General features: G+C 48.2%; 38 protein-coding genes and 3 non-coding genes across 41 annotated transcripts; 25 read left to right on the plus strand and 16 right to left on the minus strand.

Moving 5' to 3' along the window:
* Nucleotides 1-2,345: 2,345 nt before the first annotated feature.
* On the plus strand, nt 2,346-2,720 carry FPOAC1_004551 (uncharacterized protein; the record flags this gene model as incomplete). Its single annotated transcript, XM_044849096.1, has 1 exon — nt 2,346-2,720. The coding sequence occupies one exon, from the start codon at nt 2,346-2,348 to the stop codon at nt 2,718-2,720; it is 375 nt and encodes a 124-aa protein (XP_044707806.1).
* A 1,317-nt stretch (nt 2,721-4,037) lies between these two features.
* On the plus strand, nt 4,038-6,010 carry FPOAC1_004552 (uncharacterized protein; the record flags this gene model as incomplete). Its single annotated transcript, XM_044849097.1, has 4 exons — nt 4,038-4,102; nt 4,166-4,309; nt 4,378-5,140; nt 5,192-6,010. 4 exons carry the CDS (start codon nt 4,038-4,040, stop codon nt 6,008-6,010), a joined length of 1,791 nt encoding a protein of 596 aa, XP_044707807.1.
* Nucleotides 6,011-7,783: 1,773 nt separating this feature from the next.
* On the plus strand, nt 7,784-9,385 carry FPOAC1_004553 (uncharacterized protein; the record flags this gene model as incomplete). Its single annotated transcript, XM_044849098.1, has 3 exons — nt 7,784-7,879; nt 7,974-8,099; nt 8,165-9,385. The coding sequence occupies 3 exons, from the start codon at nt 7,784-7,786 to the stop codon at nt 9,383-9,385; spliced, it is 1,443 nt and encodes a 480-aa protein (XP_044707808.1).
* A 2,170-nt stretch (nt 9,386-11,555) lies between these two features.
* FPOAC1_004554 (uncharacterized protein) lies at nt 11,556-12,180 on the plus strand (the record flags this gene model as incomplete). Its single annotated transcript, XM_044849099.1, has 2 exons — nt 11,556-11,674; nt 11,724-12,180. The coding sequence occupies 2 exons, from the start codon at nt 11,556-11,558 to the stop codon at nt 12,178-12,180; spliced, it is 576 nt and encodes a 191-aa protein (XP_044707809.1).
* Nucleotides 12,181-14,702: 2,522 nt separating this feature from the next.
* On the plus strand, nt 14,703-16,045 carry FPOAC1_004555 (uncharacterized protein; the record flags this gene model as incomplete). Its single annotated transcript, XM_044849100.1, has 5 exons — nt 14,703-14,721; nt 14,780-14,919; nt 14,972-15,006; nt 15,062-15,111; nt 15,162-16,045. The coding sequence occupies 5 exons, from the start codon at nt 14,703-14,705 to the stop codon at nt 16,043-16,045; spliced, it is 1,128 nt and encodes a 375-aa protein (XP_044707810.1).
* Nucleotides 16,046-16,805: 760 nt separating this feature from the next.
* On the minus strand, nt 16,806-17,572 carry RIB3 (3,4-dihydroxy 2-butanone 4-phosphate synthase; the record flags this gene model as incomplete). Its single annotated transcript, XM_044849101.1, has 2 exons — nt 16,806-17,452; nt 17,512-17,572. The coding sequence occupies 2 exons, from the start codon at nt 17,570-17,572 to the stop codon at nt 16,806-16,808; spliced, it is 708 nt and encodes a 235-aa protein (XP_044707811.1).
* A 1,002-nt stretch (nt 17,573-18,574) lies between these two features.
* Nucleotides 18,575-19,492, plus strand: FPOAC1_004557 (uncharacterized protein; the record flags this gene model as incomplete). The annotated part of the gene is made up of 1 exon (XM_044849102.1): nt 18,575-19,492. One exon carries the CDS (start codon nt 18,575-18,577, stop codon nt 19,490-19,492), a length of 918 nt encoding a protein of 305 aa, XP_044707812.1.
* A 1,215-nt stretch (nt 19,493-20,707) lies between these two features.
* FPOAC1_004558 (uncharacterized protein) lies at nt 20,708-22,790 on the plus strand (the record flags this gene model as incomplete). The annotated part of the gene is made up of 2 exons (XM_044849103.1): nt 20,708-21,163; nt 21,219-22,790. 2 exons carry the CDS (start codon nt 20,708-20,710, stop codon nt 22,788-22,790), a joined length of 2,028 nt encoding a protein of 675 aa, XP_044707813.1.
* A 474-nt stretch (nt 22,791-23,264) lies between these two features.
* FPOAC1_004559 (uncharacterized protein) lies at nt 23,265-24,450 on the minus strand (the record flags this gene model as incomplete). Its single annotated transcript, XM_044849104.1, has 2 exons — nt 23,265-23,480; nt 23,530-24,450. 2 exons carry the CDS (start codon nt 24,448-24,450, stop codon nt 23,265-23,267), a joined length of 1,137 nt encoding a protein of 378 aa, XP_044707814.1.
* A 2,525-nt stretch (nt 24,451-26,975) lies between these two features.
* On the plus strand, nt 26,976-27,668 carry FPOAC1_004560 (uncharacterized protein; the record flags this gene model as incomplete). The annotated part of the gene is made up of 3 exons (XM_044849105.1): nt 26,976-27,026; nt 27,081-27,215; nt 27,264-27,668. The coding sequence occupies 3 exons, from the start codon at nt 26,976-26,978 to the stop codon at nt 27,666-27,668; spliced, it is 591 nt and encodes a 196-aa protein (XP_044707815.1).
* Nucleotides 27,669-29,850: 2,182 nt separating this feature from the next.
* On the minus strand, nt 29,851-32,849 carry FPOAC1_004561 (uncharacterized protein; the record flags this gene model as incomplete). Its single annotated transcript, XM_044849106.1, has 4 exons — nt 29,851-31,139; nt 31,497-32,132; nt 32,188-32,582; nt 32,635-32,849. The coding sequence occupies 4 exons, from the start codon at nt 32,847-32,849 to the stop codon at nt 29,851-29,853; spliced, it is 2,535 nt and encodes an 844-aa protein (XP_044707816.1).
* Nucleotides 32,850-33,947: 1,098 nt separating this feature from the next.
* FPOAC1_004562 (uncharacterized protein) lies at nt 33,948-35,001 on the plus strand (the record flags this gene model as incomplete). The annotated part of the gene is made up of 3 exons (XM_044849107.1): nt 33,948-33,975; nt 34,050-34,541; nt 34,598-35,001. The coding sequence occupies 3 exons, from the start codon at nt 33,948-33,950 to the stop codon at nt 34,999-35,001; spliced, it is 924 nt and encodes a 307-aa protein (XP_044707817.1).
* Nucleotides 35,002-42,833: 7,832 nt separating this feature from the next.
* Nucleotides 42,834-44,108, plus strand: FPOAC1_004563 (uncharacterized protein; the record flags this gene model as incomplete). The annotated part of the gene is made up of 3 exons (XM_044849108.1): nt 42,834-43,135; nt 43,230-43,927; nt 44,032-44,108. 3 exons carry the CDS (start codon nt 42,834-42,836, stop codon nt 44,106-44,108), a joined length of 1,077 nt encoding a protein of 358 aa, XP_044707818.1.
* Nucleotides 44,109-44,290: 182 nt separating this feature from the next.
* Nucleotides 44,291-47,296, minus strand: FPOAC1_004564 (uncharacterized protein; the record flags this gene model as incomplete). The annotated part of the gene is made up of 6 exons (XM_044849109.1): nt 44,291-44,470; nt 44,619-44,823; nt 44,994-45,610; nt 45,681-45,967; nt 46,045-46,662; nt 47,047-47,296. The coding sequence occupies 6 exons, from the start codon at nt 47,294-47,296 to the stop codon at nt 44,291-44,293; spliced, it is 2,157 nt and encodes a 718-aa protein (XP_044707819.1).
* Nucleotides 47,297-49,317: 2,021 nt separating this feature from the next.
* On the plus strand, nt 49,318-50,175 carry FPOAC1_004565 (uncharacterized protein; the record flags this gene model as incomplete). The annotated part of the gene is made up of 2 exons (XM_044849110.1): nt 49,318-49,685; nt 49,743-50,175. 2 exons carry the CDS (start codon nt 49,318-49,320, stop codon nt 50,173-50,175), a joined length of 801 nt encoding a protein of 266 aa, XP_044707820.1.
* A 3,705-nt stretch (nt 50,176-53,880) lies between these two features.
* Nucleotides 53,881-55,374, plus strand: FPOAC1_004566 (uncharacterized protein; the record flags this gene model as incomplete). The annotated part of the gene is made up of 3 exons (XM_044849111.1): nt 53,881-54,667; nt 54,744-54,987; nt 55,107-55,374. The coding sequence occupies 3 exons, from the start codon at nt 53,881-53,883 to the stop codon at nt 55,372-55,374; spliced, it is 1,299 nt and encodes a 432-aa protein (XP_044707821.1).
* A 3,526-nt stretch (nt 55,375-58,900) lies between these two features.
* FPOAC1_004567 lies at nt 58,901-58,984 on the plus strand. The gene has a single exon. It is a non-coding gene; the product is annotated as a tRNA-Asn (tRNA).
* Nucleotides 58,985-59,970: 986 nt separating this feature from the next.
* Nucleotides 59,971-60,042, plus strand: FPOAC1_004568. Its single transcript has one exon. It is a non-coding gene; the product is annotated as a tRNA-Thr (tRNA).
* Nucleotides 60,043-62,198: 2,156 nt separating this feature from the next.
* FPOAC1_004569 (uncharacterized protein) lies at nt 62,199-65,396 on the minus strand (the record flags this gene model as incomplete). The annotated part of the gene is made up of 1 exon (XM_044849112.1): nt 62,199-65,396. One exon carries the CDS (start codon nt 65,394-65,396, stop codon nt 62,199-62,201), a length of 3,198 nt encoding a protein of 1,065 aa, XP_044707822.1.
* A 2,921-nt stretch (nt 65,397-68,317) lies between these two features.
* Nucleotides 68,318-69,707, plus strand: FPOAC1_004570 (uncharacterized protein; the record flags this gene model as incomplete). Its single annotated transcript, XM_044849113.1, has 2 exons — nt 68,318-68,641; nt 68,694-69,707. The coding sequence occupies 2 exons, from the start codon at nt 68,318-68,320 to the stop codon at nt 69,705-69,707; spliced, it is 1,338 nt and encodes a 445-aa protein (XP_044707823.1).
* A 543-nt stretch (nt 69,708-70,250) lies between these two features.
* FPOAC1_004571 (uncharacterized protein) lies at nt 70,251-71,062 on the plus strand (the record flags this gene model as incomplete). Its single annotated transcript, XM_044849114.1, has 2 exons — nt 70,251-70,504; nt 70,567-71,062. 2 exons carry the CDS (start codon nt 70,251-70,253, stop codon nt 71,060-71,062), a joined length of 750 nt encoding a protein of 249 aa, XP_044707824.1.
* An 865-nt stretch (nt 71,063-71,927) lies between these two features.
* FPOAC1_004572 (uncharacterized protein) lies at nt 71,928-73,423 on the minus strand (the record flags this gene model as incomplete). Its single annotated transcript, XM_044849115.1, has 2 exons — nt 71,928-73,078; nt 73,135-73,423. 2 exons carry the CDS (start codon nt 73,421-73,423, stop codon nt 71,928-71,930), a joined length of 1,440 nt encoding a protein of 479 aa, XP_044707825.1.
* A 4,192-nt stretch (nt 73,424-77,615) lies between these two features.
* On the plus strand, nt 77,616-80,987 carry FPOAC1_004573 (uncharacterized protein; the record flags this gene model as incomplete). The annotated part of the gene is made up of 1 exon (XM_044849116.1): nt 77,616-80,987. One exon carries the CDS (start codon nt 77,616-77,618, stop codon nt 80,985-80,987), a length of 3,372 nt encoding a protein of 1,123 aa, XP_044707826.1.
* A 1,808-nt stretch (nt 80,988-82,795) lies between these two features.
* Nucleotides 82,796-83,956, minus strand: FPOAC1_004574 (uncharacterized protein; the record flags this gene model as incomplete). The annotated part of the gene is made up of 1 exon (XM_044849117.1): nt 82,796-83,956. The coding sequence occupies one exon, from the start codon at nt 83,954-83,956 to the stop codon at nt 82,796-82,798; it is 1,161 nt and encodes a 386-aa protein (XP_044707827.1).
* An 8,466-nt stretch (nt 83,957-92,422) lies between these two features.
* On the minus strand, nt 92,423-93,550 carry CDC2_1 (Cell division control protein 2; the record flags this gene model as incomplete). Its single annotated transcript, XM_044849118.1, has 3 exons — nt 92,423-92,687; nt 92,742-93,417; nt 93,514-93,550. 3 exons carry the CDS (start codon nt 93,548-93,550, stop codon nt 92,423-92,425), a joined length of 978 nt encoding a protein of 325 aa, XP_044707828.1.
* Nucleotides 93,551-95,003: 1,453 nt separating this feature from the next.
* On the minus strand, nt 95,004-95,085 carry FPOAC1_004576. Its single transcript has one exon. It is a non-coding gene; the product is annotated as a tRNA-Ser (tRNA).
* A 942-nt stretch (nt 95,086-96,027) lies between these two features.
* On the minus strand, nt 96,028-97,569 carry FPOAC1_004577 (uncharacterized protein; the record flags this gene model as incomplete). The annotated part of the gene is made up of 2 exons (XM_044849119.1): nt 96,028-97,399; nt 97,457-97,569. 2 exons carry the CDS (start codon nt 97,567-97,569, stop codon nt 96,028-96,030), a joined length of 1,485 nt encoding a protein of 494 aa, XP_044707829.1.
* A 335-nt stretch (nt 97,570-97,904) lies between these two features.
* FPOAC1_004578 (uncharacterized protein) lies at nt 97,905-99,159 on the plus strand (the record flags this gene model as incomplete). The annotated part of the gene is made up of 2 exons (XM_044849120.1): nt 97,905-98,047; nt 98,109-99,159. The coding sequence occupies 2 exons, from the start codon at nt 97,905-97,907 to the stop codon at nt 99,157-99,159; spliced, it is 1,194 nt and encodes a 397-aa protein (XP_044707830.1).
* A 365-nt stretch (nt 99,160-99,524) lies between these two features.
* Nucleotides 99,525-100,775, minus strand: FPOAC1_004579 (uncharacterized protein; the record flags this gene model as incomplete). Its single annotated transcript, XM_044849121.1, has 2 exons — nt 99,525-100,281; nt 100,342-100,775. 2 exons carry the CDS (start codon nt 100,773-100,775, stop codon nt 99,525-99,527), a joined length of 1,191 nt encoding a protein of 396 aa, XP_044707831.1.
* Nucleotides 100,776-104,765: 3,990 nt separating this feature from the next.
* FPOAC1_004580 (uncharacterized protein) lies at nt 104,766-105,695 on the plus strand (the record flags this gene model as incomplete). The annotated part of the gene is made up of 1 exon (XM_044849122.1): nt 104,766-105,695. One exon carries the CDS (start codon nt 104,766-104,768, stop codon nt 105,693-105,695), a length of 930 nt encoding a protein of 309 aa, XP_044707832.1.
* A 402-nt stretch (nt 105,696-106,097) lies between these two features.
* Nucleotides 106,098-112,839, minus strand: FPOAC1_004581 (uncharacterized protein; the record flags this gene model as incomplete). The annotated part of the gene is made up of 4 exons (XM_044849123.1): nt 106,098-106,136; nt 106,191-112,147; nt 112,204-112,528; nt 112,588-112,839. 4 exons carry the CDS (start codon nt 112,837-112,839, stop codon nt 106,098-106,100), a joined length of 6,573 nt encoding a protein of 2,190 aa, XP_044707833.1.
* An 847-nt stretch (nt 112,840-113,686) lies between these two features.
* FPOAC1_004582 (uncharacterized protein) lies at nt 113,687-117,769 on the plus strand (the record flags this gene model as incomplete). The annotated part of the gene is made up of 5 exons (XM_044849124.1): nt 113,687-113,729; nt 113,786-113,890; nt 113,944-114,230; nt 114,284-117,542; nt 117,600-117,769. The coding sequence occupies 5 exons, from the start codon at nt 113,687-113,689 to the stop codon at nt 117,767-117,769; spliced, it is 3,864 nt and encodes a 1,287-aa protein (XP_044707834.1).
* A 616-nt stretch (nt 117,770-118,385) lies between these two features.
* Nucleotides 118,386-119,623, plus strand: FPOAC1_004583 (uncharacterized protein; the record flags this gene model as incomplete). The annotated part of the gene is made up of 3 exons (XM_044849125.1): nt 118,386-118,388; nt 118,445-118,629; nt 118,693-119,623. 3 exons carry the CDS (start codon nt 118,386-118,388, stop codon nt 119,621-119,623), a joined length of 1,119 nt encoding a protein of 372 aa, XP_044707835.1.
* Nucleotides 119,624-121,012: 1,389 nt separating this feature from the next.
* On the plus strand, nt 121,013-122,840 carry FPOAC1_004584 (uncharacterized protein; the record flags this gene model as incomplete). Its single annotated transcript, XM_044849126.1, has 3 exons — nt 121,013-122,039; nt 122,090-122,442; nt 122,499-122,840. 3 exons carry the CDS (start codon nt 121,013-121,015, stop codon nt 122,838-122,840), a joined length of 1,722 nt encoding a protein of 573 aa, XP_044707836.1.
* A 1,500-nt stretch (nt 122,841-124,340) lies between these two features.
* Nucleotides 124,341-125,029, plus strand: NTF2 (Nuclear transport factor 2; the record flags this gene model as incomplete). Its single annotated transcript, XM_044849127.1, has 6 exons — nt 124,341-124,350; nt 124,412-124,429; nt 124,507-124,571; nt 124,637-124,708; nt 124,764-124,865; nt 124,919-125,029. 6 exons carry the CDS (start codon nt 124,341-124,343, stop codon nt 125,027-125,029), a joined length of 378 nt encoding a protein of 125 aa, XP_044707837.1.
* Nucleotides 125,030-125,820: 791 nt separating this feature from the next.
* RPL8 (60S ribosomal protein L8) lies at nt 125,821-126,998 on the minus strand (the record flags this gene model as incomplete). Its single annotated transcript, XM_044849128.1, has 4 exons — nt 125,821-126,021; nt 126,072-126,581; nt 126,640-126,714; nt 126,996-126,998. The coding sequence occupies 4 exons, from the start codon at nt 126,996-126,998 to the stop codon at nt 125,821-125,823; spliced, it is 789 nt and encodes a 262-aa protein (XP_044707838.1).
* A 480-nt stretch (nt 126,999-127,478) lies between these two features.
* On the plus strand, nt 127,479-128,657 carry NCS6 (nucleotidyltransferase; the record flags this gene model as incomplete). Its single annotated transcript, XM_044849129.1, has 1 exon — nt 127,479-128,657. One exon carries the CDS (start codon nt 127,479-127,481, stop codon nt 128,655-128,657), a length of 1,179 nt encoding a protein of 392 aa, XP_044707839.1.
* Nucleotides 128,658-128,872: 215 nt separating this feature from the next.
* FPOAC1_004588 (uncharacterized protein) lies at nt 128,873-129,341 on the minus strand (the record flags this gene model as incomplete). The annotated part of the gene is made up of 4 exons (XM_044849130.1): nt 128,873-128,893; nt 128,944-129,038; nt 129,172-129,238; nt 129,294-129,341. 4 exons carry the CDS (start codon nt 129,339-129,341, stop codon nt 128,873-128,875), a joined length of 231 nt encoding a protein of 76 aa, XP_044707840.1.
* A 683-nt stretch (nt 129,342-130,024) lies between these two features.
* On the plus strand, nt 130,025-133,401 carry FPOAC1_004589 (uncharacterized protein; the record flags this gene model as incomplete). The annotated part of the gene is made up of 3 exons (XM_044849131.1): nt 130,025-130,667; nt 130,717-130,764; nt 130,811-133,401. 3 exons carry the CDS (start codon nt 130,025-130,027, stop codon nt 133,399-133,401), a joined length of 3,282 nt encoding a protein of 1,093 aa, XP_044707841.1.
* Nucleotides 133,402-133,756: 355 nt separating this feature from the next.
* On the minus strand, nt 133,757-134,845 carry FPOAC1_004590 (uncharacterized protein; the record flags this gene model as incomplete). Its single annotated transcript, XM_044849132.1, has 1 exon — nt 133,757-134,845. One exon carries the CDS (start codon nt 134,843-134,845, stop codon nt 133,757-133,759), a length of 1,089 nt encoding a protein of 362 aa, XP_044707842.1.
* A 1,024-nt stretch (nt 134,846-135,869) lies between these two features.
* Nucleotides 135,870-136,537, minus strand: FPOAC1_004591 (uncharacterized protein; the record flags this gene model as incomplete). Its single annotated transcript, XM_044849133.1, has 3 exons — nt 135,870-136,318; nt 136,358-136,438; nt 136,492-136,537. The coding sequence occupies 3 exons, from the start codon at nt 136,535-136,537 to the stop codon at nt 135,870-135,872; spliced, it is 576 nt and encodes a 191-aa protein (XP_044707843.1).
* Nucleotides 136,538-136,770: the final 233 nt, after the last annotated feature.

Genomic DNA, 136,770 nt, shown 5'->3' on the forward strand with positions numbered 1-136,770 from the left:
TAGTAGTTGGAAATTGAGGCTGTTTAGATATGGTACTGCCACAGGGTGCACAAAGAAAAACCGAGTTTTGCTAGAGCGGAATGAAAATCGTCCAGCATGAAGCGGTGGTGCCTAATGAGCAATCAGGTTCATGAATGGTGGGACCTCTATGTAGCTAGATTTTCTCTCTCGGTGCTTTGTTACGGTACGGTGCCATCCTAGTTGCCGTTGACGGGTGCTTGTTTGATGGAGACGAGTCAAATAGAAGGGGCCTGTCTACGTACGACAAGGTTGCCGTGAGTTGTACAGGAGGTAGAATGGAGTCTGGCCAGACCGTCTGTTTGAGAGGCACGGCTCTTGGTATATGCGCAGTAGGCGAGACTGTATTTGCTGCCAGTCCTGAGCCGAGGATATTGAGAATGTTTGAAGGATTGTCGCAGGGAAACAATCCTGGGACATGTAGCCATGGTCTGACCGGCTAAACGTAAAACCTGGATTCTGCCCTCGCTGGCATAATCCTGATGACCGAGTTCTAGACACCAGTGACCCCCACTCGATACCGTCAGACGAGTATCAATCTCAGTGAGATTCCAGGCCAGGGCCATCCCGTGCAGATTACAGAGCCTTGGACCAACTGATCCAGACTCACTTTCCCTGATTAAAGCTTTTCCTCAGGTGAATCCTGCATGTGCCGCAGCAATAGTCTCGTGGCCCCCAACGCTGAAACCCCCATATTCTGCACACATCGTGTCCAAGAATCATATGACGATCAGACACAGTGAAGGGCTCAAAAGATCTGCTGAACAGTAGCACACATGTATACTCCATTAGCTACAGTTAAAACTACTCATTAAGACTCTGCTTATTATAGGGTATATTATTTATATTTACTTAGATAGTTATTATATAATATATTTATATAATATTTATTAATCTTTAAAAAAAAGCCTTTAATTAAGCTTAAAACTTCTTATTAAACTTAAAATAATTATATAAAAAATTAATATTTTAAAATTCTAATAATTTTAATTAATTTTATTATTTTAATTATTATAATTAAATAGATAATTAATTATTTATTATAAATTATTAAATAGTTTAAATATCTTTATAATATAAATAATTATCTCTAGGTTTATAATTTAAAGTATATAATTACTTAATTATATTACCTTTAAAAATATCTCTTTTATATTAATAATTTAATTTCTTAATTTAATTTTTAATATAAAATATTAAATTATTTTTTTTATAAGATTTAATTAATATAATTTAATTTAATAAAATATAAAAAAATTAAAATTTAATAATTAAATTAAATTAATATAATATTAAGCTTATTATTATATATATTATTAATTTTAATATTTTTAAGCTTTTTTTAATTAAAAATTAATTAATATAAATCTTTAGCTTATTTTTATTATTAATTAATATAATAATTAATTTTTCTTTATTATTATATTAATTATTATTTTTATAGGCTAAGGCCTTAAGGCTATTATTTATAAAGTTAAAGCCTATTTAATAGAATATATTTATATAGACTATTAATAATTAATTATTATTATATAAATAGTTAATTAAAATAATTTATATATTATATTAGCTTTAAATATTAATATTAATAATTTTCTTATTTTTATTATTATATTATAAGAGAAAGAGAATTTTTTACTATTTATTTAAAGCTTATATTTTTATATAAGGTTTAAACTTATATTAAGCCTTATAGTATTATTACTTTTACTACTATTAATACTATTATATTATTATTAAATTTCTAAGCTTATGGCTTTATTTGCTACAAGTTATACATTTTAGTATACTCTATTAGCTTAAGAAAATCGATGAACGATTCTTGGCTACAGTTAGGCGAGCCAAGAGCCCCATCTCTCGATAAGCAGCGAAACGATAGCGAATATTCGAAGAGAAAATCCGTGTTATGGCCGTGCGCAACCACAACGTGCCTGGTATGTTGCACTGGATTGGGAAAGAATCGAAAGACTAGAATAGACTAAAATTGTGGAGTCGTAAGAATGTGAAGGGAGATCCAACAAAGGATTCCGAGTCAGAACCAAGTTTGATACCTTCCGGACCTGATTCTCCATGATTTTCGTAAGTCGCCATTTAAAGTCCGTTCTTGCTCCCGGGAGCTTATCGAGGAAGTCATGATCAATCAATGATCGTTCAAGATGCAGGAACGTTGGAAGCAACTGCTGTGGCTGTGACTGTGAGTGTGGCTGTAAGTACCTACCTTCCGTGGTAGAAGAAACCCATCAGTGTACCTTCCCTCTTTCATATCATTGAGGTATGCACAAAAGGTTAAAAGTTTCTTATCGTGATATTACTGAGACCAACTCAAAATGGTTTCTTCGCCATCATCATCATCGTCATCATCATCCATTGGCTACATTTGTAAAGTCATTCCTGTTTGTCGTCCCGATAACTCCCAAAATGCAAACTTGGTGTTGTGGCACCTTGTTTATGTACCTTTTCTCGGTGTTTCGGCGGTAGAAGCACAGGCGCTCGGTACAGCGTTTGAAACTGCAGGGCAAAAGCTTCGATCTGGCTTCGATGCCACGAATCGTCCCGACTCATGCAACAGCGAACCAGCCTCAATGCGTCGGCCGGCGCCTCCGCCCCACCGACCCTTGCGCGCGCAACATGACATGGCCTTGATCAATATCAATCACTTACCAGCCAAGCCAGTAGCCAGTCTCTTGCGTGCTTCGGCCTAAAACACGTCGACTCTCGCTAACAAGACAAAACGGCCGAGATAATTTACCCGCAACAAGGCCCTCTTATCTACAGCAACAGATTGCACTACTGTTCCTTGATCCGTTTCAACCTGTGTACGGACACAAGTCAATTTCACAGTTTTCGCCGTAAATATCCGTTTCGACTGCCGGCCCGTCATCATCCGACATCCATTTGATGTACCTTTCGCAACCTCCCGGGCACGTACGATACACGCGATACATGATACATGGGACTTGCAGCTAGATGCAGGGCTGTCCTACCTCGACCTGTTATTGCTGTCGCAGCCAATGCCTTTCCTGCGTCGATTGCGCCATAATACCATGACCATATGCCCGGCTTTTGCAACGGGAACTGTTGTGCACAAGACTGACCTGACTGAATTTCTTCAACAGGGCAGACAGACCCCTGCTATCATTTATCACTACCTAAACGGGACTGGATCATGCCCTAAACTTGGGCAATACAGGGGTGATATCACTGAATTGATTCACTGACATGACTGTTGTGCCAATGGGGTAGACTCTTTGGCTGGTCATGATCAAAGCCAGATGCGAGCATCAGGTGTCATGCAAATCGCTTCGGTTTGCTCTCTTTTGACGTCCCGTTCATTCTCCCATGTTTCTTGTCATACACATCTGGAAGCATCGTCGTCCTGGTCCACACCACTTTTAAAGCAAAGTCCATTACCGCCTCCAATCGAGACCCTGTTTGACCTTAGTCTTTTCCGCTACCCTCGCCTGCCGTCTCTCTAATCCTATCCTAGTTATTCACAACTCAACTTTTTTCTCCCTCCCCTGCTACGTTTGTCTGGATGTCAAATCGTTAGTGAGACTGACACGGTGGGCGTCTTATCAGAACAAGACCCTCTTTTCTACTTTTGTCGCAATCCTGACTCCACCAGACGCCGCGCCGCTTGATCTGCTCTGCTTTACGCTATCGACCCTCGCCTCCCATTGCATGGAAGTTCCATTCTCCTATCCTTGCTCCTTGCTTAACCTGATCCTCGTAGGTTTTGGCTTTTCCCTGATCTCACAGCCCCACTCAAGTTTTCTAGAGGCTGTATCGTATCCACAACGTCCCGTCGAGTCGTGCGTGGCTTGGGCTGCTGTAACTCGTCACTCATGCACTTGACTTGGTCGTGAATCTAAATAAAAGCGTTCCATCTCCTCCAATTTATTCTCTCGTCCCTTCTAGTTCCCTTGCTCGGCAGTTTCGCAACCAATTCATTTTGAACCCTGTACACTTTTGCTGCTTCGCAGCAAACCACAGCCACTTATACGACAAACATCGTCGCCATGCCGTCTTTTAAACCTTTCGCCTCAGTGACGGGGCGAAACTCTTATAGTCTTTTTGACATTCGGTACGTACATACTCATCACTGCAGCCAAATTAGGATCAATTACTGACTGAACATGTCATCCAGCTTGGATAGCGATTTTATCGTTTTCCGCGGAAGTGATCATGAATCTTCTGGGCAGATTCTCAAAGGCACATTGGTCTTGTGTCTTCAGTCATCGCTCAAGATGGAAGATGTCCGACTGAGACTCGTTGGAACTCTGCGCCATGTGTAAGTTTGAAAACCTAGAACTGTAAGATGAACACCTTGGAGCCAGTAATTAACAGGCGACGCAACAGCTGGGCTGACCCTAGAGGAACCGCTCCCGGCGTTTCGGGACAAAAGGTTGACAAGACGACGACGATCCTCGAGCACCGTTGGGCGCCTTTCATAGGCACACACGGTAAAAGCATGACGCTTCCCGCCGGCAACTACGAATGGCCTTTCGAGTACATGCTCCCAGGCAACATGGCTGAAAGTGTCGAGGGAATCCCCGAGGCATCTATCACTTACAGACTGAGAGCGACTGTCGGACGTGGAAAGTTGGCATACGATTTACACGCAAACAAGCACCTCCGAATAATCCGAACACTAGAGCCCGGCGCTTTAGAATTCCTGCACGCCATGAGCGTGGAGAACATCTGGCCCAACAAGGTTGATTACTCAATTATTATTCCTCAAAAGGCTGTGGTCTTTGGAGGGTTAGTCACGATGGAGATGCGATTTACACCCCTTCTCAAGGGTCTTGAATTGGGAGACATCACAGCAAGATTGATGGAAGTCCGCGAATGCTATGTTCAAGGATCCTCTTCTGGCCATAGCACAAGAGAGCACCGAACGGAACGCGAGGTAGCACTGTGGAAGTTTGCAGCATCGAGGGAAGAGCATTGGCAAGACATGATCGAGGACACTGGCCAAGAAGGCTGGGCGTTGACCAAGAAGCTCAACCTTCCCAAGAGGTTACGCCAGTGCATTCAAGACTTGAACCATCATGGTATTAAAGTTCGACACAAGATTAAGCTGACCGTTGCTCTCTGCAACCCTGACGGTCACATTTCTGAGGTAAGTTCTCATTTGAGAGCTGTATTGTCAGATTTACTAACATACCTCCAGCTTCGAGCAACACTACCTGTATCCATTTTTATCTCTCCTAACATGCCCCTTGATGAGGAGGGCAACCTGGTCGACCAGTCACCAACCACACCCAACAACGAGCGAGAACTTTCCACTATTGCCCCTCCCGGATATGGCGAGCACGTCCTCGACCAGCTATACGAAAATGTCGATGTCAGTGGTTTCCAGACGCCTGGATTCCAATCAGGTGTCAGCAGTCCTTTCTACGCACAGTCGCGAGCTGGCTCGAACGAAAACCTTGCAGCACTCGCACACAGTCGACCTGTTGCACCGGCAGCACTGTCATCCCGACTGGCCAATGTTTCACTAGATCCCTCTCAGCGAACATCTTCCTATACATCATTGCACTCAGCAGGCTCACCAGGGTTCATGTCCCCCACTTCAGCACCCCAGTACCAAGCTCCGCGATCGGAGCCCGCGACTGCCGCGCTCACCAGGACGAACAGCTCTGAAGACTCATCACGGCACTCGGCAGAACATATTGACCTTGACGCCACTGATTTGGCTGAGCTGAGCAAGGTTCCCAGTTACCAGACAGCTGTCAAGACCCCAGCCCGCTCGCGAGCTGGTACTGGTGATTTACTTCTGCCTGATTATCAAACAGCGCTTAGCGCTCCCCGAACACCGCCTGCGACTGACCTTACACCGGACCCTCTGGGCACAATTTCGGAGGATCAGGACGGCGAAGATCGCACTCAACATATCTCACGCCCAGCCAGCTGGATCTCTGCTGGACGTGCTTACACTGAGGATCTTGTATCATATCGAAGGTCACAGAACCGCAACCAAGTTTTCTAAACGAGTGCTTCACTTTCCTTTTCGTTGGAAGGCACTCAATTATGTGTCAAATATTCATGGGTACGAACAATAGGTCGAGGGACCTGGACGGCGTTGGTATATTTAATTTCATTGTGGGAAGATATTATGGGAACTATAGACATGGCGTATCTTTGATGGCGAGCTTTTTGGCTCGAAGATTTCAGCGCGATACTTGTGAACAGACAACGCGCAGAGAAGACGATGGATGAGAAGGAAGATACTTGTATAATTAATACCCCTAAAGCATGATGACAGGAAGAAGGAATATGAAGAACCAGATATGTTCAACTACAAAGACGGGCCACATTTCACAGTGAATCTTGATGCATATAAATAACTATACCATAAGACAATATGGCATTTTAGAAGCTGGTGTACCTATGCCGTTCAACTTGTCGGCAATGACACAAGGGGCGTTAACGGTACAGTATGCAGTGGCAACTTGTCGAACGAAATTCTTCGGCAGTCGGTGACATCCGTTACGAAAAAGCTTGTTATCGGTGGGTACAGTGCCATATTATCGTGGCGATCTGATTGATGGTGGTGGCGTGTAATTCCCTGAATGTTGATGAATGTATGTCCATACTATTGGTAGTTGATGCCACTGTATATCATGAAGAGCAATATATGTTTATGATTAATATTCAATGCCACAGGCTGCGTCATGGTTTAGTTTAGTATATGCTTTCTAGCAAGAGACAATCTCAAAGCCAAGGAAGGACATTGAGGCAGCCAAGCTTTGAGATGCACATATAGGTATACTATGCCAAGCCTGTGTTAGTTTTATTAAGCGTCGGTACGACAAATTCAAGGGACCACGCCCAAAGTTTGTACTACCTACGCTACAGAGCTCGAGGGTGGTTGACGTCATTACCATGAAAGTCAGGCAGGGTCTGGTGATGGTTGTTGTTGGAGTTGATGATAGTTTTAACGAATTATGTTCGTGACAGTTGTCACTTTCAAGATTGGGTGTTGCAATACCATTTGTTTATTTCCGTTCAAGTGCGGATCAAGGGAATATCCTTGTACAGCTGAATCTGAATCTGGAACTTGTTGTGTTGGTAAAGTTGAAGGGATACAGAACGTACAAGCACAATTATGATTTACCGTCTGAGTTTATGATTGTGAGATACTTTCAAGAGACACGAGTTAGATTTGTTTTAATTACCTAGTCTTGCTCAAGAGGCCTCATGCATACTACAAATCCTCACTCACCGACTTTGAATGTCTTGTTCCTCTAATACCTTAGTAGTTAATTAGGGAGTAGGCATGTCTAGCGCCGGGACTTTCAGCTCTTTGGTGTCTCAACAACCCCTCACAAAGTAAAAGGATCGACGTCATTTGAGTTCTCTCCTGGCGATCCTCTATCTACGACGTCAACACTAACTCAGTTGAGCTATTAAATGAATTACATGCCTTTTCAACGGATTAAACCTAATAAAACCAGGTCACAAGTTATTCAAATACTTGCTCATTCCTGTTCTTTTCGCAAGCCAGCATCGACTTATATAAACCCACTGAGCAACCCCTGCAGAAAAGAAGCTTCAGAACCCTTGAACACCTGAACCGAACCGTGATACCCCTCTTCGCACCTCCCTGACCCTGTCTGCCAAGCTTGGACAGCTTAAATCTAATCTCATAGCTCAGTATTATTACGGGCCGTTACAATCCTGACTGTCTATCATTATCATCCACCACCCCTTTACGGATACAAACGCAACACCAACACCAATACCAACAGACAATATCGCCATGGCTTCACCTACAACGTCCAATCTTCCCTCAAGGGCTACTACTGGTTTCAGCACCGCAAGCGAGGATGCTATCCCTGAAGTTGACCCTTCAAGCGTATGTCACTCCGTCGCGACACCTCTCTGCACGCGATGCGCTTTCGTCAAGGTGGCTAGTTTTTCACAAGATATACTGACAATTCTGTGAATAGACCGCCGGCTTGCTCGCTGAGCGACTCCAGGCATGGAAGCATGCTGTTGGTTACATCGAGGAATACATGAAGGCTATGGAGAGAATCCACGGCCACCACGCCAAGGAGTATGAGAAGGCGCTCAAGGTACGATGATTCTGACGACAACATCACTTTGCGCCAGTGTGACATGTACTAACAATGCTCAACAGGCTATCAACAGCCCCCTCAAGGAGGGCCACCACTTCGACCAAAGCCTCGGCGGCATGGCTGGCTTCTTTGAGAACATGCGCTCCAACACCCAATCCCTTATCAACACCAACATCGAGACCGAAAAGAGCATCAAGGGTTCCGTTCTCCCCGTCCTCGAGCGCCTGCACAAGGAGATTAAGCACAAGGCCAAGGAACTTGCTCATGGCGCTGAAAAGGGAGCCAAGGAGGTCGAGAAGGCCCGCAACACCACCCAGAAGCAGATCGAGCTGCTCGGCCAACACTCTGCTTCTTTCGATTCGGCTGGTGGTCATCTTAACAGCCATGATGACCCTTACGTTGTGCACCGTGGTGTTCTGCACCGTCTCAACAGCCAGGTCATTGCTGAAAACAACCACCGAAATGACCTGATCGCTGTTCAGAACAACTTTCACGCCTTTGAGGCCCATATCATTGAAGTCATTCAGCAAGCTATGGAGGCTTTCACCCAGCTTGCTGGTGGTCAGGCCGACAAAACACGAGCCCTATACAACGACCAGCTTTCGGTCATTCAGCGCGTTGCCCCTGACTTTGAGTGGAACGCCTTCAATGCTCGCAGCGGCGACCGCCTCGTCGACCCCAATGAGCCAGCGCGTTCCGTTGACGCTATCCAGTTCCCCAACATGGATCACCCCGCAACCAAGGCTCTGATTGAGGGTTCCTTGGAGCGCAAGTCGCGTAACAAGCTGTCTTGGGGATACACAACTGGCTACTACGTGGTCACGCCCTCCAAGTACCTTCATGAGTTCAAGGACTCGGATAACAACCGAGTGGACCCCAAGCCTGAGCTCTCCATCTACCTTCCCGATGCTGTCATCGGAACCGCTCAGGGTGAGAAGTTCAGCGTCAAGGGCAAGGACAAGTCCAAGACCATGAGCAGCAAGCTTACAGGCTCTACTGAGCTCAACTTCAAGGCACACACGGCTGCCGACGCTCAGAAGTGGTTCCAGGTTCTCTCAGAGTGCGGCAAGACTACAGCTCCCCTTAGCACTGGATCCAGCCCAGCCGGTTCTGCGCCCACATCTCCCAACCCTCAGGTCACTGCCGACCCTCTCGACTCCAAGGTCCAGTCTCCCATTACCCCTGTCAATGAGCAAGGTGTCCAAGAGGCTGGTGTTGTAGGTGGAGAGGCTCCTGCGGCAGCACCCGCTGTGGCGGCTGAGAAGAAGGAGACGGCTGCCTAGACGATCGAAATAAGGCTGTCGAAGAGTGGCAGCCATTCCATGTGTATGCTCGCGGAACTACTTTGAATGGACGGATTTTTCTATACCCAGTCCTGCATACACAGGCGACAAGTGTTTTTTTCTTGCCTTTAATTCGGTTATAGCCCCAAAGTAAGGCTTGCGGCAGCAACCTTTTTACACTTTGGTAGCGGTGCTATCAACGTGTCTTTGGGTGGTTTGAGAAAGAGTTGGATGAAAACGATAGCATGTGGTTTTTCGCCTTGATTTTCATACGTGCTGTTTGTTGCATTGGTCGCGATGCTTATCATGACTTGAGCGGAAGAGAAGACGTTAATGTGGATGTGTTTTCGATGGCTGCATTGTTACAAGGTTGACCTACATAAGTTGCCTACCTACAATGAATTATACACTTTTATCCGTACATGTATATACAAACGTTGACTTTTTACCGTGAAAATATGAGTATCTGTGCTAAAAGATACATGTGATTTTAAGGTCTTGTTCCTCGACGTGCAAGTAGTCACCCACGGCAGTCAAGGTATCGCTACTTTGATACTCGCTGATAGGAAGGCCATCACATGTCTGCTGAACTGAAGATTCTATATCTTCTATACTCAAGATACCAGGGTGACGTTACCAAATCACAAGACAACATATCGCAGTGTGTTGTGTACAGGGATGCGGGCGTTTGTTTTTTGTCTTATCATCAATAGAACTGAGTCTTGCGCGGCCTCCTATGAGTACCTAGTAGACAATGTGGCTTACAGGGACAATCTCCGCGATATTGCGCAAGAATGAACTGCGAGGGAATTCCATCAAGTCTGAGATGAACAGGTGGATGTGCGAAACTACTCAACAATGTTCGATTAACAAGACTATATAAAGTGCAGAATCAAAAGTGAGGCGAACATGACGACTCATCCAAGAGTTTTCGAGTCGTTTCAACCGGGCTGACATGGCCCATGTCTTGGGATGACAGCCGTTTCGAATATCGGGGATCGCACATTATGCCTAGTACAGCAAGGGAACTTGAGATCTGGTTGGTTCTTCAAGTAAAACAGGGCGAGTGCAATGTGTGAAAATAGACACGTTTTGGTGTGGTTAGCCAAGGCGATCGATCAGATGCAGGGGTTGTTGTCTATCAGGCTCTGGGGTAAAGGGGATGGTCATGGAAGTTGCAGTTTTGAGAAGTGCTGATGACTTGTCTGTTCAAGGATCTAAACTGCATGATTATATTGTACATATATGTAATTATTCACTATTCTAGTAATGATATACTTGTAGTCTACTACAGTAGTCTTGACACGATGAAGTGCGAGTGATATGATGTGATGGATGCGATGTGATGACCTGGGCAAGACACATGAGGCTGAATATAAACTGCCTTGGACACTACACCCACCCAAACACTTCCTGCCTACCACGCCGGGCGAATTCAAGGACGCATCCTTCCAGAAAAATGTGTCGCAACGAAATCTTGGTGTGCATAGGTACCTAGGTAGGTAGGAATGTAAAGGTTACTTTCTTGGTTCCCATGAATAATGACAGACTCGAACTGAGCAGTCGAGGTATTTTGCACAAGTTCGCCCTATTTTAAACCTGACAACACACAAAAATATCATATGTATTCTCTCTATAAAACTTATTGTATGCCTTGCTGTAATTACCTCTACGCCTCTCTAAAACCACAGTCAAAACGAGGCTCTGCAGAAAAGTGACTGAACATAAGTACCAAACGAGGCTCCGGTCAGCGACAAGAATGTTTCAAGAGTGGTAGAGTCATTGGCTCCCCTCATATGTGATAGCCTTTTTCAGCTCTTGTTTATGGTATAGTCTGTGCTTTTCGTTTTTCTTGGGAAGGTTTACAGTACTTCCATCATAACCATAACCGCCAGCTTCAATTCCGACATCTCAATGCGATTGGGATTAGGAACCGACACACAACAAGATACTCACCAATTCTGAAAGCATCTACTCGGAAGAAAGAGATTGGTCTTCATTTTATTGATCTACCTCGATGATCGTTGAGATATTTGCTGTTGCTGAAGCCCTGATTGTTCCGGGTTAAGAGCAAGAGACATCATCACTGCAACAGTATCTCTCCAACAGACTCAAACGAGTCCAATTCAATAATCCCAAGTCCAGATTTAACACTGAAAAGTTATTCAAGATGATGGCAAAACCTTGGAACGAGCACCGGGGGACTATCACCAAGTTGTACATCGAAGAAGGGAGGACACTCGAAGACACACGCAATATCATGAGGGATCAATACAACTTTCATGCATCGTAAGGTCTTACGTCAAATAACTTATCCATCTGCTAACTATTGATATAGAATCCGTTCCTATCGGCAGCACTTTGACATATGGCAAATTGGCAAGTACAACTGCAAAAAACGCGACAGCCGTCGTCAATCCCTCAGCAAGAATCTCCCACTCTCACCACCATACTCTCCTTCAGACGTGGCAGGAGATGGAGAGCGCAGCTCGCCAGCATCGTCCTCTAGCTCGATGAGCCGACGCTCCTCGGAACAGAAGCCACTGCCTGTTTTGAAGCAGCCTCAAGCGTACACGGCCTACTTCTATGACCATGTTCGAGCTCAGGACGACTCGCAGGTCAAAATGGAGAGCAATGGTCGGCAGCCGCTTTATAAGAGCTTGGTAACCGACTCGTTCCGCAACTCGACTGTCGCTGATGGAATGTTGCCGTCGTGCGTTTTCCCCCCTCCAAGTCCTCCAATTCATTGTGTTAACTGGAGCTTGCAGAGCTGTACCTGTCCAGACTTATCCTGATGCCGCAGGCTGGCCTGCTCATCGAGGAGCGCGAACATCGTACCTCACAAGTCCTCCACAGGGGTTTTGTAGAACCTCTTTACAGGGCGGAGCAGTGCCGCGGTATGTACCTGAGACGACGCTGTATCCTCCGGACGGCGAGTTTCGGACAGGGCTGCGAGCTCCCGATCTTTCAATCGAAAGAAGCCATGGAGGAGGAACAGACAGTATGATCCACCATATGGCTAACTATCAGAACATTGCTCGAGGCTGAGTATGCAGGTGACTAACAGCAGGGATGCGAATGTCTACCATCTATCAATCTCTTAGAATGGGACAGGACTTGGTTCAAGATTATGTTTTACTAGATCACACTCGTTTCACAAATTTCAAAGGGTCTCAGGCAAACGATCAAGTGTCAACTCGATGGTCTCATGTACAGGGAAGAAATACGTTGTATTATTTTATATGAATTATATTTCAATATTGTTATCACTTACCGTTGTGGTATCTGCAAGAGTATTATAATCGGGATGCAGACCCAGGATGAATGCCTTCAAATCAACCAAAAGGTTGACTTAAAGAGAGTATACTACGCCTTGTCACTTGACAAGCTTGTTGAAGTCGCAGTCGTGATGTTGCACCACATGCATGCGACCGATTCCAATGTCATGACAAATGTTTGGAGAAAACCTTTGAAGTCATGTTAGCGACTTTTTCTTTACATCATTGACAAAGAATTAAATTGAAAAAGGGAAGAATTTCAGGGTAAAGTGCCTTGTCACAGGCGTTATCGTCAGAGCATATGGCTACGTTGACCGTCGTGATATTGTAACATCATATAAGGTGGAAGAGATGAGAAATAAAGAAGTAACTAACCTTGTTGTCACAGATACAGTTGTTGGAGTCAAGAGTGATGGGTATAGCTGAGTATGCTTTCGAAATGTCAGCCGCTGTCGCTGAAAAGACTGCATTGACGTGACGTGAAGCATCTCGATCAGTCGATAAATGAGTTATCGTCGTAGCGTGAGCTCGGACATATGCTTGTCGTTTTCATTTTGGATCATCATAGAGATGATGCGGAATGCAAATGCTGGGGCCAGTTGGCTACTCACGTTTGATCTACCTGATAATTGGTCAGCACAAGCTATCAAAGGCTTGCAAATAAAGAATGTGCATGGTATTCGCGATTCAGGAAATGCATGAATGGTAGGTAAATATGGTGTCTGCATCGAAAACTCGGATAAGACTCGTCATCTGATGTTCATCAGGAAAGCGAGGTATTGGTAGAAAAGAAATATGACTTGATACGTACATTTTGGAAATGAATCCATGCATGGTTGGGAACACAGATTGGAGTGATAGATACTGGCACTCGAGGGAGGTTAGCCTCAGTGGCTCAACGACATCCAGTAAAATAAGGATAGAGCGTGACAAGTCAGTGGGCGAGGTTTTCTAGGCCTGCCGCAAAGTGGCTTTTCGTACTCATGGGGTATGATTCGGAGCCCAGTGCCGTTTCATCATAAAAAGTCGAGAGCGAGGTCGAGGTGTCTGAAATCGCATACCTTGCTGGTGACTAAAATCTTTTGTTGTTGTTAGCGCGAGCTACTTTATCAAGAACAACAATAGTGAGGAATGAGTCTCGATCAGAAATAGCCATTTTATATCGTCAAAGAATAACTCAGCCGGTAATTTCCAGCGTATATTGTAAAAGAAAATGATCATCATGTGAGACGGGAGAGCAGGTCGCAAGGGCGACGACTGTTAACGTACCATTTCAACCCATGCCGGGCGAGGGGAAAAGCTTGAGCATCGCCGCAATGATCCACCGCTTGGTGATGAGAGAGCTATTGAATGGTCAGCGCGTGTTCAACTTGCAAAAATGCTAAAAACAGTGCGTGATCGCAGTCTTTCAGACTGACGTGCGAAAAAGAGGTTTCATTCCATTTAGGTCAAAGACTCTAGTTTGCGGTTTCGGTGTGTCATCAGGAAGAAAGGGCTTAGCAGCGCAAGATGCTGTGTTTGCAAAACGTACCTCTGCTTTTGATTGTTGATTGTTTTTGTGTTGTTGGTAAAGATAGAAAAGAGCTTGGAGAAGTAAAAGTTTTTGTAGAGAAAAAGCTCGGACGAAAGTTTGTATGTGGGGGTGAGCGGGTACTCATTCTTCCGCTGCCGGGCATTCGTTTTGGGGCAGAAACATGTTCGGCGACGAGCAACGACGGTCCACCTCGAGAAAACTCAGTCAAATATGGATCTTTTGACCTGAAAATGAAATTGTCCGTCATGAATCGCAAGGTTCATAGTGGAGTTATCGCGATCATCTTACGTACAGGTTGGTAACCATGGTGAATTAGGATAACGAGAGGCTGGTCTCGGCTTTGCACTTTGCTTCCCTCCAGATCACTTTACATCACGTGATATCGCGTCTGTCACAGACGCCTGAAGTACGCGCCAGGCTTCCAGGCGAGCCGAGAGTCTCTGACGCAATGTATTCTCCTTTACTACATGCACTACCATATATCGATCTTTGACTGTGTGCCAAAATGCCTGAGATTGCAGAAGGTCTGTTCGTGACTTCAACTTTGTGAACAATGAGTCTCTTTTACTGAGATTTAAACAGTTGCACGTATTGTCCACTTCCTCCGACTTCATGTTGTGGGGAAACGCATCATATCCGCTTCAGCAATAGATGATAAGAATGTGTTTGGCAAAGTTGGCACAAGCGGCGAGGAGGTGGAAGCTGCCCTGAAAGGGAAGAAGGTAAAAAGTCCATGCTCCAACCAGTAGTTTGCAAAGTATTGATCCATCATAGATCATATCTGCTGGAAGTCAGGGCAAATACTTCTGGTAAGACTCCAGAGCTACCCTAGGGACATAGAACTTGACTTATGGCCAAAACTAGGATAACCCTTGAAAAGCCTCCGCATCTAGTAATGCATTTTGGGATGACAGGTAACGGACTCAAGATGTGAATTTCATTGTTCATTTACTAATCGAGCCAGGTTGGATACACATCAAGGATGAACAGACAGCATACACCAACTACTACAAGAAGATGAAGGATGGCGAGCATGAGCAATGGCCACCAAGGTTCTGGAAGTTTCAGTTCAAGACTGAGGGTTCTCCTGGAGTTGAAGCTGCTTTCACGGATTCGCGCAGGTTTGGCCGTGTGCGACTCATCGACTGCCCAGGAGATGAGATAAGACAGCACTCGCCCCTTGTCGAGAACGGCCCAGATCCAGTGGTCGATGTTGATCGGTTCACCGAGGAATATTTGCATGCCAAGATGCGAGCCCGTCACGTTCCCATCAAAGCCCTTTTGCTGGACCAAACAATGATCAGTGGCATTGGAAACTGGGTCGCAGATGAGACGCTATATCAAGCCAAGCTTCACCCCGAACAGTACTGCGATCAGTTCAGCGATGCCCAAATCACCACGCTATATAAGATGATACGTTACGTCTGCCAAACAGCTGTCGACAAGCTAGGAGACTCTGACGAGTTCCCGGATCACTGGCTCTTCAATTACAGATGGGGTAAAGGATCTAAAGATGCAGCGACTAAGTTGCCCAACGGAGAAAAACTAGCTTTCATCACAGTTGGTGGACGAACGAGCTGCTATGCTCCAGGTGTGCAGAAGAAGACTGGCCATACAGCTCCTGGAATCAAAGAAGAACCCCTCGAAAGCAAGGCTGAAGCAAAGCCCCCCAAAAAGTCAAGAAAGAAGTCACCAAATGTGAAAGAAGAAGATGCTTCGCCCCCAAAGAAGAAGCGTGCGAAGACTGTAAAGAAAGTGGCCAACGGGGATGCTGTAAAGAAAGAAGCCGATGCAGAAGAAGACAAGCCAGATCTAGGAAGAAGGAGGTCGACCCGTCTAAGGAAGTAGATGCGTGCGTTGCCTTCCTGGATATTCAGATTAGACAACTGCACTTTTGTGGCTGTTAGTAAACCTGTCGATTTTTTTTGCGAGCTAGACATTGTATTCGTCACAACATCCTCACAATTGCTACTTGACTAGGCCCATCTTACATCTGCTAATCACACATTATATGTACTATGACATGCCACTGTCCGAAAGTAAGAACTAAGAAAATGGGGAATAAGACACATACTGAGTCTGTAATCATGAACATTTTGCTGCTACACAGCATCGATTGCATGATTGACCATACAGAAATGTGACTTTCCGAGACTATTCCTGTACTTCTCGTAAGCCGTCATCAGGTTGGGTCTAAGTAAAGTCACATATAAGCGTCTGACTCAAGACCAGATCCACGAGTGGTCTCACTCAATACAGGGTCTGGTCACACTTGCATTGTGAGATCTGCATAACCAAATTGAGAATCGTCAGCCTGTACGCATAAACTACATTCCATGAAAGAAGAGTACAATATTTGATATCTTTTTCGTTCTCTTTTCAACCGACACTTTTCGGGACGCCATATGAAACCCAGTCTATGCCAAATAACCCTAGGAATCCAGAAACAGATGCAAGAAATACATGAAGCAACCACCATTGCGCTTCGTCAACCATCAACCACCGTGTGCATGTGCATATGTATACGAAACAAGTAGATCAGCCTGCCACTTGCCTAGCCGCCATATATCCAATCAAATTTACATAGAACCGATATGTAAAATTTGGCTTAGTTGCCATCAGCCTCAGCACCATTGGACTCGAGCTTTCCCTCAGTCTTCTCAACGTAAGCCACCAGGTCAGCAATAGTGCAGACCTTCAAGCCCCACTTGTGGGCGAAAGTGATACAGTCTTCTCCTCGTAGCATGCCATGGTTCTGAACAAGAGCTTGGCCTGGAGTCTCCTCGCCGTCATCAATGATTTCGCAAATAGCCGCGGCCTGGGCCTTACCAGCCAAGCGACAAAACTCGGTAGCAGCCTCGGTATGGCCTGGTCGCTGCCGAACACCACCAGGGCGAGATCGCAGAGGAAGGACGTGACCGGGGCGGCGGAAGCTATCGGGGCGGGCTTTGGGGTCGGCGAGGGTTCGGCATGCGAGAGCACGGTCGCGAGCACTGATTCCGGTGGTGACAGAGGGGTCGGCCGAGTCGACAGAGATAGTGTATGCGGTGCCTCGAGGGTCCTGGTTGTTGGGGACCATCTGAGGAAGATCGAGAGATTTGGTGAGTTCGGGGGAGAGAGGAGCGCAGACGTAACCAGAAGAGTGGCGGATGAGGAAGCCCATCTTCTCGGTTGTCATATCTTCAGCAGCGATGATCAGATCGGCTTCGTTCTCGCGCGAGGGGTCATCGAGAACGACGAGGAACTCTCCATTTCCTGTTGCAAGACGTATTAGTGCTGTCAAGGCATATACAGGAGTCAAGACAACAACTTACGGAAAGCCTCAATCGAGTCGGGGATTGAGTCAAACTTGTTTTGTGGGATTGTTGCTGGCATCTTGAAAGTGGGATGGCAAGTGATGGAAGAGCAATTGAGCAGCGCAAAAGCCTGGAAGCAAAAAAAAGTGATTAAAGTTGAAGAAGACTTGGCTGTTCGACCTCGGCTTGTAACAATTGCGAATGCGACGGTCGCGAACGGGACGCACGAGGAGAGCGGGTTCGGAGGCGGAGACGGAAGCGGCAGCGGGGGATTGAATTGAGGAAGGAGGGGAACTTTTTTATTGGGGAATTGATCAACTGACGGGAGCCAATCCGGCGGTTATTTAGTAACGGCAATCAAGTACAAGTAGTTAGATATTAATAATGAATTATTAATGAGGATAACAAGCCCTTGATATATTCACTATCAAAGAAATCGGATCAAGTCTTGTTTTTCTCGTAGCATGATTCAACCCTTTTGCTAAGGAAAAGCCCCTCCATCTAACCGGCGGCCTTTATCACAACCGCGCGGTGAATTTCCCGCTCGGGCTCTGATAACTTATGGCCGGCTTATCCGGTCTAAGTCGCTTGAACCCTGATTGAAATCCAACTCCCGATCAAGTTTACCCTCGGAACCATTGACTCTCTTACTGCGTTGTATCGGCGTTGTCATGAGCTCACATGTCAACGGGCGTTGGCCATGCGAGAAGGGTCTTTACTTGTTCGGGCAAATCGGCTGCAGTCGCTTCATCAAGATTGGTCAGAAGTAGAAAGTCTATTATGTAAGCTTTGTAAAGACATATTCGTACTAAGAAATTGTGAAGCATCAGTCAGCGAAGGAATCTACCAGACGGAAGAAATTCTAGAATAGCAACAGTGCAGTAGTGGAACCAATGGCGGGGCCGTCCGATTGTGTCCTCTGAATTCGAATCTTGGATATCTTCAGGGTCCATCGAGTGCATCTTATCTTTTCTTGGCTCGTGGCTTTGTCAGCCTAATCTTGACTGCCGCACCATCCACACTTTATCCATTCAACCTATTTGACCTTCCTTACCTTTACCTCCCCTCCAAGCTCCTCGCAATGGCGGCTCCGTCTCGGCCGGCGGGTGCCCTCTTCCGCAACCTCGCCCAATCAAGTCGACGATCATTGGCTATCTCATTGCCGGTAAACCGCATCGTCGCAGCTACTAACACGACGTCACCTACTCCTCGATGGCACTCTACAGCCTCATCATCCGGCAGCTCGTCGCAAAACTCCTCCTCAGTCAACCCCGACGAGGTCTCACACTTCAATGCCCTCGCCGCCGACTGGTGGGATCCCCATGGCTCCTCCCGATTACTTCATCTCATGAATCCTCTACGCCATGATTTCATCCGTGAATGTCAACGCAACGACCCCGATGCTCCTACTCGCGACTTGAAAATCCTCGACATTGGTTGTGGTGGTGGAATCTTTGCTGAAAGTGCTGCCCGTCTACCGACTACAAGACATGTTACTGCTATCGATCCGACCCCCGAAGTCCTTGCAATAGCACGCGCGCATGCACGCAAAGATCCCGGTCTTCGCTCGAAGCTTGAGTACCGCCAGACGTCCATTGAGAACCTTCCTCTACCCGCGACACCACAAGATGCCTACGATATCGTCTCGCTATTCGAGGTCATTGAACATATTGATGCTCCAGGCGCGTTCTTGGAAAAGGTTCGCCCGTTTGTCAAGCCTGGAGGATGGCTTGTCATGAGCACGATTGCCCGCACCTGGATGAGCTGGTTCACCACCAACTTCATGGCCGAGGATGTTCTGGGTATCGTTCCCAAGGGAACCCACGACTGGAACAAGTATCTCAATGAGGAGGAGCTAAGGACCTTCCTTGCAGGTCGAGGTTGGAGCCATCCAATGGTTCAGGGTGTGATATATGTTCCTGGGTTAGGATGGAAGCGAGTCAATGGAAGTGAGAAGGTGGGCAACTACTTTTTCGCTGTGCGTCGATCTGAACTATGACGGACTTTGGTGTGAATGTGTATGATTTATGTTGGTGTACGGTTATCCAAAAGTCAAAGGAAATAATGAGAATTGTACAACCTATTGTATTCTAGTGTAATATTATGGCGTATGTGCAAGACATAGCGATATCACTACCTCATATGCGCCTGTATTGATACAATTCTGATGTAGGACCACACCGTTGTGATTATCTAGGTTTTGAAGAGATAACATAGCATGGATCTGTGATTGAAACACAAAACGTCATGAGTACACGATCCCTGATACTCTGTGAGACGACCATTATTCCGAGAACCCAACACGTTGTCGCCCAGCTTACCCATTTTGGAAAGCTGCTTAACCCTAGGTAGGTAAGCATTGTGTGGCTGAAGGAATATCGTTTTTAATCTGCCAATTTTCAGCAACTAATTCTGACAGTATGGAGATCGACCAGTCATGGGATCAAACGTTGCCGTGGCTATGCAAGCTGAGGATTTAGCTTCTGCTTACTGGCATGGGTGTTGGTCCTGCGACTGATCACAGAGATTCATGTTTCAAATAATGACGGAGAGAAATAGACTTGAGGGAGAACAAAACGCACCTTGAGTTCTAATAGGATAGAGTGGTTGTTTAAAATGAATTAGTTGCTATCACCTTTATCTCATCTCGTATACCGAATCCAAATTATACAACATCTAAAATCTACTACTAAACTAAAGGCACATGAACGCCTACTAACCTGGGGCTGATGTTGTCCAGTGCTAGACTCCGCCAACTGCCAGGGCTCTGACAGGCCAAAACGCTCAAAGGATCAGCCCTGGGGCAGGAACCAAGAGGGGCCGGTGACTGTAACGGTTCGCTTGGCCCACTTAGACCCGAAACTTCACTTCTGGGGCTTGATCGGACATTTCCTCTTTCTTCTAGCTACATACAATTTACAGGTACCATCTCATGATGTGTGTCGTCGTTCGTTGAGACTGCATACAAGTTTCTTTTTTCTTTCTTTTCTTTTTCTTGGTATACAATCGCTTATATCGTGCTCGTTCAATTGTTTTTGTCTCGGTAGCGATTGTCTTTCTCTCGTCCCAGGAATTCCTTGTCTATAGTTCGTTGTTGTCTTGCAATGGGTTTGCTTATTTGCTGGATGACGACGACTACTATTTCGATACCCTCTCACCACTCTTGAGAGACTCGTTGCATCGCTGGCAACCTCACCTCGAATCGCCCGCCAACATGGCGGCTCCTCACCTCTTTTCACCTTTATATATACGATTTCTTCTCCTTTTCACCTTGGTTTCTTCATCTTCCTCACAGTTTCTCCCTGGCTCCGACGCTAAGGCGCGTAATCTCACAGTCGTCCACTCACCTGCAAATCGGGACGTCACTGTCTCTTATAAAACTCCCGATGACGTGTGTTCAACAGCATTTGATTCCCAAAAGCAGTACACAGGCTGGGTATCAGTCCCTGGCGACTATCCAACTAATTTATTCTTTTGGTTTGTCGAGGCTCGTGAACCCACTGACAGCCTGACAATCTGGCTCAATGGAGGGCCAGGATCCAGCTCATTATATGGTTTCTTCACAGGCAATGGCCCTTGTGAGATTGTTGAAAAGGGATTGAATGAATATGAGACACTTGTACGCGAATGGGGTTGGGACCGAGCTTCTAACATGCTGTTCATTGATCAGGTATGTTTCCCTTGGCAAGTATCACAAGTTCACAAACTCACATGTACCTTTTTAGCCCAACCAAGTCGGCTTTTCATATGACACACCCAGCAATGGGACGATCAACTTTGCCAGTAACAAAGTCGAAGTGCCTCCCGAAGCCAATGCCGACTATCCTGAATGGGTACTTCGTAATGGTACATTCAGCTCCAACAATGGGAATTTCACTGCCAATACTACCGAGACTGCTGCCATGGCTGTTTGGCACATGGTTCAGGGCTTCTTGACTACCTTTCCTCAATACCAGCCATCCGCCCTTTCCCACAACAGCTCGCTCGGAATCAGTCTCTTTGCCGAAAGTTATGGTGGTCGCTATGGCCCTGTATTTGCGGAAACCTTCGTGAAGCAAAACGCCCGTCGCCAAAGTGGTGAGCTACCACAAAACTCAACCATTGATGTCCACCTGAGCTCTTTGGGTATCGTCAACGGGTGTGTCGATATGGAGACACAGGTGCCTTACTATCCGACCTTTGCTATCGACAACACATATGGCTATGAAGCTTTGTCTGCTGGCGATGCAAAGTTCTACCAGGACAAGTTTACTGCCGAGGGTGGCTGTCGAGACTTGCTCCAGAAATGTGCGGTTGATTCGTCTGTGGGCGATCCTGAAGGCGAGGGAATCGAGGAATCCATTAATGAAGCGTGTTCCAATGCTCTGAACAACTGTTACGACATCCAAGACGCCTATACAAGTTCAGGTCGCGGCGTATATGACCTTGCAGCAGCCTCAACCGACCCTTTCCCACCAATGACCTTTTTGGAATATCTCAACCAAGAAAGTGTGCAGCAAGCTATTGGTGCCCCTATCAACTATACCCTCAGCAATTACGAAGTTGGTCGAGAGTTCCAAGATACGGGCGATCAAGCCCGTGGCGGCAACATACAGCGCCTAGCTGCTCTTCTCAATCAAGGAGTCCGTATCGCTCTCATCTATGGTGATCGAGACTACATATGTAATTGGATGGGAGGAGAGGCTGTTTCTCAAAGCCTTGCTCAAGAAGCGGGCAGTGAGTACAGTATTCGATTCCCCGAGGCAGGATATGCTCCTATTATTGTCAACGATTCCTACATTGGTGGTGTTGTGCGTCAGTTTGGTAATCTTTCCTTTAGTCGGATCTATCAAGCAGGTCACGCCGTTGCTGCCTATCAACCTGAAACAGCCTTCCAAGTCTTTGCCCGCATCATCTTGGGTACTTCTATCTCTACTGGCAAAGATATTGATCCCGCCACATACAACACCACAGGCGACGCCAACGCTACACACACAGACAAATTGCCTGCTCAACCAAAGCCTACTTGTTATATACGCAACCTCCGGGCCACTTGTGACGATCGTGCTGCAGAACTGGCCGCGGAAGATAAAGGAACTGTCATCAATGGCATATTATATGCCTCTACAGATGACTGGCCGCTGCAGGCAGAGACCACTGAGGAACCAACAACATCCGCAACGAGTGCCAGGGCCACGTCAGATATGACTGGCATCTATACCGCAACCGAAACACCTGAGGCCGCCGCGGCATGGAACCCACCAAACTCGGGTCTGGTCGTCGCCATCGTCTGCATTATGGTTCTTCATATTGTTTGAACATATCAACTCATTTTACACCCTTTTGGTATAAAAAGTATGTGGCTGTCACAAAACAGTCGAGGCGTTATGTTCTATGGTTTTGGATATAGGTTTGGATTCTTTTGGAAAAGCATCGCATGGTGTATTTGTTGTTTGAATTAGAGCAGCTGTTTTCATCAGCTCAGAGGTGGATGTAATGAACCGCGTTAGATACCCTACGATGTCGTATATACTTATATAGAACGAATTATATTCTTTTACACAACGCCCTTCCACTTAGTATTTTGGGCGAGTGGCCTTCATACGATGCACCTTTCTTATCACACCTGACACAAGGCACCATGTCCTGCTGCAATATCCATCAGCGCCCCAAGTGTTGGAAGCAGCTGTGGCGGGGTATCATTCTATCATTTCTTCGTATTGTACAGCCTCTATCCCACGAGAATATATCCTTTGATGCTGTCACCCATTTGACTCCGGGCGGCACGGCAATCACTCGCCCTGTTGTTCCCTCTTGAGTGCTCTTCCGGGAGCGACTTTGTGGCCACTAATCCTCACTTCGTCGTCATCACCATCAGCGCCCTCTTCATCCTCTTCCATCTCCATCTCCATCTCTTGCTCTGCCTGTGTCCGACGAGCGCGCTTGATGCGACGCACCATGGCTTGGTCATGAAAGAAGTCTTGGTCGAATCGTGCACGTGAGAAACTCTGCACCTTGGGTTAGTCGATGTTTCACGACAGATAGATTTATACGGACCTGTGAGCAGCCTGCCTGTGGACAGTCAGATTCTCCTCGCATGGGCAAATATTCGAGCAAGGCCGACTTTTCGAATGTGTGCTTGCAGTTTCGGTTGGTATAAGGGTCTTTCATGGTCTGTAGTGTCAAAGGACAGTTAATGCTGATGGTCTCGCGCGCAACGGCAATATCATCATCGTCATCGTCGGCACCCGCAGTAGTGTCCATTACGGGTTCACCGTCTTGGGTAAACCAGCGTGAGGCGTCTGGCAGAGGTGGTCCTTCTTCTCCGGCTGCAGCGTCGTGCCAGAGTTTCTTGAAGCCAGCGTAGTCGTTGTTGAGTGCGTACCGCTGATGGGCAGACATGTTTTTGTATTCTGCCTCCTTCTTGTCGCGCAGATCTTTGAAAGTTTCGATGACGCTAGATGCCTTCTGCTCTTCGTCTTCACCTTGTTCTTCCTGGGTTTGTCTTTGTTGGTGCACTTCAGCACTGGAAATGTCGTACAATTCGCTAAGAATACCAGCTTCATCTTCGAGTTCAGCTCTGCGGTCTATAAGTTCGCGAACAGCCTTCTCGGATGACTCAGTCAATTCATTGACACGATCCTCGAACTTGGCGAGATGAGCTTCGAGGCGTTGCTCGTCTTCGCTTCTATCTGTGCCTTTTTCTTGTCTCCTGGCTTTCTGGTTTTCGAGGTTCTCGCGCTGCGTGCGCAAACGTTCATGTATATCACTAACGCTGAATCCAAGGAGTCGAATAGACTCGCTGACTTGCTGTTGGTATACGGCGCTTACGCGAGTGTTGGATATGTCGTTGAGACTTCGACGGGCGGCATCTGTGAGAGGGCATACTGGTGGCTCGTAATCTGGCAGTGCAACAGTGGAAGATGATGACGACGGATTTGATGAGCCGCCTGGGCGGTTGAGTAGTCTCCGCGACATGATGGGTTTAAGGAAGTTTGATTAATTACGTTGATACGATATTGAAGCCAGACGTGATGTTCAATTTGGGTGCGACGCGTAAATTGAAAGTAGACGCGTTAAGTGGGTCTCTTTGCGACTGGGTTACCCTGTAGCAACTGTTGCACGAGCTAGCTCCTGCCTCCATGTTAGGCAGGTTGGGTACTAAGGCAGGTGCTTCACAACTCTACGATACCTTCCTCTCATATCAATTTACTCGCTTGCATCTAATCAATATTGTGAATCATTTCATGAGAAATTCACATTCTCGAAATACCCTCTGTACGCTCAGGGAAACAATATCCGAGTCTATGTTTGAACGTTGACAATTCCTATTGGCAGATAGTAGCCATGACTGTACGGCGGACCAGTCACTGACATCAAGCTGACAACCATCTCGATGATGGTTCCCAAAGGAGGAACTCGAAGCAGCAAAGGGTCCAACATTGAAAACCGACGATCTTGACAGTCCTTGAGAATCGATGATAATCAGGGTCCCTTCCTTGTTAATATCACAATCCTGGCAACACCACCGTCATCGATGTTTTATCTGACATGATGAGTGTGATTTACAAGATGGCCAAAACATACCCTAAATACCGGGTTGTATCAAATGGATCTGAATTAATAGAATACTGACGATTATGACAGTTGTATCGAGATCAATTCGAATCAATCCATCAATCATTATACCAGCAAAAGTGTGCAAGCATCATCGCACAGGGCAGCTAAGCTCAGCTCATAACCCACAAACGTCACTAGTGACGATGCTGGGTCTAGACCCTCAGGAACAGTGCTATGGCCTTCCAATATCTCGATGCGCTTTCCGATAAATCTGCTCTAGGAACATGCCGACTAGCAGAACCTAGATCCTTGTCTCAGACATTGTGCCTTTAACCAGCAACAAATGGAGCGTCGAGAATGGTCAGCCCCATTTCCCCAAATCCCGATTCCATCTTGATCGAGGTGAACAAGACTTGGTTCTGCCCATCGAAGCCATAGCTAGCCATCACGCCTCAACACCAACAATTCCTCTCGTCCCTACTATGGCGCATCGGCGATAGTATCGATCAAGCAAAGCGCAGTTCCGTACGCACGCTACTTAGACTCATCAATTATGCATTTTCATTTATTAAAGAGAGGAGGGCCTAGAACATGTCCATACATTGTCTTGTACGTATGTGAGCGTGGCAGGCCGCCGAATCAATGACGCACGATGAAATATGATCATGATGGGGCTCACCGTCGCATCAGCAACAATAACATCGATCGAAAGCCCTTCTCAGCCATTTGATGGAATCTGGGTGCCAAGAACGAACAAAAAATTCAATTTTATCTAAAAGATCGGGGAAACACAAATACGATTGATGTTTATCTGAAAGCAAGCAATCCCCGATTACTACAACTACAAGAATGCCGATTCAGAAGATCAAAAGATACACATTGATTGCTCGATCTAGAGCGACGGACCAAAGTACCCAGCGATCATGAGAAGACGTACCTTTCTGGTCTCACCAATCTAACAAGTCGATTCCAAGTCTAAAGTGGAGAAGCACACCGATGACTACCGATCGTGCGTATGAAGCTCGTCGCCAACGATCTCTTCAACTGTTCGGGGATCATGAGAATCGGACCCTCTCGACCAATCATTGACATCTGATCCCTACCCACATCGACGCCTGTACTACGGGTACGCCTCATGTCTCATGATTCAAACCCCTTCCCTCTCTTTTTGAACGGGTGTTCAACCACTACCGATTCTCTGTTAGTAGAGAGACATGAGGCTGTAGCACAGGCTCCGAGACACCTGCAAACAAATGGATGAATCACAGTTCATCCAAGCCAAATATGAAGCAAAGCCTCAATCTTGTCCCTGCCTTAAAACCATATGTTACAACGAAACTGCGCCTCTTCAAAAACCCAATGACAGGCGGCACCGCATCATCATCAGCATCATGACAACCAACACTACATCTGAATACTACGCTCACACCACTCACTTCCCTTTCACACCCCCAAACATCGATTGCCTTTGTTCCTCGCTTCTCAGGGTCCATCACGATTTGCATTCGAAAGTCTTCAAAGCGTCCACCCTCGCAACTCTATCCTGGCTGCCTGCAAATCTGACCTGGGATAACTATCCAACCAGCCGCATCCTAGAAGAGACTCCACGAGTTCTTCCTCGCTTACCTGCCAGTTCATACATGCACCATACCCATCTCCTCCAATCCTCTCTCAATTGACCTGCCATCCGATATCGAGTCGCATCCTTCAACCTATCCGCTTCCACTGATACCTTGCCAACCGCTCACTCCGTCATACTGGATCTTGTCCTGGCTGATCTGGCCCTATCGTATTGAGGCCATACGGAACCAGATCTATATATCTGCATACTCGTCTCTTCCCTCAACTTTTCCATGACAGCTTCAATGCGAACCATCAACAATTCACCACTGCACCTGGGCTTTTCATCCTCACGCTCACCCTCTCCTCATTGTTCAGCCATGATGTCCAAGACAGCTCCTGCTATGAATCCTTGGGAGGTCAATGCTCTTAACGTGAGTTTTGATCAGATATCACATTTCCTAAGAAACGCTTATTGACTTGGGTAGTACGAGTTTCCTCAAGAAGGCTCCTTTAACGTTGATGGCACAGTGAACTCCGCGGGCACTTGGCGTCGAGTTCAAGACCCTGTCATCTACCCAGGCCTCTATGCTCCCAGTGGTATTGACATCATGTCCATCTTGGTAAGTTCTTCTGTTTCATTATACCCACCATATATTAACCATCATCAGTTCCGAATAATGGGACGACCAAACCCCCAAGTTGTTCTGGGCCCCGTCGACTGCTCTGTCGCCCTTGTTGTTTGCGATATGGCCAGAACTGATGCTCCCGTCATCTATGTCTCGGACTCTTTCACTGATCTTACTGGATACTCTTCTCGTGAAGCTGTAGGCCGAAACTGCCGCTTCCTACAAGCACCACCTGGACAGGAGCGTCGGTCCGACAGGAAGGGCGCAGATAAGGTCGCTTCGCATCGCATGCGTCAGGCCCTCATGTCTGGAATGGAGATTCAGACTTCTGTCACCAACTACAAGAAATACGGACAGCCATTCAACAACCTCCTGACTATTATCCCAGTCCCTGCCGACAACACTGGCGCCTGTCATTGTATTGGCTTTTTATGCGAGATGGACTAAATAACAGCTATTCAAAGTAGCTGCGATATTCGACGACAACGACGATGACGACAACAATGCGATGACTCAAAGTCCACGCTTCGCGTATTTCTTGTCCTTTACGACGATGCTGCAAGGGTATACCCTTAGCCAAACACACACCAACTCTTCCATTTTGATAATACCGATACACGATTCCATCTTCACCCACCTTCCCTACTTCGAAATCGGGGTTTGGTTTCTTCATCTCATTCCGGTATCATTGCTTCAAGGCATTCACGAATATTTACGATACCCTCTGCATCGACACGTTTCTTTTCTCCAAAACTGTTACAGCTCATCATATTGGAAGCACTTCGAGGTGTTCAGGTCACATTCATGAAAACATATGGTTTAGCGTTGTTATTTAGTTCACGGTTTTGGTCTTGACTATCATATTTTGATGATTTACGCGCCATGAAAGTTTTGGATTTTTAGATTATTGTTAGCTGAAACTCAAGCTCGGGCTTGGTTGTTACAGTAGCATGGTTCGCGGGAAAAGATCTTGATTTTTTGTTATAGACTCTGCTTTCAGGCACAGGCACATGCACACATTGTTAGGCGCTTTAGGAGTACATTTTGTTCATTTTCTCATTATCTGTTCCTCAATATGGAACAAGGAGTTGGCAGGAGTCAGTTGGGCATCAAGTAGCTGATCAACGTGCCATGAGATCGTCAATGAAACATTAACTGCCGAATGCCCAGTTATTAGGTGGATAATCGGATCAGATCATATACAAATATAATTTTGTCAACAAGCTTTTGTTATAATTGACATTTTATCTTGCGATTTGCCGGCGTTCCCGTATAACAACCCTTGTTGACAGGTCTCGATCTTTACACCTCCCTGTCTTCCTACGCGATCGAGACAAGGAACTAACCAAGACAAATTAAATAGCCAAGCCAAATGGGTCTCAGTCCGTTAGCTGTCACCGCCTAATATGGCAAAGGCGCAGATCAAGTTTCATGCAAGAATCCATTGGTTGTTTCATAGGCGAGCCGCGAGCCGATCAACAGGGAGGCCTGTTTGGAACCACATGATAAAGGCCTCTCATATCATAGTAAGAATATCCTCATAGTAAGAATATCCTCGAATATATACCGATCGTATACACGAACTCCCTCGTCGGCAGTTGCATCTTTCTTCGCCGATCGATCACGCTCTGAGTTATCGATCAGCCAGCTAGGATTCGATCTAGCACTGTCGGAATATGCTCGAAACCTGATCATGCATTGTTGCTCTGGAAGCGAAAAGGGTAACACCGACAAGAAAAAGGGGCCTTGAAAGTCAGAAAGGGGGAAGCCGAGTGGCTTATCTATTCGTCTTGATGATTGGGAGTATGCGTTTCCCGTCGGTTCAACAGACTCTGCTGTCGGAGCAACAGCCAGATCATCATCTCATATCCAACAATAGACTCTGCCACGCAATAAAGGCTGAAGTTATTGTTGGACGGAGGTTTGTATCACTTGATATTGTGCTACGGTGCTGATATTGAACGGCGTCGATGATGGCGGAAAGCCTCTGGCATCAGCATCGAGTATTGGCCATGACTGACTCGCCTTGTTAAGCGATCCGAGCGGCCACTTATCACTCGTGGGGCGCAAATATAGGCCGAGTCTACCGAACGTGTATGGGCGATCACAGTAACAAGGAGACACACCTGTCAGCCAGTTAACAACCACCGATGCGGGACTCGAAGAGCAATTCAAGAGCCACTTGGGGAGGTCAGCAAGAAAACAGTCTATCAATAGTGATGGGACTAAAGACAAACGCATCAAAGGGTGACCCTGGAGGTTAGGGTAAGGCGATATGGGATGCGTGTAAAACACAACTACCCCCTTCCTGAATGACACCTCCAATACCAATGGCGACATTGTAATGAGTAGTCACATAGACGATAATTTAAGTAAAAGGATTGGTAAATCAAAGTCTACGTGATCTTGTATATTAGAAACGAATGAACTCCATGATAATGCAACCTTCAAGAAGTCAACACCAGAACAGGCTCCTTTCTCCACCTTTTGAGGCACTTCTCAAAAATGAAATAAGCTCCGGACCACCATGGCCCTTTTCCCTTTTGTCCGTAAGACGCCTCATGTTCCCATGTCAATTATCATACCTCATATACCCGTGTTGATACCGCCCGGGTCATTGCCCAGCCCTTTATGCCATGAAATCATCCTCGATACTGCCTCCTCCACTTGGTTGGTTCAGATCGATTTTCCCAGTTCCATCCACGATATCACTGGTCTCTTGCTCGCTTGGCCCGGCTGTACTTGAGCGGACTTGTACCTTGACGTCGCCTTGAATGCCATCGACCCTAATCGTCGAAACGGTCGTACCGCCGGGTGGGGGGCGCAGGTTGGGTGGAGGTGAAAGATTGACAAGTTCCCTAAAGAATGTGTTGGCGGCCTCGCATCCATCCAATAACCATTTAAGGCAGATGGTCACTCGTTCCTTGGCAAAAGGGTTGTGGTCGTCGTAAGCGCAGCAGTTGAGCAGAGGCACAATTCCGTTATACTTGACCATCTGCATCTGAACATCGGGGTTACCTGGGCTGCTCTGACCAGGGGGCGGCTGTAGGAGAGTAGCAATAATGGTAAAGATTTGTCCCTTAATTCCCGACCAGGGGAACTTGTGAGCTGGATCTTGTAGAGGAGGAGGAGGTGGTGAAGGTGGAAGGCTATCGTCTGCAGATGAATAGGGCCGCTCAACCATAGGGTTGCCGTTGGTTTCGCTTCGCGGGGACCGCTTCGGGAGTTCAATCAGAGGTTTCTTAGGCACACCGGCCTCTAGACCACTCAGAATGGTGATGAGGTCGTAGACAGCCTCCCATTCAATAAGCTTCGCCCGAGTATCCATCATCTCGGCAACCGTGGTGAGGAAATCAAGGTATTGAGCCAAACCATCTTTAGCACGTTCCATATCCCAACTGTCCACAGGGAATTCGGATGGGTCAAAGTTCTCTTCGCGAATCTGAGCCTGGAGATGCATCAAAGCAGCGCACTCTGGGACGATGCGGGTTCGGAAGAAGCTCAAGAAGAAGTGCACAAGCTTGATGTCGCGAGCGTTGTCCTTGTTTTCCTGGGAAGACGAATTGTTGACTCGAGCTCTGAACATGTGGTTAACAAGTCGCAGGAGAACTGTCTGTGCTGGTGAAATGATATCCTTGGCTATGCGCAAAGAGTTCCACGCATACGGAATCAAAGCGCTGTGATGGAGAGCCTCTACGATCTGGGTTGTCACCTGGAATATCAGTGACTGCTCATCCTTTTCCCAGACGGCAATGAACACCAGCATCTCTCGCAACAGACTCTTTCCACAGTCGAGTGCTAGGAACATACGGCAGCGCGTCTTTTGAAGGTTCTCGCCCGCGCGAGTCAAGCCAGAGCCAGCATTGTCCAGTATGCACGATTTCACGATCATGTGCAAAGCCTCGATCTGCTTGGGGTCTAGGATGTTCGGCACCTCAGTAAGTAGTCCCGTCAACGGTCCTTCCCCGTAGGATTCGTCATCGTCAACGTCTTCGTCGTCCATTATATCTTCCACATAGTCATGGCCATACTCATGATCATGATGGTGATGGTGGTGATGATGATGATGATCGTGATCGTGATCGTGTTCATGGTCATGGACGTGATCACATGTGCACTGGCATTCAAGGCCGTCTTCGTGGTGATGGTGACGGCCAACGAGCTCGTGATCGTGTTCGTGATCATGGGTACATTCGTGCTCGTGCTCGTGGTCATGGCTACATTCGTGAACGTGGTCATGCTCATGGTCGTGGTCATCGTGCTCGCAGTGATGACAATGTTCGTGGTCTGATAGCTGTTCTTCCTCAACGACGCCCGAAGGTGGTGAATGATCCGTCCCGCAAGAGTGAGCGTATTGATGGATGAGGTTGTTGCGACAATGCTCAAGACGAGTCTGTGCAAACTCCACGGAAGGCATAGGAACATTCCATTCATCGTAATTGGGGTCGCGAGCATTCAACCACCAGGTATCGATCTCTCTAGAGACACGGCCGTAAGCACGATCTTGCTCGAACTTATCCGTCTCATCTGGCTTCCACACCGGGTTAATCTTCTCGTCAGTGTTAGTCACATCTCCAGGAACGTCGACAGAGCCATCTGGAAGCCAGTTCCAGGCCAATGGACGGATGGGAGCAAGGTTTCCTGGTGGTTTGTCGGCGTGATTCTGCGCATGATCCTTGAGAAGTTTCCTGGCAGTGTCGCAGAGCTTGGAATTTCTATCCAACCAGTGTTGGACCTGTCTCTTGGCTTCTTCTGGTTGGAAACCTAAAGTATCGCCAGTATTCTCATCACGACATGAAAGCGCGCCATCGTCGTCAAACAAAACGTCGAACCAGAACGACATTTTGTTCCTGTCATGTTTGGCTGTCCAGTTGTGTGCCTGTTGTAATGAAGTTACAAGTAGCTTTTTGTCTAGGAAATATTAGCGAGGATGTATTGCAGGTGTTGATATTTGTCGGACACTTACATAGTTCTGTAACACCGCCCAATTTTATTCTCTGAGCCTCGTCAAGAATCTCTCCGTCATAGCCTTTGCTAGTAACATTGACACAGAGGATGATTGTTTGGTAAACCATTTGATCAAAGTGAACCGCGGCACAGATATCCTGGGGCACTTCAGGCTCCGCATTGACAAGCAAGTTGCGCGCGATGTGCATCAGTTTGATGAGAGTTTCGAGGTCTTCCCTTATCGTCACATGGTTCATGACAATCAAGGCTGTGCTCTCTTGTGGAGTGACGCCTTTCTCTGGATCGTTGAGGCTTGATAAGGGTCCCACGGATCTTGTAGTGAGGCTGGGTATAGCAGCCGCAAAAATCCTTGTGAGCCAAATCCAGATCGCTACATTTCTTGATACGGCCTCACTATATGCTGATTAGTAAAGAGACCCGACGAAAGAAGAAGAAGCTAGCCTACCGAGTCTTGCGAAACGTATGTGTCTTTTCTAGTGTTTTGTTGATCATAGAGCTCACTTTGGCTGCTGTGTGCGGTCCCATGGGAGGGGACTGGGTAAAGTGCCCTTCAAGGCAGATGAGGGCCGCAGAGAAGCATCGTTCCTCGATCGTTTCATCGGGTCGACCGCCTTCTTGCGGTTCGATCAATAGAGCTTCATTATCCGATAGTCGCGTCATTTTTCCCACCCGAGTCCTAACAATGCAGCTCCCGACGAATATGATAATGTATCGTGGTGAATTATTAGGCTGCTGAGGTTGTGGTGGGTTGAATTTTGGCGGAGCTCGGGAAAATTTTGGCCGGCCGCAGCTTGGTCAGCATGAGCAGAAAGGAAAGAATTAGGTTGAGGCTTGGAGCTGAAGGCAAATAAAAAAAGAATAACGGTGAGTCTATCTTTCTAAAGACAAACGATTTATATGCCTAAGTTTCTATTCACTATTTGGTGCAAGTACAAAAAATATTAAAAATACCTACCTACTCCAGGTGACATAATTCAAAATCAACCCCGCCATTCCAGCAACGCAACAGTGAGTGGTGAGTGACACAAAGTGTTCAAACAACAACCAGCAAAATATATTGAGTACAAAAAATGTCAAATATTAGAAAAACATTCATAGCCAAAGGTACTAAGATTCAACTCTAAAGAAAGATCTGAACATTGATCCGGTTTACAGAGTCATCAAAATACAGAGCCAGAAGCCGAGACTCCAGATCTCACGCTGCGCACATCAAACCTTCGGATACCAACAATTCGATCTTTTCTATTGATCCCATTCACTCATACCTTGTGCTCAAACATGATCCAACCAATACTCTAGGAAGCTAACTACTCTAATATCGACAGCGAACTCTTGCCATCCTACTGGGTAGCAGAGAAGTTGGCATCCTGGGTCTTAGGGTATAAAATAAACAGCATAAGAGGACTGGCCTAAGTAGTATAAGCTGACCTACTAATTTCGTCCCTCATGCTTCTAGCGGCCAATTCTTCTGAGACCATCATCACCAAAACCCCAAAGACCTAACCATCTTCAAATGGCCCAACCAATAACAGAGCTCCCAAGGGTCCACGACCCCTCCATCGAATATGTAGCCCAAGCACGTAATCTTGGCCATGGTACGGAGTATGGCGGGGTAGTTTGGGTTAGTAGGTGATTACTCTTGGGCAGGTTCTTATCGCGACAAATATTTTTGGGCGACGACGACAACTTCCTTCTTGCCATCACCACCGTTTCAAGCTTCAAATCCTACAAAGTCTATCGTTGCTCCAATTGTTCAAAATGGCTGACCTCCCGACTACCTTTGACAGTATGCAGACCCAAACGACGATCCCGACCCTACCGAATCGTCACAGGCGCAATGCTGATTCTTTACTCTTATAGAGCCTGTCCATATCGCCGTCATTGGCGGTACTGGTCTCGGCCAACTCGAAGGCTTCGAGCCTGTCGCTTCCCTGAACCCCATTACACCTTGGGGTGCTCCCGCGTCGCCGATCCAGATCCTTTCTCACAAGGGCGGCTACGTCGCTTTCCTTGCCCGCCACGGCGTTCACCACCAGTTTGCTCCTCACGAGGTTCCTAACCGTGCCAACATTGCTGCTCTACGACATATCGGTGTTCGATCCATTATTGCCTTCTCCGCTGTCGGTTCGTTGCAGGAGGAGATCAAGCCTATGGACTTTGTGCTCCCTGACCAGGCCATCGATCGCACAAAGGGCGTCCGACCTTTCACCTTCTTCGAGGGCGGTGTAGTTGGACACGTTGGGTTCGCTGATCCCTTTGATGCAGGTCTCGCCAATGTTGTCAAGACTTGCGCAGCTCACATGGAGGGCGAGGGCGTCGTCTTGCACGATAAGGGCACTGTCGTTGTTATGGGTAAGAACCTACTCTGAAAAAATCTTGATATGGACATGATCTGACACACACTCTAGAGGGACCACAGTTTTCGACTCGTGCTGAGTCGCACATGTACCGATCGTGGGGCGGTTCGGTCATCAACATGTCGACGCTTCCCGAAGCTAAGCTTGCTCGCGAGGCCGAGTTGGCTTACCAGGTAATTGCCATGGCGACTGACTACGACTGCTGGCACTCGTTCGAGGATGTCAACGTCGAGTTGGTTTTGAAGTACATGAAGGCCAACAATGAGAACGCCAAGCGCTTGGTTGCTGGCGTGCTGGATCGCCTTGCCGAGCTTGAGAACAGCGATTTGGTTCTGGCCAAGCATTTGGCCGGCTCTTCTCAAGGAGCCGTTAAGTTTATGACCAAGCCTGCGGGCCGCAACCTCGAGGCCATGAAGAAGGTTGAGTACCTTTTCCCAGGCTTCTGGGAAGAGTAAGAAAACCAACGAAAGAGGTGGAAACTTGAAGGCCAAGAAAGTGCTATATAGACATCTGGTGTTAGTGAAGGAGGCGTTACTGCGAAGCGGCGAAACAATCATCGTATATCACTCTGCAACCATAATATTTACCGATTGCTGGCGTAAGTCGAACGGGTACAAACGTCATTGGGTGTGTCTAAAAACTCAATTGCTCTGAAATGCTGTAAGCGACTGAGATGCAAAGCAGCTCTGCTTGCTGTTCATCAGTACCCCCTGATAGGATGAGAAAGCACACTGCAACGTCACCGTACCACGACTCGAGCATTGAAGGGTGTTGAATGACCCCTGGCCCGTGACAGGGCCTTTTTGCTGCATCATTCCTACCCAAAGTGTATGGTTGAAGATGGGTTTTTGTGATAGTTGGCAGTGGTCGACGCCTCAACGTCGTGTTTTCTCTTTTGTTCTCTCAAGCCCTGCATATGCCAGTTGATGTGGCAAAAAGCGGCTCTTACTGCATTGCATGCAGCAATTGTTCGCTTGCCATGCGTCTCTGAGAACTATACCTTAAGGTTTGAGGCCTGACGCAATTGGCACCGTTTCCATCGCTTCCAGCGTGTCCTACAAGTTCCCATTCTGCATGGACAACGCAGGACATGAGCTGCATTGACCCATGCTGAGATATCATGTGTCGGCAATGGCCAATCCATAGTAGGTTTGATGTCTGCCGGGGCCCTTGTACAATACTACCTGGCATTTCTTGCAGCTTACATTAGTGTTGCCGCGCAGGTAGTAACCACTTTCGTGACGATTATCGGCGTGCTGAGAAACGTCCTAGTATTTACACACCTCTTTTTTGTGTGATAAAGTTTCATCTCCATAGGGCATAGGTAAATGCAATTGGGCGCCCATGTTGGCTATTTAGTGGAATTCCCGACGCGTGCTATGTGCAGAGAGTCTGTACTACACCGCTGAATCAAGATCGGGAGAAGGTGAGGAACTTGGGCTCACACCCTCTCGCCTGTGTCTAAACGACATGCAGACGCCGTCTGACTGCATCTTGAATAAAGCCACGATTCATCTCGGCCGGAACACTAGGCAAAGCCCTGCTCCAGTTCACATATGTAGTGCCGGCTCCGACTCCGCGGCCCCTGGACGATTGTTTGTTGTCTCAATTGTTCTCTCGTTCAAATCAAGCTCTACACCCCCAGCAGAAGTGTGCATGCTCCCAAAGTGATGTGTGTCTCCGATTATGCTGCTGTGGTATCAACGTTGAGCTGGCCACTATCCTAGGGTGGACCTTGTGTAAGCTATTGATCTAACATGATATGATGTATCAAAGACAAATTGTTGGGGACAGCCCTAAGAAAGTCATATTGACAAGAGCTATATTTGCGATTTTGGGTGCCATTGAAGGTAATATTAGGCCGTTGGCGCGGATGCGATATGATCATAACCAGACACTGTCCAACCCTAATCTGTAGTATAAACTCGTAGGACGTTGTCACAAGCAATTGCTTGTAGATATGCGGGAGTATGAATACTGGAAGGACAGATAGACTAGGAATAAGCGGCTTTTGGCCGATCCGAATGGATCGGTGGTTGTGCCGACCGGAGCGCCATCACCAGGTATGGACCGGGAATTATAGCTCCGTTTCCGTGCCGACGCCGTTATCTCAAGGCTGAACGAAGCACAGGCATTCGGTGCGCAAGAAACCAACAAATGGAGCGAGTACGACATGTACATACGGATAACATGTTCCATAAAATTGGCAGCAGAGGAGGACATTGCTGGCCAATGTCAAGATCAAAGTGCTATGCTCTTTGCTTCTTCTCAGCTGTAGTGTTGACAAGTATCACCGTTTATTGAACCTATTATTGGCTTCTGAAACATGGTTGTTCGTAACCAGATGAATGGGATCTTCTTGATGACCTTCCGTGCGTTGTTTTGAAACCAGACGGGCTGATGGCTTGATAGGCGAAGAATGATGCGTGACAAGTAACTTGACAACTTGATCATATCACATCTCGACTCGCGTGAACACGGCGTAGTTGGGCGTTCCAGCCTCGGTTAACTGTTGTTCGCCGCCGTGTTTGGTCAAGGCTTCGGGGATGCATTACCAAGCGCTGTCAAAGCACGCACCTGCAGGCACAGAATGCCCTTGAGTGGACTCGTCTCATCTAACTACCGGTCTCGCAGTGGGTAGCTGCTGCGACATCAGCGGACGACGGGATTTCTTCCGGAGAATCCCCCACAAGATGCCAGGGTCTTATATAATCGGGCTCTTTCCCGAGTGGTTTCTTTGTGCTCGAAAAAAATAAGTTGTTGTTGAGTCGAAGTGTAGGCTCTGATTTGATCAGATTCAGAGTATGTCGTTCAAGATATGGGGTGTTGTAGCCGGTGGATGATCGACAGATCCATCCAATACCTCGAGCATGAACCTGCACATCTCTGTGGTAGTCGTAGTTTAACTTATCAGGCGTTAGCTATTAATCCCACGTGGCATGTGACAGTCAGTCTGCAAAAAGCAAAAGGATCACCAACAAATAGTCTAGGCTGGGCTCCAGATCCTCTCAAGTGACAGGCATCGGGCCACTCGACTGGGCCGTTTACACGCAAGTCGTGCCGTGGTAGCAATATCGTTTCTCACTTTTGGTACCCTGACGGTAGGGAGCTTGCGAAGCTAGTTAGCCATGGCGTCGTTGCTTGAATGTCAGGTATCTTGCGGTACTGGAAAATCCATTGCACTGTGACAGCTCAGACTTCTCATTTGTCCATCACAAGTGACAGAAATGCATCACGAAAAGCCACCGAGGATCCAACAAGGGCGGGTTGTATTCCCGGCAAGCGACAATACGATGAATTACGTGAGTCAGCTTTTCGGTCGGTACTGTCTGTAGTCAAGGATGATGAATGTCTTGGATCTGGGATCACGCTTCACTCAGCCGCGTTGTTGCGATTGGTTCTAGTCGACGAACCTCCTGCTGTTTCCGTTTTAGGCCCTTCTTAGGCAGGTGCGTCGACCGGAGCTTCCTTCCAGTTGGCGTCCACATCTACATATCATATCACATTGAATGGATATTAATAAGGCATCAGCACATTAGCCGTCTTATGTCTCATCCCGGCTGCTTGCTTCTTGGCTTGTTTGTACAGCAAAGCAAAGCAATGCAGATGCAAAAGCAAAACAGAACAAAACATCAAAGCGCAACGACAAGGATTCATCTTTTTCTCTGGCATGATCGAATCAACTTCACTTTTATTGTTTCTAGCGGCAAACCCGGGGAAATCGGATATAATATCATTGCCTATTATAAGCACCCACTCTTCTGTTTGCTTTTTCTTGAGGCTCTCACGACATGACAACTTCCAACTTCAACGTCAACTGGGTCTTAGCTCGACTCTTCTTCCTCCTCCTTCCTTACTTGCCTAGACCTGGTAATAAACACTAAAGCTGCACCGGAAGCGGCCCGTCAACTCGGCCCTGTCCGGAAAATCCAGTCGTCCGTCAGATGCTCTACCGTAGTGCATCATCGTGTCCTCAACTCAACCAGGATGTCTAGAGTTGGCTTTGTGCTAGACTAAGCTAGTCATCCTGCCAATACCCGCAAATACGGTATGATGCTTGATTATGCCCGACCCATATTTACCTCTCTGGCAATCCAACTGTACTGGAGAATGGCAAAGCCCAAATGGCAACTATTGACATTGACAGCATGACTGACACTTCTCAAGCCGTCGAACGAGATAGCGTTGTTGGTCGTTACAGGAATACTCGGAAAGGAGCCGGTTCAGGCCTTACCAGGCTGTCGGGAGTCAAAGATGCGACATGCCATTGCTCGATCATCCTCCCGGCCCTGAAGTCCGGCAGAAAAGACAGCATGCTGATCCCCAGTGACACCACACCACACCACAACTCTTACCCCCCGGTCAAGACTCAGTACAGTTCAGTAGGGTGTCGACCTCTAATCGCGATCTGTCCAGCTGCTGCTGACCTGTATTGGATGCCATGATGCCATTGTTATCAGCAGATTGCGCCCTTCTTCCATGGCTTCACGTCTCCAAAAGTACATATACTCAGACTTGATATACATAGTACGTATCTGCCAAGTGTCTGAGGTCACAGACAATTTTTGGTCGCGTGGAGCTGCTGCAGACCATTCTAGTCGGTCCTAGTAGAAAAAAACTCGACATGCATGCATAACAGATGTACGATATGATATGATTTTGAGTGAACATCCATCAGTTTCATCTTTGAAGGGGTGAATGAAGGTTGTCGCTCTCTCTCTTTTTCTTCTTTTCGTGATACCTAAAATAATACAGTCACTTTGGATTCTGAGAAGAGAGGGTGTTGTCGTATCGTAATACAATGGCAGCCGATAGCATTCGTCATGCAAGGCTTTCATTTCTCAATTCGTACTGGTCAAGCTACGCAACTGTGCCATTCTGGGAAGCGGCTAAACCGGGTCGATAACAGGTTGGGTCTGACTTTTCCTCATTGCACCGAACACCGTGACCTAGGATCCCAAGATGGAGGTGTCTGAGTTGCGTTCCTGGTTTGGCGGCTAAGAAAGATGGAGGTGTCTATGGACAAGGGCAAGGGCAAGGACATGGGAAGGGTTATTATCCGTCTGTAAAACGTCACTACCTAGCCAAGATCCCTGATGATAGCTGCACGTTATTAAGCGTGTTTCTTCAATGCAATGCAAGTTGACTGACTGACTGCACGTGCAGTTGGGTGATAAGTTAGCAGAAGGGCAAGCAACGAGGATGAGCCATGGTAGCAGAAAAGGCTCCGAAAGGAAATGAATGACGGAGAAAAGAAAAAACTTCTGCATGGGATCAATTGATCAATTGTACCTAGTCAATAACAACGGCTTACTGTATAGCACCCAGCCATTGACTTTTTCAACTTTGGAGCTCTACTAGTCTAAGGTAAGCATCGACCAACTTGATAGAACCTACTATTCTTGATCAAGACTCAAAACCAGTGGAGAACAAACACGGCCCCAGTTAACTTTGAGCGGACCTGCGGGAAAAGAAAAGAAACCATCCTAGCACGGCGGGAGTTCCCTTCCTTGCGTTTAGCTAAAGCCTAGTAAAACTTTGATGGCCCCATCAAAGACGTTGAGGCTTGGCTTATTACTCAAGACGGTACCAGGGTCCATCTTGCTCAAAGTCAATGTTGAAATCAACGTCTGCCTTGCAAGATTCGTACCTCATAGCCTGCTCTTCCAGTCCTCTCCTCTGTGACTGACGGGGATTTGATGATGGTTGCGTGTGTATCCCCCCAGCTGAGAGAGAGAGCATTGTACTAGTTTAGTGCGCAATTCTGAACCCTTGCAATGACTGCGGGCTATTTTTTCTGCATCTCACTCTTGCAGCACAGCACACCTCCACTTGCAACCCCCATTCACTCAAGTCTCTTCCAAGGCGTGTCTGCGAACAAAGCTTGACTCCAACAAACAAACATCAACACACCCTCCCCCCTGCATGGCTCTCGATTCTGCAGAGTCCATCTGAGCTTGGAGCCTGTTGTCAAACCTTGAACCCGTATTGAGCTTTCCTGTGACCGCCAATAAATAAATAGTCCTTACTGTACGTACTGGACTGCGTACGTGTGCACTCTTTCCCCACCGCCTCCGTGTGACGGGTTGTCGAGATGCAACAATGATCTGTGCCGCGGTGAAATGGGGCAGAGACGGGGCCGAGCCTTGTCAGGGAGTTGAAGAACAGCGTTCCTCTCTCACAAGGTGTGTTGGATTTCAACAGGCGGTCAAGGTTTTCGAGATTGGAGTCCATCTTCGGCAAGACTCGCGAGATTCCCAACACCTCGGACGATTTACACCAAAGGTTTTTGAAAAGACCCCCGCGCAAAGGGGGCCAGGAACCGTTGTCGAGATAGCACTGAGGATCAGCGACCAACGACGCCATTGTGCTACCCAAAGAGTCAGCCCATCAGTCTTTCAACGCCGAAGAGGCAGGCCAAAGGTATCGTGGCCAATAAAGTCGACTTGGAAACCGCGCTATCTTTGCCGTATGTCAAGCTCATGCTGCTTGTCTCTCTAGCTTGAGCGGGATTCGTTTTGAACCATGACGTGCATCTGTATGTATCCCACCTTCCAGGGCCGGAACTGGGGATGAAACAGGGGTGTTTGCAAAGTGCCCTGTGTTGTTGTAACCACCCTGACTGACATCGAGGATCATCCAAAAGCTCTGTTGTTGTTTTTTCTGGGCTAACATGACCAGTCATCTCTTCAAGGTCTTTTTGCCGGCGTCACTAGAGACGGTCTATGGATAACAGACAGCATCAAGTTGCCCAGCCCGGCAATGCCTAGCGGGTGAAGGCGGGTCCGTGGAGATCACGACGGAGCCATGAATGAAATGCCTCGGTGAAATCTTTGGGTCGGGTTTCGTTTTTAAGACTACACAACCGATTGCGAAGCGCGCCATTCCTTGAACAGGCTTGTGCTTGTTTGGTGAGTTGATTACATGCCCTCCGGTGATGGTGGAGGGAGCGCAGGTCAAATGCCCAAATAGGCTTTCGTTTCTCACCACATCCTGGATCCTCGTTAGTGCTCGCTCGTGCAGGGTCAGGGCCTGGATATTACGATATTACCGCGAGTGTTCTGAAGTTATGACAACACTTCAACACGTGATTCCAACTATGATATGCAGCAAGACATCCATTGCCATTTAGCTTCTGTAGCCTGATATGGCACCATTCTGGAAGGCTTCAAATACGACATCTGAGACAGACAATTGGGATGATCAATTCCTTCTACAACAATGACTAAAGAGTAGAGAACAAAAACAGACGCGTAGGGAAAAAAAACACAACACACAAACACACCCACCAAAAAAAGGAAAAAACAAGGGTCTTGATATCTTCCCCAAAACTTAGCGGAACCCCCATGTCTCGCAGTGGAGAGGTCACTGTTGTAGCATGGGGGATGACACCCTCTACGCTTTCGCCCCAATGCAGGATTCTCTCCTTTCAGTAAAGCCTGTGCATGGCCAAGATCCGTCCCATTTCACTATACCACCCTGCGCACGCAAGCAAATGCATTCTAGTGCTGGGGTATGGCGTATCACCCAGTAGTAGTCAGGGAATGAAGACCGGCATTGTACATACTGACGGGCATTGCATTGAGCTGTCAAACTGAAGAAGCAGAAAAAGAAAAAGAAATCCAAGGGAGATCCAGATGCTGCACTGCTTTGTTTCCATTGAGGGGCAGACTTTCGTTTCAGCGTACAGGATCCACGGTCCGCGTTGCTCTTTCTGAATCGCTCCAAATCATATCACGGCCCTTGCTAGTTCACTGGCTGCCTGTCTCTTTCCGTCTCGCACCTTTCAACCGCTTCCAGCGCCTGTCCACAGGCATTCCTTCCTCGACTCCCTGGGCTGTCTCCATTGAGCAGCAGCACTGGCACTGGCAAGCACTGAAACCAACGTTGACAGTGGCAGCTGGCAGCAGCTGGCATCTGATTGAAGTGACTTCCCAGCACCAGGGTATAAGAATCGACCGACGCAGACCTTCAATCGCAATCTCTTCTTCTTCCACTCGCTAGCTTCCATTTTTTGGCTTCGACAACATCGTCTGTCAACGTTCGACACCTTTGCAGATACCGGTGCCACCTTGTGCCGTGTTATATCCTTTTTCAATCGCCCTATTTTTTTGTTTTTTGTTTTTCGGAGGCGATACTTTGTCAATCCTTACACTACCGGTTGTGTGTAACAGACCCTGCTTGTGACTGACGTCAAGTCGCACCTTTCTCCGATTTTGGACAGTAGCTTTGGATAGCTGCTTCGGATATTCAGTTTTTGTCCGGTTCATGAGACGCAATTAGCACCATGAGCCCCAAGAATGATGCTCCCCACCATGGAGCTGTAGTCGATATCGGCGGCAGCAACATGTACGATGATGTTGCTGAACGGCTAGAGCAGACCCTCACGTCGTCGTATTCTTCAACCTCCAAGCCAACCCTCCCAGACGAGCTCCTATATGACGATGTAGGTTTGCCGATCTGGAACCAGATCATCTTCACTCCTGAGTTTTATCAGACTCATGACGAAATTGCACTCTTCGATAAGCACGGTGCAGATGTTGCTGCACGTTGCCAAGCTGGTGTCACTATTGTTGATCTAGGAGCCGGGTTAGTTTGTCCTCTGTTGTCCCCGCATTCTGCCCACCCTCAGCGAGTAGCGGCTATAAGCTTACCCTGTCAAAACTAACGCGCCTTTCTCTAGTGACACCCGCAAGGTTGGCCACCTTCTTGCTGCTTTCGACAAGGCCAACGTCTCCACCAAGTACCTTGCATTAGACATCTCTCGATCGTCATTGGACCACAACATCAAGTATCTGGTGGGACAGCATCCGAGCAAGCAGTCTTCTGTCACCTGCGCAGGTATTTGGGGAACCTTTGGCGACGGCATGAACTACGTGAAGAAAATCCAGTCGCCCCGACTGTTTCTGTCACTCGGATCTGTACTATGCAACGATCCCTGGCCCGAAGCGTTGGCTCACCTCAAGTTCTGGGCTGACGCTCTTCGCCCTAATGACCTCCTTCTCATCGGAATGGATGGCCACATCCTTCCAGGCAACCGAGACAAGATCTGGGATGCTTACCACTCGTGTGATGACCTTTATCGCCAGTTCTTCTTGAACGGATTCAAGCATGCCAACCGACTGGCAGGTGAAGAGTGGTTCCGTGAGGAGGACTGGGAATTCCTTGCTCAGCTGGAGGAGGAACCCACGACACGACATCGATTCTTCTTCCGCGCCAAACAAGACGTCAAGCTCGAAAAGATGGGCCGCATCATCCAGAAGGGTGAAGAATTTGACTGGTTCGATTCTCACAAGTATGGCGAAGACAACGTGCGCCTTATGTGCTATAAAGCAGGACTGAGCGTGATTGATGTCTGGCAGGCACCTAACTCGGAGTTCCGTGAGTAGTCCCTTTTCACGCCGTTCATGGCGTTTTCATGTCTTTTTCCTCCCTCATTTCTATTTTCTTCTTCTTTTACGATTTTCATACTGATAGGCATGTAGGTCAATATCTTGTACGCCGCAAGGACAGCAAGGACCAGCGAGACGACGCTGACAGCGCCGTCTCGGGAGTCAGTTAAGCTGTCCCGTTGGTCGACCTTCATTTCGCCTTGTCGATTCCTCAGAAAAATGAAAGGAAAACAAATGATAAAAAATCATCACCTCTAAAAAGGCGGGCAACTATTTGCTGCGATTTGTTGAATACCGTTGGGGGTACTGGATCCCAAAATGGACAGAAAGACGTGTACAACGAATGTTTACGTCAGGTCGGGCACAGAGTTTCGTCTTCTTCTTCGAGTACCCTCTTGACGAGATATTCCCACCAAGGACATCTCTGGCCGAGAGATTCGTGAACAATAGGAGTTGGGTCGAGTTGGAGCTTTACGTCGCTGTCGATCCAGTCCCAGATTCTTTTGAGCGCTTCGTATAATGGGGGGACACTCTGGGATGAGACATTAGCACACTAATTCAACACTAGAGTAATTTTGCGGTAGACCTGACCAAGGGCAGAACCAGCCTGCCCTTTGCCATAGATTACGAAAATGGGAGGATTGCGTTTCTTTTTTTTTTGTCTTATTTGTTTGACTTACACTTCGAACTGGCGTGTTTGTGACTTGTTGGAACCAGCCTCTTGATACCTCCTTGTGCGCAGGTTTAGTAGCAAGCAACCCTAAGAAGAAGACTGGTAGTAAAGGCGCTTGAGCTGTGAAATGTGTCCCCGATGTTGGCATAATGCGAATGCACTTGGCTAGATCGTCTAGATTGGAAAGAACTTCCGGGTGGTTTCGTGGTAGTCTGCGAAGGTGGAAGCCATGTTAGCGTACTTGCCATTTTGTTTTTGTTCCTTGTCGAGGAGTAGGAGCAAGAGCAAATATGCATGGAAGGAAAGAGACAGTGGTTTTACACAATTCTTTTCCAGCCAAATCCCTTGCTCCGCCATCTCTTGTTCTCTTCCAAACTCGTACCTTAAAAGACGACATTGATAATAAATTATCGCCGCAATTCTCCATGCTTCGGCTGTAACGTCCGTCATATCCTCCTTTGAGGATACTATAACATCGTCCGGGATAACACGCACCCATTCTATCGTCTGGGCGCGCTTTTGACACTCTTCCCAAGACTTCCCTTCACGACTCCATTGGCGCATGTCTGTCAACGTCCGCATTAAGAATCTTGCCGTAATGGGGACGATGGTGCTTGTAGGTTCCTGCTGCAAACGCGCCGCGCAGTATGTGACCTGGCTCATGGTATGCAACAGCTTCTTAGAAAATCCACAGCCGCCATGAATCTCGAACAGATCATTTTCCGCGCCATAAAGAAGCCAGTTAAACCTGTTGGATTCGATCTCGGGATCCATTGTTGCGGGATCAGGGAGTGCCATCATCGGTTGCGCAAGGATTACTGCTCGACCAACGATTATTGATTGAGATATTCGAAGGGGATCGTATTGCACAGTGCTGTGACTTTCTTTCCAGAATCGGCGACCAGGATCCGTTTGTTGAAGGAAATATTCGCCCTGCTTAAAACCTTCCAGCCATCGGGGCTTCTCAGGCTTCTTTAGACGTCGTTCGGTAAGGATGACCTGGGAAACTGTTAGGTTACTTCACAACAGAACTGACGGAACATAGACTGCAAGATACAGTCATACATACATCTTGCATAGACAGAAGCACGGCCATAGTAATGACCTCTCGGCCCTGTCCACGCGTCCTGCTCTCAGGCGCATTGAGAAGTCCAGCAAAATACTTATTCGCCATGGCGTACCGTTCGTTGATGCGTTTTCGTATACGCTCATCCGGCAAATAGTCATAGATATAGACTCCAGCAAGGCTTTGAATAGCATGCAATATGCCTTTATTTTTACCCATTGGAGCCAAGTCTTTGAGCCAAAGATTTGTGTTTTCGAGAACACTCCTTCCAGGGCACCAGTTCTTGATGTCTATAACGACAGTTAATGGTGGTTGAAACATGGTGGACCGACGACTGTCAGTCGCCAAGGCCACTGAACGAACTTACAAAAGTCAAACAATCGCCTGTCAATATAGTCCATTTCAGCCATGGCGGCTTCATGGCCGAACTTCTTGGGGACCTTTCGCGGAGCTCGTGCAAACATTTCTTGAGGTGAAGGTGACGCATTCACCATTGCTTGCGATGGCGTGCCGCCTCCCAGCACTAACTCAATGGTCACGGATGATGCCCTCCTGCTTGGCGCTCGGGACGTCGTGGATGCAGACATATCCAAGTATACCATGCCAGAGTTGTGAGTGTCCGGACGCGATCGCGATATATGTGGCGTTATATCCTCAACATCCTCGTCAGATTGTGAAGGCGTGGGATCAGCCGGTTGGCTTGAGTCCTGTTTCGTAGGCCAGTTGAACTTAACATAGCCATTCACCTGCCCATTATGAGGGCGAGCGAAACGAGGCGAGACGGATATAGTCAACCGTTCCTCTGAGGTGAAAGGGCTGACAAAGGGTGCCTCACCCTGCCTTGTTACCTCGTATTCTGCATCTTTCTGCAGAGTAGTGCTTGGTTCCGCAGGCAAGAGTCGAGGCAGCTCTTGTGTCTGGGGACGCTGCAGTTCAGATTGAGGCGTCGTGGCCGCGTGAGGGTTCAACGTCGCAGGCTGGGGTGCTGCATGGAACGTTAGCTCACAGACTCGATAGTCTACCATGGCATGATCGGGTCGACGGAAAGCTCTGATTCCTTTATGAAGGGCAGTGGAATGAAAGCAAGGGTTTAATGGGTAAAAGTTGAGCTTTGAGTTAAAAGGTGCGACGGTGTGAGGGTAGGGGTGAGAGCGGGGTGGGCATGTGCGATATGTTCTCTCAGACTGCCCAAGGCGTTGTGCTCTCATATGAGACCCATCTCACCCCAAGACCCTCCACAGGGATGGAATATGGACAACGAAAACAACGGCATGGACAGAGTACTCGGGGAGCATAATCAAAAACGTAAAAGTATCAAGGGAAGCTGGAAGGGTTCGTTAGATGAGGGAAGACAGGTTCACTTCCTCACCTGTATAATTAGGGGTCCAAGAGGTGTCAATGTCTTCAGAAAAGTTGAAGAATACCTGAGAAGGAGACGACAAGGCCGTTGTCGTCGAAGGCCATGGGTTGTCGAAAAATGGCACATCGGCAACCAAGGACCCGTTGATGCTTTCGGAAGCTCTGATATCGGTTTCAGGAATACTCATTTGAATGGTATCGTCATGTTGCTCGTATTTCACGCGCTTCGACGGACGAGTTGGCTCTGGTGAGCTTTCCATCTGAGCGGCTGGCCGCCGGAGTGCAACTCCGATGGGTCCGCGCGTTTGCAATCAACAAGAGAGATGAGATGAAAAGGCGGTCTTGTCGTTTCGGAGACGTCCGAATCAGAACACCAAGGAGACCAGCTGCGGCGGGCGGTAACAGGAAGCGATCTCAGATGTTGGATGAGCCGCCGGGCCCGGGGGCAACGCACAGCGCGTCGGTTTGAAAGCTTATTGATGAGATACTGTACCAGTAGAGTGGTTCGCTTCAAGGCAAAAGCCAGACCTGGCGAGAGTGGATTTCTGGAGGGTGAACCACCGGAACAGCGGGGGCGGAAGGAGACAACAAGAAGCGAAGAGGAAACAACAGAACCAAGGGGCCAGCAGAGGGGTGTTAAAGCAGAGTCAGGAAGAGCGTGAGGTCATGGTGTGAGTCTGGGGAGAGTACCTGCATTAAAAGGCACGTTTGACCAAGGTGCTACTCTCTCTCTTTCTTTTGGACCCGTTCAGAGCTTTAAACTATAACTAAGAGATGTCTAGGAGCCGTTAGACAAGACAACGTCTGTCATGGGCGATGGCTGGATTGCGGCCTTCCCCACTTCAATGACAAGCTTAGAGCCCTTAACACAAGGGAAAGAGTTGGGCTTCTCCAATGGTTACAGTAAGCCGCCTCACGATATTGGGTGAAGTGCCGCCTGGTCGAGATCGGTAGGGCGGGCAACCTGAAGGCGAATCTCACCCTCGATTGCCTCAGGCGCTTCACGCGCCTGCCGCCGCTGTGTTGACACAAAAGCTATCTAAAGAGGAACGGTACCTACACACAGAGATAGAAAGAGCCTGAGAGCCTGAGAGCCTGAGAGAGAGAGAGAGAGAGACAGGAAATGAGTGTGGCCCAGCAATTTGTACCTAGCGTGGCTTTTCGTCGATGTGATAGCCAGGGTCCAGGGATCAGGGGGGGAGGGGGCCAAATGAGATGGGGGATCCAGTAAGGAAGAAAACGCCATGGCGTCCCATGGACGCTAGACTAGCTATCCGCCCTTGCTTTTCCAGGTCCAGGATCGAGAGAGAGTCCACCGACCGGTATGGAGACCTTGACCGGACGCACGACGGTGTTGCGCTGCGGCGTGCAGTTTGTCCCGTCCAGTGCCAACAATACTGTAAACTATGTTGGTACAAGCTGGGAGACAAGCCCCCGGAACGCACCATCGTTACCTAGACCCAGTTGTCTCTTTTCTCTGGGCTAGTTGTCTCTTTTCCCGTCGCCCGTTGCTCACACGAAAAAGTTGTGCTTGTGGCCGGCACCGCATGTCTTGCCTCTCTGGCGGCCTCATAAGGAGCTGGTTCCAAGACTGACTGAAACTACCACAGCATTCATATTGTCAATTCCCCGTTGGGTATTGCGGTTGTCCTCTTTCACGGGCCCAAGACGTAGGACGCTCGCTCACCGAGCATTTACTGCGACATTCGTCTTTCGCCTTTGAGCACACTGGCTTCTAGGCCGGCACCAGAACAGACCAGACCTGACCAGACCAGAGAGAGTACCTACCTACCTACAGTACAGTACACAACACAACCCCGCCTATGGGCATTCGCCAACAGTTTACGCTACCTACATGCTGTCCCAGCTTCATTCTCTGACCGGCCACCAAGGCAGCAAGCAAGCAAGTGCATGAGCATCCTTTTTCCTTTCTTCTGTTTTCAGGAACGCTACAACGAAAGCGAAACCCTACTACATACGTATCCGTGCCTATTAGGTCAGAAGGGCCGTCTTTTTTCCCCCTCCCCCTCGGCTGTCGCCCCAAAATTTTGCCTTCCCGTGGTCGCCGCCGTGCCGCGCCGGTCCCGAGCCCTTTGTTAGCTTCCGTGCCACAATTTGTAGCAGCACTACTACTGCTAGGTCCCGTGTGGTTGGTTCAGACACTTGAGCATAGTACGGAGTACATAGTGGCTCTAGTTACATACAGTATCGACGCTAGTCAACAACAAATACAAGAGTATCTAGAGAGGTACAGAGTACAGATACATACGATACTACCACCATGCCAGTCCCTTCAACTACGCTTGTCTTTGAATCGGGGATCCACGCTATACCCGGCAACTCAATGGGACCCAACTCTCTGGATGCCCTAGTGCGGCACCAATTAGCGGCTGCTTCTAGAGACCTAGCATCAGAGGCTGAATTCACCGCCGCCGGAACATTGCCCGGACATCACCAAAACATCATTAACGATGTGGGCGACTACCTTGCCCAAACTGCCCGAATGTGGTATTCCTTGACAAATAGACTGGTTCAAGGGCCACATGTGGAGAGAGCGGCGGAAGAGGCTCATGAGCGGTCCTTTACAACGACTCATATGGCGGATTTGCAACCGATGGCTACCATGGACATAAATATCACCAAGCTAGGGTAAGTTGTGCCACTTATGAAACCCACTGTGAAAGCATGGCTCATTCGTTCTTATAGCAAAATTCGTGATCTGGCGGAGAAATTCTCCGAAGAAGTACAAGAAGTCTGGCAGCGGAAACCTGAATCTGGTGCAGGGTTATCTGGATCAACTTACCAGGCCATTCCTTCGTTTCCTGCTGTAAAGTCTGAACCTGTGGGTTGGATCCAGCAACCAGGCAGAGGAAGTGACGCTGGTCTTGGTGGTCGTGGTGGTCAGCGAAACCTGCTATCTCAAAACACTGATGATACTCTATCGCCTGGAGGAAATGCCTCTGCTTCAGAAGATTCGGGAGGAGATGAGGATGAACAGTTCAGCAAGATTGATATGGATGCTCTCAAACAAAGAGGCAAAGGCTCATATCACTGCCCATTAGAGCATCGGTGCGACAAGGGTGGCGTTGACAAAGACGGTAATCTCGTCATCTTTGATAGGAATTCTTCTTTCGCGTAAGTCTCACATCACAAACAATGTTTGTTGGTTCTTGCTGACCTTGATATAACACAGCCAACATTGCAACAAACACAGAAAACCTTGGCGGTGCGACGTGCCTGGTTGTCCAAACCCGCCTAAAAAACGCAAATTCGCCCGCAGAGATGGACTCGAAAGACACAAATTGACGGTCAAGCATCGCGTCATGACATCTTGAGGCCACGGGTCACGAGCTCAATCATTGAGATGCGTGACCTAGACCGGTCAGTTTCCTTACATTGGGGGACTTAGCCCTGATTGGAAGATCGCCACCGGTCAAAATCAACCATGCGGCTCATCATAGAAACCCGAAATGCCTGAAGTATGCATGAACCAATCATTGTACGCCAAGAGATTATCTGCCCAAGGGCGCATCAATCGCTGACTAGGCCCATCTATTATTAACAATCCAACGTTGTAACTCATTCATGGAAATTGTTTTGGGCATACACATGGACTGTCTGTATCTTCTGCAGTGTCAGTCACACTTTGGTGCTTTATCCGACCTCAAAGAACTTTACAAGACAACCAAATATCACTCATAGCCGGTCACACTTCTTGGTGCTGAGCCGGTTGCCTAACCTTTCCTCAGAGGAGGACAGCTCCTTTGGTGGATGATGCAATCAAATCACCTGTAAGCTGGTGCATCATCGGTGAGAGTCGCCAAAAAAACAACACTCGTTACATATGCAGCTAGCCTTCGGGCAGGATGCAGGAATTCTTTCTCGCACTGAACTGCAGGACATGCTTTTTAGATTTAGCAAAAGATCGACTTAACAATAAGCCGAGTAATTTGAATGGCCATGGCAGGCCTCAACGACTCAAGAGCGCTCAGCTACGGATACTACACTGTATGCAAGAGCTGGGTCAGGGTATTGGGTATGTGCTGTAGGCCAAGACGGGCAGCAACATGAGCAAACCTATCAATGGGTGTCGGCGCTTGACGTTTCGGTTACACGCATCTGACGACTGTTGACCAAGTCGTACGACGGGACCGTACATCAAGATCGTTCGAGAAAAGGAAGCAGAGCCACGTCTGAGGATGAAACGTATCGGAGTTCCACAAGAGAACATGGGAGTAAGCAAGCAGAAGGCGCCAAAGGCGGCAGGGTCTAAGGATCTACTAGAGTACATTTCAATATACAAAGCAACAAGCCAGTCCGCCTTGTGAGGAACGGGTGGCTTTCCCAGACCTGTGGTCTGGCTGTCTGTCACTCATGCCTCCGCAAGACATAGATGACTTGCAGCTGTACGATCTCATATTACAGCAATGTGACATTTCAACTTTAGAGTGCTCCAGAGCCTTCTTCGCGCAAACAGGAGCTGAAATTTCGCCTTCTTTTGGGCATCTTGGACAGACGATCCCGACGCTAACGGGATTGCACAGACATGTACCCTGGCGATCAGAATATGAACCAACCATTCGGAAACGCTGACTGTGAGAAATCAATGTGCGATGATGGGAGCCTGAGACCATTCCCGTACAACGGCAGCAAGCAATGCCATGTCTATGCAGATAAGGGAATCTCATCTCATCTCGACCATGGCATCATGCCATGATGTAGGCTTCAGCCCGGCACCACGATCCGATCTCAATGGTCAATCTACTCCTTCCCCACACATGTTTCCCCTCGACATCTCATCTCAACTCCAGAAACAAGACAGACAGGCTCCGCGCAACCCCTAGTGGCGCACGTGGCTTCTAAACGGTGCGGGACTAGGGCGGAAGCAGATGGGAACTTGCATGGGGGTTGCATGAGGCGTGATTTCCACCGCAAACTGGGATTAATAAAGGACAAGGAGGCGAGACGGTATGTATAAGACGCGACGAGGCGAGACGAGAAGAGAAGAGGAGAGGAGAGGAGGGAAGAGGGAAGAAGGAAGAGAAAAGAGAGAAAGAGACAACAAAAGGAAAAGAGACAACAAAAAACAAAAGCAAGCGAGCGGTGAGTTCCGACGGACGGCAAGGCACTTCTGTCATAGCGTCCGTCAACTTCAGCTTCAGTTTCCAGTATGTATCTGACTGTCAACACTAGATCCACCAGGCACGAAACAGCAAGCAGCAATTCTTAATGACAGTGCGCGATTGCTGCTGTACGGAGACTTGCTCCATACATACTGTTCCTGCTAGTTAGACCCAGTATTCGTAGCGAATACTGTACCCAACGCGTGGGTGGGTGGATGGATGGTACGGTACGGTACAGTGTATTATTCGTACCGGGAAAGCAGATCTCGCGGAGATCCTGGCATGCCGATGGCTTTGATTTGATGCATGGCATTCACGGGTTCTACAGCACTGTCGAGCATCGGTAACCTCGGAGCAAGTTGCAGAACTGCATCTAGGCGATACAGACAACGACAGCCCAAGCAGCCATCGCGCTTTGATCATAGTACAGTGCTGCATTAGTCCAGTCCAGACTAGTTCCTCTCTTATCATTCAAGGGAGCCTTGTGGTACCTGGCACGGAACGAGGTAATAATTACAGGTTGTCTGTATGTATGAGCCCGCAACCAACCAAAACACAAAATGATGGCTACTCGAAGCTTGTTGCCCGTCCCAGCCCCATGACCCCAGCTGGGTTTTACTTTTCTACTGTTTCGGGTTGGGTGGAGAAGGTGAAGAGAGAAAAGAGCATCTTCTCTCACAAGTCTTTCTAGAGATCGCCGAGAGAGACGACAAGGTTTTGCTCTACGAGACAAGTACAACACAACCACTTTCTTTGTTCATGTGGCTCATCCGATATTATTCGCCTTATTTTTTATTATTTTTTATTTTTATGTTCATTTTCTTTTCTTTTCTTTTCGCAGTACATTTTTCTCACACCCCTAAGCCGTCAACTAACCTACGTAAAGTTCAGGGGTACAAATACTAACTAACTAGGTAGTTAGACTAGTACTACGTAGTTGTTTAAGTCCTTTTTTTTTTCCAACTTGATTCTCTTGCGTGTGTTGTGTTGCTTCTTCTCCTGAGTTTTCTTTTCTTCTTTACTTTATTGACCCCCCCTTGCTGGAAGCCGTCAAGATGAGACAACTCCCTTGGCATACGTCCACGTCAATCAATCATTTAAATCAGTCGATGTAATTACCCAAGTGTTTATTATGTATGTACATACTCAAAGGAGTGTGGAACTAATAGGTGGTTAGCCGCCTGGGACAGGACCCAGGATTAATGTAACTGGCTTTCTACTGTACTCTGCACTACCTTGTACGTAGAGCACTGTACTGTGGTGTATGTACCCATTGGATGGATTGGATGTTTGAACGCCTTGTCCTAGCCTTACCTTGCCTGACTTGCACGCATGCGGTCAGTACTAAGTCTATGTACACGAGACTGACCGGCAATTGCCTATGCTCTCAACGGTTACTAGTTTCGGGTTTCTGGCGTTTGTCTCTGAGTCGACCGCTTTTTGATATTAACTAGCATTGACATTGGCCTAGAATTTCCGGCCCGGCCATGGGTTTGGTGGTTGAAGGCTGAAGATATAAAGTTAGTAGTCGTCCGCACCCATGAGACCCAACATGGCGTTGACAAGTCTCACTTTTTCTATACACCAAGAAACAAACAAACAATTCTTTTACTACTCCCTTTTTACTCTTTCGATTCTCATGTGCATTGAACTGAGACCTCAATTCAACTGAACTGAACTGAACTGAACTGAACTGAACACATCCCACCCTCACAACCATCATGGCCATTCCTTCTGTCCTCATCATAGGGGCCGGCAACTTTGGTGCTGCCACGGCGCTCTCGCTTCTTAGAAAGGGCAACGTCAAGGTTACCATTGTTGACCCGGCCGCTTACCCCAACCCCAGAGCCGCATCGCACGACATCAACAAGATCATTCGTGATGACTACCCGGACAAGCTCTATATGCGCCTGCTGAAGAAGGCCATGCCCATTTGGAGAGATGACGAGCTCTACAAGAGTTTCTACCACGAGGTTGGCATGCTTCGTGCTGACGCTACTTCGTTTGGTGAAGAAAGCATTGCCTCTTACCGCGAGATGGGAATTCCCAACAAGTCAGAGCTACTACCCGTCGAGGAAGTGCGCCGCCGCTGGAACGGTGCGTTTGAGACGGCCGACTTCACGGGCGTGGATAAGGTTCTCTGGAACCCCAACGTGGGGTTCGGGGAGGCGGACAAGGCGCTCGGGGCAGTGGTGCAGGCTGCGGTCGACCTCGGAGCCGAGTTTGTCATGGGTGAGGTGACGACACTTGACTTTGGATCTGAAGATCAATGCGTCGGTGTCACGCTCAAGGACGGCACGACATTACGTGCTGACAAGACCCTTTTGGCAGCAGGGGCTCGAACAGCTTCTCTACTTGCACAGAGCGCGCCCAAAAAGCCACTGCTCCATGCTGGCGAAAGATTGTTGGCTACAGGTGCTGTGAGCTTTTACGCGAAGCTGCACGGCGCGCAAAAGGACAAGTTTTCTACAATTCCTGTTCTCAAGAACTGCTTGCCCCAGGTCAAAGGTATGTTGGGTTAATGCCGAGCTGAGTGAGGCAAGGCGGATATCATCGGTCATATGAGGCTAACAGTTGCTATCAGGCGAGGGCATGTCAATACTGGCTGACGGAACTATCAAGTTCAACTGCGACCTATGCTTCACCAACTACCAAGTCTTTCCCCCGACTGGTGAGGCCATGTCAGTGGTGCCTGACCAGTCCGTGTATAACACGTGGACAGGGCCTCGGTTCCTCAAGTTCTTTGAGGATCGGGCGCGAAGGACGTTTAATGGCCTATATGGCAAGGAAGTTGAGAACATCAAGATTGAGGCCTACCGGATGTGTTGGTAAGTAAGCAAGGCCAACGGCCACCCCCATTTGCCGTTAACTGGAAATGAACGACATTTCTTGTCTTTTGTTTCAATGTATTGGGAAATATCATGGTCTGACCGGTTCTATGCCACAGGGACGCATCAACACCAACGCATGACTTCCTCATCTCTCCCCACCCGCAATCCGACAATCTCTATATCGCAACTGGAGGTTCATTCCACGGCTGGAAGTTCCTGCCCGTCATTGGTGACTACGTGATGGCCATGATGCAGGGCACCCTTGACAGTGACCTAGCCGACCGATGGGCCTGGAACAAGAAGGGCGGAGATGGCCACTCAGCGAACCCTACATACCAAATTGTCGGGGACCTCCAGGACTGGACTCGCGGTTGGGCCAACTAAAAAGTCCCTTTGCCCTTGACAGCAGTATCTTTTGCTGTTTTCTAAAGGGGAAAAGCGACAACCAAAAATCCATCGTCCCCAAAAAGGATCGAATCCAACCAACAGGGACATGACATGGGGACATGGAGGACAGGGACCCTGATCATTGTCCATTTCGCAAGGGAGTAGACACGAGCCCTTGGGCCATGTCCTTTCTTACCATTACCCCATGTCTAGCATTTGATCGGCGCCAAAAAAAAAACCAAAAAAAAAAGGTTGAAACCCCCCCGGCAGTTCAAGACACAAACGGCCTAGACCCGTCCGCCTTGAAATGCGTGTGTTCTCATACATACGGCGCTCTCTTTTTGAGCTGAACCAACCCATTGGGGAATGGGAGGAGGGCCTGGGGGATGATTGATGATGACGACAATGATGATGATTTGGGAGCACGAGGCTCCCATCTCCTGGTTATTATTATGGGCTTTACTTTTTCTGGTTACAAGCATTCACAAATGGGAGGGATTCTCTGACAGAGATGAGGAGTCTGAGGTGGCTTTTGGACGGCCGAGTTTTAACATACACATTGCGATATCCATGGGATTTCTGTTATTTGCTTTTGTTTTGTATTTTTTGCTTGTCTATTTTTTTCCCTCTTTGCCTCGTCTTCTCCTTAACTGGTTTAGTCTTGGTTTATCCTTTTTTTCTTATTGTACTCTTTCTCCTTTTGTTTTTTCATGTGTGACAACTATTAGAGATATCGTAACATATCACATTTTTGCATTGGGCATACTTTTTTGTAACTCTTTATTTTATTTCACTTGTCGTCACATTCATGTCAGAGTGTTCAAATGTAATTCGTCTTGCGCGTTTTATTGCTTTTCCTGTTTTAGGATTTTGGGGTTATACAAAGGGTCAGCATCCACCAACGCAGCATCCAAGTTAAGAAGAAAAACCTGGCGTGAGATACAGAGAGAATACATTCGATTCTACCATTTATTATTAAAAGGGGCATTTTTTTCTAATTCATTGGTCAAAGATTTAATTACGCCGAGAAACTAGAATATTGTAAAGGATTCAGGCTCTTGTCGGAGATTTTTGATAGTGGTTGTGATATGTGACGGTGAAGTTTGCCATGAGACAACAACAAGAGATATGGATACATTCAGTAAGGGGGTCTGATGATTCAATTGTACATGACACGGTACATTAGCCTGGCGATGTCCTCCACTCCAACATACATCATATCATATCATGACAGGAAAAGATGTGGGTTGGGTTTGTCTGAGGTAAGGCCAAGGGATGGGTACACAAACTCTACATCCTTGGTCATGTTATCTCTCGTGTACTTGGTTGGAGTTCATGAGAGAGGGCCCTAGCATCGGTAGTTGGATATATCCCGGCTCTCTCCTGTTACAGTGCCTTCGGTTATTAATTAGATGCAACGTAAGACACGGGACAACAACAAACGAGGCTGAGAAAAGAGACCTTGTTCTTCTTCTCTCTCTCTCCATGAACATGTACATACTCTGTACGTGTAGTACACAAGATGCTTTCACCACACTGTATCCGTACTCCATAGGGTTTTCTCTTAGCTCTATGTACTTCGAATGGGGCTGTGGGCTTGAGCTTTTGGGAAGAAGAGCTGAGACAGGGATATCGCAGATCTCGCTTGGACCATCTTCAGGTCCAGCAGCACGTACCAGGTACAGAGTACTCTTCAAAGTTAGCTTGCAATTAATTAGCCTTTTACTTTTCCGCTCAGTAGGTAGGGTCGTGCGGAAATCCTTCAGACTGCGTCGGACAATACGTTCCAACCGAGCATGACGAGTAAAGAGAAAGGAGAAAATAAAGAAAACGATTCTGCATAAACAAAATTGCTTAGAGCCAACAGGCAGTTACAGGTTCAGCTGCATGAGTTTCCGATCTGTACCCTATAATTAATAAATGACAATCGTTTAGTGTGCGTTGCCTCATCTTGCCTTATCTGATCTATCATCTATACCAAGACCAACATGCCCCTTGCATCTTTTCCACATCATTCTCTAGAACTTTTCGATTTGAGTGAACGATTTGGAACTATGAGGTCGACTATACCGTTCTTGTTGGATAGGAATTGTCTGTTCTTTTGCCAAGAGATGAATCTCCATATCGGTCTGTGAGGGAATTTGCATGTACTTGAGATTGAGACATCGGGCAAGTACACGTACATTGAGACAGGATACCTACACAGAGATCAACGTATCGACGGAATGGTCCGGCACACTATGAAAGTTTATTCTTTCACTTATGGGCTTTTACTTTTCCAACGGGGAATGTTTTCTCTGCCGTTATGGGTATTCTCGACTTTGCTTCCAGAAAAAGGTACTGTACGTTCCCGTGTATGTTTGTGGCTGAAGCTGAACTGAAACAAAGTAACAAGTCAACTACGGGCTATTTCTAGTACTTGCATGAATGACTATGACATGACGTACATCACAGTGTCAAGTTTCATCTCGAAGTAAATGGCATGTTTGTTGGTCGTTTGTTGGGATTGAGAATTACGTGTCTGCTCATGATGGCAAACACTCCACGTAACTTGACAGAAGGATCGTCACAGCCTCACTTGACGGTTTGAACCTCTGACAAAGTGAGTGGGGGGATCCTTCAAGTTCAGCCTCATTTGACATGTCGTTCACCGTCAAATTGTCATTTCTCAACCTGATACTGTACTCGTACATACGCACGCCACCAGACGTCTACCCCATGTCGGCGATCGCAGTTCAGGAGACGTCGTATCCCAACCAGTCGGTCAAAGACGATGCGGTGGGAAAATCTGCATGGGAAACTTGGTACGATGAGATGAGATCTTGTCCTTTTCAGTTTCTCGCAGTAGCTCCATCGGACCATACGTTTGCCGTTCCCACTTCTTCTAGGAGGGGGGAAGAGGGTAAACTAGACTAAACATTGCTTTTTCCTTCTCGACTGACGAAACGGGAAGAAAAGGGCCAAGAGAAGGGGGCGCCGGTAATGTTTGCTTTTTCAGGCGTTCGTTGGTCATCTGCTTGAAAGAAAACGACTATTCGTCTCGCAAACATTCGTCAAGATACGAGTAGTAGTCTCCGATGATCGGGCCCTCCCTTTCGAATTTCAGATTCTGATACGATTCGATCTTGATTGTTTAAGATCGATGAAGGAATCGCAGGTGCGTTCCATGCGTACGGTATGGAATACGGTGCTAGGTACTTAAAAGGACAAACATTCGTACTCATGGCATAGAGGACAAGGCATAGGGTAAGCGGTTCATTCAAGATAGTAGGCAAGACTCTGGAGGGGAGTGGTTTCGTTGACTTGTTAAGAAAACACACTCGACTAGACTGTTGAGTATTATACATCAAGGCACTGACATAGAAATAAGGTTTAATAAGGTTCAATAATGAATGGGTCGAACGTCCTGTCGTCTACAATTGAGTGAGTATCATCTGAAGATGAGTGGACTGAGAGTTGTCGTCCAGCCACAGTTGTTGCAACATAGACACTGATAGAACACACTCCACCATCAATTAGCCTGTCCCCTGTGGCTTAGTTGGCTAAAGCGTCCGACTGTTATTCATAGACAATCGGGAGATCGGAAGTTCGAGCCTTCCCGGGGGAGTTATTCTTTTGCTCTTTATGACAATTTTATATATTGTTTGTTGCTCAATAGCTCAATGCTCATGTTGTTCTTTTTGTCGACGTCGAGCCTTGTTGTTATCATGTGCGATGTTGAGTAGTTCGCCCTATACCCTACAGGTAATTTATTAGGATTTCAGACCCAAGTGAGCCAGCTTGTTACCCTCCAGAGCTCTCCTAGAAGTGAATTGCTTAGTTGGAGGGACTAGTTGAGGATTTATCATTGGGTTTGTAACTTTCGACATGACTATGTGTTATAGTTTTCATGGCAGCAATAGTCAGGATCCTGTGTCTTTAATCGTTGATAACATCAGAGAGGCAAATGAATACGCTTGGTCGGTTCAGGACTGGGAGCTTGGATAGTATTTTCTTTGTCTAATTTTCTCGTTTAATATCATCTGACTTCAGAGATATTTGTTGTACATTGTTATCACAGGACCGATCCGTTAAACAGACATAACCCGTGCAGTTCCCTGATGCTAATCCCGGCTACACTTCCGGTCACGGTGCAAAACCTTCAGGTCACGGTGTGTGGGCCTGACCGATAAGGCCGATAAGGCCGATAAGAGCTGATAAGCTGGATAAGGTTAGACTATGCCTATTTCAGCTAGATCTCTCTTTTTTCCTTAGAATTTAATTATCTCTTTACCTTTCAATAGAGGCTAGATATATATATATAAATAATTTCCCTTCTTCCTTCTCTTTACTTTTCTTTTTCTCTTTTTTAAGATATCTTTTTTCTTTATCTATTATATGCATTTTTCTAATTTTTTAGACTGAAAAATAAACTTACTAGGATTTAAAGAGACTAAAGAGAAAAAGCAATATAATTGGCTATCTACTGCCCCACACTGTGACATAAAGGTTCTACACCGTGACCGGAAGTGTAGCCGCTAATCCCAAGCTCTTGCTCAAACTGCTACAAACATGATCTCTGAGAGCAGAAGCCTCTTTAACAAGTTCAAAGAAGCCCCGTTGGCTCAGTGGTAAAGCGTATCACTAGTAATGATAAGATCACTGGTTCGATTCCAGTACGGGGCATGTAGCTTGTTACTTTGCATCTTTTTGCCATTATATCCGACTTACAAGCTGTCTTTTTGGACCCATTCACCACTGTTCTACAGAGTACTTCGGTAAAGACGTCCCTGCATAGCATCTAGGATCGAACACGATGAGCCACTGTGGAGTTCTAGACAGAACTTGCAGCTGATTGATCACATAGTCTATCTCCGTAATGCATGTCCGTTCTAGCACGTGCATCGTCTCAGCCAAACAGATGATGTTCGGAGTTTCTCCATTGCTGGGGGACCAGCTCTATGCCGTCGGCTTTCCAGATTTGCTTACAGCACTCCTGGGCTATAGTCGATATCGTACCATCACATATATACCGGAAGCCTATGCGATTACTTGTTTATTGCTTACACAGAGTAACCAAAACCTTATATAAGAATCTACAAAACCTTCCTTTAATTAACCTATAAAATTACCTAATTAACCCTTTTAAATTATAATAGTATCTTAATAATTACTATAGCCTCTTATTATATATCTTTAAGCTAGGCTATATATAGTAATTTATTTTTTAAGGCCTTTAGAAATTCTTTTTATTAATAAAATAGATATTTATTATTATTAAAGGCTTTATTTAAGGTTTTAAAAGTTTTTTTTTTAATTTTTAGCTAATTAATTAATATCTTATTTTTTTTTTTAGCTTTTTTAATTAAATTAATAAGTTTAATTAGCTTAATTAAATAATAATTAAAAAAGGCTATTTTAATTAATTAAATAATATTAAATTTATTAATATTTATTATAGCTTTTACCTTTATATAGATATTATTATTATTTATAATTATATTAATAGTTAAGTAAATAATATAATTAAAGTAAGTTAATCTTTACTTATAGTAATAATAGTAAGACCTTTATAAGCTCTTATATATAGGCTTTAATTTATTTATTATTTTATTATTATAGCTAGGGTTAGTTAATAATAAGGATTAAGGTAATAAGCTAAATAAATTAATTAATATAGATATTTAGTCTTTTATATATCTTTATATTAAAGGAAAGATAAGTAGGTTATATAGTAGGTATTACTTTTATATTTGTGTAAGATTAAGGTTACTCTAAGAGCCCTATTTTTCATAATAAAGCTGCATTTATCGATTTCACATTAGACTTCGAGGGATACCCATATCAATACCGGAAGCCTAATGAACCAGCAAAAAAAGGCTATCATCGGTATATCTCAATCTCCCTCACCGGTCGCTGAAACCCTAAAAAAGGATCGGCCTGACAGCGCAACCTGAAGCCTCTCCAGCCTCTCAGCTTCGGATGGCTCTTTTCGTATCGCATCCATGCTATCGGGCTTTTCACGACCCCAACATCACAATTTCCGCTGGAGCGGTTTATTTCTCATAGAGTTCAGGCCTAATAAACCCCTTTATTTCCAAAAGTCCTACACGTGAACAGATATTGGGCATTCACCAGGTTGGGCTGAGGCTCAACACGAGTAAAAAACCACCCAGGTCTAGGGTTGATGCCCAAAGCGATCGGCAACCCTCGCTTGAAGGGAGGGGGACAGTTGGGACCAGAACAAAAAGGAAATTCAGAGCTCGGGTTTCCAGATTTGCTCTGGCCGCGCCGGAGAAGTGCGGAAAACTCACTCTCGTTGGTCACTAGTCGGTTTCATTGTGCTGATATTTGCTTTTTTGATGAAGCGATCTCGAGGTCTAGACCACTCCCGCAAAATGAGATGATTTTGGGCGTTGGGCAGTATCTTGTGAATATTGTTAAGGCGGATAACAATTTGAAGTTTTACTTGAAGTTTTACCGGTAATCGCGCGTGTAAAGGTCCAATGCCCCGGTCATCAAGGGAGACGAGTCTGGCCTGGCGGTTGGAGGAAGTCCTCAGGCACAAGAAAGGTTTTGACGATATGGATGACTCCTAATATTGGCAATATGTGAAATGCACTTGACAAGAGAAGCCGAATCGAAATCGTGGGTACGATTGATAGTTACTCGTGCTGTCAAGTTGCTTATACGACAAGTCTGTATGTAATACGAGCACTAGATATCTCATGGATGGGTAGATATAACATGAACAGCCAAATGTTCGGTTGTATTCAAACGCTTCAATGCTTTCTATACTACTGAGCACCATTTTGGACATTAATCATAATAAGGCACATCGTCTAGTAAACCTCAAGGACGTATCGTCCCTCCTCCTTAAGCTTCTCAATCTCCTTGCGGGGATCAATCTTCTTGCCAGCAGCCTTGGCCTCGTGGGCAATAGCCTCCTCGAGAACCTTGGTCACGTCAGGCACAGGCCAGGTAGGACCACACAGGTAGAAGCTGCCTTCATCCTGAACGTAGGCCTTGGCAATCTCCTTGAGAGTCTGGCGCATACGGTCCTGAATGTAGATCTTCTGAGGCTGGTCACGAGAGAAGGCAGAACCAATAAGAGTGACAACACCGGCAGCCAAGTAGGCCTCCCATTCCTCACCGTAGAGGTACTCCTCACGCTGGTGACGAGAACCAAGGTACAGAAGGATGGAGCCGATCTCCTTGCCCTGAGCTTTCTGCATGGCACGGTACTGGACAAAGGCACGGAAGGGAGCGAGGCCCGTTCCAAGACCGGCCATGATGAGAGGAGCAGTGTCCTTGGTAGGCAGCTTCATGACGGAAGGCTTGACAGAGGCAGTGACCTTGGCCCCAACCGGCAGACGACTGAGGTAACGGGTAGCATGTCCGTAACGGGTGCGGCCACGAGGGTCAACCCAGTCGACAACGACAATCATCAGAGACACCGAGTTGGGAGTGACAGCCTGGGCAGAAGCGATAGAGTACTCTCGGCGCTTCGCGGGGCTGACAATCTTGATAAGCTCCTGGAAGCTAGGGCGAGCAGACTTGAACTCCTCAAGAATGTCGACGTAGGTAGCTGTGTCGACCTCAGTGCGGCGCTTCAGGTCCTCGGCGCCAGTAGGGCTGGCAAGAGCCTCAAGCTTCTGCTTCTCAGTCTCATCAGTGGCAAACTCAGCAAGGGCCTCGTAGAAGCGCTTGGGAGGCTTGCCAAGAATGTCGACGTTCTGGACGAGAGCCTGGAAGACGGTGCGGGTCTCGAGAAGGCTAGAATCCTCACGAGCAGGGACCTGGACCAGTTCGGCAGGGTTGAGACCATAGAACTCGATGAATTGACCGACTTCCTCCTCGTCGTTCTCAGCATGGATACCTAGGGCCTCACCGATCTTGTAAGTAAGACCAGAGTCGCCGAGATCAAACTCAATGTGGAAGATGTTTCGATCGTAATCCTGAGGAGTAAGGCGACGGTTCTCCTTGACGGTGATGGTGGAGGTCTTGACAGCCAACTCAGGGCGCAGAACGTTCTTGGTGCCATAAGCCTCCTTGAAAGCGAGAGACTTGGCAGCAGCTTGCCAGTCACGGAGCTCGAATGTCTCTTCAGCCTCCTCTTTGTCGTGAACAACGAAGCTGTTGGACTGGATGGTGGCGGGAAGATTGGGGGCAGCAAAGTCAGTATCAACCTCGGCCCAGGTGGCAGGAACCTCGAATTGGCGGAGGCAGAGGCCGACAGCATCGATGGACTCCTCCAGAGTAGGAGGGTGACCCTCAGCCAGGATGTGCTTGGCAATCTTCTCAGGGGTGTAGTCAGGAAGAGCAACCTTCAGGAAAGACAGCTCAAGAAGGAGCTTGGTGAAGAGAGGATCCTTCTCAAAAGCAGGAGAGTAGGTAGAGTCGAGGATAAAAAGATGAGCGGACTTCTCCTGGAGACCCTTTCGGAAAGCAACAGGAAGACGCTTCTCAACCTCATCATCCTTGAAGTTGGACAGCTTGATAATGACCTTGCCACCATCAGCCAGGCCCTTAAGGACATCGATCTCCTTGAGAATGTTCTCGTCACCAATGACGATGGTGTCAGCATCGTCAATGTCGTAGGGAGCCTCGAGAGCCTTCTTGGAGGATCGTAGATCACTGCGGACAACACCACCCTGGGTAAGGTTGTCAAAGATCTCGTTAACATAGACGTTAGAGGTAGACTCCTGGGAGAGGAGGCTGCCAATCACACTGGGGGAGTTGAGAGCGGGAGAGCTGTCGAGGTCCCAGAAGGTGAACTGTTGAGCCTGGACGAGAGAAGGCAGCTTTTTAGCCTCGCCGTCGTTGTTGAAGATCTTGTGCAGAGTGCCAACCAGACCCTGAGGAGTGAAAGACTGAGCAGGGGTGTACTTGATGTCAAGGACCTCAGGCTCGTTGTCAAATTTGCCGGAGAAAGTAACAGCGGTCAGAACATCGCTATAGAGAGCAGACTGGGTAGCCTCGTCTTCGACAGCAAGCTCATCCTTGACCTGGCCGAGAACGGCGATGGTGCGGGCAGAGGCAGGGATAGCATTGAGGAAAGCCTCCTCAATGAAAGGTCGATAGATTCGCACATTGACCACACCAACCTTGGCTCCGTCAACGGAGAGCTTGGCCAGGACCTCCTTGGAAACCTGAGACTCGACGCTGCCGAAGGCAACGAGAACGACATCAGGAGACTCGTGGCCGTGGTACTCGAAAGGCTGGTAAACGGTGCCAAGCTCGTCGTTGAAAAGCTTGAGAAGCTCAACAGCTTTGCCGGCAGTGTCAAGGCGAGTGTTGAGCTTGCCAGCCTCAGCAGAGAGCTTGCTGTACAGGTCAGCAACACCGTTTTCGCTCAAAGCATCAACAACACGCAGAGTCTCACGGGCAACGCGGACACCATCGTAGATGTGAAGAGTGGGAAGGAGAGTAGCCAGGAGAGTCGCAAAGATGGACATGTGTTGAGCCTCATAGGTAGAGGTGCTGGCAACAAGACCAAGGCCAAGGTCCTCAGCAAGGCGAAGAGCAACATCGTAGTTGGAGACCAAGCCCTTGCTGTCGGAGTAGTCGAGAGCGGCGACATGGGCAACAAAGGGGCTGGAGACGCCATAGAGGAGAGAGAGCTGGTCGAGAGTACCGCGAAGTTGCTGAAGGCTGCCCGAGGGAGCGACCAGAGACTGGGGGATGTGGCGCTTGGTGACATCGAAGTCGGGAGAGAAGATGTAACCCAGGGCGAGCGCACCAGCACCGACTCGGGTCTGGAGGGGCAGAACCTCAGTGGAGTATCCGTGGATGTTCTTCTCGTTCTGGGAGGCCCATTGCTTGAGTGCGATATCGAGGTCGAAGGTCTCGGGAGAGTATGAGAAGATCTTGTCGGACAACTTGTATGCGATCTGCTGGACGAGAAGCTGGGCAGTCACATATGTCGGGCCGGAGATGGAAGATAGAGAAACCTGCTGACCAAAAGGAAGGCTGGACGACAGCTTGGTGAAGTCAGCAGAGTTGGTCTTGGCCACAGGAGCCGACTCTTGGTGAGGCATCTTGAAGGTAAGAGTCCTGTGAGTTGAGATGCTTTCAGCTCAGAGTGAAGAGAGAGACTAAGGAGGAGGGAAGAGAACGAGCGGCGGAGTAGAAGAAGAAGTACAGCCCTCCAGGAGGCGACTCAACGGGACAACGGTAACGATAGCGAACTCCATTGCGCCAATTTGTTCTTTTGCTGCCGTTTGACTTGACAGAATTGAGAATTGTTGATGCTTTGACAGAATCACGCAATTGAACTAGACCGACTTCGGAAAGGACATCGATGTCGCAAGATGGGAAAGTTGCATGACAAAAAAGGGCAGGGGCAATTGACACCACAGTTCCTGCCTTTGTTTGGCCATTATTTTGGTAACTTCCCCACGTAAGAGTCTGGCCCCTCCCCTCCATGGAGACCCCGAAATCCCGATGCTCCTGCCGTTGACTTTTTTCTTCCCTCTAGGGTCCCCCGAGGGTCCGACCGGCACTCGGCGGTGTCGCAATCGTTATTTTGCCGCCCTTGACTTATTCAGCATCGGAGACAAAACCGTAAATTAAAGATGATAAGAAGCCAATCATATTGTTTTGTTTAGTATCGTGTGGTTATAGAGTTCCAGGCACTATTTCCGGGTGTTCTTGTGTGGTTCAGGAACAACTGATCAATGTCAAAAGTCTCATGTTGCCTTACTTTGCGTTGCAATCAGTATACTTGTTATTTGTGGCATTTCGAAACTTGTATAGCAATTAGGGTGTACAAGGCTAAGGAGCTGAGGTGATATATAGAAAGTATAAGTGCCCGATGGGAAACACAAAACATACCATAAGAGCTGAACATGGTTTGGGCCATGGAGAGGAAAGTCAGCCGAAACACAACGGTTTTTATATATATTGTCTTTTGATGTTTGAAGATCTAAGAAGATTTAAAATATCTCACAAACAACAGGCTTCGTGTATAAGAAGAGTTGTGAGTATAGCCTCTATCTTTGCACCTCTACTCAACCAGGTTGACCGTTCAACTCTTGTTTGAAGCCGCACGAGTGTTGCGAATTTCAACCACGTAAGATTGATATATGTCGAGAGCAATCTGTTAACCATACATTCAAGGCCAAGATAGCTGTAAAGGACTAGAAGCATTCGATTAGATCTGAATTTCAAAACAAACATCGTCCAAGTCGAGCACATGATGACTCTCTACGAAAGAGTCAATATAGTTACTCCATTCCAGTATAAAAGGTATCACTGTGTTGAGAAGCGCGCCAAGACTGTGTCGTGAGATGTCAAAGGTCTGAAGAAGGTTTCTTGGTGATGGCATTCTAGACCAGTTGCGCCCGTCTAGAGGCTCGACTGCTGATCCTGTTATGACGCTAAAGTGGCAACATATGGATAATAGAGATGAGGCCATGAGGGTGTTGTGCTTTCTATCATACTATACGCACAACTGAATTCCTGTGAAAGTCTTGGTCTTTTTTGCCTGCCGCGAATATCACGTTTGTCATGTAGGAAGCTTGGCAGTCATAGTTCCGACTCAGCTAGTTGGGAAGAGCACATGCTCTATTTGCCTTGAAACACAATCTAAACATCTTCAGATGAAGCTTTCACTATCAGGTATGTCAACGAAATCCTAGAGTAGACTGGCTGGCGAACTTTGTTATTTCCGCAAACATGCAAATCTATCTCTTGCTGTGGTCACGATCGTGCACACCAAATGGTACACTAGTATTACAGAACAAGAGCTGTGATCATAACAATTAATTGTAGATCTTTATTAGGGCATACGAATATGAATGTTGAGTGTCATCATGTCTGTGATGTTTTGACAAGGCAAACCCGGAAAAGTGCTGTTGTAACTGTGTTTTGCCCAGCATGTCGCACATTTAACTAGCCAAAGAAGATACTGTGAAACTAGCTGCTTTGTTTCACGTGTAGTTGTGAATTTGGGACCGGAATCTCTGACCAACAAACAATAGATCAGGGTCTGGATCTTCGGCTGACAGTCATTCTCATTGCGCAAGTGGCGAACCATAACGGAAAGTTGCAAACTCCAAGTCCAACGTTCTAGCTACATTTAGTTAAATAAGACTCTCTCAATATGGAAGTTCCCGAAAGTTGGAATAACAGTTTTGCGGCAGTCAGTAGACGCCTGCCGGTTGTCGTATTTGGAAGCCCGTGAAATATCGGCATCGTCAGTTACTAGTTCTCAACCGTACTGGGAAACACAATCCTGCATCATTTAGCAAACTTGCCGGAGAATTTTACATGACTCTGCTAATGTAAGAAGGAATGCGGCTCAAATCTATCAGGACCAGACTGCAAGGATGCGAACTCTAACCTGGACTTATACCATTTCCGGGTCACACCCTAACCTCATTGGCCACTCAACTCAATGACCTTGCCTTCAAATGGTTGACAACTTAAAGACCACGCGATTCGACTCGGGCAAGGAACTCGGTTCCTGGAAATCAGGAGCGCCACCGAACGATTCATGCATGAGATGAGCATCGACTCCCCAATTCCGTACATACAGGAATGTGCTTGCTAACACCAACCGAGCATGACAAGCCAACCATGTATAGCCATTTGTTCACTAATTCCTGGCTAGAGCTATGGCCAGTGGAGTTATCCAGTTCCTAACCTTTAGAATACATTGTTCCTGCGTCAGCGTGGCGGAGTAACAGGTATTCGGTTACGATGAGGCGCTTGCTAAGATTTGGAACGGACGGCAATATCGAAGCCATCCAGGGTTTCGTACTGTTCGTCTGTAGAAGCTTTACAACTACATACATTCCAGACGAGAGCTTCTAGCGGTATTCCTGGTTCGTACTTAAGTCCAAAACAAGAACGTCCAGACTGAAACCTGGATCTTCTTCTCCAAACCAACACTCTCATTTTTATTAAGCAATTCTTTGTACCAACTCTTGTCTCTCCTTATTACATATATTTGAACATGGTTCAACTCAAGACCTTCGCAGTTATTGCGACCACGCTCTTTGGCTGTGCCCTAGCAGCTCCCACAACACCAGAGGGCCTTGACAGTGCAATCCCCGACAGCTACATCATCACACTCAAGTCTGAGATTAAGCCACCCACAATCAAGGCTCATATGAAATGGGTTGGTGACGTTCATAAACGAAGTCTCGAGAAACGTGGTCTCGAGAAGCGCGATAGCGATAACGGTGTTGAGAAGACATTTGAGACTGAAGCTGGTTTCCGAGGCTACGCTGGTACTTTCGATCCTGAAACAATAAAGGAGATCAAGAAAAGCTCAGCTGTAAGAGCCTTTTACCATGAGAGCGAGGATATGTCTCTAACAATTTGAGCAGGTGGCACACGTTGAGCCTGATCAACGAGTTCAGTTAACATGGAAACCAAGCAAGCGACAAGAACAGCCCGCGCAACCCTCAACAGAGACAGGTCAAGATGAACAGCCTAGCGATGGAGATGATGACGAGGAATCCCTTGAAAAGAGAGATGAGGTCAACCAGACACCCAGCACATGGGGACTCGGAACTATCTCACACCGCAAGATGGGTTTCAATAACTACTACTATCATAAGTCGAGTGGCTCCTCCTCGTACGCCTACCTCGTCGATAGTGGTGTGCGCACCACCCACAAGGAGTTCCAGGGTCGTGCCAAGAACGGCTGGACAGCTTTCAGGAGAGACTTCACCGACCGTCTCGGACACGGTACTCACGTCGCTGGAATCCTTGCTGGTAAGACCTATGGCGTCGCTAAGAAGGCCAAGGTCATCTCTGTCAAAGTCTTCCAAGGTGACTCGGCCGATCTGTCAGTCATCATGACCGGTATTGAGTGGGCTGTCAACGACATCATCAAGAAGAAGCGCCAAGAGTTTTCCGTCATCAACCTATCTCTCGGTGTCAACGGTGTTTCTGGTGCTCTCAATGATATCATCAAGAATGCCGCCAAGGCTGGTGTTGTCATCGTTGTCGCTGCAGGTAACCAAGGCAAATCTGCCAGTCTGACATCCCCTTCTTCTGCCCCTCAGGCCATCACTGTTGGAGCCATTGACAACAACTGGAAGATTCCCGACTGGTCCAACTATGGTTCCTTAGTTGACATCATGGCTCCTGGCGTCGATATCGTTTCTGCCTCGTGGCTGAGCGACAACGGTACCTACATCCAAGATGGTACATCCATGGCCTGTCCTCACGTCGCTGGTCTTGTCCTGTATGCCCAATCAGTTTACGGCATCGTTGGAGTCAAGTCGACGACAAACTTCATCAAGAAGTATGCCACCAACAACAAGATTCAAGGTTCGCGTCGTGGCTCACCCAACCGAATTGCCAACAACAACAACTTCGCTCAAACCAAGTGATTTTCTCAAAACCTCTTCGATGACCCTGGCTCCGTTAGAACAAAATTAGACTGTAGACAATGATGTAGCATGGCGTTTGGTACTGGTAGCACACATATACCTCGATAGCGATTTGTATTTTACTTATAGACATTGCTTCCCATTCAATCTTTACTTGTCTTTACACAAAAGAATACTCGAAATGCATTATCAATGATTCTTTAATGGGATAGATGCACTTATCTGACACTAAATGCACTTAATCTCTACAAGTTATACACAAGGTCGGATTTAGTGAATGTTAAATCCGGAATCCGTCATGGAGATAGATCATATTCGTCAATGTTGCGTGTATTGGAACCCGCTTACTGTAACGCTAATAAGTGAGTCCATACTGAAACAAAATACTCGGGGTTCTGTAGTCCGCTCACGGCGGAGTTTGTTGCAGTATATAATCTCAAAGCTAGTACTAAAATCGAGTCTGGATCTTGACATCCGGAACTCATATTTATTCTCCCCTCCAATTGGTCATTGAGCTACTATTTCAAACTGAATAAAATAACCATGCATCTAATTCTCACTGGTGCTACAGGCCTTGTTGGCTCCAGCGTGCTAGATGCTATGCTCAAGTCGAAAGAGGTCACTAAGATCTCCATCTTGAGCAGAAGACCAGTGCCCTTGGCGGAGAAAGATTCGAGAGTCAATACGATAATCCACAAAGATTTTACCAAGTACGAGCCTCAAGTTCTAAAGCAGCTGCAAGGCGCAAACGGGGTAGTCTGGGCATTAGGGATCAGCCAACTCAAGGTGACAAAAGAGTTCGTCTAAGCCATTTCATTTAGATCGAAGAATATAACATTTGACTGACAGAATGCAACAGAGAATATGTCACCATCACAAGAGACTTCCCTCTCGCTGCTGCTGAGGCTCTTTCCACCCTGTCACCCGCTGAGGAGCCCTTTCGCTTCATATACGTCTCTGGTTACGGTGCGACCACAAGCCCAGGACCATTCACGTCACTATTCGGGCGTGTAAAGGGAGAAGCCGAGAGGAAACTATCTGAGCTACGCACGTCAAAATTTCATGTCGAGACTGTACGTCCTTGCCATGTAGACGCTTCCAATCACGGCGCGATCAAGCCGCACATTCCCAATCCTGGTATGGTGTACAATGCTCTTGATCTAGTTCTTGGACCGATTATACGGACGATGTTTCATTCCATGCACAGTCCAACTGAACGACTTGGACCTTTTCTGACTGGGATAGCAATGGGACGGTACGATAAAAAGTTGGAAGCAGGCGGTAATGGTATCTTGAATTTGAATGGATCGAGGATATTGGAGAATGTGGCATTTCAAAGGCTATATCGACCTTGAAAGCCAGCATGGACTTCTTTGTTAGATCGACAGATATGTCCTTGATCAAGTCGATTCTATGTTATCTTTTATTCTACCAGCACTTGTAATCATCCACCATCGCGTGCTGATGTATTATTATAGGTACCTACCTACCTATCTTTGCGAATGGGGTAGGTACCTTCTGGGTAAGTGCTACGCGGAAGGTGTGCCTCTGGTCTTTGAGGGTCTAGAAGTGGCTGGAGGAAACTGATAAGAGTGGTCACCTATGTACCTACCTGTTTTAGATTAGACTACAGGCATTATCAATTCTTTTACGGAGTACAAGCAAGTTCTTACACGCTTTCATTCACTCTATAAGTAGGCAGGAAGGACCCTCGCGCCAAGAAATGTTTTATCCAACTCTTTTGTTCTTGTTCATCCCCCATCTTCAGTGTTTTTATTCCTGCCTGTTCTTCAGCACCGCGATGTTGCCTCAAGTCAGCATAACGCATAAAAATATGTCATAAAGATACCAAGGCGTTCATTTTCTACTTCTCAATAGATTTTTATTGATCTCTCATTGAATTATTCTTCCGCCAAGAATCTTCCCCACACAATGGACTGAACCTGGCCGTTTTCCAAGACAGATCAAAAGGCCAAGCTTTCTGTCCATCAGTGCCTTCCCTGTCCGATGTTCTTGGCTTAAACGAGTCATCACATTCACCTGCTTCAGACAAGATGTCAACCATATGAGTCACAAAATTGATAATTTGGAAACTTATTATTTGTGTTAAAGACAGTGATAAATTCAGCTCTTCAACTATATACGATATGGTATTCCAGAAACAACAACGCCGGCTATAAATTATTCATTCTTCATTCAGCAAACCTATCAGGTCCAAATCTAGACCCGATTGGCTGCATCCTTCTCTTGCGCATCAGTCTCCTGGGCGGTCTGCTCGATAACCTCCGGAGGATCCTCAATTCCGGTCTGCTTGTAAATGATCATGACAGCGAACAGATCGCCAGAGACGTTGATCGCGGTACGGAAGCGGTCAAGGAGCCAGTCGATGGCAACAATTACAGCGTACATTTCAGTGACCTCAACGTTGACCGAGCGGGCAATCATGATCAAGAGGACAAGCGAGGCAGAGGGGATGGGAGAGACACCAATCGAAGCCAAGGTCGACAGAAGAGCAACAATGACATATGCGGTGGGTGCCAGTGTTATGCCTTGGGTGGAAGCCAGGAAAACACATGCAGCAGGGAGGTAGATGGCAGTACCGTCCATGTTAATCAGGCAACCAAGGGGACAAGCAAACTTGTAGATGATGGCAGGGATGCCACGCTCCTTGGCGCATCGAAGGGTGACCGAAAGAGTAGCAGCAGAGGAAGCCGATCCCCAAGCCGTGATCCAAGCCGGCGAGATCTTGATCCAGTAGGAATAGGCGTTCATTCGAGTGAAGGCGAAGAAGATGATGGGCACAACGACCAAGATGTGGATGAGCATGGTGGACAAGGTGGCGCCAATGAGAATACCCAAGTTTGAGCCGATCTTACCAATGTCGAGCCTCATCAAGTTGGGCAGAATAAGGAAGAAGACACCGATGGGAGCCATTGCAATGAGGAAGTTGATGACTTTGGTGATCATGCGCTCGATCTCTTCGGCGACTCGGATGATGGGCGAATGAGGGGACTCGATGAGATATCCAACAATAATGGCAACAATGATGACGGCGAGGAGCTCATCGTTCGCTAAGGCAGCTACGATGTTTGCCGGGATAAAGGAATAGAACATGTCTCGAACGACAATAGCTACTGGACGCTCTTCGGTATCGGGAAGAGACTTATCGCTCTCATCCAAAGGCGTGTTGGCGACCACAGTGTATTGCTTGGACCAGACAAGGCCCTGCATGATACACGAGACCGTGATGGAAAGGAGGGTGGTGATGATGTAGTATCCCACAGTCCATTTTGCAAGCAACGAACCTCCGTTGGACATTTGTCGAAGTCTGGTTATAGCAAGCAACATGGAACAAACGATCAGTGGAAGGACTGGCTAATTGTCAGTCACGGTTCTTCAGCAACACAGGTTATCTGTGCAAACTTACCGACTGCCTTGAGGGCTCTCAACCAGAGGTTACCAATAATGCCGAGGAGTGTGATGGCAGTCTCGGGAATCTCATCAACCTGGGTAGCGACAACTACACCAATAGCGATGGCAAGAACGGCGGCGGTGATGATCTGAAGAGCGTGGCCAGGCTGCTTGAAGCCATTATACCAAGGCTTTTTGATGACCTCCTCCTCCATGATAGAACCACGAGGAAGATCACTGCTCGAGTTGGTGGGCACCTGAACCGGGTACTCCTCAGGCATCCCCTTGGCTTCCTTGGTAGCCATTGCAACAGAAGCAAGCTTGGCTTGACTTTGTTTAAATACGAACAGCAAGAGGTTTGCTAAAGAGCTGGTTTATGAGTGAAAGAGGAGGCAAGAACGGATAATGGGAACCTGAGCAAAATTCTAAGAGGGCTTGCCATCATTTATAGCTCATGGTACACCCCATCGCCAAGCCAGCTTGAACACACGGGAGAAAAGCGCTCGAGGCTTGGCCTGGCTGAGAAGAGAAGGTGAGCGTTACGAAATTCTTTCTTCAGTGCCAAGAGGACAAGCATCAACTCCTTGGTATTGATAACCTGGGGTGCCCGGGTAGACCGATGGAGAATCACTCGTTGGCTGACATTGTGGAGAAAATCCAAGAGCATCTGTTGATTGAGGATTGGGATTTGCCCGAGGAGGCGACGATGCCAACAGGGAGTGCAGGCAGGCGAGTCGTTGGAGACGAAGAGCCAAGAAAGCCAAGACCTTGAGGCAGTCTCACAGCCGATAACATGTTGTACATTCACTCAAAGCCAAGGCGCCACACACGACAGAGTACCATACATTACGGAGAACGAGCCCCACGCTTCAGATATGAAAACTGCACAGATGGGGACGAATGTTTATGTTATCTGGCCAAGCTTCTGGTCCATGCAAACAGGTTGCATGTTTTACGAAATACCAAGACTTGATAACGCAGTGCGGAGACCCGGTCGGTTCTCCATACGCATATTCTCTATCTTTTCCATGAGATAAGACGCCGAGAAATAGAGCTCACTGGTTACCGATGGAGATAGAAGTCTTGGGTTATGGCAGATCAATTTTGCCAAATGACGAAAAATGCGATGGCGTCTGGAATTACTGGACGCATCGCGTAGTACAGAACACGACTAGCGGTGCCTTGGATAAAGGCTGACTAACAGAAATACCCAGTCACTCGTACTGCGAACGGCATATCGTGGCAATATGTGCAGTACTGTAATTAAAGGCTTGCCGCACTCACGGTTGTCTTTCCAAAGCTTGTGGTACTGAGGGCCTCGACGTTGGAGGAATCAAGTCGGGGCCTTGCTATTCGTGCAAGGTCCGCCTACCCGCCCCTATAGCCCCCTGGGGGTGGAGCTTTGAGTCTAAACCAAGACCCCGGTATGTCCTGCGTCGTTTCTGCTTCTTACCGTACCCGAAATTAGCTATTGCCTGGATTGATCTCACCATTTGGCCTGGCGGCTAATTCTTTTTGTTAGGTAACAACTTGAACAAAAGAGAGAATGCCTGAGTCCATCTTGTGGATATATCATGTACCCCGTCTTCTTGGCCGACCGTGTCTTGGATCATTACTCACGCGCATGACTACTACGTTCCATCGAAACCCCATGTCGACCATTGTCTCGGAGCCATCTGGTCGTTTTGATGTCAGAACGCTCAAGCAAATCGTACTTTTCGCAGGCATGGCAATTACCCAAATGATGATGTCTGCCTATGCGTGCGCAGCGTTTGGAGATAACCGGGCATGATCATCCAAACAATAACCGCATGAGGCGACTCAGCGTAACCGGATCAAGGCTCCGCCCGAAATAAACTACTGTAAAGGTGGCCGATGAAGCGCAGTGAGGGCCTGTTTAGTTGGAGTAACCTGTCTCCAAAAGGTTCCAGAACTTAATTCGGAAGGAAATAGCACGCCTTATGTCGACAGATGGGGGCTGTCGGTCCATGGCTTACTTGGTTATGAGTACCAATGACTTCAACCAGCCTATGACCTACACAGTCCTGAGGATTTGTCTACTGCAGTGTCTCATGCATCCGAGGGAGGCATTTGGACATGGTCAGATGGATCATGGTTGTTGAGGCTTATCCAGCTTTGGTCCAACGTCCGGACAATACTGCATCCAACAAGTAACACGGACCCCAAGCCTAACGGCCATCACGGTGAAGCATACCGACACGGAGTGCAGAGCAGAGGTGCAACTGATATCCTTTTGTTTAAAAGCCGCTATTTCACCCCGCGGAAGATTGAGTTATTACGTTTGAATATCCACTTGTGTCCGCTGAATAAAGTAGGTAAACAAGGTTACTTGACTCGTCGTTGATCCAACCGATTGGGGAATTATGCAATCGTGCACTGGCGCGCTATCATTTGCCTCCCTGGAGCAGTTTATCTCAATATGAGATTCTGGGCAGCCTGGTGTTGATGGTGTTGCAAAAAGAAGGAAACTTGAAATCACAGCACAAGACCAGATAAGCGGTACAATTCGCCTGCGGGCGTCATAAGCTTGGCAGGTAGTGAGATTGAGAGACTGATCGTCCGTAAAGGGCATGTGCAAAAAGTCTTGGAAAAGTCTTGGAAGGTCAATGGAACAAGGTCCTATAGGAGGGTTGGTCAAGGAATTGGAGAGCTGGAAAGCTTATTGGGGTCAGTCTGACAAGTGAGCCAAGTTGCTGACAACCCGCTCATAGCCGTCTCTTGCCTTGACCTTTCGCCCCTCCCCCAGACGAAGGCCAAGATATTCCTGCACAGTTGGTTAGATCCCCCGCAGCCCATCGACGCTTCTTGCTTCTTCTAACATGATGAAGTGAGACTGTACGTAATGAAATGTTGATTGTCATGAACTTCTCCGCATTTTCCTGGAGTCGATGAAAGCTTGGACACGTGGAGTTACAGGCATCTCTCGCTTACAGCTGTTATTCAATATGGTTACGATGGTAGAATGGCAGTTACTGTTTCCTTCAGTGAATATGCATGCATACATGTGTATACGGCCCTAGAATGCAATGACCCGATGCGAAAAAGGGGGACAGTCAGCAGCTATGTTCACCGCCGATAGGCCCTGATACTGGTATCCATAAGAAATATCCGGCATGGGGGTCTCTCGGCATTCAATACTGTTTCCGTTGACATCCGTCAAGCCGTCCAAAGACATATATAGACCAAGCTTTGGCCACACACGAAGAGAAAGAAGGGGGACGCAAATGTCGGGAGATCCATCGACTGATGGAGACGGATCCATGCGCCTTTTATCAAGCAAAAGTACGACTGATAAAGAAAGGATGTTTTGGGAGTCGGGCCATTTTTTCGTCAACTACGTTGCTAATAGATTCACCAAAAAGTCTTGGCTAAAATACAGGTAGTTTGCTTCTCGCTGTTTTGGACTGCCAGACTATCTACCTACTATGCAGTCTACGTTTTTCTCGTCATATATTTTATATGTTTACACTTTGATGCAAACCAGAGGGTTCTAACTCCTATTCTCAGGAGCCATGACCCTTGGGGTATCAGAAAGGTTAACCCGTGCAAGCAAAAGAGACGAAACAGAAACTCAGTTTATTCTTTTAGACCAGGCTCTGGCTGTCATTTTTACAACTTAGGGCCTATAACTTAACTTAGATCGGCCTTTTTACTATGTGTTTTGCCTGCTAGAAGACCCAAATGCTCCAAGTCGTACCGCATCTTTGCTTTGGTTGAAGTGAATCATGTTCTCTCTGGTGATCACTCCATTGTCATATATATTCATTCAAGCCTAGTTCCTGTTCATCTTCCATATTCTTCTTCATTATGTTTAACTACCTGGTAATCAATTTAATCACATTTTGAAGTCAAAGCGCGACGCACAATTAACGCAGGCACAGACCGCGGCTACTAGACTACATAGTAAGTGATTGGCAGCACAAACCGCGCATCTGAGCTTTGCCATATTTGGGTTAGTGTCATTTGCCTCACCTTGCTCTCACCGAGAAGAGACGTACCTAGGGAAGGAGCAACGACTGGCACTCGACCTTTCTGCTTCAAGAAAAAGAAGAAAATTATTTATCGTTATCAGAAGGAGAGGCATTTTACCTTTATTATCACTTTTATACATGACGCAATACATGCAAACTCAGTCGGTCTTGAAATACTAAATCAGACAAAGTTTCTGAGTATACATCACCAACCGTGCACCAAATTAGTGACAAAGCAATCATGACGATGGAGTCATCATTTGCGACATTTGTGCGGTTTCTGATCACGACCCCTTGATATTTAATACCAGCTCTGGAAGCCTCTCGAGACAAACAGAACTTCTCATCCTTATTCACCAAGATTAGATATACTTTTTCCCCCGTCTTTTTTTGATACCAAACTCTCGCGCGTATTTTCCTGTCACAGTTGCCTTGCCTGTCAACTCTATTCACTAAACACATTATTTATAAACCTTCAATACCTTTCACAGACGCAACACAACACATGTTCTCAACCATGACAAACACCATAAACATGTCGTCTCTATCGCCTGTTGTCACGACCTCCTTTCTTTTGGGCAACCTTCACTGCCCAACTTGCGTCACCCGGATCCGCTCTCTATTACACGATACATTCGGCGGCTGCGTACTATGGGTTTCTCCTAATCTCGTCACTTCTGTCGTCACAATTGAGCACAAAGACAGTTCCTTTGCCTCTGTTGATAGCATGCAAAGAGTCCTTCAGGAAGCCGGCTTTGATGTGTGCGGCATCAACACCACTGCAAACTCTGCAAATGATCTCCACCACATTTCGCAAGTGGATGGGGAAAGCAGCCACGTTGCAGAACACTCTGATGGCTGGCTAGATTCATTCTTTCAGTTCTGGCGCCCACAAGTTTCACAGCTTGCACTCGAAAGGGCTCGTGAAGCTCACCTCGAGAACTGCGAGGCATGCAGGCTCGAGAGACATACGCAGCAGTCTTTCCCATCAGATAATAAGCGACAGCTGGTGAGGATTTCTTCAAGCGTATCTGATACTCCTATGAGACGTGGTTCTGCACCTTATCCCTTACAAAGTGTTGTCACTGACACAGCTCCCGATCCGTCGTCCAGAGTAACACTTTCTATTGGCGGCATGACTTGTGCTGTTTGTGTCAATACAATCACACAGGAGATTGAAAAATATCCCTGGGTCACAAAGATTTCTGTCAACCTTGTATCAAACAGCGCAGCAATCGAATATACCGGCGGGGACCGGGCTCAAGAGGTCGTAAATGCCATCGAAGATCTAGGATACGAAGCTGCAATCGACCAGGTTGTCAACCTGCAAGATACTAAAGCATCAGTCGATGAGCGTGAGGTCGAGGTCCGCGTTGATGGTATATTCTGCTCGAGATGCCCACCACGAATCGTCACAACACTCAAAAGTCTTGCCCCGGACCGGCTTCAAATCCTAAAAGAGCCAACCGTTCAAAATCCCATTTTAAGAATTCGATATACCCCTAATGCTCCTGCTTTCACCATCAGACAAATTTTGCGTGCCATTGAAGCAGCTGATGGGTCTCTTAAAGCATCTATCTATCACCCTCCAACACTCGAAGAGCGATCTCGAGTTATCAGAGCCAAGCACCAAAGAGCGCTGTTGTGCCGCGAGATCCTTACACTTATCTTTGCTGTACCCACCTTCGTCCTCGGAATAGTATACATGAGCTTACTTCCCGATTCGAACCACGGAAAGATGTACCTTATGAAACCCTGGGTCTCTGGGCTGAGCCGCCTCGACATTGCACTTTTTATCCTCGCTACTCCGGTCTACTTCTTTGCTGCTGATGTGTTTCATATCAGAGCAATCAAAGAAGTACGAACAATGTGGCGTTCGGAAAGCCGCATGCCCGTTATGCAACGTTTCTACCGATTTGGCAGCATGAATATGCTTGTTTCGTTGGGTACCAGCATCGCCTACATATCATCGGTCGCACAGATGATTACCGCGGCTGCATCTAGCCGCAATCATCATGGATCTGGAGCCGAAATGTACTTTGATTCTGTTGTCTTTTTGACGCTGTTCCTGCTCGCAGGCAGGCTCATCGAGGCATACAGCAAGTCCAAAACCGGTGATGCGATTGAGATGTTGGGCAAGCTTCGGCCAACAACAGCCCTACTTCTCGAGAAGGATTCTTCTAGGAACCAAGTAACTAGTACTATTCCTGTCGATCAACTCGACTCTGGAGATCTGGTTCGCGTGCCTCACGGTGCGTCTCCAGCTGCTGATGGTATTGTCGTCAGTGGGGAAACTAACTTTGATGAGTCGAGTCTCACTGGCGAGTCACGTCCTATCAAGAAAGAGGAAGCAGACAAAGTTTTTGCTGGTACTATCAACAAAGGAGCGGCGATTGTTATGCGTGTCACTGGTACCTCTGGGAAGTCAATGCTCGATCAAATCGTTCAGATCGTTCGAGAGGGACAGACAAAACGAGCCCCCATCGAACAAATTGCTGACCTATTGACTACGTATTTCGTGCCTGTTATCACTCTCATTGCTGTTCTTACCTGGATTGTCTGGATGGTGGTTGGCTTTGTCGGAGGTATCCCTGATCACGAAGCAACTTCTTCTGGTGGCTCAGTTGTCTTTGCTCTTCAGTTTGCTATTGCTGTTTTCGTTGTCGCATGCCCTTGTGGCCTTGCCCTGGCAGCACCCACGGCCATCTTTGTCGGAGGTGGTATCGCGGCTAATCACGGTATTCTTGCCAAAGGTGGTGGTGAGGCGTTTGAGAAGGCGAGCAACATTGATTGCGTCGTGTTTGATAAAACGGGTACTCTCACCGAGGGAGGAGAGCCGCAGGTTACCGACTCCATCATCTTTCCGGACACGCCATCTAATGATGAGGAGCGTCAAACGCTTCTTTCTGCGCTCAAAGCTGTGGAGGAGAGCAGCAGCCATCCTATAGCCAAGGCGATTGTTTCATTTTGTGGTGATGCCCCGGCCGGCAACATTACCAACCTTGAAGAGTTGGCCGGGAGAGGCATGAAAGCCTCATTCAACGGTGTCGATGGCCAAACTGACATGGCCATTGGCAACGAATTGCTTATGCGAGACTTTTCTGTCACTATCTCGCCTCACGTCTGTTCACTTCTCGACACCTGGAAATCCGAGGCCAAGTCTGTCGCTTTGGTCGCCACAAGGCCATCAACGGCTGAAGCCTGGACATTGGTAGCGGCACTTTCCATCTCAGATCCCATCCGCCGCGAAACCGCGCCCGTGATCAAAGCATTGATCTCACGAGGTATACAAGTTTGGATGCTGTCTGGTGACAACGTTACGACAGCCCGCGCGGTGGCGCAGCGCGTAGGCATTCCCTCGTCTAATGTTCTAGCAGAGGTTCTCCCTTCAGATAAAGCAGCCAAAATCTCATCACTCCAAGCCTCTCTCCACGCAAGCGGGTCGACGTCCAAACGCGCAACTGTCGCCATGGTCGGCGACGGAATCAACGACTCCCCCGCGCTCACCACTGCCGATGTAGGCATCGCCATAGGAACAGGAAGCGACGTGGCCATTAGTAGCGCAGCCTTTGTCCTCGCAACATCGCAGCTGACAGCTGTCGTCACGCTCCTGGATCTCAGCCGTGCCGTGTTTCGTCGCATTCGCATCAACTTTGCTTGGGCCCTTGTGTACAATATGCTGGCTGTGCCTGTTGCGGCTGGATGTTTCTATCCCGTGGTAACTTCCGGCGGGGAACATGTTAAGCTAGATCCTGTGTGGGCAGCTCTTGCGATGGCTCTGTCAAGCATCAGTGTGGTATTGAGTAGCCTGAGCCTACGGTGTCGGATTCCTGTTGTCGGGTTTCGGCACCGTGATATCGAAGTCGACGAGGAGTGAAAAAAGAATGAGCGGCGTATTATGCCTACGTTTAGATAGCGATGGCTTGGCTAAGCCCCAAATTTGTTGCAAGCCGGGGTAAGATTTCAGGGTCTGTTTAGATAATACCACAATACTACACTGTTACTGTTACGTATGCATGGCTTATTCTCGGGCATCTCACACGCATATGCCATGATGTCGATCTGTCGAATAACCAATGGATGGATTCTCGCAAACACCATTTCTTGAACTTGTCCTCCGATGTTTCCGCCTTCGGCCCCGACGGCATGAAAAAGAGGCTGCAGAGTTGGACTAGAAATCAATACGCACACCATTTCGCTCCTTCAACGGTCGCGTCTCGTGTCTTGTTTCGCTCTTTGTCTCTCCGAAGGATCCGCAATGACATGAGTATTCACAGCCACTCTTCTCTTTCCCCCGCATTAATTGTTTGCGTTATTATATCCGTTAAATTAGGGTTCAATTAATCAAGACTGGATGGTAGGATATGACGATATTCTACATGTGAAAGACTAAAAATACATCTTGACATGACTAGTGACTATGGGTTTAATAAAACACGTTTCAATCGAGAATGAAACATGACGCTGTTCATGCGCTCACTGACCTCGTATCAAGTAAACATTCTTTTGATAAACTCCATAAAACAAGCTCAAATCCCCGTATTTGCATTCGCCAATCCGCCACCCGCGTACGCAACCGTCTACGTTGTATCTATGTTGTCTTATCGCACGCCCGTTTGCCCCGCCTGACAACAAGTTTTTTTTTTTTGAGTCATTGAAGATATGTGTTATTTCATCATTGTTCTTGATCCGGTACATGGCTAATGTCTCCGTTTATTTCTTTCTGCTTACACCAACGGAGATCGGGCCTTACGGAAAGCGACAATTGAAGGATTCAGTTGTTTGTAGTTTAGTTATTCCTTCAAAACATGATTGGCTGTAGACTCAAATCAGCACACCAAATTTGGCAATTAGTTTGTTTAGGAACAACCCTGCAACAAACTCGGGCAGTGAAGTTGGCTTATTTTTATACGCAAAAGTAAGATCAACCAACAAGGAATCCTTGATCTTAGTGAGTTGTAAGAATATAGTTGTAAAATTCACAAGGCTAAAAGAGGCATTCTTTGAGGTAGATCGCGGCATATCGCCCGACTTGTATTGAATAGGTAGGTAGTGTAAAGGTATCTTATCTGTCTGATCTTATTGTTGTAGTATGCACCGCCTGAAAAAAACTTTGTACCCAAAAAGTTTCCAAATTAAAACAAAAAAAACCAAAAAAAAAACAACTCCTGCAATCGAGGCAGTGTACTCCTTTGCCGTTTCATCCTATATCCTTTCCCAATCCATGGAACGTAAAAGTAATACTTTGTAGAGGCCGTCAAACAACATTGATAGTGCGTGATCCAACCCAAACCATCCCATACACCACCTTTACCCGTAACAGCAATTGTAATGCACACGCCCCCCTTAACCCCGGGGAGGCTCCTGTCTTTCATGCAAAACCCGAAGAACGCCGGTCTTTCTGTTGAAAGACTTTGAAAGCCCAAGTAAATTCGACAATAGTGATAATAGGACAAAGGGAATAATGATGGGTGGCAATTTACCATCCCATTGTGGATCTGGCTTTATTGGAAAAGCAGATGTAAAGAAAAAACGAACCCGACCGACGCCTTGCCCAAGCTTTATTTTTACGATGCGAAAAAATGTGCAAAGTGAATTGATGCCAAACGTTGGTCCGTGTAAAACTCCAAGACTATGCATCAGGTATCAAGTGCGTGCGCGCACAGCCCAATTGTGGTTAGGTATTCATCGCACTGCGACACCACCACCGAGAAGACGACCCCACATGCCACGTCTCGAGCGCTGCTGCTGATGTTGTTGTTGTTGCTGCTGCTGCTTCTTGGACGAGGCATCTTGGTAGTGCTGGTACTGCTGGTACTCGTCGGCAGTGATCTCGTAAGGAAGCATGCGCCCACTGGGCATATGCACCTTGGGGTAGTCGACATCAGGGACGATCTGCACAGGTGAGTCGTAGAGGCTGCCCTGTTGCGACTCGTAGTAGTAAGGCTCGGGCTCGGAAAGCTCCAGAGGAGTAGTAGCCTGTGAGTAAGCGCGGCCAGAAGAGACAGAAGAGGCGTAAGAGCTGGAAGAGCTGCTGTAGCTGAGACCAGGAGGAGTGATAGGTCCAGAGAGGTTTCGTGCGTGCTCGGGTGTTGATCCTCGAGAGCGGGAGTGGCCACGAGAAGAAGCAGGGCTGGGGTATCGGGCGGAAGAGGCATAGAGCTCCTTCTGTCGTCGCTTCTCCTCGCGGTGTCGAATCTTGCGGGCATGTCGCTCGGCAATCTTGTGGCGGAGGGGCTCAAGGAAGTCGTCGAGATCCCGGTAAAGGTCCTGCTCAGTGATTCGGAGATCCCACTCGAGAAGGAAGAGAAGCTGCTTCTCCATAAGGTTGACCTCTGTGCGGCTGAAACCAAAGTTGTAGCCCTCGGTGGTGATGTGGCTGTAGTTGGCCCAGTGCTTGTTCTTGGGTGAGCTGTCGTTAAGGTACTTGGCTGAGAGGATGAGAGCAGCGAGGAAGATACGGTGAGCAGTGCATCGCAGACCGCGGGCCATAGGCTGGAGCTTGGACTTGAGGCGTCCAAGGTAGACTAGTGTGGACATGAGAGTAGGGACCTGGACGTTGGAGGATACGACAAGCTGAGTGATGAACTCCTCAAGAGTAGGTAGAGCTCCATCTTCGGATCGGACAGTTCGGGGCTCGGGGCTCCTGGGAGGAGTTGGGATGTTGTGACTATCATCGGCGGGAGCGGGAGGCATCAAAGTCGAGTCACAGGCGATGACGTTGTGAGCAGCTTGGGCGAGGTAGGCGATCATATCGCGGCCCACAGGCTGGTAGACAAATTGTTCCAAGGCGTTCTTGTTGAGCTCCTCCATGGTGAGGTATCGTAGTGATGATGTGGAAGCCATTGTGAATGTGTATGTGGGTGAGAAGGTTGAGAGAGGTGGAGGATGTAGAGAGTATATACACACAGCAATAAGGTGTGTGTAAGTGGAGGTGGGGTGAGAAGGTTCAGGTACAGATTGTAGGGTGAGGCCAAAAAGGATTGATAGGCCTTGAACCTTTGAATGCGAAAGCAAATGCAAATGCGAAGCAAAGCAAAGCAAAAGCAGGTGATTAATATCTTGAGCGAATGTGACTGGAATAAGAAACCAGCCAGGGGTGAAGGAAGGCGACGTAAGGCTTGATATATCAATCAAGAGACAGAATGGCTCATGTGAGGTCTAGTGGATGAGAACCTAAAGGTTGGGACGGGACCCTAGCTAGACTGTACTAAAACTGAACTGGCTTCGTAAGTAACCAAGCTAAAGTGACGTTTTTGGGGGTGGAGGGGCGTGTCTTGTAGAGGCTGAGCGCCGCGTCGCTCGCTGAGGTTGAGGTGGACAGGGGTTCACATTCAGTGAGTCTCCAGTGCCACAAGCGGGCTGGGCTGGGCTTGGCTGGCTGGCAGCTGGGCTCCATGGATCCATGGCTTTCGGGTCGGGTGCGTGCAGGGGTAAGGGGTAGGGATAGTGGGCTTAGAGAGGGAGGGGGAGAGAGGGTCACTTACTGGGCCTTTGCCTAGGTTTGCAGGGGAACGGAGATGCCTCGAGACTAGCAGGTCAGGTCCACCAAGTGAATGAATGGATATCCAGTACTGCAGAGGAAGAGTCCGCGAGCAAGAGTTGTAGGAGAATTGACGGCAGCTGAGCGATGGGCGGTCTGGCCGGAGGATAAATGTTTTGGTTGGATGCCTTCAGCTAAGATGGATTCCAACAGGTACTGTATCTAACCAAAGATAGACAAATGACACAGGGCAAAACTTGACAGGTTTTCCTTAGACTTGGACGAAGAATGGGTGGCAAAACGAGAGCGGTCTGTGGCTTGTTCAATCTGTCCGGGCAAGGGGAAGAGAAGAACAGAGCAGAGCAGTGACAGTTTTTTTAGTGTTGCTTCGCGTTGCGTTGCGTTGCAGATGCGGCGTAGCAAATATTAAAAAATGTCTTGTTGCTGTGCTGCGTCCGTTTGGTTTGTCTCAGTTTACCGAAACAACGAGATTGTGCTCGTATTGTCCTTTCTTTCTTTGTTTGCAGGACAGCCTAGATAGTCTTCCGAGATGTTGATTCTGATATTAATTAAAATACCAGACACTTGGTCGCTGAAAAGTCCAGATTCAGTAGCTGCGAATCTAATCTGGGTAGAGCCGATCGGTTAAGCACAGCTGCTGTTGTTTGCTTTGCCGGGTACGGGATAAGGCGATCGAGGCCCTGGATTGCACGGTGATGAGCGGATTGGGACCTTTCCGAGAACAGTTTCTGTGGGAAGCGAAACGGATCGGAGCGGAAATAATGGTGAAGCGATTTAGACTTTTTGTTCTTTGCCTCTCTTTGCTCGTGGCTTGAGATGTTGAGGCGAGAACGCAATCTAAGTTGAGGGTTGTGGGGGAGGCGTTGAAGCAGGACCTTTCAACCGGAATGGTGGTGAAAGTGAATAATGAGAAATTATTTGAAATGTTGTTGTAGGTGACGTCTTGGTTGACCGGATTGATTAATGATGATCCAAAGTGAATGATGCTGGTGATTACAAGAGTTATATAATCCAACTTTCGTATCTATCAAGACCGGCTTGACTGAACAAGGGAAGGAATATTGATTCTCGATTAATCGTGAGGGTTGGCTTCAACTGGAATGTTAAGATTGCATACAAAGGGAGAGAGTCTTGCTCCTCCACAGAGTATTGAAGGGTGAAGTTGCTTTTTTTGGTGGTTGGTGGGCGACCTGCACCGGGAGATGAAGAACCGATAGCGCGGGTGGGTTATTAGTGGTGATGATGGGGAATCGTCAAGATCCTCTTTTTTGTGTGTATCGGTACAATAGTACTCAATTAATTGTTGACCAAGGGATGGTATGATGTGATCTTGTATCTGTACCTGCCAGAGGTATGCGGGAGTGTCGAAACGTGGCAAACAAGAAAGAGAAAGAAGACAAAAACAATAAGATTGACAAATGAATTCCAAAGGAAAGGTGAGGAGAAGGAGGAGGATGGTGGAGTCGGGATGGGATGAAGATGATGTAGATGGAATAAAAAAAGGTCACAAAGATGAAACGGCAGTGATGAGGGCCTTAATACTCTGCTCCTAGGACTCTGGTTGATATCCAAGTTTCCTTGTTCTTAGGCGACATTGCAGCAGAAGATCAGAGACGATCAAATTCATTGGCTGCAGATCCATACAACTCATGGCAGGAAATGGATCATTGAATCTCTTTTGCGCCAGCTACGAATAGATGGCTAATAATAAGCTCACAAACCCTTCCTTCAACCCTCAACCACCAACCAAGCTGCATAGAACAAGGGCCAGGCCTATCAACCGAGTCCAAGTCTGTCAGCGTATTTAGAAACTCGAATGCAATTGCTTCAACCAGTCAGACGCGCATATCGTGCATCTCTTTAAACGCTCGGGAAAATACTGACAGGCCTGTTGATTGGGTTGCGCCCAAACACCAAACACACGAAACAGTTCTCTGGGCGGTTGCGAGCTTGACGATTGGCTGTCGACTCGTTTGACATGAAACCAACCTGTCTGAAGCAAAACTGGGGCTGCCCGCCACTAATAAAGTCCACTAAACATCAACTGAGGGGGAGGGGAGGCAAAGTTATGGAAGTAACAGGATCAACAGTCCCTGCATCTTTCCCTCGGGCTCTCTCCAGTCTTTTTGAACGCGTACCACAATGTATGGAGATGAAAAGATCTACAGGGACCTTTTCCTTCTTCTTTCGTATTACATTAGTAGCAATAGAAACACCTCTTACAATGGTTACGTTATAGATCATCTTATTACCCGCTCATCAATATTACAAACTACCCTTGAGCATAAACATCAATTTATCGACAGCAAATACGGGCCGCTCTCTCAGGCCTCTCAATGGCGGTTCAACTTGAATGGCCTCTGTCTACTAATCTTGCGTGACCGTCGTTTCAGTCTCGGCTCTCTCGTCCCGTCTCGTGGAGCAGTCGTACAAAGTAAAAGCGACACATTGATTTGATCGATTGACTGTTTTGACACTTTCATCTCGCTCCCCCCAATCTCGAATAGCACAAAACGTTTCACCTACACCCACCAAATGTCAAATGTGAACTGTACCTGGCGGCCTGTAAAATTGTGGCTGCTCTACTGCCTCCCCTGGCTAAGCTCACACGAATAACCTCGCAGACCCTGCATTAGGTGAAATTCAATATCAACCAAAAGTTTTTCACAAAACGAAACAAATAGTTACCCACCATTAAACATTTTCTTATCATACCAGCCAAACGAAGAAATGCATGAACAAACGCTTTCGCATTCACATTCGTGGAAACGGCAAAAGCAAAGAAAATCTGAGACCGCCAAGACGAGCTGGCCTGCGACATGCGTAGTTACATGGTTCTGAAGAAGCGAAGTCAGCGGAAACACAAACACAAACGCCAACGCCAACACATTTTTTTCACGCTGATAATAATGGAGGCCTACATCACCAGTCGATCCCAGTACATTGGGCGAGGATCGTGATTTAACAAACGCCCAATGCGTCCACGTTGTATCTGGGGCCTGGTCTGTGTGTTTAGAGTCAATCGTCATACCACGTTTGGACCTGTTGTTTTTCTATTCCTTGATGCTATCGTATCCCAATTAACTTTTAGCCATGGCGCCTTACTATAGAACCGAACCCTTGGGTTTAGGTTCAAGTCCAGATCTAGAGTCAGTATCCGTACTGACTAAAGTACCTACCAACTAACTAGTGACAATGCCTGCCTATCTTGGCAATCTGTCGTTCACCACCGAGTCACATTCCTGTTGACATCTCGTCACTGACCGTTGCTTTTTGTTCTTTTGCTAATCGGATCTACTTATGCCGGTCCGCTCCTGTACCTGGCGCCTTTCCCTTGGCGATGGCTTCATTTAGAGGCCGATGGCGTTCGGATCAGCAGCCACGAATGACAGATAAGTTTTGCCGAGGACTCGAGAGAAAATGATGCTATACAAACGACCAAACCTGTATCCGTAAAAATATGGACAATGCTTGATAAACCGCGTCTTGGCATAGGGATCCATCAATCCGCAGCGGCCAGTCCGCTATAGACTCTTCTTGTACATGGCTGCATATTCATTCCGAGCCTCGACTGTCTTCAACACTGACTGCGGGGTAATTAATGAAAAAGGAAAGCAACCATCACCATTAATGAGATGCATATTCATCCCTTACAGTTACTGAAGGTGGTCAAGTACATACATACATACATACATACAAAGACAGACAGACTATTGTAGATCAATCACCGACCTCCTTCACCTGACGCTATCAGCCATCCACTGAACTGAACCGTACCGTACCGTTTCATCCCTTGTCCCCGACGGTGATTGTCCGTGAAGATCAAACGTCAATCATGCTGCCATCATGTCTCAGTTCATACAAATAGTCCGTCCGTCCTTCTTCTCTTTTGCTGCCCCATTAACCCATCAATCACTCACGACAAAGACACTAAAAGATAAACCCCCTGCACCACGCACGCTGTAAGTGTGTCGGCAGACGCCACTAGCTTCGCTCGGGAGCAGCCCTTTTAAGGAATGTGCATGTAAAAGGGTGGGCATCACCGCCAATGGTTTTCCTCCTCTCAACGCGAGGGAGAGAGACCAAGCAAACTGATAAACTCTCGAGATAAACTCTGCCCTGGATAAAGGAGTAACCAGAACCAAAAACCCAATCGATAGCCTTGTTCAGGGCAACCGATCAAGATCAATAGGTACGAAACCTTATAACCTATCTTTTGTATACAAAAACGTACATTTAAAAAGAGCCGATCAAATAAATGGTTGCCATCTGCATACCAGACAGGTAGGCTATTGCGCTAATGAATCACGCCCCCTCCCCCCCTGTTCCTGTCCAGTAGATCCTCATTCACGATTTACAATTCAAACTCGACTGGGATCTTCAACCAGAGCAGCCCTACAGTTCAATGTCAGTGCATTACAGTAGCAAATCTCGACTTGGCTATCAATTATTGACGGGCCGAGAAGAGTTAGCATTGTGATTATGCATTTTTCGTTTGTGTTCTATTCGCAATGAGGGTATCCACGATCAGAGCACGTAGTGATCATCTGAGTCTATCGCGAGATCTAACGCAGCAAGTGGTCTGATTGAGTTTGTAGCTGTATCTTTGAGCCAAATGACATGTCAATATCATCACATCGCTCAACATGACTTTTCTGGTCACTTTTGTTCTGTTTTGGAAAAACTCTGCTTTCACCGACTGTTACAGGCATCTCTGATTGGGAGTATCGCATGGCATGAATCAAGGACGACCACTAACAGCACACACAGAGTCATCCATCCATCCATCCATCCATCTTGTCACGATAGTCAATCGTTAGCCACCTCTCAAATCGACTGAACTCTCCTGTTGAAGGTCCTTAGCCCCTGATCATTAACCCCTGGCCACTGACCCCTGAGCCAGTCTAAGCCAGTAGCGCACCTGCACGAAGCCATGGCGTTACACGCCCCCCAAGATCCATCCGATTTTCTCCCCTATCTGATCTTGTGATTGGTCAGCCCCGCATGTGTATCCCTGACGCCTGCATGTCAAGAGTCCTCCCACCCAACGCGTGGCTCTGACTCGCTTTCCCCCTGCAAAAAGGAAGTTTTTCCTTTGCTTGGCTTTTCGAGATGTGGCTGATGCATGTACGTTTCTTTCTTTCTACGCAACCCAAGTGTGGCACAGGCACCGGAAGAGGCATGTGGGCTAGCATTGGTGGCGACGCCGACACGTACTGGACCGACCGCTTTCGGAGGGCTGGCTGCAGTCAGTCAAACGGTTCCAATATGGCTGGTTTCGGGATATGCAGCTATTCGCAGTTTGAGTCCACCTGGTTTTGTCTAGATCTTCAAGTTCTAGGATGCCATAGGCAGGGAGGTAGTCTACATACAGTAGTTAGTAGTTGGTTTTATCAACACGAAGAGTTGGCAGGCTAGGGCGTGACATGTCCTCCACTCACACTCATGCGTACAGCTCGTGTATCCACTAAAACTTGACCCCAAACCAGGTCCAGGTCCAATGGGTAGTCTACAGCACAGCACAACACGACAAGAGATAAAGCATCTCGAATGAAACCTTGTAGTTGCAAAACAAAACAAGACAAGACAAAAGCAGGACTGTCGTGTTCATCACTTGATCTTCAGTTGTCCATGCCTTGTTCCAAGGTCTCTCCCAGTAGCGGTGGCTGCAGTGAATGTCAAGAGTGGACCATCTCATGACCTTGAGCTGTAGCTAAACGTGTCCGCGTGGTTGGGTTGGTCCTAGCCTCATGCCTCATGCCCAACATCAACCTACCATGCGGGGAATAAGTCAACTAAAAATCGTAAACTAATGAATCCGTGATCGGGATCCAGCAAGTCACTCCTCATTGCTATATTGCGGTGTAGATATTCAATGCAAAAGCAAAGTCGTATTATCCACTACCTATCAACCAGTACAGTCTGAGTGTTCGTGTAAAGTGGACTACCCCCAATTCCATCTCGTATTTCCATTACCGTATCCAACCGTCGTCAACACAACGATAAAACAATTATCCATGCTTTACTCTTTGAACAAATGAGGGAATCCTCCGTGGTCACGTCCGATGCATTTCTTCTTCCGCTCCGGTCGATCGGTCGGTCCGGGCGATCCCCACAGAGTCCCCGGGCTGCCTCTGTTAAAAGTCTCCACATTTTGCCCAGAACCTCGGCTCAAGCCGCGGGATTGGCGCTTCCCGCTCTAAAACCCCCGGTCGAGCTGTGCACTGCCGCTCACGATCGCCTGAACATGGCATTGCATGATAACTCAGCATTGTAGGGGTTTCAAAATTGATGCATGATGACATACTTGGTTCAAAGAGGCTTCTCAACGGTTTTCGCAATGTCTATCTCAGTAGAGTTTACAGGCCTCTGTTACAAGAGTCGTAATCATGGTTGCATTCGCTATTTGGTCTTTTGGATGCCTCCCAAAATCCATGCAACGCCAACAAGTCAACACGATTTAGAAACAAGTTAAGCATGGAGACAAAAGCAAAATGGCAACACAGCCTCAGTGTTCGCATTAGCAGTTTCAAAAATCAATCGATATTTCTTCCGTTAAGCTGAAACAAGATACTACAACTCCTACCCTGCACTTTAGATGAGGGCGCTTACAATCCTCCTAAGCGCCGCGTTTCAAGACCAACCCCAGCTTGCTATTCTCGTCAGGCGGCTATCAACCAGACACGATATGGACATGGGGCTCGCCAGATCGGAAAATAACAACCCGTTACCAGAATAGATTCGTGTTGCAGTACCGGCGGCTCTTTAGATGGAGCCGCGCGACCTGGTCAATCTATATTAGCTATCGGCGCCTATGTTCTCCATTTCTATAGACGCCTGTAGGATTCTTTCGATCCATGTTGTCTTCTTCGTGGCAGTGCACTTTTGCCAAGATGATTGAGACCAACAGTTTGTTGTTGGTTACGGGGGCGAGACGCACAATGCTTTGTGGTCGACACAAGTGGCCAGTCCTGATCTTCGGCCTGGTTCGTCCCGGTTTCTCGGTAAAGATCATAAATTCCATCCGAGAGGCTGAGTGATGGTGCTGGCCTGTAGGATCTGGCCGTCCATCGCTTCGACAATTGCACCCCTCCATTGCGTTGTTGCCGTACGACCGATGGGGGCCGTCTATTCTCGATCAACACCATATGCAGTTGGTCTTACGAGATAGCACTGAAGAGCACACAATAAGTAGGAAGGACTGAATACAGCAACCTTTGCTAAACGTATCATAATATCATCAATTGTCATGCTTTGCCACGCACCCCGGATATCAAACCGCACGCTGAGCTAAGTACTATCATTTACAAAGCACATTCAAAATCAAAGCCATACGAATAAAAGATCTGCCGCCCTTGCTGGGTACTTGATCTATCAAGTCCTCTGTCTGTCTGCCTCCCAAACGCCCAAAAGACAGGCAATTGCTTGTTGATACTATCCCTGTCCTGTCATAAATAATCCACACCACCTCCATTAGTTGACCAGGTCTAACAGCTTTTGACCCCATAACACAACAAGCCAATTATGTTGGTCAAATGCCTGGTCCAAGGACTGATAGATCTTCCGGCAATGCAAGCTCAAGTAAAGCAAGGCCAGTAGAACTACAGTTTAAGTCAAGGGGCAGCCGACTGCTCAAGGTCGATTGGAAACCCTATCGCGGCCGTTGTCATGTCCGAATGTCCCATTGGTTTTGGCCGAAGTGCCAAAGGTATCCTCAAACCAAGGATACAGTTCTAACCCGCCGGTCGGCGGAGTAAAATTTAATGCATTTGCATCTGCATCATCTGGTATGGAGCTGAATATCCCATCTAGTGATAATAGCCATTCGTTTGAGCAGACGCCTGCTTCTGTGCCAGGTAGGGCTCAAAATAGGGGTGGTTGAAGGCCCCCTTGGCCGAGATACGGTTTGCTGGGTCATACACCAACATCATCTCGAGCAAGTCTAGACCGTGTTCATCAAGAGTGCTGCAAAGAGAGTTACTGTAGTCACGCTGCCATTTGGGGAAGGATGCCTTGAAGTCAGGGTAAGATGTGACACCTGGCCAGATGTCTTCAGATGGTGTACCGAGAGTGCTGGAAAATTGTTAGCTACCTGGGTACTAGTTATGGTACAGTTGCACCACTTACCGGAAGATCTTGAAGATTTCGTCAATTTCAGAGTCACCGGGGAAAAGAGGCTTGCGCGTGCACATCTCGGCAAAGATACAGCCAACGGACCACATGTCCACGCCAGTCGAGTATTGACGGCCCCCCAATAGAATTTCAGGGGCTCGATACCAAAGAGTGACAACTTCGTGAGTGTATGTGCGCAGAGGCACGCCAAAAGCGCGGGCAAGACCGAAATCAGCGAGTTTGAGGTTGCCCTCCTTGTCGATCAAAAGGTTCTGTGGCTTGAGATCACGGTGGAGGACTCGGCGGGAATGACAGTACTTGACACCATCGCAAAGCTGGTACATGAACTTGCGAACGACCATGTCGCCGAGGCCAAGATGTTGCAAGTGCGGCGATGCACCGTCGGGCAAGGCCTTGCCTCGACCACCATCGCTTACAGGGAGAGATTCCATGTACTTCTTGAGATCGAGATCGAGGAATTCAAAAACGAGATACAGCTTGTGGCCATCTGAGTGAACAATATTGAACAGACGGACAATGTTGGGATCTCGCATTTCCTTGAGGAGAGAAATTTCGCGAATGGCGGTACTTGGTACGCCTTCATCTTCAGCTTCAAGGCGAATCTTCTTCAGGGCGACAATTCGACCGCCATTGGAGAGGTCTCGGGCCTTGTACACGACACCGTAGGTTCCTGTAACATGTCAGAATTAAGGTCATGCAGTAAAAAAAATGCTGGCGATCTGCGGAAGCTTTCAGGGTAAAGCTTGACAGTGAAGAGCACACGTACCTTCACCAATCTTTTCCAGCTTCTGGTAATTCTCCATGGTCAGGGCTGTGTATGCGAACAAGGTATCGCAAATCGATGATTGTGTTGAAGAAAGGGTGAAACGTGCGAGTCGTCTTTTAAGAAGGATTAAGCGAGAGACAGCTGCGTCGGCGGCGTGGATGGTGGGAGCTGAAGCTGTCTGTAGCTGCAGCTAGGTAGTGCTTCTCGGGGTTTAAGTTGCGGTGATGCAAGTCCCGTCTTATTATCGAGATTGCACAGTGGGTATCTCTCCTTGCCTTGCCTTGCCTTGCCTTGCCTTGCCTTGCCTTGCCTTGCCTTGCCTTGCCTTGCCTTGTCTTGTCTTTGCCTTGTTTCTTATTATGCGATCGTTAGTCGTGAAACGTAAGAAAGAACCAGACTCGAGTTGCTCGGGCAGCCAAAGAAAAATGTCTGCGAGTTGAGACTATCTTTGCTAGTCGGTCAGTGACCAAAGAAAAAGAGGTCTCGTTCTGCCGATGGTGGGGGAGGAGGAAGATGATGAACACGGGAAGGCGGGGGGAAAGGCAGAAGAAAGAAAAAGGGTCCAATTTCAAGTACAAACAGGCTCAAGTCAGTCAACAAACAGGAAATAAAAAGAACAAAGAAAAGTTGACGCCAGTTAATGCATGGGATCTTTGAAAAGCTTCGTATTATACGAGACGAGAATCTCGTTGTCTGTGCATTAACTTTGTGGCGGGCGTTGCAACAGATTGTGGTGTCTCTGTCTCTGTTCCTGGCGAACGAGAATTACCTTGGCGATGATGAATGAATATTACCAGGTAGGCGGTATGGATGAATGTTTACCTCTCTTGAACGAGCTAGGCAGGCTGCATACCTAGGTAGGTCTTCTGTTTGCTTGGTTACTGCCCGGCCTTAGTAGGTCCTACGAGCCTGTAATGCATCGCTAACAGCCCATGCTAAGTTAATCTTTGGAAGCCCTGTAGCGATCATATGGACGTCCATGTTAGCAGGGCGGGCTTAAACTCATTTCATTCAAAGCGCCTCTATTTCTGCTTACACGGGACTTCTACTCAACGATTGGCGAGAACCATCCAAAGCTCAATTAAACATACGGGCATCCTTTCTTCTTTAGGTCTCGGGGAGACGGTGAGTCGCTCCAACCTGGCTACACTACTGAACGCGCTCTAGTCGCGTTTCTTTGTCTCGGGACAATTCAAAAAGAACATAAATCAATTCCTTGTTTTCAAGAGAAACATGGCTATTCATCCGGAATTCCAGCATGTCATCGGGTCGTTTATTGTATGAAACAGCCCTGGTTGACTCATAATGGTCTGCCTCATTCAAAGTCAATATTGTTCAAGACATGCATCTATCCACCCAGCAACCTTTTAACGTCCATCCATGCAATACAGCGAACCAACCAACGTTGACACATTGACAGCAAAAAGTAAGACAGGTCAAATAGCTGACTTGACTGTTAAGAAGACACCGACGACACAAAAAGATCAATTCGACGCAGGCCTGATTCGAACAGACGCCTCCGAAGAGAATAGATTTCTAGTCTATCGCATTAGACCACTCTGCCACTGCGCCTAGAACGAATTGATGATATGCGGTGTCAGTTTGAGACCTATAGTCACAGTCCCGGACGAATGACGAGCATCGTTCCGATTGTACATGCCCACCAAATGGTTCAATGACATAGTGATGGGAACATATATAAGATAGTCTTTCTCTGGTGACAGGAAAATGATTCAGAGAGGCTGGTTTGTGGGGAGTCTGAGCTGGCGTATCCTATCCATGTTGCTTGGGCAAAGACATGCAGGCGCAACGGTTGTTCGATAAACTCTGGAAGTTTATGCTCATACATGAACTATAAAAATATGGAACCCTTTCCAATATGTGTGTATGACCCCCTGATGTCAGTAATACCTATTGGGACTCGAGCATAAACCATTGGGCACTTTTGATGTGGAACCAAAGACAGGCTGGACCCGGCATATGCCAACAACAATGGGTGACTGGCAGCAAACTCTGACACGAAGCCAGACATATCACCCTGTTGACTTAGAGTAGACGCTCTTAGGGACTATTAGGCCGAGTGGCAACGTATATCTGTGCAACAAAACTGGTATCCTCTACATAACACCCGGTCTCCCATTTGGGGGACCATAACAGCATTGGACAATCCAATACAAGACTCGAATGATCTGAAATCAACGTAAATGAATAAACCTGTACATTTCAAAGGTTCTCAGCTTGCTATATCTAAGTAAATACGAGATCTGAAGGGTCACCTGCATAAGTAGCCATATCCGACATGCCACCTATACATGCAGTCTGTCGTGTCTCTGGAGCAACCCGAAAGTTATATTATCATCCACCTTTCCCTCGTGCAGTAAATCACGTTTGTGAGTTCAGAATCGTGAATCATTGCATCGCTCGGCGTGAACTCGTTAACTGAATTTTCAAGGTAAAAGCATGGCGAATGTATATTAGTAGTCGTTCTTAGCCAGAGCTCATATGATACATGCTTTATGTAGCTTCCTTCCTCCTCAAGTCCAATACCTTTCCTAGATTCAACGTTCCCTTTGCTCCCCATCCCGCAGGTCCAGCTTGAACATCAGGCCGAAGGCTGATATACCAAGTCCATGCTCGCTTGTCCAACTCATCGCGGCCTAGAGTACCAGCCCAGCTACCAAACAGTAATCGCAACGCGCCGAGAACACGTCCCAGGTTCTCATGTTTCTCTTCGTTGGCAGCGGTGACCGTCTTCTTTCCGCTATCCTCGACTGGCGCAAAAGCTCGTAGAACGTAGTTCCGTGCACCTTCTGGTCGATGGATTGGCATGCCGACAGTTGATGTTGAGGGATTCTTGTCTTCTGGATCGAGAGCCCAGACGGGTTCTCCGTTGAGACTGGATGTGCGCTTCTGAGACGATAGAGCGTCGTTGAGGCACTCTCTCATCAGGCGCCAGCGATCAGGGCCAAGCATGACACCGCCGTACCATCTTGTAAGCACGACGAGCGTATTGCTGATGTCGAGATCGCGCAGTTGTTGGAGCAAGAAGTTTCCACACCCTGACTCTCCATCATCAAAGGAGGCTTCTTGCTTAAGGGGTGAGTTTCCGAAGCTGGTTCGAATAGCCCAGGCGTTGTGTGTTGCAGTCTCCAGCTCTGGCTTCTCAGCCATGAGAGATTTGATAACTCCACCACGCGTAGAAGGTGACGTTATAGGTATAGCATGGGCTATGAATGTAGAACCCCTCGAAGATAACTTTCGACTTGCGGTCCAGCCTTTCGAGTTTGGTTGACTGCTTTGAAGCGTTGCTGTTGAAGCGTTGGAAGATGTAACCTGAGAAGAGCCTGACCAAGTATATCCGCCTCGTTTGAGCACCGGAACTGGACGATTCATGATCGAAATCTTTGGTTGTCCCTCTGGCGCCTTTTCTTGTCCACCAGGGGGAGCCTTCTCGACACCTATACTTATAGCTTTGGTTCGCGAATTAGCACTCACAACGGCCTGGGCGAGGCTCAGACGACTGCTCAGAGGCTGTTCCGGCATAGTAAATCGCAATAGTTCAACAGCAAAAGCGAGGAGCAAGGGTGCCCTATTAGTAATAACGGTGGTGTTTCGAATGATCTCCTCGTCCTCTTCCAGGGGCAACTCTAGAGCTGCTTCGAGATCATCTCCAGACATAGCGTTATAGTCTAGATCTCTTCGATGGGCCTCGAGTTTCGGCTTCTTCACGTCTGTAGTAGTGGCAGTACCATCTTCAGCTGCGCGCTTAGTACCGCTCTTCTTCTCGTGATTCTTGCACGCTGTGTGAAGGCTCTTTGCTGTCTTGGCATCGCCGCCGAGGGCTTCCTCGACGGTAGCCAAAGGGGCATCGGCGATTTGAGCGATACTATGGCACACACGTTAGTTAGTATAGTGGTACAAGATTGTTTTTTTCTAGCGTCACCTTCTAAGATTCTTTGTTTGCAGGGCTCTTACTTGGCCCATGGCTACCATCATGGACACTTTACGCGCCGTGAGCAGGCGTATAAGCTCTTGGAGGTCAGTTTGTGTCGCCATGCTCTCTATTATCAATCGAAAAGAGGGGTTTCTTATTTATGAGACCCTCTATTGTAACTCCTGTTTACCTTCCGATCTGAGAGATTGGACACAAACGGATGATTGTTGTAAGTCACAAAGATATCAATGACCGTTAACGCTCCGCGATATGATGAAAGCACCCCCAGAAATCGGACCCACCTGTCGAATGGAACGGACCCGCTCCACGAAACCCTGCCTATAATCGTATTTTCATCCATTTACTTCCACATGTAAAACCTCATCATCAAGACAGCTTCAATTCCCCCGCCTCGCACCTCAATTGTCGCCACAAATCCCATGGAAATACCGCCAGCATGATCGCTTCAGCCCGAGGTCTCACTAAGAGAGCCTTCCGCACACAATGCCGTTTCGCGAGCTCTACACCTCGAACTCCCCGCCCTAATATCAAAACGCCGACATCTCGAACCCCACCAAAGATCTCGAAAACCTACAAACCGTACATCTCCTTGTCCGCATACGATACCCAATAAGCGAGTATACTAATACGCCACGCCCAGCAAACCTCGACCTGAATATATCCCGAAACCCTCTTCCACCACCTCGTCCTCGTCCTCGTCCTCGCCCTCCGCATCATCGTCTCCCCAGCAAGCCGAAACCCTCCTCGATCTCTGGCGTGCAACATGGCTTCCCCTTACAGGAGCAGCTCTGCTCGCCGGTGCTCTCGGATTCTATATCTTTGGAACAGCTGCTGCGTCCTTCAAGGCGACGCCCTGCAGCGGCGCATGCGAACACGCCACCCCTACCGGCCGACCACCAGCCCTCGATGGCGATAACGCGGAACAGTTCGACAAGGAGCTTACTCTTCCCGAGTGGTGGATGGGCATCACAAAGTTGCGAAAGCGCTTAGCGGAGCATGCGGATGGTCATGTGCTGGAGTTGGCGATGGGCACGGGTCGTAACCTGGAATACTTCAACTGGGAGCCATTGAACAAGCGTGTGGAAGGGAAACTCAGCAAAGTCGGCAGCAAGATCCCTCGAGGTGTCTTGTCATTCACCGGTCTCGATATTTCGGTCGATATGCTCGATGTAGCTCGAAAACGCCTGGTCAAGACTGTTCCGCCTATGGAAGGGTCTGATCCTATTGTCCGCGCATCTACTATGGCCGACCATACCGGTGGACAATTATCGTATCTAAACGATCAACTCCGATTAATTCATTCCGATGCACATCATCCGATTCCCGGGCCGGCGACCCCTGCGACCACGAAATACGATACGGTTATTCAAACCTTTGGCCTGTGCTCCGTGTCTGACCCTGTCGCTGTCGTCAATAACTTGGCCAAGGTTGTCAAGCCAGGGTCGGGTCGTATAATTCTCCTCGAGCACGGCAAGGGCTGGTATGGCATTGTTAATGGCCTCCTCGATCAAAATGCTGGCAAACATTTTGCGAAATACGGCTGTTGGTGGAATCGCGATATCGAGGCTCTCGTCGAAGAGGCAGCAAGCAAAACACCAGGTCTTGAAATCGTCAAGGTGGAACGACCCAACTTTCTACAAATGGGCACTTTGGTCTGGGTCGAATTGCGCATGAATGACAAGACATCCTGACACCATTCGCTCGGGTAAACGATTAATATGAAGAATGAGAAGGGTTTGTAGAATATAGGATTATGTACAATATTCAAGAGTTGAAAGCAGTATGAGCGGCATTGCATTTTTAGAATCCAAATATGCGCAACCTTTTTGGCGCCGAATAAATCAAAACCACGGGGATGCTATAATCCCTTTTCCTGGTACTCCAAACCCAATCAATCCAAAACACCAGACTGTTCTAAATGTACAAATACTTCAACAAGCGCCTTCCCCATGCAATTAATATGTAAGTGTGTCGTATATCCGTCGTCGCAGACATGGCGGAATTATCATCTCGTTCATCCCCGATCTCTTGCAGCTGCCAGAGAAGTCATAATCGCTTAGCAGTCGTCAAGCAAGCCATCGAGCTCGTCAATTTCAATACTCTCGGCACCTTGGTCCCATTCCATAAGCTTGTTAAACTTCAACCAGGTCTCGCCGTCATCTTCTTTTCGGGGACCTGATGTCATGTTTGACATGGAGCTAGGCTTTACCGCGGGGCTGGTAAGCATGGCACTTGAAGTGAAGATGCGGTGGTCACCGAACCAAAAGTCGTCGCGGTATCCATACTCGGAGGTGTGGGTGGTGCGATCGGCGGTCTCAACAGCAGGGGTGTCTTCGGCAAACTTGCGTTTCTGCAAGAAATCAGCCGTTTGAGTAAACTCCCGCTCGTCTTTTTCCAGAGGCGGTGAGTTGTGACGGCTGTTGCGACGGTTTGGCACAAAACGATGATGAGAAGGAAGAGAGCCAATGGGAGTAGCAGGCATCATGACTTCATCGTCGCCTTCCTCGAATCCATGATCCGAGAGGTCAACCTCGGGCGAAGGACTGAGTTCGCGCCTGCGAGCTTCGACATCATCAGAGCCAGAGTCGTCCGTCAGTGACACAGAAGGCGTGTCAAGGGCGGAAAGAGAAGGCACAGCAGAGCTGGGTTCAGGGATAGGTTGCCGAGGGCAGGTAGTGAGAAAGTAGTAGGTCCTCCGAGGGTGGATGTTCTCGAGTTCTTTGGCGAGAGGGCAGGGCTTTTGGGCAGTCCAGCATGATCGCTTAGCATATGAAGCCAGCCGGGAAGAGATGATGGCGCAAGGGTTGGCAGAGCTGGGATAGGAATGTTAGCGCATGGGAGGTGGAGGGGTTGAGGGGAATCTCAAAACTTACTGTTGCACAGAGGTAAGACGTTGGGCCAAAACAGTAGCCAACTCTTTGACCAGATGGGGACGGTTTCCAGTAGATTGCAATTGAATAATAACGGCTTCAACGATGTCGTCGCGGATCGCTTCAAAGTCAATTTTGGACTTGACTGTATCTAGATCGAGGCTCGAGTCTAGTGTAGGCGAAGGAGGTGGTGTCTGCTCAATAGCACTGTCGTCGGTATGGGATCGCTTCTGTCGTTTACTGGGATGCGCCTCGGGGGCCTCAGAACCTGATGAGGGTGATGACAAGGCAGATGAGGCAGCACTGGATAATGACGACGAAGACGATCTTGAGGCGTTCTTGGAGGCAGCGGCAGCAGCGCGAGCAGCTTGTGTCATTGGGACGTGTATGCCGAGACTGGGTAAAGATAGCGACTTGCGGCGCGTATTGTAAGGCATGGCGAGAGTGTTGTGTTGAAACAAGATGGAGATTAAGCTTGGAAGAGAAGAAGTCGAGTCTATCTATACAGATGATGGACGGATGGACTATCGACTTATGGTAGAATGGTCACCGGGACGTTGCTAGCAGTTTGTAAACTCAGTGTTGAAAGAGATCAGAGAGATCGCCAAGGGTCTACTATATGAATCTAGCGAGGACAACGGTGATGCAGATTATGGGTATGGATAAAGATGGAAGAATGAAGGAGGAGAGATGTCAAGGGAATGATGATCGAAGGGGGGTGGGAGTGTTTGTTATTGATGAATGGACTGAAGCCGAGAGTGGAGGCGGTCTACGGGTGTTGACGACACAAGAGAGCAAGAGCAACAGAAGATGGAAAGCAGGCAAGGCAAGAGCAAGGGAGCGCGCACAATGATGGCAACCATGAGGAGGATACTCCAGTAGAAGGGGATGAGATGGGGGGCAAAGAGTGGGCGATGAGACTTGTACAGTAGCGGTGCTGGGGAAGGCACAAACGGGGAAGCTAGCTAAGAAGGGACTTGCAATGAATCAATTCTTGTAAGCTGATAGGTCCGGAGAGAATGAACTTGTCTCCATTGCAGGACCGGAGGCACACTCTGACTTACAAGAGGAGAAGCGATGTTCCCCTCAATGACGGGAAAGAGTGAATTCTATGTGCTGACTGCCACATGTTGAAGCGAGGGAAGCAGAGCAAGAGCAACGAGAGCACGAGAGCTCGAACTTTTTTTTTTTTTTTTTCGTTTCAACCAAACTGGATTGGTTGAGACTGGCGTGCATGGCTGCCGAGAGCGGGACACGCTAACGCATGGTGGGGTCATGATAGTGGATATCTAGGAGCATCCTTGTAATTCAAGTATCCAGCCGCGACAAAATTGCAAAGGAAAAAAACGACCGACATTGACAGCACTTTTCCCCTCTGCTCTGTGTTGTGTTGTTCCTTCCCATGGATGTAAGAGACAGGCAGAAGCAACATGGTTGCATAATGGCTGCCATCCAAATAAAAAAGGGCGCTTACTCTTGACAGACAGCCAAAGTAACCTTTTCACGCTCTTACACAATGTATGAATCAATCAATCAAATGTGTCGGTTATAATCGATGATGACCAGACGGACCGGGCAGAGAGGCAATGGAACTTACGCAACCAGGTACATACAGTACTTAGAAACATGAAATGACCTTAATCGTTGCACTTACTTTGAAGAGTTTAGCCATCTTGACTCGCCAACGTCTTCCATTTCTTTTCTGTTTGTGGCTTAGTTTGGTAGGATCGACTGTCGTTGGACTGTACAGTAGGTAGGTACATACCTCACTCGGACTTGCAGCCTCTTGTCAGGAAATAGCCTCGCCTCATGCCCGACTCTGTTTTTTTCCGCCTCATCCGCGTCCGTTCTGCAAAGGCAAAATACCTCCGGAACCCGGGCCACTTCGGGTCACTGCTACTAGGTACGTAGTTAGCGTGTGCTCGGAGGACCCTGAAATCTTTTTTTGGGGAACGCCCGAGAATGGCCGTGGATACTCTGTAGGTAATGTGATCAGAGCTCAGGTAGCAGAGAGAGCAAAACACAGGACAGCACAGCAGATCAGACAGGCATTACCTGGTGTCCCTGTCAATAGATTATCATACAGACAGACAGACACTCAACTGAACTGAACCCTGAGCACCCCAACTTGGCTTCTCTCTTATTACAGGTCACACCGCATCTGCAACTACACATGCAACTGCTGCATCTGCAGATGCATTTGTTTGCTCCGTGCGACCATCTTTCTTACACCGCATTCTCTTGACACGCTTATGCTGTACAGGACGAGACACTGTTAATGCATGAGTGTCTATATTCAGTTCAATATGAGCGCCAAGCCAAGCGAGAAAGCCGGTCCCGACACATTTCAATTCCCCAATGCTGTCGAATACGCAAAGTATCCACTTCATCTCAAAAGTTGATGGAGATGAGCAGTGGGCCAAATCATCAGAAAAGAATCCCGACAGCACCGGCAGGACCCCTTGTTTGACTCCATTTAACCGTCACCTATGGCAATCAAATCAAATCAATCCCTTATTGTTGCAATGCAGACAAACACTATTTGTGCCTGAGGCCGAGATCGAGGCCGAGACCGTGGCGCAAGGCTATATACCCATCCCATGTCAATGTCTCAACGGATATGTATGTAAGTGTCTCGTCTCGCTTGACATTACACTCTTACATACATTAGCCTCGACAGCCAATGACACCATTGGTATTCCAGCACATTTCCCTCTATCCTGACTGGCGTCAGTACTGCAGTATTGGACATGGGAGTGGGTTTCAGAGCGCTTTCTCCGTCCGAGGTTTTTCTTCACTCATATGACTTGATGTTGTTATGTACTATAGCCGCGGAGCTGTGATCGGCCCTCCACTTGCCTTTGTGTAAGTGAGCAACAGATTTGAGGGTACGCGGCAATCTATTCAGCACCCATCTCAGGCGTCATGTTACGTCTTGTTTGGCCTCTGCTCAAATCTCATGTTGGATTGGCCGTTGGGCATTGATTACCGACGCAAAATCGCGATAAGCTGCCCTTGCACATCAAAACTTTGACCACCTCACGCAATGCCTCTCAAGCCAGCCATTGACTGTTACCCCCCTGGTCCAGATCTGCTTAGATCGATTTCCTCCAATTCTCTTACACGACTCTTTACCCACCACACGCACAAAGCAGCGCCTGGGCCCAACCCAGCCACCATCCTGCAGTTGCTGCGTCATCTTTCAAGGTAGAAAGAGTTCGCCTCCTGATCAACAAAATCACCATACATATTTATGTTTACCCTACAGTCCACCGACTAATAACTGAATGGATGTCACTCCATCCAAAGAGATGCATGCCACGAGGTGGACATCCACTGGCACATCTTTAGCCCTGCCCCTTGCCGCGCCAGTTGCAACAAGCGTCTGCCACTAGCATGGGTGCCCTCCACTTTCGCCTAGACCTTGCTCGAGCTCTGCTCTGCAAAGCCCCCACCGAGACTGGGTTCAGACCACGGCCCCTTGTCCAGGCCATCGTCTGATGAGTTTCCATTTACGGCAACAATGTTGGAAATGCCGACTTTTTTGCTCATCAGAGGCCTGAGAGATGTGTCGAACTGTGGGACATCTGAAGTCACCACGAGCTGCAGCTTCTGTGTGTCCTTTGCAATATCCTTGGTTTGCCCTGTTCGTGTCTTTATCCGCCATGAAGTCACTGGTAACGACTAGCATGCAGATCCCTCGAAAACCAACCTACGAGATGTCTTTCTTTTCCTTGCAAGTCCCCGTCGTTCGTCAAACTATTCATGTCTTGGCGCCTTGCAAGACATGGAACCGACCTCCTGCTTGCCTGAGGCCACTGGAGCCGTTTTTGTCAGATGGGACAGGCTATGATCAACGCTAAATGATCCTTGTTATTTGATTGGTCAATCCGCTCTGGTGCCATTCTTGTGCTCCGCCTAAACTTTGTGCCTTACCTAAGTGTAAAAGGACATGCCGAACACGATAACTCTCTTTCAACGGAAAGCCCCCTTCTTTCTGCTGGTCTCATTTGGCAACCCTGTTTTGAACCTGAACAATCTCCGAACGTATTGCGATAGACTTCGAGTTCGTGACAATGATGAATGACATATAAATGAGCAATATAAAACTTGTTGGTTACGAGATATCATAGAATCCTGGGACATGAGGCTACCCTATAGCTTAGCATATGAACTGACTCAGTTTTTACTTTTCCATGTTGTCAAAGTGACGCTGCCCCACCACCCTTCAACCCCCTCCTTCGTCATAACCCTCACTCAACTTGTTGCTATATCGAGATTCGTCAGGCCAAAGCTCTTGTCAAGGTCAGGTTCCCGCACCCAATCTTCAAGCCTATCTCTATCAGATCTCTCCTGTGCCGCATCTGCCACAGCTGCACTTCTATAGAAGCTAACATCACTCCAGCTGAAGCCACTAAAGCTTAACCATGGAGCTTCCCTTTGTTACACTCGATGTCTTTACAAAGACTCGCTACCGAGGCAATCCCCTCGCTGTCGTTACGATCCCCGCAGATAGCAATAATCTTAAGCCTACGCAAGAGCAGAAGCAAACAATTGCCCGCGAATTCAACCTCTCCGAGACAGTCTTTATCCACGAGGCCAGCCCTGAGGCCGGCAGTGATGTCACTCGCCGAGTGATCGACATATTTACAACGGACGCCGAAATCCCGTTTGCCGGACATCCCACTATAGGTGCCGCCGTCACGCTCATCCCCAAGGGCGTTGATACGGTCATAACAAAAGCAGGCCCAATTGCACTTATCCAGACCCGTCCCGGTTATATACAAGCTGCTATTCCGCACAACGTTCGCTGCCATCAAAAGACCTTGGCCGATCTATCAGTGCCAGCGCCTGGCCAAATCTCGTCAGATCCCGCGATACGCGATCGTGAACTTCGTGCACCCCTGTTCAGTATCGTCAATGGTATGACGTTCGTGCTCATCGAGCTTCCTGACCTTGATCATCTCGGAAGGGTTCAATTAACAGGCATATCCCTGCCTGCCAATGACGTTCTTGACGATGGTTGGAAAAAGAGCCTCCTCTGCAAATATTACTATGTGGTCAACAATCGACGTGAAGAAGATGGCGTGACAATATGTTCTATCCGGTCGAGGATGATGGAAGCTGCTATGGAGGACCCAGCTACAGGCAGTGCTGCAAGCGCGCTTTCAAGCTATCTTTCGCTCCAGCAGGCCAGCACTGGTGATCACGACTTCCGATACGAAATTGACCAGGGTGTTGAGATGGGCAGAGAGAGCAACATCGTAGTTGATGTTGGCGTGAAAGGGTCTAAGATTGATACAGTCAAGCTCTCAGGCACAGCTACCCCAGTTATGCGTGGCTTTGTCACCGTCTAGATCAATGCACCGAGATTTTGGGACAACTTGGACATCGCATATGAACAAGACAAAAAAAAGAGATGTAGCAGATCCAAGATCGATCATGCGCGTGATATTTCATGTCTTTTGACATATCGTAAATACTATCGTACAGTAATACAGTATTAACTGCGAGTTGCTCTCAGGCTGAAGACACTCTTGCCCCCCCGGACAAGATGGCTCAGCACCTCATAACATTTCGCTCCTCTATAATTCTGAATTCTTTTTTTGGACCCAACGCCCCGTTCATCTCACAATTCATCGTAATGTATCGCCTCCCAAACCAAAAACCCCTCTTGATAGCATATTATGATTCTCCTATAATTTCCTTCTTGTACTGCCGTGTCCCAATCGTTACAGTCTAGGAACGTGGCCTCCAGCTTAAGCTTGTGTAAGTACTCGTGAGAACTTCTCGGCAACCTGATGATACGTATTAGCCTCAAGAAAAGATGGGAGCACGCGGCTTAGACTTACGTCGGGGGTTGCCTTAATAAAGGGGAGATCGAAGAACATGTACTTTTCGTTCTTCATGAGTTCCACGACAGTATAGAGGAGACCCCATGGCTGAGGCCAGAAACTAACCAGTCGCTCAAGCAGCACTCGGGTGATCTCCTGACGAATCTCGTTCTCTTCAGGATCATCAAGGTCTTTGCCAAAAAAGTACAGAAGCGCCTGTCGGAAGAAGGTGGTGTGCGCATTGGGGAATCGAAGTTGGTTGACCACACTGACGAGGAGATAATATCTAACCTCGGCAGAGAGCTCGTGGAGGATCATGGAAAGGAGAGTCACTTCGTGTTCATCACCAGTGACAGATACTGCAGTGCCCGTTTGTGCTGCCCTTTCTGCGGCACGCTGTCCAGTGTAGATATTAACAGCATCAATGACCGCCATGTTGGCATCGACAGGGACGTGACCGTAGGTTGTCGTTTTGCGAGTGTCCTGTGCCATGGCATGTGTGATATTAGCAACAATGTCTTCTGTCGGGCCACTCTGAAGCGCTTGGTCGATGGCGTTCAGGAGTCCTTGACCCTGAAGCACGGAAGTAGCTTCATGGATGAGGTTAGGGTGAACATGTGTCTCGTCGGATTGGTCTTTGGCATTGGAATCGTTGAACCTTGGGACCTGGTGAGGAGTAGCAGCCAAGACAGCGTTGATGAGCTGGGTACAATGAGGCGGGATGCTAGCACAAAGCCTGATGTGATTCGCCGCAACAAACTCGGGGAAGTCATGGTGCAGAATTATAAGCAGTTTGAATGTAGCCCGGTAAATGTCCTTTGCAATATTTGAAACCTCGAATACCTTGAGTTGGTCGCCCAGGGTGTTGAGCAACTGGCACACAAGTGTGGCGAAAGGTGCCCAGCCAGCACCATCGGGCAGCTGCAAAATGGAAGGCATAAAAGCGCGGTGCTGGACGAGAGAGAGCCATCCGTAAATGAAACCAGGAGCAAAAGCAGGGCCGATCTTATTGAGTCGAACTGCCATCCTGATCAGAACCTCGCGGCGTTCATCTTCGGGCAAGGCTTCAGAGATGGTATGGATCTCGTGGAAAAGCATAGACAGGAGGCGGAAGAAAACTCTTTGGTTCAACTCCTCTCCGCGCTTGACATGGTGGTTGGTAAGGACAAGCTCAATGAGCGACAGAACTGAGTCGATGAATATTGGGCGGGTGGTTGTTGGCTCGAAACCCATACCAATAAAAGTTCCAATGAGCTTGGAAAGTGCGTCTACCATCACGTAGGCATCCCCAAGAGATCCAGTGCGGACGATGTATTCAAACCGGTCGGCAGAGAGATCAAGTGCGACACGGATAAAGACAAAAAAGTCATCACGGGTTTGTAGAACCTGGCTGCTTTGAAGTTGCTGCACGAATGCCGTAATGATCTTGTCGGATGCATTATGGTTGTGGCAGAGTCGAATCCACTCGTCAAAGACATACTCTATCTGCTCGTGTTTGAAGAGAACTTGGTTATCGACTGGTGTCGGACGCGTGAGGCCTGTGTTGATCAGCTTCGACTTGATCCGTTGACCAGCAGGGGACTCAGGATCCTCCAAAATCCAAACCCAAGCTGCCTCTAAGGTAGAGGCAAAGTCAGCGTACAGAGCGATTGGGCGAGCATCGAGAAGAGTGAGATCAAGCATGTGCTCCAAGAAGTCGAGAGAGCCCTCCTTGCGAGCCTGAAGTGCTTTGGACATGGCCAGATCGATGCTTCTCCACTCCAATAGATCGGTTCGGACCAACGCTGCAAGCAATGGCAAGTTCAGGAACGTAGAACCGGCCTGCTGGCTGAAGAGAGTTCGGATACGGCTGTTGAGAGCAGGACCGGAGATTTTTCTCAATGTTTCCAACACATGGACTAAACTCTCAAGGGTCAAATTGTCATCTACCTGCGAGAAGATGAGTCCAGTGATCTGTTCCGCAGCGTAGATAGCGAATTCCTCCGAGTTCTGTGATGTCTTGATGATGTGCTGTACTAGCGCATCGACGACATCCAGGAGAGAATGAGGTCGTGGCAAGCCCTGGAAATGCTCCTCGGGTGACTCGCTAGCGACCCTGACAAGTTCTTGAAGCAATTTGTTCACTCGCTCGGCCAAGCTCTGAACATTCATCTGGAACCCAGGCGACCTTCCATTGGACATATTGTTAGCGCCACTATGAACAGGCGCATAGGGTTGCATTTGAGCGCCCAAGTGCTGCTGCTGCTGAATCGAGGGAGTCTCTGCAGGAGTTGGGATGCTGGGGACAGTGGTGAATGGCTCCTGCAACACCTCGTTTGCCATTGACCTGGTAGCATCAGAGGCTGACTGGCCGTGGGAGGGTGTGGGGAGAGTGGCACTGCGTGGTTGCCGAGCGAAGTCTTCATATATGGCCATTTGTTCATGGTTCAAGCCGTTAATGTTCGGTGAAAGTTTGTAGGGATGGGGAATAGCCATGGCCCAACGGCTGAGGCTCGAGTCGAAATAAGGATCATTAGGCCTCTGAATGCGGTGTCTTCGACGAGCCTCAAGTTCGGATTCGATCATCTCCTCAATTTCAGGAACAGCTCTCTCTTCAGCCTGTTTCTCGATAATGTTACAAGCCAGGTCCAAGTTGGAGTTAACACACATGATGATTGTGCCCTCGGGAAGTCCCTGAGGAAGGTCGTTCGAGAGGTTTCGCATGTAATTAGTGAAGTTGGCACGAAGAGGCTCCTTGGACGTGACGAGAGCAAGGCTACCAGCCGTGGCCTTCACCATGCTTACAGCCGAGGTTCGTACTCGGTTCTCATCAGGCTCAATGGCAAAGTCCTTATGAATCATCTGCTGAGTTGAAATTGCGGCAATGGTGACTGATCGATCAACGACAGGCTGAATGATGTCCTGCAATGCACGACTGAGCGCTGTACGGACAATCTCGTGAAGCCGAGTGGTGCTAACAACCATCTCATTAGTGGGGGGGATATTAATTAATGGACCGAGGTCTGGGATGGTTGGTGCAAGGGTTTGAGGGGAGAGCCCAGCACCAACAGTGGAACCGATGCCATTCAGCGACAGGTTCTCAAAGGCATCAAGTTGCTCTGTAGGCAAGACGTCCGCTGGCTCTTCAACAACGACGGGTCGATTCAGAATCTCGCCAGAGGGCTCAATACTCTTATGATCCAAGTTTAAGCCCTTACACAAAACCTCAATTTCGAATTTCAGGTTGAGTTTCAATTCAGCATTGTGATACAGTTCGATCAGCAAATGGATGATGTCCATAAGCCAGGGATTCGGAGGCCTGAAAACTGCTGATGTAGCGCCTTGTGTCAGTACTTTACACACGAAAGGTATGACAACGATGAGCCGTTTAGTGTCGTGTGCCTCGATCAAAAGCTGCTTGAATGCGATGTTCTTGTGCTTGATAGGGCGATCTCGCGCCAGTGTCAAGAGACCTAACCAGCCTCCGAGGTTTTTGAGATGAGTCCTCTCGGTCGAGTTTTGCATCGTGGCATCGGAGTTCAACATGCGACATACGCTGACATAAGTCTCTCGCAGAACCTCGCTCCAAAGAGCCCTGTCCTCAAGCAACCTGACCAGTTCGAGGTACACGTGGTGATAATTTGGCTGCATTTTGGCGCGTTCCTCGACCAGATGACTGGCGAACCACTGCTGGTGCCGACGTTCCATAGTCTCCCGGAGTTCCTGGCACATTTCCCGGATTGTCCCCTCAGTAATGTTGTTAAGAACAAATTGTACCTTGTCCTGAGCGCCTTCATCCGGATCCTCGAATTCAACGTCGGGAGGTGGTGGGTCAACATTAAGAGAAGCAAATGCGGGTGCTTGACGGTCGGCACTCGCAAGCTCTTCGACGTTTCCATTCGGGAATGTTTCGCCCTGGTATCCCAACCCATGAGGTGTTCCAGCGCCGTTACGTCCACGAGAAAGCTCCTCGTCGTGTTCGCGAACAACCTCTTCTGCTTTTCGGAAAGCCTCTGTGTTGTGGAGTCCTGGAATTTGAACAAGTTGTCTACAAAAGCTAGGCCACTCTCGGAATCGAACGAATAGCTGCATCAGTGCCTGAAGACCGAACTTGTACATAGGATCTTCCTGGGAGTGATCTCGGACGGCTTCCAGAATCATGCCCAATCCAATCTGAAGAGGTAGATTAGAGACAAGCTTATGGGAGATAATGCCGCCAAAGAGGACCGCGGTAGTAGCGAGGGCCTCCAATGGATAATCCCCATAATGACTATACTCATCGAAGAGCCCGTGGATCATGCAAGCAAACACATCTTGATCGAGAGGGTCCCTGGAATGCTTGTACTGGCTGAGAACCTCGACGATATTCCGGACTTGGACTTCTTCACTATACATTTTCTTGTAGTGCTCTTCCATCTTCCCGTTGGCAATCGGCGATAGGGCGTTTCCATCCCTGCCGTTGGCGTCAATGAGGTCATCGTAGCCTTCACCATAGTTAATCAAACGGGGGTAGGCAATGATACAATGCCTCTGAACGACAATCAGCTCGGGAACGGGAGGGCTTGGTAAGAAGTCTTCGAGGATTCGGAGCAACGCCGATACGGTGCGGACTTGGAGGGTTGTGGAATTCTTAATAGCAGGTTGTCCATCAGCACCCCCTCGTTGATATTGACTTTCCAGATTCGCTTTGATCATTAGGAATTGCACAAGAGTGCGGGCAATTTCAGTGCTTCGTTCAGCATTGTTGCGTGCCCACTTCGATAGATCCAGATATCCTTCAGCGTGCGCCAGAGCAGCCAAATCAATACCAAAACCGTTGGGCAGGTATACTAACGAGTCAAGCCAGTTATGCTTCACTGCGTGCTCGAAAACAAGCGGGAGATCCACTGGCTTGATCGCGTGGGCATCAATCAGGCGCTGGATGACCCAATCCTTATCCTTTCTCCAGAGACTATCGAGAACAAAGTCGTATTCGGGCGAACGTTTATAAAGGAAGTTCTCAAACAGAGAGCCGAGGGTTTCCATAGCCATCGGAGCCCAGTGTTGCCGAGGAACCTCGAAGGCAGAGACCAGGAAAATGTCCAGATTTGGAACAACCACTTCTTGGAAAAGCCTCTTAGCCTCAATACTAGTGGAAGCCATGACAGAACTCAGCGCAACGTTGAATATGGAGGAAAGCGCGGCAACAGAAACGAGTGGATGCTTGACAGCAACAGCCGCTCGCTCTTGTACGTTAGGAGGAGAATTCGCGTAATCGTCGATGGTGATACTACGCTGAAGCCCGGGGATTGTTGTCGCATCCAGCTGTTCCGGAACCAAGGAGGCATAGGCACTGACGAAAGAGAGCTGAGCCTCTGGGTTTCTCCAGACACCGCCCCACAATCTCTGGATATCGAAACCAGACTTGGAGTCCTGGGCGATGGGCAAAAAGGCTTGGTAAAGACGCAGGAATTGCTGAGAAGAAACACGGGCCGAAGGTTGGTCAAACAAGACGATCACCTCCATCCAATCGAATGTCTTCGGAAGAACTCGTCTCAAGGCGGCAACCAAGATGCTCGGATCTTGTTGAGAAGTTTGACTGATGGCTGTGAAGGTCATGGCGGCCGAGATCTGTTCGGGACCTAGCTGTAGACTACTGGGCCGGTTCTGTAAGTACGAAACACATGTTTCTTCATCCCTAGTAAGTTCGCTGCCTATCTTTTGAATGTACTTGACCAGCCCATTGGAGGGCCGGTCGGCAAGTACCCTGCTCAGATCCAGGGCAGCAAGAATCTCAGACGGCGGCGTTTGCTCCGGAGTTTGACCGAGCCATCGCTTCGTGACAGAAGTCTCCAAATCACGTCGAGCAGACGCATTAAAGCTAGGAGGGTAATATTGAAGGAATCGGTCGACGATCATGGTGATAAAAGGGGGTGAAAGGTCGGCGTGTGCGTCAATAGTAGGTCGGGATATAATGTCGAGGAAAGAGGGAAAGTTGGTAGATAATATGGCATCGGCTGCAATTGGATAAGCACAATGGATGGGGAACCTTGTGGTATGTGCGTGCGCTTACCTTTAGTCTTTAGATCTGCCCGTGAGCCAAGCTTGAAAGCCAAAGCTAACAATGTCTTTTCCAAGGCGTCGAGCTTGAAATGCTCCATAAAGGTTGAGAGATCAAAATCACGAAAGATGTCTTCGGTGCCACTTTCAATCGACTCGGCGATTTTACTTGCTTGGTCGACATCGTGTGAAATCTTTCGCATCTCGCCCACAAGGATATGGTAATTGCCTGGGTTCGACACAGGCCTGTTCAGGCCAGGGAATATTTGCGGCGCATTGCCGGCCACGAGCCGGGTGAAATACTTTGAAAAGACTTCCATACCGTTTTCATCGATGAGCTATAATGCAAATGTGTCGTTAGTCAACATGGAGCTTCACGGGAACAAAGGTGGCAAACCTTCTTCAATTGATCAACCTGTATTTCCCACTTTGCGCGGTCCTTGTCCTCCTTGATAGTGCTAAGCAGAAGATAGACCTGGGCCACGACAATTTTGGTTAAGGAGTTGGTGCCCGTTGGACTGCTGGCGCTGGGGCTTGCGCCAGCACTGAGAATGGCAGCTTGCGATGGGTGAGGTGAATGGCTCGCACCCGTCTGTAGTGTCTGCGCAGGATTGGGCGAAAATGATCCCGCTCGAGGTGGTGGGACCATGGAGGTATATTCGCGGCGGAGGGGAATGAGATAATGGAGCGCCTGCTCTCGGTGTGGTGGCAGGCCGGAAGGCTCACGATGCTTGCGAGCGGGGAAGTGTGTAGGAGGCTGGGTCGATATATAAGATTCCTACATGGGGGAGCGGCCAATTCAAGCAGCGACTGAGGAGCGTGACAGCAGAGCCAGATATTGTGCGATCGTACGACCGGTTTCGATAGGAAGAGACCCGTGAGTTGGACTCGACTTGAAGGTGGAGATCGAGGTACGTGTCGAACTCAGTGGTCGTCGGAAAGAGATGGCCGAACGCAGCAAACTATATATCTCGGGGGGAGGCCTGCAACGAATCGACGTCAAGATGATCCAACGATGTAGAGTATGTATGGCGCGTGGTAATGCAAGTATCGATATCGTCAAGACAGTCCGTACTCAGAGTGGTGGTCGATGTTGGGTTTGGAGGACAAGGTACAGTAACTGAAAATGACAAGGTACCGGAGAACGGCAAATCCCGATCCGTCAAGGAGCTCCACTACACCCGCATCACGTGCCTTGGAGAAATGATGTCGAAGTGCCAGGTAGCCAGGTTTGATTGACAGTTGAGATGGTCTATGCTTCTGCTGTCGCCCTGCCAACGGCAACATGCCACCAAAACAATCTAGCTAGGTCCATCACCGCTTTCTTTAACACCATTGAATCAGCTACTCATCTCGTGTCTCGCTTCCTCCATCATTAGTGTGGAGTACAGCGCAACTGAGGCTGGTCCATTTCTTATCATTGTCCATTTGTTAAGAAACACCATTACCATTGCCAATCAACGTTTTTTTAGTTGATTGACTTCCATTTAGGCATCATGCCTGGTTCAACGGTTGAGACCCCAACTGTTGCGCTGTCTTGTAAGCAGAACTCAATTGAATACCTTTTGCCTCTGACTGATATATGGGACTTTTAGTTGCAAACAACTTTTGGGGTAAAGAAGATGCCGGAGTTACGCCTTTGCTTAGTCGCATGACTGCGGCCAAGACGACATGCGATGAATTGAGAGCATTCTATGGCGGTATGCCAACATCCATAACATCCCCTCGAAGCAACAAAGCTAACACGACATAGCTCGAGCGTCGATTGAGGAGGAATACTCCCGAAAACTACTAAACCTTAGTCGCAAGTCGCTAGGTTCTCAAGAATCTGGCACACTGAAGACATCGTTGGACACCGTCCGGGGCGAAGTGGAACAGATGGCCAAACAACATCAGCTTATCGGCGCCGAGATGAAGTCTGAACTCGAAGAACCATTAGCCGCTTTCGCTGGTGGAATGAAGGAACGCCGGAAAATTATACAAAACACTGTCGAAAAAATCCTCAAGGTTAAGATGCAACAAACACAAGTAGTCAACAAGGTCAGCTTTTTGATCCTGCTTATTCTGACCAACCTGAGCTGACATCGACATAGACACGAGACAAGTACGAGCAAGAGTGTTTAAAGATCAAAGGTTACCTTGCTCAAGGTCACATGGTCATGGGCCAAGAAGAACGCCGTAACAAAGCCAAACTAGAAAAGACACAGATCGCTCTTGCGGCATCCAGCACCGAATATGAAAACGCCGTCAAAGCACTCGAAGATACAACAGCCCGATGGAACAGAGAATGGAAATCAGCTGCTGACAAATTCCAAGACCTGGAAGAAGAGCGCCTGGATTTCACCAAGAGCAGCCTGTGGACATTTGCCAACATTGCCTCAACGGTATGTGTTAGTGATGATTCGTCGTGTGAAAAGATTCGACTGTCCTTAGAAGTTATGGATGTGGAGAAGGATATCATCACCTTCATCACTGAGAAGGGGACCGGACAAGAGATCCCAGATGCACCCAAGTACATCAACTTTTGCCGTGGGGATGTGACCGACAACCAGTCTGAGACATCAGAGGACGACAACTACTCAGTAGCACAGTTCCCTCGCATGATCAACCCTGCTTTCCGATCGTCCTCTCCTCAGCCATCAACCTTTGAGTCGCATCATGATCCAAACTCTGCGTTGGCCAAGGAACTGGCACACAAAGATAACGCTCCAGCCAAGCGTGAGCCTAATGCTCCAGTACAGAAGTCGGCCACGCTACCTCCTGACGATATACTCCAAATCGGTCCTCAGAAGACACAGCCCCAACAGATCCAGGCGGCTCCTCAGCAGCGTCAACATCACCAATCTCAGATGCAACATCCCTCTCAACTGCAACACCACTCTCAACTTCAGCGGCCCTCCCAAATGCAGCGCCCGTCCCAACTACAGCATCCTTCACAGATGCAACATCCCTCTCAACTGCAACACCCTTCTCAACTACAGCATCCTTCTCAACTCCAATATCCTTCCCAATCGCAGCGTTCTTCTCAGCCACAGCGTCCTTCTCAGCATCCTGCTCAATTGCAGCATCAATCTCAACAGCAATACTCCTCGCAGCGCCAGCACCCTTCCCAGCAGGCTCCTCACAATATGGATCATCGTATGCAACAGCAAATGAGGCCCTTGGAGATGAGGCCAGCAGATATGCGAAACGCAAACATGCGGCAGCACGAACCTAGGCCTTCTTTGGAAATGCGCTATTCTGGAGAAGTGCGACCTTCAATGCAATCTCGACCCAGTGTTGATACGAGACAGGCACCAGATGCGAGAACCTCTTTGGAGCTACGACGACCTATTGAGGACCCCTCCCGCCGTCAGCAACCTGCTACCTACACTGCATATGATGCTAACCAGCACGGTGCGGTCTCGGCGGTTCCCCACGATCCCTATCCCATGGAGGGCATGACTATGCTCTGCAGGACTGGCCCAAGCCCAATCTCAGATCACGATTCGCAGGTAACATCAGCTCGACCTTCCAGCAGGGACTCGCATAGTGATTATTCGAACCCGAACTCGTTCTCTAGCGTCGAGCCCCCTAGTGGCAAGACCTCGCCGGTTAAGCAGGATCCTGCTCCCGCCCCCGCGCCAGCTCCTGTACAAACTCGAGCGCCAGCACCAGCTGCAGCGCCAGCACCGTCTCCTGTACAATCACGAGCGCCAGCACCAGTGGTGGCGCCTACACCAGCTCCCGTGCAAAAACGCACACTAGCGTCGACGCCAGCTGCTCTGACTCCCGCTTCCAAGCCCGCTCCTGCTCCTATCGCTGCTGCCCCTGCCCTGGCACCAACGCCCACCGCCGCCGCCCCTACTCCCAGTCCTGTCAAACTGGTCGCTAAGAAGAAGAGCGGTGGTTTCCTAAAGAACCACAGTCCTTTTAGGCGCAAGAGCCAGAAGGAACTCCAACAGCAAAACAGGAACACTTGGCACGCCTCAAACACTCAAAGCCCGAGCAGCCCGGTTCGCAGACCCCAACCACAAACTCAAAGCTCAACAAATAATGTGGTGACTCAAGAACGCACTCAGAGCCCAGAGCCAATTGATGCCAATGCCAGTTTGGCTCTTGGTGTTGGGCAGAATGTGTTCCCTGTATCAACCCCTGACACGAAAAACAAGCCTGGCGTTGCCGCAACTCAAGAACCCGCAGAGGAGATGGATCCCATCGCACTTGCTCTTGCAGAGCTTAAGGGCGTTACCTTGGGCAAGAATTCCTCGATGAGGGTCTCAGCTGACCATTATTCTGGCATTGCAACTCCAGCATCTGGGTCGGAAGCAGCCTCACGACAAGCTTCTTCCACTCGGCCAGCACCGACTCCTTCGAACCCCGATATCGCAGCGGCAAAGAGAGGAACGCCTCCGCCATCGTACCAAACCCCGACATCACGACTAGGCGTTCCACCACCTGCTGTCACTTCAAGAGCGATGAAGGAGGCCACGAAGAAGGCCACGTCGCAAACACGTAGCATGTTTGAGAATGGAGGTAGCACGCCGGGGGCATTCAACAGTACCTCTTCAAGATCCAACACTCGCGCTACCGAAACCAAGCGAGCAGAGCCATCTTTGAGCCAAAGTGTCCCACCAACTGCTTCACGCACTGCCGCTAGAACCGCTACACACGGTAGAGGTGAGTCTGGAAGTTATAGTTCAGCATCCATGTCTCGACCAGGCACCCGAGGTACCGAAATGGGTCGAGGGGACCCCGCCGGTTATGGCACATCGCCTGCACGATCGGGAACGAGGGCAACTGACATGTCTCGTCCGGACACACGAGGCTTCAATGCCAGCCCCCTTTCACGACCTGGCACCAGGGGAAGTGACATGTCGCGCGGAGGATCCGGTGTTTACGGCACATCACCAGGCTCACGGCCAGGCACTAGAGGCACTGATATGCCTAGGGCCGCTTCGCCAGCTCCAGCCAGGAGTGTGTCCCCCCAACCACCAATCAACGACAATATGAGTTATAGATCGGTATCCCCAAACCCTTATGCAGCCAGCCAACGCTCTCCCTCCGTTATGAGCTCAGCACAGAAGCACGGCTCTGCTCAAGGTTACTATCCTCAATCCCCTGCCAGTCGCGGTCCCTCCCCTTCACCCTACGGCCAGCAGAGCCGACCTGGGAGCGGTTATGCAGGCAGTGATATGGCAATTCAGCTGGCACCGGTTTCAGATCCTTATGGTTCCGTGAGAAGTGGAGGCAGCCGCCCTGCTTCCAGGGCTAATAGCTACTACGACGACGGTAGCACCCGTCAACGCAGTCAGAGCGTTGCTGATCCTTCACGACTATATACTCCTGACGGCAGAGCTATTCTTCATTATGGTAAGTCTATCCTTAGTCACAAATTATTGATGCTTGATACTAACGCAATTATTGCAGCACGCGCTCTGTATATGTACCAAGCCGCCATTCCCGAGGAGCTGAGCTTCGCCAAGGGTGATTATCTTGCTGTCCTGCGTCACCAAGACGACGGATGGTGGGAGGCGGAAGTCCATGGCGGAGATGGAAGCGTCGGGCTGGTCCCAAGTAACTATCTTGCGGCGTGCTAACTTTACCATGATATGAGCGACTGAGCGGATTATTTACGCAACGTTTCCCAGATGATGATGTTTCTTATATTGCGGTTGAGGCATTGGTGGAATTGATTGACGACTTGATTGATATACCTTTCGGTTTGCTGCTTTTCGACGCAGCATGTATTTGATTTAGAGCTTGGGCTCGGATTGGGGGATTGTTGTACATGTACAAGCTACGATTGTTCAGGAAAGATTGAAACGAATGCTTTTGTTGTTTTTGTTGTTTTTTGCTAGCATGATTAGAGAACACCCTCCTATTTCCTAATGTTAAATTTTACACGGTTGATTTGCTGCAGCAAATATTGCGACAATGACTTAGTAATGAAGTTACACAACTTATCTGTTCAGAGTGCAAGTGAAACGTGCAGTACTGTGAGTACCTATGACGTTGGAGCTGCGAGAGCTTAGCTCCCTTGTCCATCCATCCCTGTCTGGCCAGCTCCGTAGGTGCTATTGCCTGTCGCCTTCACATGCCTCTCACTCAATGACTCCCTTGGACCTTTCCTCCCTTGTCGTCGTGTGCCACTCTCGTTTCCTTCCCACAAACCATAACTCATCTCATCCCAGTTGATGAGCTAATTAGCTCGACATGGTGAGTTATGCTCACGATATTGATTGAATTATGTATGACTGATCGTGTCTGCAAAGGAAACCCTTCAAGAGACTGCCCGTGTCGTCACATCTAAGCCTGTTCAACGAGCTGTCGTTAACACCGTCCTCCTCGTCTCAACAGCCGCAACTCTATTTTGCACTGCTGCAATTGCTTCTGTACTCTTTTTTCAGAATTTCCTGCCTCATGAGGTTGTCACTTTGCCAGTACATCTCCAATATGGGTGCGTAATTTTGATGCTGCGACTGACCTAACTGGATCACTGACATGGCTGGATTTCTCATAGCTCTGGGATTAATCCATATGGAATCACATCACTCCAAACGCCGCCCATGAAAACGCAGCAAGAGTACGACGTGTCGCTATTGCTATCCATGCCGCGCTCGGCCCCAAACGTGGAGCGCGGTAACTTTATGATCAGCCTGCACATGCTCGGCGCCAAAGCTGACGTTGGGCTTCACACTCAGGCTGAACAACATGCGTCGTCACACCAAGGGTTTGATCAAGCCAATGTTTTGTTCAGTTCCCGCAGGCCTGCTCTGTTTCCTTACGTGGATCCGCTCGTGTCTGTAGCATCCCGTGTCCTGTTTCTGATTTACCACCTGTTTACCCCGGGATCGAGCACGAACTCTGTAATCATCCCATTGGCCGAGCGAGTCTCTTTCTCAAAAGACTCATTGTTACCCAAGTCGGCATACATTGAGGTGGAGGCAGGCCAAACAATCCAGGTGTACCATGCCTACCTACAGCTTACGGCTCAACTTCGTGGGCTTCGCTGGATGATGGTGCACTATCGCATTTCAACATTCCTGGCCCTTACTGTTGTTTTTTGGGCCTTCGAAGTGATCTTTATGGGCGTGGCTTGGGGGATATGGAGCGTTGCCTCGGGGTCACCACCTGCAGAAGACGATGTCAAACGCAGGAGACTCAAGGGTTTGAGGGATGAAGACGAGCTCACGGACCACGAAGAGACCTTTCCCACGTATGGCAAGCAACAGCCTCTCAAGTACGAGCCGGACATCAAACCAGAATTGGACTCCGAGCAGCCCCTGTCCGAAATTCCTCGAGCAGGAGCTGATGCTGACGATGAAGACGATGGGAGCTTTGACGACAAGGACGAGGAGGATGTGGAACACAAGGATTCGGGTATTGGCACGAGTTATAGCGAGGAAGGTACTTCAAGTATTCGACGGCGGACATCACGCAATAGACTATGAGAAACTGGGGTGTGATGTGTGTTAATCAGGGGCAATGGTACGCGAAGTGGTAGAAGCCGATACCCATATTTTTAATATGAATGATAGAGTAATGAGAAGTCGGAATTATATCATGTTTGGCGTTTATTCGGCCGTGTCGAAGTACCTTGATTGGGCCATACCGATTTAAGGTGTATGCCAACTTGAGGTGCAATTCTATGACGAGCTCATAAAAGGTGCAGAGTAAAGCTTGGTTACGAGAATCCAACCCATGACATCGTGTGAGTTGTTTTTTGTCCATATCAAAAACCTTTGTAAAAGATGGTATGGAGGTCATCTATCTGTTCGCTTGAGCGTGAGGTTAAGCTGTTGGGTCCGCATTTGAATGTGTGATAAAATCAACTCACGCTGTATGTATCACTGGCAGCAATGACAATGACAAGCAATTGCTGTTGTTTAGTCTAGATACATAGCCAAAGAACATATCAGCAGAGAAAGCTGCTAACAGATACTCATCTAGCACATGCTCGACATACCAATTCATATTGACCAACGCACCTATTCTCATGTTTCATATTGTACCTGGGCTTCTAGGTTAGGTAGGCGTCTTGGTCTTCCTCGGGCCCCTTGCCCGCATTCACCAACGAATTTTATAGCGGGCACCCACGTCCAACCCCTCCATATTGTAAGGAACACCCATGCTCAGGCTGGCTGATCTAGATCCCTATCTCTTCTTTTCTCTTCACATGGGTAACTTAGCCCCTCCACTTTCTACCCGTGGACAACAAACAGCACCCGCTTGGTTCGTCTCGGCTTGTCAGTCGAGTTTTTGCAGTGCATCCCTTAGTTAGTTACTTGCTTCATCAAACATACCGACTCTTGTTCTCCCTCCTTATATCAGTAGTCATATAAGAGATATGACCTTGAACCTCTGAATTGCTCATTGTCTCCACCACCAACCCACCTCAGTCTACCACACCCGGCCACCTCACTGCTACCACGACAGCAGCAGGTACCGTGCCGCTACCGCTACGTACCGACCGCCATTACTAGTTCGATTCACTTGGACTCTATTGCGGGACCAACTACAGCCAGCGACTACCTCCACCGCCCACCCGCTTGTTCCTCTCGACGTCTCCCGAACCACGTCTGAACATTTACGACAAGCCCTGAGCTGAGCACACCGACCTGACCGCATGCGCTGAGTTAAGCACCGGCAAGCGACTGTCCGACTGCTTTTGCTGCTTGCATCTCGCGCCAGCCTAGCCCTGACCAGCCCAACGTTCAGCGAGCCTAAACGAGAACAGACTCTACGACCAGACCTTTAGATCTCTCTCGCCGTTATCATCATCTCTGTCTCCCCTCACCTCGATTATACAAACCAGTTCGTTCTCAGCACGTACCGCCACGATGCCCTGCTTCAAGGGCATTGCGGTCAGCATCCATGCGAATTCTGCCCCGCTGCCAGAGCATGGCATGCAGAAACAATCTCGTCTCTCGCGGATCAGCACCTACATTCCTGTACCCCAACCTCAGCTCGCAGAGTCAAACAAACCCGAGCCTGCTAAATTCGCCATCTCCATTACGCTCCTTACTCCAGGCCTGCCTATCCCATACTCAACCCCCAAGCCCAGTGATGAGAACCCTTACCCGAAGCCTCAGTTCGTTGGTGGACTTAACACTGGCGAACGGGGCAAGTCAACTGGTGTGGTCAACCCTTACATTCCCATGACCAATTCCGAGAACGAGACCATTGCTGCCTATATCTACTTTGATGGCCGAGCCAAGGAAGAAGTTGCTACTCTGCTACGACCTGGCGAGGAGACTTGGGTCAACAGCCGTTGGGTTCAGGTCCCAGACTCTGAAGGCGGCGGTCTGGCTGAACGTGAGTTCTTATTCCGCGAAGTCGGCCTGGAGCGATGGCTCAACGGCTTGGATCTACAAGGTCACGATGCTGCCGAGAAGCTAGAGAAGCGTCGCCAGAAGTTTGAGAAGCGCCGGCGACGACAAGGGGCTCTTGAGGGGAACGCCAGCGCCGACATAGAAGGAGGATCTTCCAGTCGAAGGAGCACACTACGCTACGGCGCTGATGACAAGTCCCCTATCGAAGCTGTTCTAGATGATTCCGATTCTTGGTCCGACGACGACGACGAGCCACCTGAGGCGACTGGTCAAATCAAAGTGGCTATGTTCCGCGTCCTCGCCTCAGGCGAAATCAAGAAGGGCGAGTACTCACCTCAATTTGATGCCCACGATGGCGACGAAGACGATATGGGGTCTAAAGAAGGCAACGGCATCGATGCTGATGTCGAACACACCACAAGTTTTGCCAAGCCCAAAACCCTTGACCCCAAAACGATTAGCACCCAAACGGTCACAGGTATTGACGGCCCAGACAAACCTTACGCCGTCTTTACCTTCTTTTACCGTGGAGAGCGTAAGTGTCATATCATAGTTTGGCTTCCATATAATGACAAGTGATTATAGGACAACTACAAAAGCTCGGCGTGATTCAGTCATCAAAGAATCCCCAGACAACACCAAGCTCGGTCAAGCGAAGATCAGGTCAGCTGGACTTTTCTAACCTGGGACCTCTCAAGGCTGGTGGTACCGTTGGCTTCTCTGCTTTCCGCGACCAAGCTAGTGAAGCCTCAAGACGGCGTAAGGCCCGAAAGAAGAGCAACGGTAATATCGCTGATGACAGCGACGATGACGATGACGACGACGACGCGAACCTGGGCAAGATGGAAGAAGCCTACGATAAGGACGTGGACACCAAACTCGCTCCAGAAGATGCTAAGTTCCAGGGCGAGCTGGCTGATGGCGTGGACCGTATTCACGTAAGTCCGCCGTGATTATTATTCAAGACCCCCCTGATCTAACATTCTGAATGTAGCTTAAGAGGGCGCATTCCGCGGACCCAGATAGCATAGCTGCGTCTTCAGCATCACAGACTACCAACGCTGGCAACCCATCGGCACCCAATGCTGGAGGATCTCCTGCAAACAATAACTTGTCAAATGCAGCGATTTTTGATACCCCCAGCAAGTCTACTTTCCAGAGCCCACTCAAGAAGTACAGGCCTAGCGTTGACTATGGGGCCGAAGGTATCAACTTTGGATCAAGCTCAGGCTTGAAGACAGAGTTGGATTCAGCGCCACGTGCGAGATCCGGATCTGGAACACCCTCCAACGCTGAGGTGCAAAAACCCAAGATTGACGATGAGGAAGAGCTATAGATGTATGCAGTCAACTAACACGACGTTCTGCTTGTCTAGAATAAGCATGGCAAACGAACTCGGAAGATGACGATAGAGCCCAGCATTATTCCCACAAGAAGCTGCTGTAGGATCTCAAGGCGGGCGGGTGGTACGAGCAGATTCAATATAGACTGGTGGATTATCACTCGGGAAGAAGCTGCGATTATGACCGGAATGAATACTTGCGGCAGATTTCAAACGGTCCACGAAAAACATGATAAGGTGTATTGGCAATGATCAAGGAGTCCTTGGGTGCTTCTGGCCTTTTGCGAGCAAGTGGCGCGTTGACGAAAGGCCCTGCTTTTCTGGCTGCAGGAAACAAGGAAATGTTTATTTGGAGGGGAGCAGACTATTAGAGGCTGGAAGGTTAAAGCAAGTACTTTGTACCAGCCAGAGGAACTAGCTCATGGCTCTGAATGAAACTACTGTATATATGATGGCATAACGAGAGAAAGAATAGGACATTGTTCTGCATATTCATTGAACGGTGTGAAATGTGAGATGCTGTAGAACATCTTGACACTATGCTTTGGCGGTTTTTAGATAACATGAGAATCTTGCATCTAATATTGAAGACCAAAAACATATCACGGAGAAGGTTGAACGGCGTTTCATTAAAAGTATATTATATGCATTATGGAGGAACTAATAACGGTGTGAAGTGAAACTATCATCACAGCCGGGGAGCTCGAATAATCGAGAGAGAAATCTACTAAACTGATTGTCGAGTTAGCCAATGCTTCTGACAAGTTTCTTGAAATGTTTAATGAATGTGGAGGAAGTTTGTCAGACTGTTGAGCTTGATAATTGATAAATCAACATAGAGATTCAGTTGGCCGTTCTTAATGGAAGAGTTTGTCATCATACAAAGGGGAAAGTGAAAAAATGAACGGGTGCACGCGTCCGTCGAGGGTTGGACGAGACACCAAGTCGTGTCGTGTCGTGTAACGTACCTTACTGTTACTGGGTGAGAATTAACCCGTGACGAGAATATTATGATGGCGCAGAGCGTAAGCCTGCAGAGTCTCGAAGCATCGTGACCTGAGAGTTTCGTTGGGGCAGTCAATTGCCGATGTTGGAATTGTTGTTGAAGATAAAAGAAACTTTTCAAGCAGAGTTGCAGCCGCAGTTTTATTTCCCAGCCAGCCTAGGGTGGAGACATTATATCGCCCTATCCAAGCTCCATCCCACCATTTATGCACTTAGCGATGCCGCACTGTCCTAGCACAGCCCTGGGGCCCAACTCGCAGTAGGTTTCTGTGGCAGCCGCCCTGTGAATCATCAAGTTGTGCCTAATCTGCACTGTGCCCCCTCAACCCCACCATCGATCTCATCTCTTGCTTTCGTGGTTGCTTTCCCTCGGGCAGACTTTGCGATAACCCAACCCAAACAAACGACTTTGTCGCAAAACCATCCTCGCTTCCCTCTTCTCTACGCATTAGCGATTTAATCGACCCGAACAGGTCCCCAGATTTCAAGATGGCCGGAAGTGAGTTTCTGCAGCAAGAAAACCATCAGGACGATTGGAAACTAACCGCGCACACTTCTAGACTTTGAGGATGTCGCCAGTACGTTTGGACCCCATATGGGCTGATTGAAAGCTCATCTTCGGCGGTATGGGAGAGACCACTAACACCGCAAATAGAGCAGTTTGTTGAGTTCTACTACAACACCTTTGACGCTGATCGCAAGGGCCTCACTTCTCTCTACGTAAGTGATTCGTTGTCAGGCGGTGGGCAGCAATGCAAGACGACTTACTGACTTTTCCCTGATAGCGACCTCACTCTATGCTCACCTTTGAGTCTTCTTCCGTCCTCGGCGCCGAGGCCATTGCTGAGAAGCTTGTCGTATGTATTCTTTCCGCCTACGGCCCTCGCTTGCGTCCTAACGATCATACAACAGGGCCTCCCCTTCCAGAAGGTCAAGCACCAGGTCTCCACCATCGATGCCCAGCCCTCCAACGAGCAGGGTGGTATCATTATTCTTATTACTGGTGCTCTTCTCGTATGTCTCATCCCCCACAATATGCTTGTGTAATGACTAACAATCTTGATCAGATCGACGAGGAGCAGAACCCCATGAACTTCTCCCAGACCTTCCAGCTTCACCGCGACCAATCTGGCCAATACTTCGTCTACAACGATCTTTTCAAGCTTGTTCTCGGTTAAAGCAGCTTGTTGAGTTTGCACAACGCCCTTGTTACTGAGACATGAAAGCGAAGTCTACACCAAGTGGGGCGAGAGAGGAGGGGAAATTAAAGCAGGAATGACAATGGAATAGTTTTTTTGACGGTACGATGAAATTTAGAGAATAGTTCCAGGTAGAACATATTCAAATATGTTTGGCTTGATTGTGGTTTTACTTGGAAGATTTCCCCCATACTGTCAGCCTGAGGTACTGGGTCATTTAACGTTTCAGTCTTATGTGATGACGTGACATACTAATTTCGTTCTTATGTCCCAGCGGCCAACTTTTCTGATACCCTGGTGCTGGGTCGACACGGAAATATCAACCGTATACAAAGCACGGGGATAACATGAACCAGAGCCCAATATAACAGGAGGCTTGGTTTTGGCATCACAAGAGAGGGAATGAGCGCCTTGGATCTCACGTGTGTGGTTCCCGAGATAGTCAATCGTGGGTTTTGCTCAACAGCTTACGAAAGCAATGGCACAACATTGTCAAGACCAATGGCATATGCTCTCTCTACAGAAGGTGATTTGGATAATGGCAAGATTTGAAGCATACTATAATCACATTTACGGTCAAGACTTGTCCAAGAAGCAAGCTCATCATCTATTTTTAAGAGGGTTGGGTGACCAGCCCCTCATGTCACTGCGAGTGGGGATGGGAAAAAAAAGTAACCCGAGAAAAATCATTCATTTTCCATGCCGTGAACCGTGCAACACCGTTGATCCCATATTCGCAATGCATTTGAGGGGGTATAAACAAATTAGACTTAGATCTTGGTAGCAGCCTCGAGAGCCTTCTGCTTCTTGATGATCTTCATCTGAGCCTTGGCACCCATGATACCACCACCCCAGTGTCGGCGGGCCTGGTCGTGCTTCTCAAGGTAACCATCCTTGACAGCGGAGACGAGCTTGGAGAGCTCAGTCTTGTCCTCGGAGCGGACCTCAGTGATGGCGAGGACAGCAGCGGTCTGTTACTTGTTAGATATAACTCGGAATTTGGGAGTTTGATAATGCTGACCTTCTTGTGGACGACAGTTCCGAGACGGGCCTTGCCCTTGACAATGGCGTAAGGGATACCCATCTTCTTGCAGAGAGAAGGAAGGAAGACAACGAGCTCAATGGGCTCGACGTCGTTGGGGATGAGGACGAGAGAAGCCTTCTTGTTCTCAATCAGGCCAACAACGTGGTTGAGACCGTACTTGACAGTGTAAGGCTTCTTGGAGACATCCTCCTTCTTCTTACCCTCCTTGACGGCGGTAGCCTCCTGGAGGAGACGCTCCTTCTTCTCGGCCTTGGTCTCAGGTCGGTACTTGTTGAGGAGCTTGAAAGCCTGGGCAGCAGTGTTGCGGTCGAGGACGTGCTGGAACTGAGCAAGAGCCGGGGGAACCTTCAGGCGCATCTGAAGGATCTTCTTCTGGCGCTGGAGGCGGACATACTCGGGCCACTTAACCATGCGAGAGACATTTCGCTTGGGCTGGATGTCCTGGCCGATACCGAAGTTGCGGGGTCGCTTCTCGAGGAGAGGGTTCTAGAGAACTGTCAGCGATCATTGTTTCCCGGCGGGAGAGATGATGGGAATTACTAACCTTGGCAGCCTTCTTGCCAGCCTTACCCTGAGGGAAAGGGGCGGGAGCGACCTTCTTGCCGGAGTTCTTGGGAGGCTGTCATTGAGAAAAGAAGACATCAGCAAGGCATTCAAGCCAACAAAAGGTCTTCTCTGAACTCTAACGAGAATAGGCCATGGCATTTCTGCACACGCCGCATCTCCAGCCAAGTCTTCACCAGCTCGACACTTTTTTACGGTGATCGAATACTGGCGGAATACCAACAGCATGTGTCGCCCACAAAATGTGAACGACGCTGCGGCTTCAATTGCGCATAAAGCACATTTGACTCACAAAACTGTGGCCATTAGAGTCGAGTTGGTTTTTTATTCACTCACCATCTTGAATCGTTCGGGTTAGTAGTTGCTCGTGGGTTGAAGAGCAAAGTCCGGGACACGAATGGTGGATGGAATAAAATCAAAGAAGAAAAGATGCAAAATAGGGAAAATAGTTAGGGTTACTGAAAATTGGTGGGTCTTGTGCGGAAAAAGTCTCCACTTCTTGATCTGGGCTCAGAGGCTGGAACTGATCTTTTTTTACCTAGGTACCTCTTCGTAGCAGCACGTGACTGTGACTCTTCAGCGGCGCAAAGTTATCACGAGTCAAACTTAGGTTGGGAGGCAACAAGTAGAAGGAAAGGTAAAGACTAGTCTAGAATCTGTAATGTTGAAGTAATACGAATACTTCTTTTGCACAAAACATTGCACATTGGTATACGAACCCAACTTACAGCTGTATATTTGAACCTCTCCACTTGGACAACAAGCATTCAGATACTCCTCAACCCAACCAACTGAGAGACTAAATCAACCTACAACAAAATGGCACCTACACCATGCTTTCGGTGTAAAAATAACAGGGCGGTTGTGAAGCGACCCAAGAACCACCATAAGCTATGTCGAGACTGTTTTATTCAAGTTTTCGAAGATGAAGTCCACCATACAATCACGTCGTCAAAGCTCTTCTTCCGGGGTGAACGAGTCGCTATTGGTGCTTCAGGTGGCAAGGATTCAACAGTCCTGGCCTCTGTGATGAAAACGTTGAACGAACGCCACGATTACGGATTGGATCTGGTATTGCTTAGTGTTGACGAAGGTATCAAGGGATATCGAGACGATTCACTAGAGACAGTTAAGCGAAATGCTGTTCAGTACGACATGCCCCTGGAGATTGTCGGCTACGATGAACTGTATGGATGGACGATGGACCAGGTCGTCGAAACCATTGGAAAGAAGGGAAACTGCACGTATTGTGGTGTTTTCCGACGACAGGCTTTGGATAGAGGAGCCAAGAAACTATCTATTCAACATGTCATTACTGGTCACAACGCCGACGATGTTGCCGAGACCGTTCTCATGAACCTTTTACGAGGAGACATGCCCCGATTATCTCGAAGCACTAGCATCGTCACCGGAAACGCGAGCAGTGAGGTCATGAGAAGCAAGCCTCTCAAGTACGCCTATGAAAAGGAGATTGTTCTTTATGCACACCACAAGAAGTTGGACTACTTTAGCACAGAGTGTATATACAGTCCAGAGGCTTTCAGGGGTACAGCACGAGGACTTATCAAGAATCTTGAAAAGGTGCGGCCAAGCGCCATCTTGGACATTGTCAGGAGCGGAGAGGACATGGCTCGTCTTACACCCGACAAGGGCCAAGGAGCATGTGGCGGTTGCGACGACGGTGAGGGGATTGGAGGCTGTGGTTCGGCCAACGGGCGAACTTCTGGTAACGAGATGGCCCAGGTCGAGGCTAGCTTGAAAAAGCAGCACGAGTCTGCGGCTCTCGAGACAGAGATCACAGCCAACGGAACCCCCAAGGATGATGCCGTACCTCTACCAGTCAGGACAAAGAAGCCAAAGCAGAAGGAAGCACCGCCTGCGCCAAAGCAAAGTCTAGGAAAATGTGTCAAGTGTGGCTACATGTCGAGTCAGACCATGTGCCAGGCTTGTACACTGCTGGAGGGCCTGAATAAGAATAGAGCAGAGATAGCGATATAATGGAGATACCCCTGCTGTCAAGACCAAACCATTGGACCTCAAAGTTTTCGTGATTTAGACAAGAGAAACTGCTTGAAATTGTTGAATTCTTTCACCTAGCTGTCGCCCATTCTATAGGCCTTAACCTTATTGCCTCGGGCCCAAATTGTATAATTACATTTGTCGATCTGGGTTCCCATCCTATAACCACTCGCTCTAAGCCATTGTCCTGTTGTTTAGGAAAAGCGTGTTTCCAGCTGAAATCTCGTGTCAATTTGTGAATAATGGTATCGAGAGTAGCACATACCTTCCAGGGGTTGTTCAATTCGAACCCTAGGGGTGCCTCGGGCTTGTCTGTTTGTCCTCGTAGAGTCCCCGTGAGACGACGGTCACGTTCCATCACTAATTCTTTTGTTAGTATTCTTCAAGAAGCGCTCATTTCGGGTCGTATAGTACTTTGCTGAAAGACGATTAGCATTATATGTTGACTATAGGTGCGAATGATTTACTCTATCCCACTGATCCACCGAGTAACGAGGTCGCTTGCCCTCGTTTTGGATGTTCTTAATGACGGCAAGACCGGTACCAGAGATACCGAACATCTATAACTTAATGAGCTTCCATATTGCAGAGCTGCGGAATCGGATGGCGACATACACCAATCATGATGGCATAGGGAAGAAGAGCCTCAAAAGGAACGGGCATTGTGAGGGCGGCGCTGCCTAAGCAGACTCTGAGGTATTCGGTATGTTATTTGGAGAATGTGAGATCGAATTGACCAGGCCTGACCTGTCGTCGTGGTTCGTCGTCGTGGTCGAGAATCTTTCGAATGGCCGGGCCTTGAATTGAAGCTCACGTCCGAGCCATTGACGATTCAGTGATTGGTGATGCTGTTTCGTTGGTGCCTGAGGCCTAAATTTAGCTCCGATTCTATCCCTGCATGGAATACAGTTGAGAGGAGGATTAACCACACAGTGTGCCACCAGATCACAGCGCCCAATCAATTAATCAATTGTCGCACGCACTGTGGCAACTAGCTCCCGCGACAGCTGTTTGATATCGACCAAGTCGACGCGACTTGATCAAGTGGCTTGACTTGTTGCATCTCTACGGGATTTGTGCTCTCTACAAACGCTCAGGTTGAATCGAGGCCGAATACTTGATAGACCTGTTAATTTTGTTTTTGGCTATTCTTGGTCCTGCATCTATCACACGCCGCCCCTCTATCCAAGGCCGCGTCTTCAGCCGTAACAGCGATGAACAAGACGTGACCATACCGCGAGAAACGCTCCTTCAAATCCCGATAACGATCGCTATGCAAAATATAGGCTGCGTTTCAGAACATTCACTTCCGGTACGCGGGAGTAATTACAACAAGCGCACAAATAATGGAAGAGCAGCTTCAAAAAGGCGTCATGGTTTCAGACGAGGATGCCGAGTATGAGACGGCAGGCGAAGCAGGAGACGACACAACAATTATTGCAACAGGCTCTAGAGAAGATAGAGCAGTGTCCAGCGTCGATCAAGACCCATCAGACAATGCCGACATGGACTTGAGCGACCGCGATGCCTCAGGCGAGGATGTAGACGCATCGGGCGAGGAAGATAATGAATACATGGCACCCCCACAACTATCGTCCCACAACAGCCTACAAACCGATCACGAAGAAGATGAAGCGGACGAGGAAGCAGAAGGGGAGGATGCTGAAGAGGAACATGACGATGTGGATGTGGATGCCGAAGGAGAAGAGTACGAAGACGACGAGGGCGTTGGCGCTGTCAAATTTCAACCCGGAACGAGAAATAACGACGACGAAGATAGCGAAAGTGAGAAATCCGAGTTCGCTAGCGCCAACGAAGAAGAGTCAGACGAGGAGGCTGCTTGGGACGATGCTGCCGAAGCCGAAGAAGATCACGATGATGAGGAAACTGCAGAGACAAACAACTGCCATTTCTGTACTCAAGGCGAAGACGACGACCCAAGCGAGGAGTTCGAGGCGTACTTGGCTTGCGCTCGTTGTGGCCTCAATGGTAAGTATTCATACTGCAACAAAACTTTTAGAGGCTTACAAATATACAGCTCACCAGCAATGCGCGCGTGATGCCGCAGCATTGAGCACCGAAAATAGTGAGTGTGGTTTGCCCTGAAATCTGGCCACTGCTAACACTTCTAGCCCCTGATAATTGGAAATGCCCAGATTGTTATGGCCAAGAATCTGACGCCGAGGAAGAAGACGAGGTAATGGAGGACCATGATGTCGAGCATGATGCCGGACTTCCTTCTCAACAATCTGAAATTCCCGAACTCTCAGGCGAAGCCTATTTTGAGCAACAAGTGGAGGACGAGGATGCTAGCTCCCATCATGAATCACAACATGAAGACGACGACGAGCCTGATGAGGAGCTGAGAGAGGCACCGCGCACCTTGAGAAAGCGCAAATCGTCGTCATTGGAAACTGATGGAAACTCGATTTCGTTGAGAAAACGCCGACGAAACCAGTCTAACGATGCAGCATCTGAAGGCACGGCGCGAAATGAGAGCGCTGAACCAAGTCGACATAACTCCTCCAGAACTTTACGTCTCAAGGTTACACGGTCCCCACTAGTTTCGATTCAGAAGCACACGCGTACGTCGCTCGTACTTAAACTCCAGGTCAAGCCTGGCAACCTGAAGGAAGTTCTTGGCCGCAAAAAAAGAGAGACCAGACGACAACCTGGAACTGTCACAAGACCGCCTCCTCAACGACCAGTCCCAACACCAAGAGCTACCGCAATTGCAGCTATATCTGTCCTCCCAACCCCCTTTACATCGGACAATTATTCACAACCATTATACTTCGACTGTGATCTCGACGAAATGCAGGGCAAACCCTACGGTGGCATTTTGTCAGAAGCAGAGGCTGACACATCCAAAACACTTCCAGCCGAAGATGACGAGAACAGGTTCAAGGATGCTTTGCAGAAGGCTGACGAAGAATGGAGAGCACGGCTTCTGGCCATGCAAGAAGAGGCCCACGCGCCTGTCCGGAAAGCGAAGAAGACGGCTGACAATGCCAGCCATATCGAGTGCATCGAATTTGGTGGATGGGAAATTGACACGTGGTATGCTGCGCCATATCCTGCCGAGTACTGCACAACTCGGGTACTGTACATCTGCGAGTTCTGCCTCAAATACATGGCATCAGACTACGTTGCCTGGCGGCACAAACTCAAATGCCCAGCCAAGCATCCACCGGGAGACGAGATCTATCGACACGGATCTGTCTCGGTTTTCGAAGTTGACGGCCGCAAAAATCCAGTCTACTGCCAGAACCTGTGCCTTCTTGCCAAGCTATTTTTAGGCTCGAAAACGTTATACTACGACGTGGAACCATTCCTCTTCTACGTCTTGTGCGAATACAACGAGACAGGATACCACTTTGTGGGGTACTTCTCAAAGGAAAAGCGAGCAAGTAGCCAAAACAATGTCTCTTGTATTCTCACACTACCAATACACCAGCGGAAAGGCTATGGTAACTTACTTATTGATTTCTCATACTTGCTTACAAAAGTTGAGGAGAAAACTGGCTCACCAGAAAAGCCGTTGTCGGATATGGGTCTAGTTTCATACCGTAATTACTGGCGTCTAGTTATGTGTCGGTATTTCTTGACAGTGATGAAAGAGGAGAAGTACGCGACAGAGGGGCTTGGTATCAAGCGTATATCCGACAATACCGGCATGACACCAGATGATGTTATATCCGCCCTGGAGGGTCTAAGGGCTCTCGTCAGGGATCCACAGACCAAGACTTATGCCTTCAGAGTTGACGTGGACTATTGCCGACAATATGTGGCCAAATGGGAGGCAAAGGGCTATGTGCAGCTGAAGCCCGAAGCCCTTGTCTGGACACCATATGTTATGGGCCGAAGCAATGCCGTCAACTTTGAGTTGGGCCCCCCAATAAACACTATTGCACCAAGGGAAGACGACGAGGCCAAGGTCGATGAAGGACTTGGAACAACTGGCACTGGAGGCCAGTCCCTAATAAACGGAGAAAGGAATGAGGAAACTACAAATGTCGAGACTGGTGCTGATACTGAAGCGAACGTTAACGGCGAAGCTCAGGATGATGTCGTCGACGATGACAGTGCTGAGCCAGGCCCAGTCCCGTCAATCGAGGATGTAACTCCTGGGGAAGAGAAAGATAAGGATGTGGAGATGAAGGATACAGAAAATGATGGCCCGCCTGCTTGGCTAAAGCCATATCGGGATATTCCGTATACCCGCTTCGAGGTATTCCCGGCTGTTCCTGGAGGTAGACGTGAAAGGGCAAGACCAAGCGTTAGCCGTCCGACCGTGCCTCGTACTACTAGTAGTGCCCCAAGGCAAAAACGCAACAGCGGCAGCCATCGCACATCATCATCATCCAGGCCCAAGAGCTCATCTAAGAAAAAGACTGGTGGCACAGGCCGTGGGCCAGGTCGATGGCCCAAGGGCACAAAGAAATCTGACTACGGAAACGCAACTAGTGGTCCTGGTCTGCCACCCGGGTGGCAGGATAAGCAAACCAAGCTACGAGCCATTACCGAAGGGAACGACCCAGATCAGGAAGTGGCAGTTGAAGAGCCAGCAGAAGACTCAGTCGTGGTGTCGACGCGGGTTAATGGAACAAAAGCTAATAATAGGAATGCTGCTGCTACACGAAAAGCCTCCGTGGCGGACGAAAATGGAGAGCAAGCTGTCGAAGGCGAGGAGGATGTTGACGCTGAAGGAGAGGATATTTAAATAATTATTATACCTGAGAGCGGGTGGCCACAGGTGATGAGAGTTTGTTTACGGTTGTGTTTATTATACCTTGGAGGAACGGCGTGGTTTGCTTTATTAGCTTTATCGCTCATACGATAGAGGCTTTTGTTTGTAGCAAGCGCATTTTGTTATTGAATCATTTAGACAGTCACAGGCTATAGCGTCCTTAGTATTATCAGGGGCCAATCAATCATCATTCAGGGATAGAAAGCAAAACAAAGGAAACTTGATTAAAAGAGTGTATCTATGTTAGTGCTGAAATAGAGTTAGTGTTGGAGAAGCTGCTCGCTCACCTTGTTCCTTACCGTGGTTAGTTTACCAGGACACAATGACCCTACTTAGACTCGATGGGCTTAGGCTCGCCAAACACTTCGAGGGCTTTGGTGTGGTTCAACGTGGCTACTTCCTTGTACAACCGTAGGAAATCGGTCCATTCGACTTTGCCCTCGATGGAGCACTTCTGGAACACCAGATGAACTGCCCTCTCAGTTAGCTTGACAACTGACCTACCTGCAATGAACGTGTTCCTACCGGCCCAGCTGTCGTCACGAATAGCGAGCAACGGCTTGTCGCAAGTGTCTCCCGGCGCAGGACGCTTGTCATCGGTGTCACGGATATCCATGTACTCAGCCGCCATACCTCGGCGTCTCTCTAGACCTTTGCCATTGTAGCTGTAGATGGGCAAGCAGACGACATGCTCGGCCCAACACTCAATCACGATCATTTTGCGATACTTGGAGTACACAGCACCAAAGGCTGACACTCCAGTATTGTAGTCTTGTGTCGACACCGTATCGTCCCGTTTCTGACTATGAAAGGGGGCAGAAATGATCGTTCCCAGCTGGAGGTCCTGTTTGCGGTACACCTTGTCTGTATCACGCATATGCACAGTTACTGACTCTCCTCGGCTTAGATCAAAATGGGCCTGGTGGACTCCGTAGAAGGGCTGGCGGTTACCTACATCTTTGTTTAGCGTCTGTCGTCTAAGATCTTCAATGTTCTTAGCAATGGCGCTTCTTGGACCTAACTCGACACTGTTAGCTTCTGTCGCAGGGGATGCAATGCCTGCGACATCAATACCATTGGAGGGTTGGGAGGTAGGGCCTACACCGGCCTCGATATGGCACTTCAAGGCGAAGCTCTTCGCCAGCAAACGGACTTTCTCACTGCAGCCCGTACAATCCCAGTCATCAGCTGCCTCGTTGATCGAGGCAACCATGACAGACGGTGAATCAAGCTTTTCTGCCTGAAGAAAAGCTGCCTCACGGTCTTTGTGGCTTCGGCCTGGGTCAGTTGGCGAGAAGTTGGTGTGGGCGAAGTAATTCACCTTCGTCCTGAGAGATGCGGGACCGGGACCACTGCGACCACTGCGATACCCCCTGTGGGCAGGTTTGGTAACGCGTAACTCTCGGACAGGAGCCATGTTTTCGGTTTTGAAGAGGAATCTGTTTTAGCGATTGTTTGTTAGCAGATTTGCTTGAGTGATGCTGAAGTTGGTTGTTAGCTTGTAGTGCTAGATGTTGAGTTGTTTGGCTATATCATCTTTACGAGACGGAACTGAAGTTTTATAGTACAATACCGACATATAATGACTGAGAAATGTCATGTATACTGGCCGTTGTTCAACTGTACATCATCTCGTGTTCAATTTGGGGGTTCTTGTTGCTGAACAATAACATAGTTGGCGCATTCTGTTGTTCTTCTATAATATCTATACCCTCTCGTATTGTTCATCAATCTCATTTAGAAAACAACAGGTTGTTCTGGTTTACACTCTTCTTTCTATTGAGAATAATTGTGGGATGTTAGCAACAAAGGATGCAACCGTGCCGCAGTCCTACGGCTACCTTGTTTTGTCTTCATGGTTCGAGCCATGGCATTTCATACTCGGGTTCGATCTATATTGAACAGTAGTTCTATAATTGTTCTTTTCCTGTAAGCTCATTATTAAGTGGGTGGTGTAATGGCCAAGAAGTGATGAATTAATCGAGTCAAGCACCTATATCAAATGTAAGGCAACTCTGAGACTATCATAAGAGTTAAGCCCCAGATAAAAAGTAGCATAAATTGCCAACTCGGTTTATCCAATTTAGATTAGACTTAGATTATTTGTCTCCACACTGAAATATGTTGGTCAATTTCTCAGTTACATAATGGTAGCCAGTTACTTGACGGGATTCGTTGTAATTCTAATCTGATAACGGGACAATGCTGGCTCTCGATATGGACTCGATACGTTTACATTATTGAAATGAAGACTGAGTTGCATTTTCTCGAATCCGCTCATGAATCAAATGTCAGAGAAACAGTAGATAAGCCCCCCATGGTATCTTTGTGAGTTTGATCAGAACATGAACAACCTTGGCCTTTCAACCTTGGCCTTTCAACCTGTGACCATTCCTCCCCTCCACGAGCCTCAGCCTCAGCTCCAATCTCGCTCTCCTATCCTAGACGGGGCTAGAATTTCCGGGACCGGGCATCTGCCGAAAGTTTGCCATAGTCCCATAGCCAACAACTGCAGACTTATCGTTTCGAGGGGTTGAGACAACGCTGGCGGGCACAGCAGTGAGAGACAAAATCCTGTCAAGGTCTTCGTCTTCATCCATCATGGACATCTTCTCTTCGTCCTGGTTTTGTAACCGCTCTTCTTCCTCGACGGCCATATCGTAGTACTCAAAGGGAAGAAGGAAATAAAGAAGCGTGACGAAAAGTTGGGCAATGAAGATATAGATGATGATAATGAAAGGTCCATCGAGGGTCACGACAACGATGGATGCGTACCACTCGGCCAGGACCATGATGACGGCGAAGTTGACCATGGCTTGTGAGTGAGCACGGAAGCATTGCTGCAACTCGGGACTAGCTATTGGAGCAAGAGTTCCGTTAGTGAATGAACCTGAGATATTAGTAATGACAAGATAAATGATCGACATACACAGGTGAATATCTCTGTGGATCTGTGATCCCAAGCACAAGACCGCAATTTGGAATAAAGCAATTCCACCGTACTTGAGGACTAGTAATCGTTAGTAAAAATAAGTTGTTTATAATCTGTGATGATGTACTAACATGGCGACCACCAAATAGCAGCAAAATTCTCATCATCAGGCTTCATGTTGTTCGAGTTGAGTCGAGTTGACTTGTGGGAAAACTGTTGAAAAGAAAAGGTGATTGGAGTAAGGAATGAAGGCAGAGAAAAGGACCACCTGTTTAATTTAAGGGAAATGGAAAGAATTTGTAAAGGTAAAAGATAGTTCGTTGCGCTGATTTGTGTGAAGTTTATATAAGGAGACGAGAAGTGGTTGTTGTGAGAGCTTTGATCCTTTTACTTTATAAAGCACTCCGCCT

This window comes from Fusarium poae, chromosome 2 (genome assembly GCF_019609905.1).
Source record: "Fusarium poae strain DAOMC 252244 chromosome 2, whole genome shotgun sequence".
NCBI lineage: Eukaryota > Fungi > Ascomycota > Sordariomycetes > Hypocreales > Nectriaceae > Fusarium > Fusarium poae.